Source organism: Schistocerca americana, chromosome 4 (assembly GCF_021461395.2).
Source record: "Schistocerca americana isolate TAMUIC-IGC-003095 chromosome 4, iqSchAmer2.1, whole genome shotgun sequence".
NCBI lineage: Eukaryota > Metazoa > Arthropoda > Insecta > Orthoptera > Acrididae > Schistocerca > Schistocerca americana.
This window is the reverse complement of record NC_060122.1, coordinates 258686888-258818786: the sequence shown is the minus strand read 5'-3', so window position 1 is coordinate 258818786 and position 131899 is coordinate 258686888. Positions and strand designations below refer to the sequence as shown.

Sequence of the window (131899 nt, the reverse complement as noted above, 5' to 3'; positions counted from 1 at the left end):
CCCAAGAGCTTTACAAGCAGCACGTGACCCTGCGTTGGTGCAGTCATACAGTCATGCTGAGCATCTCAGACGCAAATTTAGGAACGGCCTAGCACTCCGCGTCATTTGCAGAGCCATCTGGAGGTAAACGTTCCGGTGCATTCTTTTGTTTCCATAATATTTCCCCTTCTTCCATAACATTCCGTTCAAATTTGGCTTATTTTGTAACTCAAATCACAATCACCCTGTACTTCCAGAAATGGGGTATTTTAGCATTTCGTCAACCTGACTTATTTTAACCGTAGTAAGATCTTTACAGTAGCCATTTCTTACATCGTCCGTACTGTATTTAAACGAGTAAGGACGACTGTTCCAATGTCACTGGGCAGCACATTGCACGCAGCCAGGGATGTTCTGGCTTCGAACGCTCCCAAGTGCAATTCTCCTTTCTCATCTCTTCTAAAGTGCAATTCAAATTGAACAAGGTTCTCCTGTACAGAGTTCCACACAAGAAATATGAATATAGAGTTTAAGGAAATCATGAAACTCCTGTGCAGTAACGATATAGGGACTGCTACAACTTACGAGGTCATTGGTATTCTACAGACATGCTCTCTGGGCTTTTTCTCGCTGGTGAAACATACTTTTTATAACTCCCAAATGTCGGGAAGAGGATATTTCATGAACAAGTCCACTTCTTGTATTTTGTTCTGAAGTTGGAACTTCTGCTCCCACCAACATTTATCATCCGTCCAAGATTCATGTGCGAGAGAACAGACACCACGTACTCATATAATTGATACGCCTTGATGGACACGGAATCCACAACCTTCAGTAAAGGTGCACATTTACCTTCGACCTCCAGCCGTAATCTAAAATTATTGGGCATGGAGGACATGGAGAGGGACTGCGCTAGGAAGGAGTCTGGGTCAACCGGGGATCGTGCCCACGTAGCCCACACACTTGCGATGAACACAAAGTACGGGAGGCGCAGAGACTAAGGCAGCTTTCTAATAAGCAGGAAAATATCAGTTTCGAGCCCTGTTCCAGATCACATTTTCACTTTTCGCCGCTTATTCCGCATAAAGCCGCGATGCAGTCGATAACATTAATTCCTTCCCATTTCTTTCCTTTCAAATGGTTCAAATGGTTCTGAGCACTATGCGACTCAACTTCTCAGGTCATCAGTCGCCTAGAACTTAGAACTAATTAAACCTAACTAACCTAAGGACATCACACACATCCATGCCCGAGGCAGGATTCGAACCTGCGACTGTAGCGGTCGCGCGGTTCCGGACTGAGGCGCCTAGAGCCGCTCGGCCGCAGCGGCCGACCCGTTTGTCTGTTTGACAGTTCAGACTGAAAACCGGTTAGACATACGCGTATGTAATACCTGCATTACTTTCACTTTTCCTCAGTTAATGGCTTCCCAGGTATAACGACAACGTAGTTCTCGCTAAAATCTGCTGGATAATTACGGAGAATATGCGTTCATGTAGACTGCGCGATAATTTTACCCCCTCTCCCATTGTATATGTTACATAATGGCCATATGAATGAGATAAAACAGATTAGAGAGCTACTAAATGTGAACGTAAGGCAGAAAAACCTCTAATATGTTTACTAACCATCAGCCAGTGATCCGTGGTAGATGTGGGACGACAAGTGGCTTTAACACTTCGAGATCTTCATTGCTTAACTATATCACACACAGAGTAACGAGATATGAAAAACTTTGGTTTTAATTCTAACATTACTCATTTTCCACTTGTAATGCGAGAGTGGAATGACTTCAATATCGGATTTACGGTAGCGTACGGTACCATATCATCGCCCTCTAGGGGGAACCTAGAAGTAATTTATTTAATACGCAGACTGCTTAAGCACAATTGATACACAGCCTCATTTCCTTAATCCCTGCAGAATAACGGCATTTGTGGACGTAGTAACAGTTTATAGTACACTTTAGAGTTCTGTACGTCAGTCTGTAATCACGGAACCCATATATAATCGCTTGCGAAAAGTAATACCCCCATTTTTTATGTAGAAACTCTTTAAAACTTTAAAGGTAAAGAAACTTTATTAATATTTTAAACATCTGTTCTTTACGTCCACAGATTTGTTTCTCAGTATAGTCACGCTGTCAACAAACACATTTCTCTCAATGAGAGACGAGTTTGTTAATAGCGTCACTGTACAATGTTTGATTGCCGACGGAGCCACAACCTCACATCCACTGGAGCCGGTTCACCGCTGTCAGAGTGAAGTCCTCGAAGGTCTTCTTATATTTTGGAAACAGATACATATTTTGCGGTGCAAAATCGTGACGTTATGGAGGATGATAAGTGGCAGTGAACCCAATGTGTCAGACTGATGCACATGTCACGACGAGCGTGTGTGGTCTGGCATTGTCAGGCTAGAGGAGAGAGTGTTCCATATGTGGACGAACTCCTCTGCGGTTAGAAACTCGATTACTGCACGCTGTTTCTGAAGCACCTTTGCCATCAGTTACACCCTACAATTCGGAGCCCTCTGACGGCAGAGGGTTGCAACTTGCGTCAGCAAAGTGGGAGAGTCAGCCGAGTATTACGCATGCATGTAATACCTCAACCGGTATTGATAACAGAACAAACTATTCAGAGGCATTATTTTTCAGCGCGACCTCATGGAATCACTTTGCTTTTCGTCTGTTAATATCCCTTTTTCTCAGAAACGGTTAGAGGTACCAAGTTGCTCTTGTAAGAAATGTAAGCTTCTAGGCCAAAGCAATCAATATCACATATCATGAGACTCACAAACTCACTCACAAACTCTATAGAGTACTTTCCATTGATCTACAATCATGGAATTTGGCAACCAGCAAGGCTCCACACTTCAAGCAAAGGAAAAAAATTCGAAAATTGTAATTACCTCACAAAAAATATTTTTACTGTTTTTTGCCCGTCTGCCTGTCTATTAAGACACAGGAACAGGTACAGAAATTTGTGGCATGTTCTAAGGTCTATGTGTGTTTGACAGTGTGTAAGCTTCTAAGGCAATGCAATCAAAAGATACGACCATGTATGTAACATATTTTGATACGTCTAAATTCACGAGAACGTATAGATCAACTGTCAATGTACATAGTTAAGTTCTTATCGTACCCTCAGAGAGCGGGTCACACTCATACTTGTCTAGACTTCTCCCTTAAGTCTAATAGAATAACATGACGTACACCTCTACCACATATTCTCCAGCGTAAGTGGAAGGAAATTCCCTTTTCTGTTATTGAAACAACTGGTGTGATAAACTAAACTAACGAAAACTGTAGGTTTAATGGAACATTTGTTAACGTGAGAGTCTAGATAAATATGGATTAAGAGCTAACGGCCGCTGTGGCCGAGCGGTTTTAGGCGCTTCAGTCGGGAACCGCGCTGCTGCTACGGTCACAGGTTCGAATTCTGCCTCGGGCATGGATGTGTGTGATGTACTTAGGTTGGTAAGGTTTAAGTAGTTCTAAGTCTAGCGGACTGATGACCTAAGGTGCTAAGTCCCATAGTGCTTAGAGCCATTTGAACCATTTGATTAATAACTCTCCAGCGCTATGATCAAATGGGCCTTATTGCTACTCCACTAATTATACACTGCTTATAATAGAATCCACAGACCGACATTACTTCATATAAAAGTATCCTAAGCGAGGTGGTAGTACACAGTCCATGCAAATACTTTTCTTTATGAAGACAGAATCGAGCTGTAGTCTAGAGCCTTTAGGTTACATGTGGTCGCAGCCTGCAGCACACAGATAAACATGGTAGTTCTTTGTATATCCACAGATACCTCCGATACAATGCTAGTGTCTACATCGAAAACCAGATGCATAACACCCAAACACGACCTTCAGTGTGTGGCGCATTCAACCCAAGTACATTCTCAGTTCACTTTCAAGCAATGATTTTCGTTAAAATCCCTGTATTAGCTCTAATTCCTCGTTTTGGTCTTTTTGCGAGATGTGTATGGAAGGAAGTAATGAACATACTCCTTAGACTTCCAACAGTAATCCTCTCCGTGATACCTCTCCTGTAGCGACAGCCACTGGAGTCTGTTTAGCATATCACTGCAACTATACGACTGTTTGCATGCTGCTATTCGTTGGGTTTCCTATTAATAAAATCTATTGAGGCTTCCAGTTTGACAATCACTAATCAAAAATCGGCCGAATAAGTGGTCTGTAAACCGTTTCTTTTGTAGATAAGATTCCCATCAGCGTGGCGCACAATTTTCTCCTATTGGTCTTACTTAGTTATCACGTGCCAGGTTAGCAGAAAGTGCTAATGCGCTGCTTCCTGGACTCAGGTAGGGGCGCTGGCCCCGGATCGAATCCGCCCAGTGGATTAACGACGAGAATGTGGTTTTTAGGCGGTTTTTCACATCCCACTAGTTGAATACAGGGCTGGCTCCCATGTTCCTACTTGGTTACATTAATCGCAGACATTTGACACCTTTCACACTATTTCATGGATTACACTAGATGCAGACAGTTGAGCTACACTACTTCCATCCCAGGGGGTAAGGGGTCGCAACAGGAAGGGCATCTGGCCACCCTCTGAAACTAACATTTCCATATCCATAATAACAGAGCCGACCCCACATTGAAGTCGGACAAAGGCCCACAGAAATGATGATGATGATCTTATGTAGTCATTACACTCCGCCACAGTCCAGACTTTTACTTCTGGGTATTTTTCCACTTTCAATTGTGTAGTAGAACAATAATGGATCTTTTCACCTATCTATGTGCAGTAGTTACATTTACCTGCCTCCAGGTCCCTGCAGCAATCATCTATCCTCTGAAACTCGATATTTTCTTGTAGAAAACCACATCATCTATGACCTTGCACAGTGATATACGGTACAACGTTTTCGATGACTATGGCCCCACACAGTAATCGTAGACTCAGTTTGCATTGGCTCCTTAGAGATCCATACTCCCACCTAACCCACACTTGCACCCCTCAATGTGATGCCATCTCCCTCCTGTATTGTTTGACAGCATGTGCTTGAATGATTTTTTAGGCCCATACACTATGAAATTTTACATACAACGTAGAGTGATCCACCATCTTCCCTCCATTAATGTATGCATATGTTATATCATTTCCCTCTCTTATGATTAGTACTTACGATAAAACTCCCCAGATTTTGTGGCAAATTCTCATTACCCCTCAAGCAACAGTTTACAAATATAGCTGGTGATTCTTACCTTCCTGTATATGAGAATGTTCCTGCACTCAGTAAAAGCAGGCAGCACTCCGGCCATGCACCTCCACAAGGTTCTAATTTTTCTGAAGAACAGAGCAATACAACAGACCGACAGACACAAATGTGGCATAACAACGTTACCCCAGAATAGCTGAAGATGCCATTCATCTCAACCACGCCACCAGGTTTTGAGGAACGTGACAATGTCTGGTCTGCACTCAACACAATAAAGGCATAATGGAAGACGTTCTGACTCAATGTATGAATGGGGATTAACATCGTTCAGCTCTGATTGTGGGGCAGAACGACAAACTGTTCAGCATATCATACTATATGCCTAAATCGATCCTTTCCTGGCGATCCAGAGCAGTTCCTGGTGGCAAGAAAGTAATCAGCTGTACGATATGTCTCTGACCTTCTGCACTTTGAAAACACTGCAAATTAACTTGTAATTGTGATGTGTTCTATGTGTTGTTATAGCTTGCAGCATTTAGACTGGGATGAATTCATCAGGAACATGATGCTAATTTTAAATATAACTTATTTCACGATATGTTTGTGAGTATTTTTGAAAATAGTTTTCCTAAGAAAACAGCGAAACATAATTGTAAGAAACCATGAATAAAACCACAGCTGAATAAAGGAATAAAAATATCTTGTAACTGGAGAAGTGAAAAGTACATAATAGCAAGAAAGAGTAATGACCCACAAACTATTAAATATTATAAAAACTACAGTACTATATCAAAGAAACTTCTTAAAAAGTTCAGAAGTATGTGTATTATGTCTGAGATTAGCAACTCTGACAATAAAATTAAAACAGGTCAGCCAAGACCACAGAGAGATTATATTACCATCGAACTCAATGAAAACTTTAGTTACAAAAAGTCAAAGGTCAAAAATATTTTCAATAATCATTTTTTAAATGTTGTAGAGGAAAAAGGATATATATATATATATATATATATATATATATATATATATATATATATATATATATATATATATATGTGTGTGTGTGTGTGTGTGTGTGTGTGTGTAATGTTTTCTGGTGTAATGCGATGCTTGTCTCTCGCTCAATAAATGAAGAACTTTCTGCATATATTCTTTGTAAAGGTAGTATGATATATTTGACTAGGAGGCGGATTATAGTTGCTATGTTATGGCTGGAAACAGAATCGAATATTTTTCCATCCAATACATTGTGATACAGCATTATGTCATAACTAACTTAGCAGAGTGTACAAGTCGCTGCTGCTACGCTATCTGTGAAGCACAGATGTTAACGGATGATAACAAACTGTATAGCATAGGCCAGCTTTTTCGTAGGAATTGATAAGATCATTGTTATCATAACAAATATTGACCTAACCTCCTAGTACATATCGCAATAGAGAAAATAGGTGTCTCACTTTAACAACAAAAATCAGCTACATCTATTACAATATAAAATTATAGAGTATAATCTGCTAACTTTAGCATAAGATATGTGACTGTGGATCTCTGATGCAATGCAAATCATGCAGAATATCTAAAAAAAAAATCTTGTTATCCTCCACGTCTCCCTTTTCATAACCCTTCTTTGAAGTATAATGTAAACTAGTGTGTAGTGCTAATTTACTACCAGAACCCTTACGCATGTGACTGCGTCTAAAGAGGTTTTATTCGCTATGCTTACCACTTCATGCATACTGACACCCATTATCACAACTGTGGCAATAAGCGAGCCATGTGTGTTTCTCTACTGCTGTCTAACAAATAAGTTACAACAGCAGTGCTAAATAGACGTTTTATTTTGAAATCTTTAATAGTGATTGGTTTAAGTCAGTTCGACAAATTGGTTCATTAAGACCTATGGAATAACATTATTTCTAACTCGGTAATATATCCACATTAGATGGTGTTGTAGTGGGCAATGTTCAGGACTGGCAAAAATTTGATTCTTTTGCTTCAATACAACAGTTCTTATCGCTAACATTTATACAATCCCATCACATTAATGTGAGGACCGTTTATGCTCGACGTCAGCGTGCAGTAGCCACTCACAAACGGTTAGTGGAAACAGTAGCAGTAGAGAATATATAAAGCGTGTCGGAGGGAGGGGGGGGGGGGACCCGGAAAGCACAGCAATTATTTTAGTAATATGGGAACGGAGCTATTTATCTGACGGCCGAAAGGGCACGATCATTGACTTTCAGGACAAGGGTGGAAGCATTTCCGAAAAGGCTATATTTGTAAACAGTTCGCATGCCATCATGGTTAAAGATACAGTTATCCAAAACAGGTGCGAAGGCAGCTATGGTGTACCACGGACCATGGGTGACAGGTATGAAGTGCGGAGATGTGTACCAGGGAATACATATTCAACTGTCGAGCACCTGGTCACCGAGATGAACCAAGGGGCTACAAAGAGTGATTTATCAACGAACATTTAGCGAACATTGCTGTGTGCGCGATCCTGTAGCAGGCTCCTGGTTCATGCACCCATGCTGACTGCTGTTCACTGGCGACAAAGGCTGGAATCAGCACGTCCGTACTGCAACTGTATGTCCACTGAGTGGCTACATGTGACCTTTTCAGACGAAACAGGTTTTCTCTCTATGTGGCACATGGTCATTGGCGTGTACGGCTCTGCAATGGAATGCGCCCGGCCGGAGGAGGAGCAGATTGCCAGTGTACAAGACAGTTGATACTTTTTTCAATTACAGATCAACACGAGCATGTAGCTATCCCTGGAGACCATATCCGGAGGAGGGAGTGTTATGGTCTGAAAACCTTTTTCGTGGCATTCCTGGGATGTGTCATTATTCTGGTAGACACTACAGATCAGCACGAACATGTGGCTATCCCTGGAGACCATATCCACGCCTACATGCAGTTTGTTCTTTCCTTGGCACAATGGCATCGACCAGCAGGATAGTGCAACGTGTCACAGCGGTAGCAGTGTACACACGCGTTCGAAGAGATTCTCGATGAGTTTACTGTACTCCCTCGGCCACCAAACCCCCTTTTCTACATTATCGTGAATGTGTGGGACAGCCTCGATCGGGCTGTTCGCACAATAACTCAGCCGAGAAACCTGGTGCAGCTATCCACGGCCCTGGAATTTACATGGCTCCACCTTCCGAAATCTCAATGACTCTCTTCCTAGAGTAGGCGCTGAAAAAAAGCACTTATTCAGGCTTCTGACAGATGCTCACATTAATTTGGCTGGATCGTGTAATACATACACAAACAATCCACTGCATAGTTATAAATCTTAGCATAAAAGTATATGTCTCTGAAATCTTCTCCAATGTTCCCTTGTTAGGTTTCTCACAAATGCTTCTTGCTGTCACAATATTTCTCCTGTACAGGAGAAACAATAGCCTCATGACACCATGCCTCTATAATGTTTCCTCCATTAAAGTGCTCATATCGGGTGTCAATTTTCGCGTGCATCTCGTGGCTTCATCAAAGTACTGCGGCTTATGCGGCAAAATCTGATTACTTCCACTGTATAACACTTTTCTCTAGGTATAGGCGGGAGAACTATATTCTCCCATTCCATACACCTTGATACAGCTTTGAGTCACTACTATCTTAGCGGAGTGTATAAGGTGCCTGTACAATACCATTATCACACTGCAGTGCTGGAGTTTCTCCACTCCCGTTTGAAGAACAGAATTAGGCAGATAACAGATTCTACTTCGGGACTTGGTATGGGAAAGTCGCCTGAGCTTCTCTTGACGTCGGCGGCGTTGTTTCTCTGCCACAATCTCCGTCATTTGATGTAGCCTATATGCAGACTTGTGCATTACGGTGCATGTTCGCTGAGTAATAAGTGTACTCCCCACTCTGCAATCAGCGCTATTCGTTAACTAAGCAGCTCAGAAGTTGCAGAATTTACTGTGCAACTCGGGTTACTTGGTTAATTGTGTAATCTCGTGATTCGTGCTCTCGATTTCTTTGCATTTTCGAGCAGCGCAGCTTACGAAAGCTTGTAGCGTTTTCCAAGTAGCCTTCCAATTAGATTTGAGATGCGCCTCCAATGTGTAAGCGGTACATTCTGATGCAATTAAGATACTAGTGAGACACTGTTTGCTGTTAATATTCAGAGAGGTGATGTTCACACGGTAGTAACTGCCTAACAGACACTTTCATTGATCCATGAAGAATGGTGATCAAATTAAATCGATAATGTCCAGCGCACATTTGCTTTGCAATTATAGCTCCGGTTGTCCTACAAATCATCCTGACTAGGCGATCCTTAATTAAGAAGTATAGCACAGCACTAGCTCATATAGTATTTTGATGTGGAAGTCGTACGTGTTGTAGGCAGAGCCCCAGCAGGACTTCGACTTAACGTCTCTCAGCAACCACGACAACACAGCGGCAAATTTCAATGATAAAGTCCATATGGCCCTGTAATACCGAACATAAGAGAATATATATACAAGCCATTTGATTAAAGAATACGGCAGATACCGATACTTCAATTTAAAAAAGGCATACGCCTTCTAAAACCGATGCCCTCACAGAACTAAATTTTTTATTTATTTAGATAGTTTCTTATCGCCAGGACGCTGATCCACATAAAGGCCCCGGCGAAACATAGATAGTAGAACATCCTGAATCAATTTAATGTCAAATAACACGACACTCAGAAATGACTGCACAAGGGGTTTGTTGCATTGCAGTTCATGGCCAACACTTTTAAGACCAAAACAAATGGTGCTCACTGTCGCTCCTGTATCAAGTCAAAGCGAATCACGGGCTGTGTGGTCATATCTACCAGCCAAGGCGACAGGAACACGACCTAACTCTTGAACATGGCTCATCAACACACACACACAGAACGAAGTTCCAACTCCCCGATAGACGGACGCGCAGCCCATGATGTAAACATCAACCTATGATGAGCTGCCTCCGTGGCTGTCAAGTACAAGCTGCAATACCATTTGTGGCTCCACGGAAACAGCCAAATCGCAGCAGATCGCGTGTCAGCTGCACACATGCTTAAATGCCTTGCAAAGCCGCCAAGGCATTGTCATTCGATACATCGCGGAAACGGTAGCTAAGCAGAGCTAGGCGAAGAGTCTCTCCAAGTGTATGGCTCAGTTCTGCCAGCCTTAAAGCAAAACACCTGGATGGATGAGATGGGCAGGCGGGATTCAAGAGAATATCTTTCATTCTACGTCCTGGTTGTTAGAGCTAATTTTGAGCTGACTGTCTTTCAGTGGCTTGTCGTGATCGAGGACACTGACTGTGGAGAACTCTCTGGCGATGTCGTACGGCCCCGCAGAGTAAGAAAATGGTTCAAATGGCTCTGGGCACTATGGGACTTAACATCTGAGGTCATAAGTCCCACAGACATAGAACTACGTAAACCTAACTAACCTAAGGACATCACACACATCCATGCCCGAGGCAGGATTCGAACCTGCGACCGTAGCAGCAGCGCGGTTCCGGACTGAAGCGCCTAGAACCGCTCGGCCACAGTGGCCTGTGCAGAGTAAGAGAGCATCTAACCAGTACCGCAATCCGATCACCTTGAATTGTAATACCACTCTTGTATGTTTATTTTATTTACGTCATTTCTTCGCCGATGTGTGGATTAATCCGAGCACCTCGATTTCGGTATTCCAAACTTATAGTTCCCCGTTGGTTCTTATTCATGTTGTGTAATACCCGCTTTTCCCACAGCTTTCCCCTATTTTTCTCAGCATTTCGAACATCTTGCTCCAGTTCACATTGTCGAATGCTTTTCTCAGGTTGTCAAATCCTATCAACGTCTCTTGGTTTTTCTTCAGCCTTCCTTCCGGTATCAACCGCAATATCATAACCGCCTCTCTGGTCGTCGAACTGGTCGTCATCTAACAGTTTTCTTCCCAGTTCTTCTGCATATTACCCTTGTAAGCAAACTGTATGCTTGGGCTGCTAAGCTAATTGTGTGATAATGCTCACTCTTGGCGACTCTTGCTGTCCTCGGAATTGTGTGGAAGATGTTTTTCCGAAAATATGATGGCATATTGCCAGTTTCATTCGTTCTACAAACACCAACGTGAATAGTCGTTTTGTAGAAACTTCCCGAATGTTTTAGAGACTGCAATGTTACGTTACCTATCCTTTCTGCGTCCTTTGTATTTGAATCTTCCGAATCTCTTTTAAATTCTGATTCTAATGCTGGATCCCCTCTCTCTTCGCTGTTGCCTCCTGCTTCTTCGTACGTCATCAGATAAATCCTCGCCATCGTAGAGGCCTTCAATTTACTGTTTGTTTACCCGTTCATTCCTCTGGATTTATCAGTGGAATTCCCATTGCACTCTTCATGATTCTACCCCTAGCTTTTAATTTCAGAAAAGGCTGTTTTGACTTTGCTGAGTCACTCCTTCCGACAATCATTTCCTTTCAGATTTCTGGACATTTTCCTGCTTTCCCTATTTATTTATTTCCTAAATGACTTGTATTTCTTTATTCCTGACTCTCTCAGAACATCTTTTGGCTTCCTTCTTTCTGTTACCCGTCATTTCTTGGGAGCTTCCTTTCTTGTACCTATGTTTTTCTTTCCAGCTTCTATGACTGTCTTTTTCATAAAGGTCCATTCTTCTACAACTGAATTGTTTACTCAGTTATTAATTATTACAGTATCTATAGCCTTGAAGAACGTCACGCGTATTTCCCCGTTCCTAAACCGTAGGTGTCCCAAACACCGAAAATATTTTGGGCAAGTGCTGAATGGTAACCCCTGTTGTCATGGACTTTCTAGGTAGTTACCAAACAAACCACCTATATGCGTCAGCCACTACTAGTATGTACCGGTTACCACTTTTTGAAGTGGTAGGGATTCCGGATAACCAATAAAAACATTATCCATACGATTCTCTGCTAGACTGGAATGCAGACTGTCCTGCGTTTGTTAGAATTAGGTTTAACCATTCAAAGTTGGTCAAGTTAAATGTTCTCTACTACGCACAACGTCTTTGTAACGCTGAGATGGCCCCCGCATTGACACTGAACACAGCATTTAAAAAAGGTGGCATCAATTTCTTCGGAAGATAAATCTTAGTTTTACCGTCTTAGCGGAATTGATTGAATACCACGAAACTTCTTTCTGTCTCTCTTCTTCTTCTTGGTGCCATACACTTCTAGTGCTTCGGCTGCTCAATGGTGGCGTTCCCTTGCTTGTTGAACCAGTTTGTTGACGCCAGTCAATGTCTTGATATTCTCTGACGATTGTTTCCTTCTGCCTGGTGGGCGCTTTCCTTCTATTCTGCCCTCAAGAATTAATTGCAAAAGTTCATATTCCTTTCCTCTCATAATGTGCCCCAGTTACGATATCTTTCTTCTTTTAATTGTCCCCATTAGTTTTCTATCCACCCCGGCTGTACGCAGCACTTCAGCATTGCTCACTTTCTCAATCCATGGTATTTTTAGTAATCGGCGCAAGAACCACATTTTTTCTGTTGCTTCTAATCTCTTTACAGGACCTGCTTTAATTGACCAAATTTCCGCTCAATAGAGTAGGACGGGGACAACATGGCATTGTACCAACCTTATTCTCAGATGAAGCGGCATGTCTGTGTATATCAGTACATTTCGTAGTTTTCGGAACGTTTCTTTGGCAGTCACACAGGAATCTTAATTTCCTCATCACAATCAATTTTAGAGTTTATCACAGATCCTAGATATTTAAATTTGGTTACTTTCTCTATTTTACTACAATTAATGACTAGGGACTCGTTTTGACCAGGGGTTCTTTCAATTTACATCCATTTAGTTTTCTTGGCATTTATTCTGACACAAAATGCTGACCAGCTTTATCTATTTCTATAAGTGTTTTCTGACGTTCGGCTGCGGATGGCGCAAACAAAGCTGTGTCATCGGCATACCGTAACATCCAGATCTTCACTCCATTTACTTTTATACCAAATAATTCTGAGTCATGATTGGGTCGAAAAATCTTGTCCAGATACAAAATGAACGGTAATGGGGATAGTATACAGCCCTGGCGGACTCCTTTGTTTTTGCGCAGATTCTGTATTTAATTTTTTCTTAATTTTGACCTCTGCTCTCTGATTGCAGTATAATTTCTGAATGATTCTTACGTCCTTACCATCCAATCCTATTTCTCGTAAGTTTGTGATAAGCGGGGCATGGTTAACGGTGGCAAATGCTTTCTCATAGACGATAATGCATATATGGATAACCTGCTGATGGTCATAGCATCTTTGCATAAGTATCTTCATACCAAATAACGCTTCTCGAGTTCCCATTCACTTCATAGATCCAAATTGGGTTTCTGTACAATGCTCCTCACATTTATGATAAATTCGGTTATGTATAATTCTTAGAAAAGCTTTCAGAGCATGACTCATCAACGAGATCAATTGAAATTCTGAGCACGTTTTTGCATTTGCTTTCTTCGATAATGGGAGAAAGGTTGACTTCAGCCATTCATCCGGGCTCTGGCCTGAGCTGTCAACGTTTTTGGGTTCATGCATTTAAAAATTTCAGTGGATAAGTTGTTTTCTCCAGGCGCATTTCTGTTCTTTGTTATTTTCAGCGCTTATTCTACCTCTGATTGTAAGATACGTGGACCAGATTCTTCTTCATTTTGATTTACTGTCGTGTCTCTTTTGTCGGAAACAGAGGTGATATGCAGTTCTCCTGGTGTTTACCCATTTTTTCCGATACGAGAATAATACGATAATCCCCATCTCTTAAAGGAGTTTGATTATGCTTCTTAAAGGTTACAGTTACAGCTTTGATCTTCTTATGGAAACTATACTAGTCATGTAACTTCAGCATTTCTTCGGTGCATTGTTCCTCAATCCACTTCGCTTTTGCTTCTTGAACCATCTTCTTCATTTCTTTATGTGTCTCTTGGTATTCCACATTTTTATGACGCACCTTCTGTATTCTACGTTCTTCCGTTTTCAGTAGATTATCTCCCGTCATGCAGGACTTAGAATTATGTTTTTTATATGTACCAAGTTTGGCTGTAGCAACTTTAATGGCTGCATTGCGTACCTTTCCACAGGATTCATTAGTACTTCTTTCTTTGATCTCGTCTATGGGTGGCATGTTGTTTTCCAATTCTTTCCCAACCTCCACTCTCAATTTTAGGTTCTTCAGTTTTTCAGTATCAAAGTATGCTGTTTTTCGGCTTTGAACGTTGAAATTTATTCATTATGGTACCAGTAACAGGATTGTGATCTGATCCAATATCTGCGCCTGGATATGCATCTCTAAGGTGCCCTTTGAGGTCCTTTAATCTAAAATCATCGTCGTATTATCTAGCAGCACTGGAATCTCTGCAAGAAGAGCAGAAACACGTATGAACTCCTGGTTAACTTGTGTGGTCTCAACTACTTCCCAGTCGCACTGAGGGCATCAGCCACTTTGTTGTCCGAACCTCTCATATGCTTTACACCGAAACAGAAGGGTGCATAGGCGAGGCCAGGTGGCCAGTCTCCACACTGGCCCTTCGCCTCGAGCGACGCGAACGCGTTACTTCCTGCCACTCGGCTTGCTGTGAAGTCCGATCCACCGGGTCGCATACACTGGGAAGTAGTGCCAGTGGGCAAAACAAGCGACATCTGACGTGTCCCAAGCGACGTGCCAGATTCTCCGCAACTGCCAGACCCCGAGGCAGCACCCTGAAGGTGATTGACCATAGCCAAAATCACATTCAGCTATTCGCGAACTGCGGCCACCTCCTCCTGCGTCTGCACACAGCATGCACACATGCTAAGCATCCTAGTAAAACTGAAGAAGTAAACTATAAAAGCAGACAGAATCCTAGATATGCAACTTGCTGCCCTCCTGATGTGACAACAATGGACGCTGATGGTTCAAATGGCTCTAAGCACTATGGGAATTAACATCTGAGGTCATCAGTCTCCTAGATTTAGAACTACTTAAACCTAAGTAACCTAAGGACATCGCAAACATCCACGACCGACACAGGTGGGACGCCCTGCTACACCCGCAGGACAGGACACGTGGTTTAAGTTGTGGAAAGGGACCAAAATAAGCGGCTGTCAGGTACACTCGAACATACAACCTTTTATTTGATCAAACATTACTAGGGGCAAGAATTTGTTTTTTTTAAGCACAATTTTAGTTTTGGAACTTAATTAGTGGCTGAATGCACCGTACAATTACATGCCTTAATTTTAAAACGGCCGAAAGCCAGTAACTTAAAGCTAAAGCAAAATCAGAAATTTAAAAGGCAAAGCTTTATCTTATAGCTGAAGGCCCAAAGAATCTGACACTTTAAGATCAAAACAATTTAAATTCAAAATCGGCTGAAGACCCAACACTTAAGACTCAATAACATTAATTTTAAAAATGCCAAAGGCTTTACGTAAAACAGTTCTTAATTATGGCTCAAGGCCCAAACCATCTACCACCTTAAGAGCAGAAAAACTTTAATTCAAAATCTGACGCTCTAAGAGCAAAAAAACTAAAATTCAAAATCGGCTGAAGGCCCAACACGTCAGACTCAATAACATTAATTTTAAAAATGCCAAAGGCTTTACGTAAAACAGTTCTTAAATTAAGCTGAAGGCCCAAACCATCTGGCGCCATAAGGGCAAAACAACCTTAATCTAAAAATCGGCTAGTGCAAACAACAAGAGCAAACAAGGAAAGGCAGTACACTCAAGGACGCTCAGAAGTGCCGAGGGTCGGCCTGGAATTCGAACACTAACGCTTGTTTAGGTAAGACAGGCAGTCGGCCCAACCATTGTCGATCTGACGACAACCCAACTGGCAGACAGTCAACGGACCCACCAAGAAGATAAACTCTCCTTCACCATACCAGCATACAACAGGAAGTTCAATGGAACAACGTAGAAGGTACTGGCGTCCACAACCAATTATACATTGAGCTGTCCAACTACACACCGTGCTGGACAGCGACAACACAATGAGGGAAATACACTGCCTGAATTTATGTCAACGGCCAGGACAGGTAACCTCAACGTTAACGGCCACAATACAGAAGATTCCGCTGGTGCACTTCAGTTCAAATAATCAAGTACAGTTAAACTCCACCGGAGGGTGGCTACAATTTCCCAACTTGAAAACACATGTTGTTGCTCGCACGAATATCCTAACAGCCGACAACGAACTCCAAACGACACGTTGTGAACAGTCGTGACTTGCTGGTAGATTAAGTCAAAACTCAACTTTCATGTCCAGAATCGGTGAGCCACGAACCTCGTAGCAATGGGAACAGCCACACACTCCGACACCGCATAGAGGCCACCAGCGTCGCGGAGATTTCCTCACTGCTCCACGCCAAACGACCGCACCCAGCCCAGCCGGAAACTACACTACTGGCCATTAAAATTGCTACACAACGAAGATGACGTGCTGCAGACGCGAAATTTAATCGACAGGAAGAAGATGCTGTGTTATGCAAATGATTAGCTTTTCAGAGCATTCGCACAAGGTTGGCGCCCGTGGCGACACCTACAACGTGCTGACATGAGGAAAGTTTCCAACCGATTTCTCATACACAAACAGCAGTTGACCTGCGTTTCCTGGTGAAACGTTGTTATGATGCCTCGTGTAAGGAGGAAAGGAGGAGAAATGCGTACCATCACGTTTCCGACTTCGATAAAGGTCGTATTGTAGCCTATCGCGATTGCGGTTTATCGTATCGCGACATTGCTGCTCGCGTTGGTCGAGATCCAATGACTGTTAGCAGAATATGGAATCGGTGGGTTCAGGAGGGTAATACGGAACGCCGTGCTGGATCCCAACGGCCTCGCATCACTAGCAGTCGAGATGACAAGCATTTTATCCGCATGGCTGTAACGGATCGTGCAGCCACGTCTCGATCCCTGAGTCAACAGATGCGGACGTTTGCAAGACAACAACCATCTGCACGAACAGTTCGACGACGTTTGCAGCAGCAGAGACTATCAGCTCGGAGACCATGGCTGCGGTTACCTTTGACGCTGCATCACAGACAGGAGTGCCTGCGATGGTGTACTCAACGACGAACCTGGGTGCAAGAATGGCAAAACGTCATTTTTTCGGAAGAATCCTGGTTATGTTTACAGCATCATGATGGTCGCGTCATGCCGGGTGATACGCCTGTATGGCGATGACGAATACACGCTTACAATGTACGTTCACCGCTATGTGGACTGCTGGGGTATAGCCTCCGATTCTAGCACCAGTGCCTGTCGGAGTTCCTGGTGTCCTATGGGTTTGAAGACGTTCAGCGATACATCGACCGGGAGCATCCCAGACGTACTCGACGGGGTTTAGGTCTGGAGAACAGGCAGGCCACTCAATTCGCCTGATACCTTCTGTTTCAAGGTACTCCTCCACGATGGCAGGTCGGTGGGGCCGTGCGTTATCATCCATCAGAAGGAAGGTGCGACCCACTGTACTCCCGAAAAGGCGGACATACTGGTGCAAAATGACATCCTGATACACCTGGCCTCTTACAGTTCCTCTGTTAAAGACATGCAGGGGTATTCTGCACCAATCATAATCCCACACCACACCATCAAACCACGACCTCCATACAGGTCCCTTTCAAGGACATTAAGGGTTTGGCATCTGGTTCCTGGTTCAGGCCAGATGAAAACCCGGCGAGAATCACTGTTCAGACTATACCTGGGCTCGTCCGTGAACATAACCTGGGACCACTGTTTCAATGACCATGTACTGTCGTCTTGACACCAGGCTTTACGGGCTCTCCTGTGACCAGGGGTCAGTGGAATGCACCTTGCAGGTCTCCGGGCGAATACACCATGTGTGTTCAGTTGTCTGCAGACCGTGTGTCTGGAGACAACTGTTCCAGTGGCTGCGGCAAGATCCCGAGCAAGGCTACCTGCAGTACTCCACGGCCATCTGCGGACACTGATGGTAGATATCGCTCTTCTTGTGGTGTTGAACACTGTGGACGTCCCGTACTGTAGTGAATGGACGCGTTTCCTGTCTGTTGGAATCGTTACCATAATCTTGAGATCACACATTGTGGCACACGGAGGGCCCATGCTACGACCTGCTATGTTTGGCCAGCCTCCAGTCACCCTAGTATTCTACCACTCATAACGTCATCAGTATCTGTTCTTTCAGACATTTTCAACACACATCTGAAAACGTGTGCACACTTAACTCGCTGCGCTGTACTCTGACATGCACCAACACACCTCTGTGTATGTGGACTGCTTCCAGCGCCGCCATGCGGCGACTGCAGGTCAAATGCACCGCATGGTCAGAACCCGAGGTCATTTAAACCCGCAACCGCCCACCAGAGCGTTGTTTCACCATATATCTGCATTATCCTTAATTTATGAGTATGAGTGTAGTAAGCATCCGTGGCGTAGTGAAACAGCTGAAAGATTTGTAACTAAATAATTCATCAGGAGCGAATGGAACCACAATTCGGTTTTACAAAGAGCAATCTACGGCATTGGTCTTTACCTAGCTTTCATTTATCGTGAATTTCTCGTTCGGCACAAAATTCCAAGCGACTGCAAAAGAGCGTGGGTGAATCCTGTACATAAGAAAGGTAAAAGAACGTACCCACATAATTACAGACGAATATCCCTAACTTCGGTGCATAATCCTTTAATTTATTCTCAGTTCGAATGTAACAAATTTTCTTCAGACCTAGAAGTGTATGTCCACGTGTCAGCTTGGTTTTAGACAGCAGCGCTGGTGCGAAACTCATCTTGCCTTTTCTCACTTGAGATATTCGTACTGCGAACTAAGTATGGAGGGTAACAGGCATATTCATATGGCTTCCGGAAAGCATTTGTCAAGGTACCCCATCGCAGGCTGTTCAGGAAGGTGTGAGCATATGGAGTATGTTCACAGATATGAGAGTGGCTCAAAGACTTCTTAAATGATATAACCTAGTATATTGTATAAATATGTCTGTTCGAAAATGGGGTACGAATACTAGGGCGAACCCCACAAGCGGCGCGCTTTCCCATTGCCCGGGAAACGTGAGAAATGGACAAGGGCTACCCGTCACTGCACGAGGTGGCTAACGGTCCACCTTCGAATGGCTAATGTCAACATGAGGATCAAGTTTGGAAGAATCCGGGAATAAGATGAAATCTTGAAGAACCAACACATAGACATTGCATGTGTCCAAGAAACGAAATGCAAAGGTGCGAAGGTCGCGGAGATCGGCGATGGATACAAACTATGCTATACCGGCACAAACAGCAATCATAACGGAGTAAACAATGTGACTCGCGATAAGTATCCCGACAGTGTCACAAATGTATAAGAATTCTGATCGACTCATGAGTGTAAAAATCGAGATTGGCACATCTACAACTCGAATTTTGTCCTGCCATGCGCCCCGAGTCGTATGCACTGATGAACAGAAGGATAAATTTGGAATTAGATGCGCATCTACGCACTACTGACCCCGAGGAATATCTGACAATAGAAGGCGACCTAAATGGTCATGTAGGACAGGCGGCCGGCCGCTGTGGCCTAGCGGTTGTAGGTGCTTCTGTCTGGAACCACGCTCCTGCTACGGTCGCAGATTCGAATCCTGCCTCGGGTATGGATGTGCGTGGTGTCCTTAGGTTTGTTAGGTTTAAGTAGTTCTAAGTCTAAGGGGCTGATGACCTCAGATGTTAAGTCCCATAGTGCTTAGAGCCATTTGAAACATTTTTTAGGATCGGCGAGAAATGAGTATGACCAATTACCTGGTACAAATGGATATGGCACTTTGAGTGAGAATGGCATACGGATTTTGGATTTTGTCCAAGCACATGAGCTTGTGGTGACAGACATTCAAGAAGAGGCATACACATCTGATAATAATTACAAGTGGTGGGCACAAATTGACTATCTGCTTACAAGAAGACGCAACCTGTACCTGTTAGTTGAGGTACAAGTCATCCCCTCAGAATCAATTGCTCCCAGTGTCGGACTCCTGTCATGCAGGTCAAGTTGAATATCCACAACCGAAATCGTCCCCAAATCATTGGAATACAGACAATCAGATGGTGGCGTATTTCAGAACGCGAAACTCAGCTCACCACTGCACTTAGGGACATCGACATAGACACAGACATAGACACATACGTAATAAATGTTGTACCCTGTGTAAAATGTTCAACTTTGTTTCGCGATTAATTTCTGTGTTATTCAAGTTTGAAATCATTGTAAAAGACCCTGTATTTGTAACTAACTGAAGTGAAGGAGAAGCAGGTGGCTTTTATCTCGTATGTCCGGTACTGGACGTCTGATATAAAACAAAAAACGTGACTCTGAGTAACGTCGATTAACGTCGATATTCAGCAAACTCAGCTTCATGGACACGAGGAAGAATGTGTGAAAAAGTAATGAGCAGTTTTGGTTTTATAGGCTTCGCTTTGTAAGTCACAGAAAAGACGAAGAGATCGACGTCAGATAGTCGCTTTATGGAGTGGACACATTACTTTTTCCTGCGTCAACTGTGCCCCTCAGCAGAGGCTGGAGAGAAGAGGCCACAGGCCAGCTGCGGCGATAGCGAGGGATGCGCTGGGTGGGCGTCGCCGCTATCTGGAGGCGCGACGCCCGCCGGACCGCATCCGCCGGCCAGTTCCGCGGCAGGCAGACATGGGCCCGTCAACGGCGCCCGTGTTCGCCGCTCTGGTCACTCTGGTACTCGCATTGGCTGCACCGCCGTCTTCTACACCTCGCACCACTGTAGGTGAGATCACCAAGACAGCTCGTTAATTATGTATAGTGTATCCCAGATCAAACGCCTACAATGCAATCCGAAATAGTTTCCGAAACTGAATCGCTGATTGCAAATTCGTTCACAGCAGCTTTATGTTGTTTGTTTGTTGTGGTCTTCAGTCCTGAGACTGGTTTGATGCAGCTCTCCATGCTACTCTATCCTGTGCAAGCTTCTTCCTCTCTAAGTAACCTCTGCACCCCACATCCTTCTGAATCTGCTTAGTGTATTCATCTCTTGGTCTCCCTCTACGATTTTTACCCTCCACGCTGCCCTCCAATACTAAATTGATGATCCCTTGATGCCTCAGAACATGTCCTACCAACCGGCCCTTCTTCTTCTGAAGTTGTGCCACAAACTCCCCCTTTCCGCAATTCTATTCAATACCTCCTCATTATTTTTGTGATTTACCCATCTAGTCTTCAGCATTCTTCTGTAGCATCACATTTCGAAAGCTTCTATTCTCTTCTTGTCCAATCTATTTATCGTCCATGTTTCACTTCCATACATCGCTACACTCCATACAAATACTTTCAGAAACGACTTCCTGACACTTAAATCTATACTCGATGTTAACAAATTTCTCTTCTTCAGAAACGCTTTCATTGCCATTGCCAGTCTACATTTTATATCCTCTCTACTTCGACCATCATCAGTTATTTTGCTTTCCAAATAGCAAAACACCTTTACTGCTTTAAGTATCTCATTTCCTAATCTATTTCCCTCAGCATCAGCCTAGTTGACCACACTCCATTATCCTCGTTTTGCGTTTGTTGATGTTAATCTTCTATCCACCTTTCAAGACACTGTCCATTCCGTTCAACTGCTCTTCCAAGTCCTTTCCCGTCTCTGACATAATTACAATGTTATCGGCGAACCTCAATGTTTTTATTTCTTCTCCATGGATTTTAATACCTACTCTGAATTTTTCTTTTGTTTCCTTTACTGCTTGCTCAATATACAGATTGAATAACATCGGGGAGAGGATAAAACCCTGTCTCACTCCCTTCCCACCCACTGCTTCCCTTTCATGTCCTTCGACCCTTATAACTGCCATCCGGTTTCTGTACAAATTGTATATAGCCTTTCGCTCCCTGTTTTTTACGCCTGCCATCTTCAGAATTTGAAAGAGACTATTCCAGTCAGCATTGTCAAAAGCTTTCTCTAAGTCTGCAAATTCTAGGAACGTAGGTTTGCCTTTCCTTAATCCTAAGATAAGTCGGAAGGTCAGCATTGCCTCACGTCTTCCAATATTTCTACGCAATCCAAACTGATCTTCCCCGAGGTCGGCTTCTACCAGTTTTTCCATTCGTTTGTAAAGAATTGTTAGTATTTTGCAGCCGTGGCTTATTAAACTTTTAGTTCGGTAATTTTCACATCTGTCAACACCTGTTTTCTTTGGGATTGGAATTATTATATTCTTCTTGAAGTATGAGTGGATTTCGCCTGTCGCATACATCTTGCTCACCAGGTGGTAGAGTTTTGTCAGGACTGGCTATCCCAAGGCTGTCAGTTGTTCTAATGGAATGTTGTCTACTCCCGGAGCCTTGTTTCGACTCCGATCTTTCAGTGCTATGTCAAACTCTTCAGGCAGTAACGTATCTCCCATTTCACCTTCATCTACATCCTCTTCCATTTCCATAATATTGTCCTCAAGTACATCGCCCTTGTATAGACCCTCTATATACTCCTTCCACCTTTCTGCTTTCCATTCTTTGCTCAGAACTGGGTTTCCATCTGAGCTCTTGATATTCATGCAAGTGGTTCTCTTATCTCCAAAGGTCTCTTTAATTTTCCTGTAGGCAGTATCTATCTTACCCCTAGTGTGATAAGCCTCTACATCCTAACATTTGTCCTCTAGCCATCCCTGCTTAGCCATTTTGCACTTCCTGTCGCTCTGATTTTTGAGACGTTTGTATTCCTTTTGGCCTGCTTCATTTACTGCGTTTTTATATTTTCTCCTTTCATCAATTAAATTCAGTATTTCTACTGTTACCCAAGGATTTCTACTAGCCCTCGATTTTTTACCTACTTGATCCTCTGCTGCCTTCACTATTTCATCCCTGAAAGCTACCCATTCTTCTACTGTATTTCTTTCCCCCATTCCTGTCAATTGTTCCCTTATGCTCTCCCTGAAGCCATATAAGGTACAGATTTACTACCCAATAGTGGTATGACAATCGAAAGCTTATCGCAAGGCGTCGCCTTAACCAATATCATTTTTTTTTTTTTTTTAGCGGGATAAATGTCATGACCAATCTGACATGACAAAAACTACATGAAAATTACAACTGCACTCTTACACTCTTTTGTAGGGTACTTTTTCATTTATATTTATTTAGTTTGTTTCATTAAGGAATAGGAGGTCATAACAAGTGGTATTATTACGCTGGCGCGTAAGTTCCCAGCACTTTTCTTTGCTTGCTTTTTTTATTCCTTTGCCTATGGATTTATTTATCGACTGTCAGTTTTTATTTGTAGATCACTATTGCTATTTAAGTTTACATATTGTCTTTACGACATTTTGGATAGCAGAGTGACGCTAGAAAATGGAGTACGGAGAAATTGGAACTTTTCCAACAAATTCTTCTGTATGTGTTCAGTGGAAAGGTGACAGCAGCAGAGGCAGGCAGAAACATTTGCGCCCTGTATTCGGACATCGCTACTGGACAGAGCACTGTAAAAATATTATTTTGTAGTTTTAAGGAGGGTGACTCTCCCCGTTCAGGAAGACCTTCAGCGTTTGATGAAGATCGTTTCAACGCATTAATCCACAGTGATCCACGCCAGTACACTCGACGAGTGGCAAATGTAATGAACTGTAATCGTGCCATCATTGTGCGACATGTGAATGCAATGGGGAAGGTTCAAAAATCTGGTGTATGGGAAACGCATTCTTTGATCCAAGATCACAAAGATCTGTGGGTGTCCACATGTGCGTTCCTATTTACATGTAATCAGTTGGCTTGTGAACAACACCGATTATTCCTTTCCTGTATCGTAGCTGGTGACGACAAATGGTGTCCTTTATGCTGACATAAGGGAACAATGCGACAACTCCCCGATTAAAAACCTGCGCGCATCCACAAAAGATTATCTTATGCATCTGGTGGAACATTGATGTACCACTAAATGCACCCCGAAGTGTAATCCTCACTGCTGACATTTATTGTCAGCAACTGAGACGTCTTTTAGACGCAGTCCAAGAACAACGACCAGGAAAATTGCGTGAAGTGATGGTAATCCACGATAACGCCTGCTCACATTCTGCTAGACTGAAAAAAAATGTATATACAACGCTATGCACGAGTAGGGTTGGGAAGTCATTCTGCACCCTCCCTATTCATATGATCCTCTGCTCTTGGATTTTCACCTTTTCCGCTCTCTATCGCCGAACGTAAAAGAAACTTTCTTTCCGGATGAAAACGCGCTCCAAACATAGCCAGACGAGTTCTTCGCCTCAAAACCATGTGATTTTTGTAGTCGTGGAACCGAAAAATTATCCCACCGTTGGCAGATTTGTAAGAAGCAGAATATATTATTGATAACTAAAGACTGTTACATGTATCTGTTGTGTGTATTAAACTTGTAGAAAAACGCTACGAACTCATGCACCAACCCACTCTATAAATGGTGTATCAAACAATGGACATAAACAATTTCTACAAACAAGAACGGACTGCATGCTCTCCGTGGGCACATTCCTCGCCGACCGCCTTGTACCTTGTGTTGGAGCCGCGCACGTCTTTGCGTGTGATGGCGGATCCTCTATACTGTCCTGGTACTTCCTTGTTCGGAAGCTTCCAATGGCCTTAAGCACTATGGGACTTAACATCTGAGGTCATCAGTCCCCTAGACTTAGAACTACTTAAACCTAACCAACCTAAGGACATCACACACATCCAGGATTCGAACCTGCGGCCGTAGCAGCAGCGCGATTCCGGACTGAAGCGCCTAGAACCGCTCGGCCACAGAGGCCGGCTGTTCGGAAGCGTCGTATGAAATAAATACAGTACATTCTCTTACCAGGTGCACGCCTACCGTAAAAAGGATCAAGCAATGCACTGACTAAAAATTTGCACAATATGTTAGATATCTCGGACTTTGCAAAACCAGTCAGCGACGTTCTTGTATTAATAATCGAAAGTCAGCGTGTTGTTACTGCCCCCCCCCCCCCCCCCCCAAGAAAAGGTAAAGTAGAGTCAAATCCCGAATCCAAGTCAGTGCGCTGGTCTTCCTTCGGGGAAAATATGTCGTATCCGACACAAGCAGTATCCGTGGGTTAGTTGCTTGCGTCCCTACTCGAAAGAGGAAGGCGACTCTTTTTCCGATCAGACACCACACTGCCGCATAATGCCCGCATGGAAGACGATGTTCATCTGCGGCCATAACATTGCACTAGCGGCACAGTGGCGTATCCGTCATGTGAATTCTTAGTAACCTGGAACGAGTCCAATTTACGACCTTATATCACATTGCTCGCGTCTCAGTATCAAGGTGTACGTGGTGTCTGCCGCCGCTGTACGGCATTACTCGGCCATCATCGAGACGATACGCGATATATATCGCGTGCCGGAGCCGTTCTGGTAGTTGAGATATCCGTATCGTATGTACGTAACTGTATATCACGAAATAAAAGTGTAGGAGCAAGTGGCGGTGAGATGTGAAGCATTGTTATCGGCGCCAGAGAAGGTATGGTGCTAGTTCATCTAATAACTGAATAACCAACGAAAGAACAACGTTGTACGATTCGGAACATGGAATGTCAGAATCTTAAACGTGATACGGAAGCTAGACAAACTGAAAAGGGAAATGTAGAGGCTTAATCTAGCTATAGTAGGGGTTAGTGAAATAAATTGCAAAGAAGACAAGGATCTGGTTACATAAGTATGGGGTAACATCTGCAGCAACAGAAAATGGTGTAACGGGAGTGGATTCTTTACGAATAGAGAGCGTTTTACTGTGAATAGTTCTTTGATAGGGTTGTTCTCAACACAATCGACGGCAAACCAACACCGACAATGACAGTTCGGGAATACATGCCGACGTCGGAAGCTGAAGATGAAGAGACAGAGACAGAGAAAGTATGTGAAGATATTGAAAGGGTAATATAGTACGTAAAGGGAGGTGTAAATCTATTAGTAATGGGAGACTAGGGGAAGGAATAGAAGAAATGGTTACAGGAGAAAATGGGCCTGGGACAAGGAACGAGAGAGGAGAAAGACTAATTTCTCCTCTGTTCAAGAATTGGTTCAAATGACTCTGAGCACTAGGGGCTTAATTTCTAAGGTCATCAGTCCAACTTAGAACTACTTAAACCTAACTAACCTAAGGAAATCACACACATCCATGTCCGAGGCAGGATTCGAACCAGCGACAGTAGCGGTAGCGCGGTTCCAGACTGTATCGCCTAGAACCGCTCGGCCAACCCGGCCGGCTGTTCAAGAATTACAAGAGGATTAAGTATACTTGGAAATGCAGGGTGATACGGGAAGATTTCAGTTAGATTACATCATGGTCCGACAGAGATTTCGAAATCAGATATTTGATTATAAGGCGTACCCAGGATCAGATATAGACTGGGATCATAATGTAGTAGTAATGAAGAGTAGGCTGAAGTTCATGAGATTAGTCAAGAAGGATCAGTATGCAGAGAAGTGGGACCCAGAAGCAATAAATAATCATGATATATGTTTGAAGTTCTCTAAAGCTATAGATAAAGCAATAAGGAATAGATCAGTAGGCAGTACAGTTGATGGGGAATGGGCATCTCTAAAAAGGGTAATCGCAGAAGATAGAATGAAAAACGCAGTTATACAGAAGGTAACTGCGAATAAATCGTTGGCAACAGAAAAAATACTTCAGTTGATCGATGAAAGAAGGAAGTACAATAATGTTCAGGGAAATTCAAGAATACGGTAATACACGTCACTGTGGAATGAAATAAATAGTAAGTTCAGGGAAGCTGATACGAAATGGGTGTATAAAAAATGTAAAGAAATCGAAAAATAAATGATTGTCGAAAGGACTGACTCAGCTTATAGGAAAGTCAAAACAACCTTCGGTAAAATTAACAGTAAAGGTGGTAACATTAAGATTGCAACGAGAATTCCACTGCTAAATGCAGAGGAGAGAGTTGGTAAGTGAAAAGAGTACATTGATTGCCTCTGTTAGGGGGAAGATTTGTCTGTTCTAAAATGATAGGGTGAAGCGACAACAAAACAGCCGTTCACGTTGCTGTATAGAACGTAAGACTACGGCGACATACAATCTGACTTTCGGAAAAATATCATCTACACAATTCCGAAAACCGCGAGAGCTGACAAGTGTGAGAATCATCGCACAATCAGCTTAACAACTCATGCATGCAAGTTTCTGACAAGAATAATATACAGAAGAATGGAAAAGAAAACTAAGGGTATGTTACATGGCGATCAATTTGGTTTTACGAAAGGTAAAGGCACCAGAGTGGCAGTTGGGGTTGATAATGGAAGCAAGACATAAGATAAATCGAGACACTGTCATAGGATTCGTTGACCCGGGAAGAGCGTTTGACAATGTAAAATAGTGCAAGATATTCGAAATCCTCGAAAAACAGGGGTAAGCTAATACAAGAGCCCAGAGGGAGTAATAGTAGAGGACGACCAAGAACGAAGCTCTCGGATTAAAAAAGGTATAAGACAGCGATGAGGTCTTTCACCCCTATTGTTCAATCTGTACAACGAGGAAGCAATGATGGAAATAAAAGGAAGATTCAGGAATGGGATTAAATTTCAAGGAGAATGAATGACACGATTCGCTGAAGACATTGCTATCCTGAGTGCAAGTGAAGTAGACTTACATGATCTGCTGAATGGAATGAACAGTCTAATGAGTACAGAATATGGATTGAGAGTAAATCCAAGAAATACGAAAGTATTGGGAAAGCAGAAATGAGAACATTGAGAAAGTTAACAACAGGATTAATGGTCAAGAAGTAGGTGAAATTATGGAATGCTGCTAACTAGGCAGCAAAGTAACAAATGGCGGACGGAGCAAGGAGGACATTAAAAGCAGAATAGCACTGGCAAAAAGGACATTCCTGGCCAAGGGAATTCTACTACTACCAAACATAGGTGTTAATTGGGGAAGCAATTGAGATGTGGTGCTACAGACGAATGTTGAAAATTAGGTGGACTGATAAGGAATGAGGATGTTCTGCGCAGAAACGGAGAGGAAACGAACATGTGGAAAAAACTGAAATGAAGTGTCAGGGTGACAGGACCTGTTAAGGCATCAGGGATTGACTCTAGAGGGTAAAAACTGTAGAGGAAGGCAGAGATCGGAATACATCCAGCAAATAATTGTGGACACAGGTTGCAAGTGCTACTATGACATGAAGAGGTTCGAACTGGAGAGGAATTAGTCGAGGGGAGCATCAAACCAGTCAGTAGAATGATGACTCAAGCAAAGAAAATGTTCCAGAAATTCGCGAGCGAAGATGGGATTTTTAAGAGCGTCATATCTCGGCTCCTACTGATCAAGGGTCTGGGATAGCCCTTGGCCTAGCAGCAATATGTGCACTTATTGGAGGAACGGGCATACTGAAGCGACCCTCCAGTACAGGGTAAAAATTTAAACATTACACATTTCTTATAGATCAGAACAAATCAGCCTTTTTTGTACTAGTTGTGGTCTACAGTGCACCTCAGGCAATTTATAAAGGTAACATTTGTTCGTCGACGGTTCCTAAGAAAATCGCGAGAAACTATGACATTTGTGTACGAAAGGTATCAAATATGGGGACTGCCACTTCTGTCTACATACTCGTGTATAAAGAAGAGTATTCGTTTGTTTGTTTGTAGTTCACTCAAATTTACAGTTTCATTGCGATATCGATGTATTCTCCTCACTGTTCATAATTCCGAAATCGAGATCAATCCATCGAGTTATTTCAAATCGATTGCCTTAGAAGGAAACTACATTGTTCGTCAAAATCTAAGCTGTACATAACAACGAATATTGGTTCTGATGTGGTATTACAGATACTTTCTTAAACTACACAAAACTATTCATATTGATCTTTTACTTATATCTACTTTATATCTACTTCGTTTTTTATTATCATTTTGAAAATTATTTCCAGCTTTGCTAACGCTTACTGGTAATCAAAACCACTTCTTATTCACAGGGACATAATAGGTTTTCTGGTGTATGGCCTCCAATAACTGACCCTGTAAAGCGTGATACGAGAAGAGTGCTGACTTTAATTTTGAGATATCCGTAGAAAAGCCGTTTGCAGCAACTGATGTAGTTCTATCGAAGCAGGTGGTCAAAGTATCTCGCTTCTGAAATCGTTTTTAATTTGTTATTTTATTCCAATACTTGTCTTCCTTTAAAGTTTTTACCCTCTACAGCTCTCTCTAGTACCAAGGAAGTTATCTCCTGATGCTTTAACTGTCATTCTTTTTCTTCTTCTTGCCAGTGTTTTTCATGTGTTGCTTACACAGCCCATTCTGCTAAGAAGTCCTCACTTCTTACCTGATCAGCCCATCTAGTTTTCACCGTTCTGCTGAGACGCCACGTCTCAAAGGCTTCGATTCTCTTCTGTTCTGGTTTTCCCATAGTGCATGTTTCTCTACCGTACAATGCCGTGCTCCAAATTCACATTCAAAGCAAATTCTCCCGTTTGTTGACGATGTTGAATTTATATGTGAAATAACGAAAACAGTCGAATAAATATGTTTTCATTCATTTATAGAAAAAAGTAGTTTTCGTATCACTCTCTCTCTCTCTCTCTCTAACACACACACACATACAAGCATCATCTACAAGTATAGTCACTTTCAACAACCTATTGTGTGTGTGTGTGTGTGTTTATTTATCATTCTATAAAGTTTCAACTGTTAGAAACACACAACCACGTCGATACTAAAAAAGCAGTAATGGTTCCAACGGATTTTCAGTTTGAGAACGTTCAGAGTTAGTGTCTAAATAAATTCTGGTGCACGTAGCTATATAAGCAAGAAAGCACTGTGTGTTTTTCATTCGACAGCTAGCTTCCACTAAATATGCACGTATTGGTACACGGGAGCAAGTCGTTTCCATATAACTGTAGTAGAAGAAGACCAATAGAGGATTCTTGTGTGTTGTGGTTCTATAAGCGTTTAGATGCACTGCTTTAGACCACTGTGCATTATCTATTTACGTGTTAATGTATAAACCGACATTAACGATAGCTACAAGTCACAAGATCAACTGCTCTCACATCACGAAACAGATGCGGTTTTTCTCACTGACAAGATGTGGAAGATGGAAACTCGATGAGTTTGGATCGTTCCAGAAGGAAATGAGCTTCGTATTTAATAACACTTTCCGGTTTGGAGAATACGTCATTGGCCTGCTTATAATAGTTTGGTGACTAGATGCAGCCTCCGACGTCATAGTTCAGATGTCTCCAGAAACACTAATGCTGCCCACACAAGAGGATCCTGGAACAGACTGATCGCTAGTTTCCCACCAGAATCGGTTCACTGTGACGAGGAAAGCGACGTTCTCCGCTTCGCTGTGGTGAGTGAGTTAGGACCAGCATCAGTTAGCCCCGGAAAGAGGGGAACACACCGCAGGAAGTCCACGGTGTTATGCACAGTTACAGCTACATATCTTTGCGCGGTGAGATTATTCTGGATGGGTATAAGTCCGTTATTGTCTGACTTTAACTAGTCAAATATTTTGACCAGTTTTTAGGTACCGTGACATTTTGACCCATTCAGGTAATTTCTGACTCATTAAGGTCATTAGACAGAATATGATGACACTGAATGATGTACTTAAGATCCGGATAGTCATCTCATACGCTAGTACACCTGCCCTTAATGCAACCTCAGAATGATTTGACATGGTTATACGTCATACCCTTAGTCTTAGGGATTGTATACATTTCATTTTGAGATTTATCCTCATACATATAGGCGGTCTCCTATATTTCTCTTTTTCTTTCTTTCCTTTTTATTCAATCGATTCCACTTGGTATAATCCTGCATAATTGTATAGGACTTATATGTATGGAGATAGACATTTCTTGATACATCGAGATTGAGAAACTTCTTTGTAACCATGACTATGTGAGGCAGCTACTGGCGTTGCATTAATCCACTCAGCACAACGTGCGGTTGTCCTACATGTGGGGCCTAATGAAGTGTCTACGATGACCAGGTGTTTGATGATTTTATAGTACGATTACATTGGTTTACTTCAGTAATGCAATTGGGTTTTAAGACGAACTCTTTTATGCTTTTTATTGTTAATATTGCTGCAGCTGTTTGTCGTACCACACATAATACGACATAGACCACACATACGTAAGTATGTATTCTGACATGGTTGTCACATTTTGATGTATTTTAAATCATTTATATTAGTTAATTTTTATTAAAAATATTCTTCCACTGCTCCACTGGACATACGAATGTTTGCAGTACATCTGATGTGTTGCATGGCCTATTAGAACTATGTGTTACGGTTTTGTGAATAATAGCGTACACATATGTTCATATATCATACGTTATTTGAGTGAAACAGGGAAAACTATTAACAACAGCATGACATAGGCAGAAGCATATGTGCCCTAATGTTACATATAGTTTTAATGATATAAAATATATCTCTTTGAGACACTTACATAGTTTACGTGATACCTGTCAATTGTTAACGTATGTTCTATATTTTTTTATAATTTTTTATAATAGTACATTTCTTCAACTCATTGTACAGGGGCCTGAAGATGGCATCAGTGTGATGCCGAAACTGGTAGCACATAGAGGTTCATAAAATAAAATAAATTTCTACAATACATACGGCTGCTGATAAATTATTGCATCAAGATATTCTGGATTATGTTATGTGTTTAGGAGATGGATTTCTGTTTTCTGAGGTGTTGCTCACACTCCGGTAAATAATTTTTTAGCGTAAGGAACGGTCTGCATGTTCATAGGATGCCGGACGGAAGTGTCTCTGACAACAGGACACCCTTCCCGAAGTTGTGCGCAGAACGCTCGATGTCGCATGGTGTATCAGATCAACTATGAGGGGTCGTGGAAAAGACACAATTCGCTAATAACAAAAAAAGCAGAACCCTGATTAGTTTCCAGCAGTGTGAAGCGTTTCGCATCACGGAGCACAGCACTATTCCCCTTCTTATTTTAACGGCATATTCAAACCACCACCTTACAATGCACTTGGAGGGCTATGCGATGGTTAGTAAATACAATAGTTATCGGGCGTAAAGTCTTATGGCAATCCGACCTTTCACATAGTCGGATGTTATGAAATAAAAGGGACAGAGTGGCGCAACGTTTCCACACACACAATTTCGTTTACTATAGTGCGCCATTATACAGGCTGTAATTTCCGGAAAAGATCGCATTTTATTGTGTGTGTATTTGCCTATATTTACGCTACATACCGACATAAATGTCATATACCTGTATATTAAGCTGCTTGACGTGGGTTCGTAATTAAATCCCTGTTTCTACTGAGAATTATAAAGTTTTGTCGGCACTTCCAACCTTATTACGAAACAATACATGTTTTCCTACCACCTTTTCGTTTACTATAGTTCTCTGTCATAAGCGTTTGAGGTACGCGGCATAAGATTGGCAAAAGACTGTATTTTGGCAATGTGTTGGTATTTGCTCTATCTACTGATGTATGTTTCAGGGTGCTTGGAGGGATGTAAGAATTGATGAGGGGTGTTTCATGACTTGTTAGCTAACTTCCAGTAACGTTAAAAAAATGTTCAAATGGCTCTAAGCACTATGGGACTTAACAGATAAAGTCATCAGTCCCCTAAAAAAAAAAAAATGGTTCAAATGGCTCTGAGCACTATGGGACGTAACTGCTAAGGTCATCAGTCCCCTAGAACTTAGAACTACTTAAACCTAACTAACCTAAGGACATCACATACATCCATGCCCGAGGCAGGATTCGAACCTGCGACCGTAACAGTCGCGCGGTTCCGGACTGAGCGCCTAGAACCGCTAGACCACCGCGGCCGGCTCAGTCCTCTAAACTTAGAACTACTTAAGCCTAACTAACCTAAGGACATCACACACATCCATGCCCGAGGCAGGATTCGAGCCTGCGACCGTGGCAGCCTAACACTAAAAGTTTGGCGCCATGTACACATGGTTGTGACGTCACCGTGCACTCCTCTTGGGACATAGGTGGTGGTCGCAGCAGCCTGGCGCTCATTGTATTCTAGCAGTCACCCCAGCGCAAGGGTGATAGCCCACCGATGTCCGTGTGAGAGAGGACAACCCCAGAGAGGAGCCACTTGTCCACCCAGCTCAGCCATGTCTCCTCATCTTTTTGTGCGAATCATATTAATTAAATATGAGGAGAGGGGAGTATTCTCAAATCAGTATAGAATCTTCAAGGATGTTATTGTTTCTCGAAATTACAGTGTTTGAGAAATTCTGGAGTATTCTTTCGACCATCCATGGACGTGCTGGAGTTCCACAAACCGGATGCCCTGGAACAAAGCTGTTGTCACCAGCTCTAGAGAAATCTTGTTCTGACTAGTCTGCGCGTGCAGAATCCTGCTGGTATCTTTGCTGCTTTCATGAGCGGTGTCTGTGGACCGGAAAATAATATACCACTTCAGACAACCCTCTACATCAAAGCAAAACTACCACCTCTTAGTTACCGCCAGCAACAAGTTACAACAGGCAGGCAGACTGGAGAAAGCAAGCAGACTGAAGAAAGCAACGCGAAGGTTAGGGAGGAAGGGAGGAGGATGGGAGGTTGCTTCTCACAACGCCCTCTACCGGTGGAATTGTGAACTTACTTGGTTGGTCTTCTGACACCTAGGTGAACACTTGCAGCTGCCTCCAACATCCTCTACCTGTCGAATTGTGAATTTACTTGGGTGTTCCTCTGACACACAGGTGAACACTTGCAGCTGCCTCCACTGTTCCCGCTGAAGATTTTTATCAGAGCGAATTTTAGATTTCAGGTATTAGGACTGAGTGTAATGATCTGAAAGTCGCGGGGGGTGCGGGGGGGGGGGGGGGGGGGGCTGGTGTTTCATGATAATGAGGAGGACTGGTGATGGTTTCTCGAAATTAGTTAGAGTAGTAGGTGTTTTAGGAGATCTTCTTGATCCGTTTTCTGCCAGTTGCTTGCCAGTTCGGTTACAAGATCTGTAATTTTAGAGCTTTTCCTAGTGGATGAGACTGTATTGTGAGTTACTTCTTCACGAGTCCCCTGGGAAAGTGGAATACGACTATGTCACCTCAAAGGATTGTCCAGAGAACGAGGGCTGTACGTGCCTGGTGGAATAGTTGGGCAGTGTTTGCGAAGTTTTCTATCACGAGATTTGCGGTAAGAGGACGAGGTTTTTGATAGCAGGTATTGGGGAAGGCCTAACGCCGAACTCGCGCACCATAAGTGCCTGTATGGATAGGCAGCTGCAGGCGTCACTCACCTAGCAGTTGGGCCCTCGCTCACCAGCCGTCGCCGCGGACTCGGGTCTGACGCTTCACTCGCGTTTGCTGTATTTTTGCGCACGGTCTGCAAGCGCAATTAGGGAGAATATTTGAGTGAACTCCGTTGTCAAATTAATGTGGACTAGGGAATACAGCAACTCAGCTTTCCCGTCAATATTTCGATAGCGGGGTTGTGGACATCTTCATATTATACTGAGACCAATGAACGGGAGGCCATAAAAGTTTCAGGCAGATGTAGACATGATGGTATCATCGGTGAGAGGAACCAAACAGTAGCTCTGACTGGTCTAACAAAATAGCTTAAGCGATATAACACGGTTCAGAGAAATTGTTCTGGAAAGAACATGAAATAACAGTCCTTTAACTCGTAATACTAAATCGGACGAACGAGAATACGCAAAGAAGGCCATATTTCAGCGCTTAAAAGTTTCTGGAGGCTGCAGGTATTAGGGACGTATATAGGCATCAGCAGTGAGGAGCATCAAAGTTAGCTTTGGCCAGTCTAATGTTTTTACTACATGAGAGTGATTTTACTTAGCCAAGAACCACTTTCGGACAGTGCTGACACATCAAGAACGTTTGAAAGGACACCACTCTTGACCATTCAGTTCTTCATTCATGACGAGTAGTTAGTTATTTCGCTATGTCCAGAGAGCCAATCTTTCTGGGAAATATGTTGGAGGAATATGATGGACAGCAAGAGAGGAGGAGAGGTATAAAGAGAGGTTATAATGGTTCTAAGATGCTTAGTCTGTATCAGTTGAACACATATACAATTACCGCCACTCTCTCCTGTCTAGATGTTTTGGGATCGGCTTTTGTGGTGGATGTGTTATTACAATGAATTTTCTCAATTTCTAGTGAGTGTACTGCATTATTATCGGTTGAGTACGAGTGATTTTTTTATGAGAAGATGTGTAATTAGAGCAGTGAAGCATTTTCCATCAGTCGTGGTAGCATGTATTGGCCTTCCTACACTTCAATGATAGTTTTCTGCCCTATCCTTTCTTACCATGTATGTTTGTGCATGTGTACGTAAGTTTCTCAGCAGCTATACACTTGTGAATCGGTATGAGACATCTCTTCCTACATTCAGTGATAGTTTACTCTCCAATCCCTTCTTACCATGTATCTGTGTATAGGTTCCTTAGCAGCTCTTTTACTTGTAGGTCGGTAGGAGGCAACTCTTGTTACACTTCAATAATAGTTTGCTGTCATATCCCTTGTTACCATGTAACTGTCCACAAGTTACTCAGCAGGTATACACGTGTAGATCGGTAGGAGGTATTGCTTTCAACAGCGACTGCAGGACTGTTCCCTACCAGTTTCGAGTGGTATTGTGGACTAGGGCACATACCAATGTAAAAACATACACACACACGATCGGAAAGGGGAACAAAACTCGTTCCAAGCGTCCTCAGTCGAGCCCCACACACCATGGCTACACCCCTGGTTCATGAAGTGTGGGGTAGTGGAAGAGGAAAAACATTAGACTGGTCAAAGTTACTCTTTGATGCTTCTCACTGCTGATGCCTATATTCGACCCTTATACCTGTAGCCTCCGGAAACTTTTAAGCACTGAAATATGGTCTCCTGTGCGTATTCTCGTTCATCCAGTTTAGTATTACGCGTTAAACGACTGTTATGTCATGTTAAGACTTTCCAGAACAATTTCTCTGAACCGTGTTATATTGCTTAAGCTATTTTGTTAGACTCATCAAAGCTCCTACACTGTGGACGGGCCGGGTATTTCAAAATAAACAAACAGCTCTATGAGTTGGGAAATGCACCCTTAGTCCATCCTACTGCATCACCGTTATTTGCTTAATTCTCCCTGTGCTAATCAATTATCTCATCTTTCCAACCATCATGTTTGAAGTTATGGACAAGTCCTCAGCTATATGCTTAAAGGTAATACACTTTTTAAACCCCTCTTTATCCAACACCCACACCTTGTCAAATGAACACATTTCCCAGCAATTCAGTTAATTAAATTAATGCATAAATAAATAAGCAATACATTGCTCAAATTTACGTCCATTTCATGTCATGAAAACTGTTTCTTCAAGAGAGCGTTTTGCTGTTGTCCCACCAATTTTAAGTAGTTGTGTTGATTTGATTTTTAAGCAGCTGTGCTGTAGGGTAACTGTCAGTTCGGTTTCCATGTCAAAATTTAGGAAATTCTTGTAGCAGGATAATACACATATAAATAAATGAACACAATTCCCAAGACAGTACCTTCACCTCCAGTAACATATTACAGTCTGAGTCTTTTTCCAAGCTGGGGTGGGTTAGTGGGGTAGGGGAAATGGCCAACAAGTATCACAGATGTCAAAACTGTTGACGGTTACCTATGCTAGACGTACAGAGAAGCAGGCCAAAGCTTAGGAATAATGGAAAACATCAACCATTGGTAATTATCACTACACGAAACCTCATTACAGCGTCAACTGAACAAATGGTTTATTCGCCATAATTCCAACAACATGTAAATCATCGAATCCAAAACAGCTATGGGACTCCTTCAGAGAGAGTATGGATTATGAAATACTGCACAAAATCGGACAAGCTTATCCTGAACTGACCATCGAATTCGACGACGACATCTTCAATGAAACACTCTTTCGCCTCGAAGATAAATGTTTATCAATAAACACTCAGACCTTAGTGCAACTTGGGACATAAGCACCAGTGTGCTAAACTTCGAAATTACGAAGAAAAAGAGGTATAACATCAATGAGCTACTTCAATCCATTACTCACAACAAACCACTCCTCAATTATAATCAAAAGGAAATTTACATGGACCTTGTCGATAACAACACTGATGGAATTGTTTACTTCGACTCTCCAGGTGACACCGGTAAAACGTTTCTAGCAAAATCTGTTGCTGGCGGATATACGTGCTGCACAACACACCGTACTTGCACTGATATCATCCGTAATTGCAGACACATTTATGGAAGGAAGACGAACTGTCCATTCTGCCCTAGAACGGCCGCTGAATATAGCCGGAGAAAAGTTCACGGCATAATCTTAAGAGCATCTGGATGGAGTGAACTTCTAAAGCAAACTAAAATTATCTCCTCGGACGAATGCACAATGGCACATAAAAAACCATTCGAAGCCAAGGACAGAACATTACAAGACTTTCGAGGAAGCTCTGAAATAATGGGAGGAGTTCTACACATATTCTCAGTAGGTTTTCGGCAAACACTTCCATTTATCCCCCAGTCAACACCAGCAGACGACATCAAGACCAGCTTAGAAAAATCACATCTCTAGCCACACATACAAATTCTGCTCATGGTGCAGGGAATGGCAATTGAATCTAAATGTAGACAAGTGTTATGTTCTGCGAATACATAGAAAGAAAGATCGTTTATCATCTAGCTACAATATGGCAGGTCAGCAACTGGAAGCAGTTAATTTCATAACTTATCTGGAAGTAGGCATTAGGAGTGATTTAAAATGGAATGACCATGTAAGAGGTCCATGATTAAAGAATTTGTTGCTAGCACACTCGAGCAGATGTAATTTTGATGGATTCCTCACGCCCTGCCTGCGATACGTAAGCTATAAGAGAATCTGAGACCAAAGAGCAGTGTTGTATGCAGTAGGAACTGTGTAGCAGTAGGAGTAAGCAGTAGCTAGCAGTCTGGTGTATCGTGTTGGCTGGGCCGGTCATGGTGGAGCGGTGGCGGAGCCAGAGCGTTGTAGTATAAGGTAAAAGCAGCATCGCGCATATGTAGTATTGTTATATCAAGTCCCATGTAAACGTTTAAAAAAAATCTCTTAATAATAATCTTTCTCATAAAAAAATAACGTTTGACGATCATTCATTTCAATTTAAAGAATTAACTAATTTCTCCAATCCTTTGTCATCCCTGATTTTTGAATAGAAAAATCAGTTGTTTCTTTTTATACATGACAAATCTATCGGCCAGCATTGCACTGAGCTGCGCCAGAAAAATTTCTTATAGGAGCAGATATGTACGCGTTATCCGGCGACCTAATTGAGGTAAGATTTTTCAATTTATTCATAATGAATTATAAGGGCCATGACGCAACACTGCTGACGTCCAAAATTTACCAGTTTAAATTCACAGTCAATTATTGAAAGGTTATACGTGAATCGCAATTTAATTGAGAGGTTAGTCACATTGTATTATTGGTAGGTTAACTAAGTTTTCTATTGGGAGGTTACACTGAAATAAATAAATAATTATATTGTTTTTACTGTTGGGAGGTTACGGAATTTATACTGTGGGGAGGTTACACTAAATTTGAATATTATTTATATTATTTTTACTGTGGGGAGGTTACACTTGTCGACAGCTGGTCAGGATCGTATTTTTGTGAATTTCTGAGAAGTAGTCATATATCTGCTCTTATTTACCTAATGCTAAATGTAGTTTGCATCTGGCGCAACGCATTTACTGATTTGTCACCCTTTTTTTCACAGATCATCGGCAATTTATTGCTCTTTGTTGTCACTGTATTTAGTCCATTTTTGTTTTGTCTTAGTTTGATTTTGTGCTTATCGTTGACTTGTGAAAATGCCGCGAAAAACTGCTAACAGTAAATCGCGATCCATAATGAGTGAAAAAGCAGACATGAATAATCTGACTGATTATGCTAGCGACACTCAGTGTCTTAATGATAATCCTACAGTTACAGACAATAAGTGCATACCGATCAACAGTAATGATTCTAATCTAAATGATGAGCAAGCAAATTCACTTGTGTCCTCTGTAAATTTAACGACAATTGATAACGTGGCACTTTCCGTTACAATGAACGCTGCCCAGTTTAACACACCTGATTTGCAAAATTTATGTAGTTATTTAAGTATTTGTTGCAGTTCTTTTTGATAGTATGTCTTATGTCGCATAGTACAATGACTGAATATTTTGGGAAAGACAGCTAGAGTACATATATATTAAATATACGTTTCATTACCTGTTAATTCGAAGCTTACTATTTTTCAGCATAATATACATTTTTTCTTACAGCTCAATAATCCACTTTGTATTTTTTCCAGAAGAAGCTTTTCATGATACTAATAATCTGTAAGCACTTAACTTTAAATCTGTTCTACTACTTGCATTTTTTACCCAATTGTGTCTATTATTTATGAATATGATCACATATACTGTCTGTTTTATAACCTTGCTACAGCTGATTCATGACGAATGACGTTATTAGTCCTTATTTCCAGCAATAAGTCAAAAGCAAATACTTTTATGCCCCAGCAACTAATTATCGATCCCAACGCAATGCACTGCTAGCAAAAAAAAAAAAATTATTACCAGTTCCAACTATTACCGGTATACAACTAAATAATGCTACCAGTTTAAGATATATTCTAGTCCTAAATATAAAGCAAATTTCTCTGCTGTATTGAATCTATTATACCTATGTATTATTGGACTACAAACCTTGAGTAACAGTTACAGTGTGTTACATTTTAAATATGTCCTATGTCACTTTAATGATGAGTTCTGAGTAATACTGAATGATGTTTTGTAATAATGCATAAATGGTATGCCAATGATTACTGTAATGAGATGTATTATGAATGATGTTTTGTAACACTTCATAAATGCTATACCAGTTATTACTGTTATAAGATGACTTATGCATAAATGCAATGTGAATGATTACTGTAATGAGATGACATGATGCCAATAATTACTATAACGAGATGACTTATGATGCCAATGATTACTGTAATATGATGACTTGTGCATAAATGCTATGCCAATAATTAACTCTTGTTTTGAATGATGACTTCTGAATAATGCATAAAAATGCTTTGTAAGTGGACAATGAATGCCACTGATTACTCTAATGAGATGAGTTATTCATAAATTCTAAGCCAATAATTACTGCAATGAACATGGCTTCTTAATAATTTTTGTTATACTCCATAATTGAATGCCAATAATAACTGCAATGACATGAGTTATGTATAGTGTTTAGCAATACTCAATACTTACTACAAGTACTAACTAGCCAATGAATGCCAATGATTACTGTAATGAGATGACTTATGAATAATGTTCTGTAGTACTCCATATATATATACTACTTAAATGCTGTGTAAATAGCCAATGAATGCCAATAATTATTCAGATCGGATGATACACTAGTGTAATTCTGAATTATGACTAGCGTAAGACTTAATGTATCCTTCACCTTCTGACCTGATTACCAGCAATTACTGCAATATCCGTATGTCCTGTCCATCCTCATTTTCATGGAGCACTATATTTGGTTTTTGCACTAATTCTATGTTGATGTAAGAGTGTGGATTCTACAAGAATGTGGTGTTGGCATACCAAGCTGTCCACCACCTTGAACGATGAAGATGTTATTACGGTCCTAGTGTTTGGTGTACCTAATGTACTACCAAAATGATAGCATACAATATTAATACAACATTTCAGTGTCCTGGCTACACTGATAAATACTTCAGGGAAGAGAACTTCAGATTGTCTCACTTGGTGTTGTGCTTCTGTAGAAAGATATGGACTTTCAGTGCAGCTACGTGCAACCTACTGTGCTACAACCATGATGCTATCCTTCCCATTCCTTTCCTAGTTCTTGTAAAAAAATGCTAAAGACTTATACAGTGCGTGTGCACTTCATTTCATTTGTTAATATGATCAGTTCACCTAAATATGCTAAAGACTTTTACAGTGCGTGTGCACTGTATTTCATTTCTTATTGTATTCAGTTCTTGTAATATGCTAAGGACTTTTACAGTGCTTGTGCACTTTATTTCATTTGTAATATGATCAGTTCTCCCAAATATGCTGAAGACTTTTACAGTGCGTGTACATTTTATTTCATTTCTTAAAGTATTCAGTTCTTGTAAAAAAATGCTGAAGACTTATACAGTGCGTGTGCACTTCATTTCATTTGTTAATATGATCAGTTCTCCTAAATATGCTAAAGACTCATGCAGTGTGAGTGCACTTTATTTCATTTCTCATTATGTTTAAATTCTTGTAAAATGGTAAAGACTTATACAGTGTGTGTGGACTTTATTTCATTTCTCAATATGTTTAAATTCTTGTAAAAAAATGCTAAAGACTAATACATTGCGTGTGCACTTCATTTCACTTGTTAATATGATCAGTTGTCCTAAATATGCTAAAGACTTACACAGTGCGTGGTCACTTTATTTCATTTGTTAATGTATTCAGATCTTGTAAACATGCTAAAGACCTCTACAGTGCGTGTGCACTTTATGTCATTTGTTAATATATTTGGTACTCATTGCGTATACACTATTTCATTTCTTAATATGTTCTGTACTCTTTGCGTATACATTTTGTCATTTCTTAATATGTTCTGTACTCGTATGTGCACTCTATTTAATTTCTTAATATGTTCGGCACTTATCAATGACGTATATACTCTGTGACTGTAGAATTAGTAACTAAATAGATTATAGAAAAATTTGTTGCTCATGGCAAGTCCAATTGACGCACCATCGCTGCCAAATTTTTGCCCCCCCCCCCCAGTGGAGGGTCATGTAAGAGGTCCATGATTAAAGAATTTGTTGCTAGCACACTCGAGCAGATGTAATTTCGGTGGATTCCTCACGCCCTGCCTGCGACGTGTAAGCTATAAGAGAATCTGAGACCAAAGAGCAGTGTTGTATGCAGTAGGAACTGTGTAGCAGTAGGAGTAAGCAGTAGCTAGCAGTCTGGTGTATCGTGTTGGCTGGGCCGGTCATGGTGGAGCGATGGCGGAGCCAGAGCGTTGTAGTATAAGGTAAAAGCAGCATCGCGCATATGTAGTATTGTTATATCAAGTCCCATGTAAACGTTTAAAAAAATCTCTTAATAATAATCTTTCTCATAAAAAGTAACTTTTGACAATCATTCATTTCAATTTAAAGAATTTACTAATTTCTCCAATCCTTTGTCATCCCGATTTTTGAAAAGAAAAATCAGTTGTTTCTTTTTATACATGACAAATCTATCGGCCAGCATTGCACTGAGCTGCGCCAGAAAATTTTCTTATAGGAACAGATATATACGCGTTATCCGGCGACCTAATTGAGGTAAGATTTTTCAATTTCTTCATAATGAATTTTCAGGGCCATGACGCAGCACTGCTGAAGTCCAAAATTTACCAGTTTAAATTCACAGTTAATTATTGAAAGGTTATAAATGAATCGCAATTTAATTGAGAAGTTAGTCACGTTGTATTATGGTAGATTACGGAAGTTTTCTGTTGGGAGGTTACACTGAAATAAATAAATAATTATATTGCTTTTACTGTTGGGAGGTTACGGAATTTATACTGTGGGGAGGTTACACTAAACGTGAATATTATTTATATTATTTTTACTGTGGGGAGGTTACAACCATATAAAATTAATCGTCGGTGAAGCAGATGCTAGACTGAGATTCATTGGATGAATCCTAAGGAAATGCAGTCCGATAACAAAGGAAGTAGGTTACGGTACACTTGTTGAACCACTGCTTGAATACGGGTCACTGGTGTGGGATGCGTACTAGATAGCGGTGATAGAAGAGATAGGGAAGATCCAACGGAGAGCAGCACGCCTCGTTACAGGATCATATAGTAATCGCGAAAGCGTTACGGAGATAATGGATAAACTCCAGTGGAAGACTCTGCAGGAGAGACGCTCAGTAGCTCGGTGGGGCTTTTGTTGAAGTTTCGAGAACTTACCTTCACCGAGGAGTCAAACAGTATATTGCTCCCTCCTACGTATGTCTCGCGAAGAGACCATGAGGATAAAATCAGAGAGATTAGAGCCCACTCGAAGGCATACCGACGATCTTTCTTTCCACGATACGAGACTGGAATAGAAGGGAAAACCGATAGAGGTACTCAAGGTACCCTCCGCCACACACCGTCAGGTGGCTTGCGGAGTAAAGATGTAGATGAAGATGTACCAAAACATAAGAGAGCTGAACTGTCGAAAGACGAAGAAACATTTTGCTCAACAACTTCTGCAAATAGGTGAAGACACATATCTTACTGCCGGCCTTGTTGGCCGAGCGGTTCTAGGCGCTACAGTTTGGATCCGCGCGACCGCTACGGTCGCAAGTTCGAATCCTGTCTTGGGCATGGATGTGTGTGATGTCCTTAGGTTAGTTACGTTTAAGTAGTTCTAAGTGTTCAGAGCCATTTGATTTGAGCATATCCTACTGACCAGATGATTGGCCTCATTAAACACAACAAGGATTTCTGCAACACAGCCACTGCTGATAACGAAAATTCAACCAAACTTAGTTTACAACCATACCGATCCGGAATGGCCACTTGAAATGGCAATTTTGGCCACTAAAAATAATATTGTCGAAAATATCAACTTAGTATTCAAAAGAAAATTTCCTGGCAAAGAGAGAATATTCAAATCGATCAACACGTTGGTAAACGTTGGAGAAAGTGTGAACACCTCTATAGAATTTCTAAGCACTCTGCAAGTACCAGGAATGCCATTACACTGCTTTCAACATAAAACTGTAAAACTGGATATCTCATCGTACAACTTAGAAATCTCAACTCATCTAAACTATTTAATGGCACAAGGATGATCATCAAATAGCTGTCAAATAACATAATCAAAGCTTAACTTATGACTGGAAAGAACAAAGGACACACACTATATATTCCCAGAATACCACTGATCACTACCGAACTGCCATTCCAGTTTCAAAGACTGCAATTTATAATCAAATTTACCTACAGTTTTTCAATTAACGAAGGGCAAGGATAAACTTTAAAATATTGCGGCATCGACCTCAGAGACTCCTGCTTCTCTCACGGTAACTATATGTGGTTTGCTCTCGAGTAGGAAATTCGAAAAATTTAAACCTGTATACTCCGGATAACAAAATGAAAAATGTTATTTATAAACAAGTACTGTTAATAGTTATAATACATTTCCAATAATTTGATTTTACTTCTTAAACTTTAACAAGTATCGTAAGTAGTTAGAATATGCTTTGAATGAATTTTTTTACATCTTATAATTTAAAGTTTATCCTTTCGTTTCAGCTATCACACGGTCTTCTACCAACTCCCTGAGCGAAGCTGGGTAGCCTAGGTAGTATTATATATGTTGTAGTTCCACTAAAATATCTCTCAGAGCAATAAGAGAATCCACAGTTATGACTGGACGATTATAGTTTCGTCTGGACATTACAGTTAACACTTTCATGTACGTCAAAAATTACAGGAACTCCAACACATTCAGTTTTTGTCATATAGTGTACCTGACATCGCAGATATCGTTATTGTTATTGTCTGACATCGACTTTGATTTTTGTGACTACTTTTCACAATAACCAAAACAAGTTACACGTTATTTTACTCTTTCTGGCAATATTATATTTTTTTTTAAGCTTTCTAGGTATATAAGTTCTTTTTGTCATCAGTCATCTGACTGGTTTGATGCGGCCCGCCACGAATTCATCTCCTGTGCTAACCTCTTCACCTCACAGTAGCACTTACAACCTATGTCCTCAATTATTTGCTGGACGTATTCCAATCTCCGTCTTCCTCTACAGTTTCTGCCCTCTACAGCTCCCTCTAATACCATGGAAGTCATTCCCTGATGTCTTAATAGATGTCCTATCATCCTATCCCTTCTTTTATCAGTTTTCCACATATTCCTTTCCTCTCCGATTCTGCGCAGATCCTCCTCATTCCTTACTTTATCAGTCCACCTAATTTTCAACATTAGTTTGTAGCACCACATCTCAAATGCTTCGATTGTCTTCTGTTCCGGTTTTCCCATAGCCCATGTTTCACAACCATACAATGCTGTACTCCAGACGTACATTCTCAGAAATTTCTTCCTCACATTGAGGCCGATAATTGATATTAGTAGACTTCTCTTCGCCAGGAATGCCCTTTTTGCCATTGCTAGTCTACTTTTGACGTCCTCCTTGCTCCGTCCGTCATTGGTTGTTTTACAGCCTTTGTAGCAGAATCCCTTAACATACTTCGTGATCATCAATCCAGATGTTAAGTTTCTCCCTGTTATCATTTCTACTACTTCTCATTACCTTCGTGTTTCTTCGATTTACTCTCAGCTCGTACTCTGTAATCATTAGACTGGTCATTCCGTTCAGTAGAAAATGTAATTCTTCTTCACTTTCACTCAGGATAGCAATGTCAGCAGCGAATCGTATCATTCATATCCTTTCATCTTGAATTTTACTTCCACTCCTGAACCTTTCCTTTATTTCCATCATAGCTTCTTCGATGCCCAGGTTGAACAGTATGGGAGAAAGACTACATCCCTGTCTCACATCCTTTTTAATCCGAGCACTTCGTTTTTGGTCGTCCACTCTTATTATTCCCTCTTAGCTCTTGTACATATTGTATGTGACCTGTCTCTCCCTATAACTTACCCCTACTTTTTTCAGATTTCGAACATCTTGCACCATTTTACATTGTCGAACGCTTTTTCCAGGTCGACAAATCCTATGAACGTGTCTTGGTTTAACCACAACGTCACAATTGCCACTCTCGTGCCTTTACCTTTCCTAAAGCCCTGATCGTCATCTAGCGCATCCTCAATTTTCTTTTCCATTCAAATGTGTATTATTGTTGTAAGCAACTTGAATGCTTGAGATGTTAAGTTGATGGTGCGATAATTCTCGCACTTTTCAGCTCTTGCCGTCTTCGGAATTATGTGGATGACGCTTTTCCGAAAGTCAGATGTTATGTCGCCAGACTCATACATTCTACACACTAACGTGAATAGTCGGTTTGTGCCACTTCCCCCAACGATTTTAGAAATGCTCATGGAATGTTATCTATCCCTTCTCCTTTTTTTGATGTCCTCCAAAGCTCTTTTAAACTCGGATTCTAATACTGGATCCCCTATCTCTTCTAAATCGACTCCTGTTTCTTCTTCTATCACATCAGACAAATCGCCCCCCTCATAGAGGCTTTCAATGTATTCTTTCCGCCTATCCGCTCTCTCCCCTGCATTTAACAGTGGAATTCCAGTTCCACTCTTAATGTTATAACCTTTACTTTTGATGTCACTGATGGTTGTTTTGACTTTCCTGCATGCTGAGTGTCCTTCCGACAATCATTTCTTTTTCGATGTCTTCATATTTCTCCTGCAGCCATTTCGTCGTGACTTCCCTGCACTTCCGATTTATTTCATTCCTCAGCGACTTGTATTTCTGTATTCCTGAGTCTCCCGGAACATTTTAGTACTTCCCCCTTTCATCGATCAATTGAAATATTTTCTTCTGTTACCCATGGTTTCTTCGCAGTTCTCTGTACCTACATTTTCCTTCCCAACTTCTGTAATGGTGCGTTGGAGATCTTGATCCATTGCTACAGAAGCCCTGATGTTGTATTATGCTTCATAATCGTCCGCTCGTTGTTCCATCTTCGGTGTCGTTATATAACTGCGAATATTATGATGAATGCAGGCGGCACTGTTTATGCTTTCTAAAACATACTGTAAGAAGGTAGTCTTCTTTTTTCTGCGTGCTGCTATATTACACCGTATTTTGGGTTGTATTAACTGTAGTATAAATATACATTTTGTCAAGAACTAGCCTTGGCTAGCTAAAAGCATAGTTTCATCTGCATTACACTTTTATTACAAGTTTCTCTATAAGTGAATGCTTACCTTAGATGTCACGCTTGCATATTTACAATTTGACCATATGTTTTTGTAACCATGGTGGCCAATTAATACCTGTGTAATTGCTTGTGTACAATTTTAATTTTCAAATGTTCAAATGAGTGTGAATTCCTAAGGGACCAAACCACTGAGGTCATCGGTCCCCACACTTACCCACTTCTTAAACTAACTTATACTAAGAACAACACACATACCCATGCCCGAGGTATTTGTTATTTTGAGGGTAAATTGTTAATTAAAATTTGGTAAAATTTGCAGAACACTTTGAAAAATCTTCTAGTAGTGTCTCCCTCTTGACAGTATTCCCGGATATACTATGGGTGAACCTCTGGTAGAAATAATTTCTAGAGTTGTTGCTAGGTATTTAATTGTTAAGACACTGCTCGCTATAAGCGGAAAATCTTAGAGTTAAGTTCTGCCACAAATACTTACTTCTCTTCAAGTGTTCAGTGCACTTGCCTCTTACTCATCGATATATTCATTTCATTGCAGTGCATTTTAACCATTCATCTATTACTGCAATTGGTGAGCATGAACACGTAGCACATCTACAGTCTGTTGCACCATGACCCCTTGGCAAAGATAAAACAAACTGAAGATATCCCTATCATTTTCTGACCTATCGACAGGCGATCGTTACGCTTTGTATTTATCGATAGTTTACATGTAAGAGTCTCTTGAATGTCTCTACACATGTCAGACTAAGGTAGAAGGTGAGATGAGTTCATCTACATCTACATAATTACTCTGAAATTCACAATTAAGTGCCTGGCAGAGGGTCTGTCGAACTACCTCTAAGTTATTTCCCTTCTCTTCCACTCTCAAAGATTTTTCGGCGGGACCTCCGATTTTTATTATTTTTTCGTGATGATCATTTCTCCCCACATAGGTAAGCGCCAACGCCAACAGAATGTTTTCGCAATCGGAGCAGGAAGTTGGTGATTGAAATTTCACTGAACGATCCTGCCCCAACAAAAAATTCTTTTGATTTATGACTGCCAGTCCAATTCACACATCGTGTCCGTAGCACTCTCTTCCCTGTTTCGTGATAATAAAAGACGAGCTGCCCTCCTTTGAACTTTTTCGATGTTCTCCGTGGACCCATCTGATGAGGATCCCACACCGCACAGCAATATTCCAGAAGAGGGTGGACAAGAGTGGTGTAAGCAGTGTATTGCACAGACCTATTGCATTTTCTGCGTGTTCTATCATTAAATCGCAATTGTTTGTTTGCTTTCCCTACACTATTATCTGTGTGATCATTCCAACTGAAGTTGTTCGATATTGTAATCCGTAAGTTTGTAAAATTTACAGCCTTTTAGATCTGTGTGGTTCCTAGTGTAACCGAAATTTAGCGAAATTTAATACTCATGTGGATGACTTTACACTTTTCACTATTTAGAGTCAGTTGCCACTTTTCGCATCATACAGATATCTTGTATAAATGATTTTGCAATTGGTTTCGAACATTTCATGACTTTAAAAGAGCATCATCAACAAACTTTTTAAAAGAGTTGTTCAGACTGCCTCCTTCTGGAAATTATAAGAAATCAGTTAGATATCCGCTGTCAATACAACTCATTGCTTTGCGAGAATAAAGTGCTAGTTGTGTTTTACAAGAATGAAATTTTCGAATCCGTGTTGACTGTTTGTCAATAATTCGTTTTCTTCGAGGTAAAGCTCATGAAAGAGACCATGTGCTACCTCATAATGCGATGAGCTAGTACTTTGGACAAGTGGAAGAAATAGTTTTCGCGTCAAATTACTTTTCACATAATTAAGAGAGGTCTATCATTGTCATAGTCAATCTGAGAGAACTTCTAAATAACAAAACACTAGGTGTGTGCTATTCTCTGGTTGTGATAAAACTGCCAGCTTAGTCGTTATCCGTTTACAGTATATATGAATGATCTAGCAGATAAGGTCGGAAGCTCGATGAGGCTGTTTTGCAGACGATGCTTATGTCTAACACGCGAAGACAGCAGCGAAACGGAGATAGATCTGTGCAGAATCGGTGATTAGCGCAGGAACCTTCAACATAAGTAAATTTAACATACTGCGAGTTAATAGACTAAGAAATTACGCTACTAGTGAAAACTCACTGAAGACAGTAACAATCGTAAAACACCTAGGAGCAACTGTATGGAGGGAGCCACAATTAATTGTAGGAAAAGCAGACGCCAGGCTGATATTGGCTGGCTGAATCTGAAGGAAACACAATTCATAAAACTAAACTCCTCCCGAACAGTCCTGAAGGCTCAACGATACCGACAGACCACCAATGTTATCCTCAGCCCACAGGCGTCATTGGATGCGGATATGGAGCGGCATGTGGTCAGCACACTACTCTCCCGGTCATATGTCAGTTTTCGAGATCGGAGCCCCTACTTCTCGTTTAGTCAGTGCGAGAGCTTTGTGGAGAAGCTCAACAAACTTCAATGGTAGTCGTTACATCAGTGCCGCTGCGTTTCACGTAGAGTGCTACGGTTGAAATTCCGAGAGCGTGCAATTGAAGAATAGTTGGGCAGCAAATTACTGCATCCTATTTATGTTTCGCAATAACACCACGACTAGAAAATCAGAGATGTGAATGTACGTAAATCATTACTCGCCTTTTTTGTTTCAGGAACTACGGAGCGGCCATGGAACAGAGGAAAGACATTCATGAATCAGCTAGCACAGCTGCTAGACGCCAGAGTGAAAGACTATGGAATCTTCCGGATGCCTCTTCACGACTACACCCAAGAGCTGAAGTGAGACCTCATTTATCAGCTTTGCTATATTCTACAAGTCATTGTCATTTTCGTGTAGGTATAAGTTAATTGTGATATTGTCATGAACTTATTTTGTAATCTGGTAATCAGGTATTGAACGAAAATATTGTCATCTAGTAGGCATAAAAATACCAAAGCGACAAAAATGTGTGCTCTTTAAAATAACTCATCAAAAGGGCCTGTGTCTGCTGACTGTACAGCACACCTTAGTGGTTTCAATATATCAGACGCAAGTTCTGTTTATTGCAAGAAGTTATCCAAGCAGTTATTTTACAAATACGATACTGGGCTTTATGTTAACACTGCCACGTAAGAAAAGAAGAACAAATGGAATCAGAGAGCGTGGCGGAAATTTTCAGGCGCTGTTTAAAATATTATCACTCGTTAGCCGATATGAACAAAGGTCTACATGTGCGCCAAATGATGGAAAGGTAATGTGTGCTTCCCCATGCATCACAAACTGTCATTGCAGCTGCACAAATCCCCGGCAGTCTTAATACGCAACAAGTAAGTCAAAGGTCCCTCACTGTAAATGAACGTTTTCCAGATAGCACACAGTTTCACAACGTCAGCCAACAAAATACTCGATGCCCACTGCTTAAGGAGGAGATCTCTGTTCAAAGATCTGTAGTGCATGTCATCAGATTGAAATTAAAATAATTATATAATAATTAAAATTAATTACAATTAAAATTATTTAAAATTAATTAAAATAATAAATAATTAAAATAATTATATCTGTTTATGTGAAGCAAGAGTTTATCGTTACTACATGGAAAATTGTGTATATTCTTCATAGCATTGAATGTAGGAACGTATTACATTGTTAACCCTAGCACCACTAGTCTCTGTCACAAGGATGTCTAGGGGGGGGGGGGGGGGAGGGCGATCAAAAATTGCCCTCACATTCTTTCCCTTTTTTAAGTTTTTTTTATTATTATTAAATGAACTAGGAATTTCTTTACTAGGTTGCAACACACTTTCCATAGTTATCAGGAACATGATAACAAATACCAACACAATAAATAAAGTAATGAATATGAGAAGTATTATTACATTTTTATCACGAAACTCTTTAATATACATTACACTTATATTAAGAAATCATGAAAGAACGTACAATAGCAAACCACAAATAAGAGAAGATAAAAGTCATAAATTACAATTGAGTTTTTCCTTCCTACTCATTTTCACTTTCAATTTCACATCCTTTGCATATGATTGTTTTTGCAGAATGAGTGAAACACACACACTTGGAACACCTGCAACAAACTTTAGACACTTTCGTCATCTTGTCTTTTTCCTTTGTAGAGTTTTTACTCTTCAAACAGATGTGACATCTTCTTCTTGATTAAAATTCAACAGACTGAAGACTTGCAGTAATGCTAGGATGCGGTTTCCTAGAACACTTTCCATTGCAGAGATGATAGGCTTTTGTAAACCCATAATTTTCTATGCTCTCTCTTCCACAGCTGGCCTAACGAGCTGTTGACCTAACTCTAGCAGCGGCAGCCTTCCTACATTATGCTTCTTCTTATTCCAGTTTGGGATGTTTTTCTTGACAATTGTTCCAGCATTGAGATAGGCAGTATCTAACAAGGTGAAAAAGAAAGATAATGTCCACCATCTGGTCCCTCGTTTTACTGAATGATGTCGCGTCATTTGATCAATGCTGTCTTTGCCCCCTTTGGTTTCACTGTATTAGAGACTGGTGTTTGTCCTTTTATTCTTTGTCGATTCATCCACCTTGTTATCATTGTGTTGTATGGAAAGAAGTAGGAGAATGTTAGTAGGCTTCAGTATGTAGATGTATGAAACCAAGGTAACTGGTGCGTTCCTTGTTTTCGGATCTGTGAATAAGACAGAGGAATATAGCTCTCGATCCTGCGGCTTCTTTAGCTGTTCTGGTACGTGTTTTCTGTTACTCTTTAATGTTTCAACCAAAGTTAACGTATCATTGTGAAGCTCCTCGGCTAGGTCTACGGATGTATAAACGCTCTGTTGTTATATTTCTTAGACTTCCTGCCAGCGGATTCACTAGGCGTCTAACAGCTGCCTTTGCACTCCGTTCCTCGGCAGGTCGTTCATCCATCCCTGCATAGACCTCCATTTTTAGAACATAACGGGTGTGTGCATCTGATAACATCCTAATCAATATGCCATACGTCCCAGTCTTGTCTTTCGTAAAGACCTTAAAGGGACATTATCCTCGAAATAGGGTGAGCATTTCATCGATTGTTAGATATGCACTTGGTATGTAGTATTTCACAAACATTTCGTCAATTTTGTCGAAACCTTCACGAATGGGGCAAAACTTATCCTGTTTACGTCTTTCGGTTCTTGTTTCTTTATCATCAGATCTAATCAGGGACAGAAATTCTCCACATCGAATACGACTCATTGTAGCTCTGTAGATATTCTTTCCCAGTACTTTCCCCCATAAGTCCTAAAGAGGCAGTCTGGTGTCATTATTTGTGCCCATGAGTATCAAAATACCAATGAAGGCGTACAGTTCTTCTATGGTTGTAAGTTTCAAGTTCCTATTACGAGCTTCTTGGTTTGTATAGTCCACGATAATCTTCATTATTTCAGGAGTCATAAAATTTTTGAAAGGTGCTGACATACTAGAGGTCAGGCCTTCATGAGTCAAACCTTCACGAAAATTCACTATATTTTGTACCGACCTGCGTATTTGCCTTGGAGGCGCAGTAATACATTCACTACCGCTTTTTTCCGAAACAGTGATGAAGGAAGCAGCTGCATGCTGCTCATCAGGGGATGAACTCCATGAATTTTAATCATTTTCAATTGCTCTGTCACTGACGTATGTCACAACTATATCATCTTCTTGTGGATCACTTTCATCACCTTCACTTGCTTCACATATTGTAGCTGACACCTCTTCATCTGTGAGAAACTTTTTATTAGAACTGCGAGTAATGTACAACTGATCGAACAACAAAGGAGATTTATTTCAAAACAACAGTGGCAACACAATACAGCGGTACCAACAGTCATAAATTGCATTTCTTTCTGCCATATTGAGAAATATTTTAACGAGAAAAGTGGTCTCACCGATGTCTAAAGGGGGGGGGGGGGGGAGGCAAAAACTGACCGCACTTAAATTAAATATGATAATAACTGACAAAAATCATAAAACCATGAGAGCACATACTCTAGATATTTCTCTACAACTACCTAAGTTCTTGCATCTTCACTCAATCAATGGATATATTACACAAACAAAACAAATACTGCCGGCAATTTTAGCCCCCCCCCCCCCCCGCACCCTTAGTGGTGCTAGAGTTAAGTTAAATTAAAATATATTTACCTGTACTTGACGTGCGACAGATAAACACAATACGTAGAAACAGTCTCGAGCTATACTCGTTTCACCACGAACGTAAATTGCTCTTTGGTCAGAATTATATCCATAAACAAATTATCGTTTCTTGCTCCGAGTCCGTGCAGTCTTCAGTCGCCACATTACTAACACAATGAGAACTGTTATGATTACGATATAAACAAGCCCTTTTGACAATCTAGGCGTTGTCAGTTTATAGTTCCTTTAACTTTATCTTTACCAGCGTCAGTGCTTATGAATATTCCTTGTAAGGTTGTCATGAACTTCTAAATATCGATTTAAATAATCGCTTAAAAAAGGGTGTGGCTCTGATCACTATGGGACTTAACATCTGAGGCCATCAGTCCCCTAGAACTTAGAACTACTTAAACCTAACTAACCTAGGGACATCACACACATCCATGCCTGAGGCAGGAATCGAACCTGCGACCATAGCGGCCACACGGTTCCAGACTAAAGTGCCTAGAACCGCTCGGCCACACTGGCCGGCAACAAAGGGTGTCCATAAATTACGAGGTCCTGCTGAAAATTAAAGCCTTTTCATGTGAAAAATCTTCAAGCTTTTTAAAGAAAACAAACATTATTGTCAATCTACGTCTTTATTTTTCATCTCTACATATTTATTTCTCAATATAGTCGTTCTGGAGACCAACACATTTCTCCTAGCGACAGACCAATTTTGTTGATACCGCCATTGTAGAATGTTTGACGCTGCTGACGAAACCACAACCTCACCTCCGCTTGCACGGTTCATCATTATCAAAGTGGAGTCCTCGATGGTGTTCTTTCAAGTTTTGCAAACAGGTCAAGTCGGGACTGTATGGAGGGTGGTCGATGACAGTGAACCCAATACATCGGATTATTGAATTGTCGCAGCGCTCGTGTGTGATCTGGCACTGTCTTACTGAAGGAGACGGTGCCCCATGTGTTGAAGAACACTACGCATTCGAAACTCGATTAAGGCACATTGTTTCTGACTCACCGACATAGTTACGTTACACAGTGCAAAGGTGCGAGCTACAATTCAACATCTCTGAGTGGCATGCGCTGATATCGTTTCATGTCATCGCATCTTCGATTGATGAATAATCATCGATCCATTCTTATTTCAGAGCATTTCAATCATTCGTCTAATTTCGTAATGGTCAATCATTCACACGACATCTATTATCTGCCACACCATGATTCCTTTGCAAGCGTGAAATATGGGTTTATGAGTTACCTGTTGGTACGCAATACCCGCGTCAGAGTGTCTGCGGTAGGAAGGACAGAGCCATAGCGAGATTCAACATCTTTCGTATTGTGAACTTTCTCTTTATTTTAACAGAACAAACTAAGATCGAGTTATTTATTTATTGGAATAACACTTCCAATGGTATTGACTCTTGGGAAACAGAATAATTCACAATCAAAAATCTGTACCAGATTCATTAATAGCAGACAAATTAAATACAATAATAACGCCTGTAGCAGTACAAGAAAAGAGCTAAAAATTCTTTGTCGGAGGAAGTATAACATACACAATCCAAAATAGAAATAGACTCTGAAAATAAACACCATAAAAGAAAATTACCATACAGATAGCAAAGGAGCGCAAGACAAGCAAGAGAAATAACCAGAGAAAATTTATGGTAAATATTCCGTTCTGAACAACTAGTGAGAACCTTCATGAATTTAGCAGATCATAAATCTCTTAGAATTTGGCTTTTCAAATACCATCAGTGCATACAAGGAGTATGATTAATTCAGTTGGCCGAGCCACACTTGTATAAACACATTTAATTGAACAAATCTAGTATTTACTCAATCGGAAAATTAACCGGTTCATACTTCAACAATTTAAAAGAGCTAGAAAAAAATTAAAAGTACAGATGCAGGAAGCGCGCAATGATTAAGACACAAATAAATACATCGACGTGCTCTCCAATCCGGTCTTGGCAAGGCGTTGTGGGTTCGGACCACCTGCACCCGGCTGGCCGTTTTGTCGAGCGGGGACTTGGCTCCTCTTTGGGACGCTGCACCTAACCTTTCAACCAAGTCCCTCCAAAAGAAACAGAAATGGTAGCTTAATTGACAGAAAAATACAGAATTTAGTTCAGGAATTGGGCCAGGCGTCTACTATAGACCGAGCGCTGCCACAAGACAGTCAAAATTACAGCAACAAGAAAACCAAGAAAATAATTTTTCAATGAGTTAACAGAGCCAAATCAACGAAACTTGTAAAGCGGTCAAAAACTAATTACAGTTACAGAGCACGAAGTTCGATTGCCAACCACAAATTGTAGAAAACTCACGCCACGTGGGCGAGGGACTAAACAGGTAACCGCCACTTGGAGCGGAGCACTAAACGCGTTCGGTTGGCTAACCAACCCTGACTAACAACAGATTGAACGTAACTTTCCGAGCAACATTATAGGCACTACAAAAAACTAGTAACAAACAAAGAGGAAATTCCTCGTTGATAGAGGCTTAGAGGGCCTAATAATTAAGATTAAGAGAACGCCCCCCTTGCAAACAATTAAAAAAGACACAAACTTGGTAGTAAAAACATCCACAAAGAGGAAAATGAAAATGGCGCTCCAGTAATAGTACCTGCAGGAGGTCGTTCTTCAAATGAATCCACTTAAAATATAAATGCGATGCCTTACAGCAAATAACAGACTGAAGCATTAAATAAACAAACAATCGGAAAACTACCGAACTAAACAATCAACGGTTGTTATAGGAAATGGCAATTATACTATGGTTACTACCGATGCTCTGCTCACCCGCATCCGACAAACCAAATCGGAAGCTCACCAGACACATCCGTACTACGATCCAGGAAGAAAAACGAGGAGTCAACACAGCGGCGGTCCATCTCTAGGACCGATCGGTCGCTGAAGCACATAGCACGCTCCTTCCCATGGCACGCGCTCCACACGTCCATAGGTTTGCAGCCGACCGTAACCGAGGTAATACTGGTTCGCAACCCAGAAACCACCTGAGTTTGTCTTCCATGTATCGCTGTTACAATCAGAGCCTTTGACTGTTAACTGCCGAACTTTCACCAGCCACCAACTGCCGGCACACTACTCGGCCCGCCGCCAGGCTCGAACTTGGCCACCTCGCCTCGGGTGAAACATTTCAGCTTCCCGGTCTTACAGTCACTGCCTTCACCTCTGATATTCGCACTAACCACGCTTTCCTAAGTCAAAGATGTGATGTTCTACTAGAAAACATGGCGCGATCTATTGATCGTACAACTATTCACCTATCATTTCCTGACCTATTAACAAGCGATCGTTAGGATACTCAAGATCTGTTGATAATTTAAGTGAAAGATTCTCTTGAATGTCTCTGCGCAGGCCAAACTATCATCATAAAAGGTGTGATGAGGGCGACATGCTCAAATGGATTGAAAATGCGCGTCTTGTGTTTCAGTCCTTTACTTTAGCTCGACATACCTGTGAAAAAAGCCCGTAGTAAGTAGTCAGATGACCCGTGGTGGCTACGGAGTCCGTCCTTCTCGTCCAGTCCACCTATCTGGAAACTTGAAGTCAAGTCGCAAGTGTTCCAACTCTCATATCTTGTCCAGGTAAATATCACTGTTGACGGTTGGATCGCTGGAAAAGAGTGGACCAACGATGCAATTTCTGACGTAACTCTGATCACACGTTGACCTTAAGATGCCGTCTTTACATTTCGCAGTGTAATAGCCATATAGGAACATTATTACAGCAGAGTTTCCGGGATACTTGAAAAATTGACTCATCAGCGAAAGAAATATTTTCCGAGAGGTAATTGTTAGCGTAAACCTTGGTTAGCACTGCATACTGTTCGCGCTGACTTTTGCCGTTCGATTTAAGTACCTGAAGCAGTTGCACCTTGTAGACATAAAGACGTAACCTCTTATGCAAGATTTTGTGCACTGTTGATCTCTGGCCGCTGTACACACTAATATTTTGTGACACTCCTTGCAGAGTCCGTCGTTCGTTGTTCCTGCGTCTGAAACCGATGTCTGTTTATGGAGAAGACTGCCTGTTTCTATAAATAACGTATTCTAAACCCGAATACTTGCTCTGGAGGGTGGTGCCCTTCCACACTGTCAAAAAAGTATAATTGTAGTAGGATATCGAGCTTTGGCTCTACTAACAGGTTACAAACTAAGATTTCTTATACGTCGTGCCTATTTTTCGTCGAATCTGCATAACGTGGGAGAAAGGAACAGAAAGTGTGTGTTACCTTTTCACGTGTTGTAAATATATGATATAGTTCCCAAATCTAAAATGACGGACATAATTTACGGATATACTACTCGTGCTCTTCGCCACTCCTTGCGAACAGAACAATGCCGGTCACCCTTTCCATTATTAGTCAACGACATACACTACCGCAAAAAGAATCGGTACGCCGGCCGGAGTGGCCGATCGGTTCTAGGCGCTACAGTCTGGAACCACCACGGTAGCAGGTTCGAATCCTGACTCGGGCATGGATGTGTGCGATGTCCTTAGGTTAGTTAGGTTTAAGTAGTTCTAAGTTCCAGGGGACTGATGACCTCAGAAGTCCCATAGTGCTCAGAGCCATTTGAACGAAAGAATCGTTACGCCCTTTCACAAGTTCCCAGTTCACTCAAGGTTTATTGCTGTAACCGCGCGTATAGAGTACATAAAATGATTACATTTACAGATTAACAACACATGCTGTTCTGGGGTAACAGGGATTGATCCATACCGATTTTCCTGTATTAGGATGTGTTGTAACATCCACGGGCTGCAATGCAGCTGCTAACTCTAATACCCAGTCATTCATATAGATGGCGAATGCTGAACTATGACACACTACGCCACGCCTGCTCGACCTGTTCACGTAGTTCTGTTAGGAATTGTTGGTTGATGAGTCGCACAAGTCACTTCTCGTTCCGTCAAATCATTGGAGATATGTCCAGAGATGGCACTGGCCAGGAAAGTTGCTGCACGTCTTGCAGACCACATTGAGTTTCACGGGCAGTGTGTGGGCGTGCATTATCCTCATGGAACAAACATCACATTCCTGTTGCAAAGCCACACGTGGTAGCCACACGGTCTGAGGCGCCATGCCAAAGGTCGCGCGGCTCACGCCGTCTGAGGTTAGAGTCCTCCCTCGTGCATAGGAGTGTGCTTGTTGTCCTCAGCGTATGTTATTTAGATTCAATAGTGTGTAAGCCTAGGGACCGATGACCTCAGCAGTTTGGTCCCATAGGAACTTACCGAGGCAAGAACGGCAAAAGAACCAGTCTATCAACATTCCGCACGCACGGAGCTCTGGTTAGCGTCCCCTCCAGAAATAAGAAAGCGAGATTTATATCTTATTGCACCCCAGAGCATATTGCCTGATATGGGGCCTGTGTGTCTTGGACGAATTCACTCTAACGACAGGACTCATCATATCTACGTCGTACGCGCAAACGATCATCACCTGCATGCAGGCATAATCTACTTTATCGCTAAAGACCACGGTGCTACATTTCACATTCATAGTGATCCTCTGGCGGCACCAGTCGAGATGTGCACTTTGATGCCCTGCCGTGAGTGTAAGACGAGCTAGAGGTGTTCGTATCCATAGTCCCACTGCTGATACCCGGTTCACAATTGCTTTGTTGACATGTCTTATCTGTACTGTGGCAGCTGTACGATCTGCCATTGCTGCCTTCAGAAAACAACGATCCTGGCGGAAGTGTTGCCTGAATATACTGAATCTCGTCTACGGGTGTGAGAATGTTCACGTGACCACTGATACCAGCATCGCTGCGCAGCTGACGCGCGATGGCCGACTTATGTGGAACTTCTCCGAAAAAACCATTCTGCCACTCGGAAGGCCACAAGTGACCGAACGAGGTGGAGCAGTGCTTAGACACTGGACTCGCATTCTGGAGGACGACTGTTCAATCCCGCGTCCGGCCATCCTCATTTAGGTTTTCCTGATTTCCCTAAATCGCTCCAGGTAAACGACGGGATGTTTCCTTTCAAAGGGCACGGCCGACTTCCCTCCCCGTCCTTCCCTAATCCTATGAGACCGATGACCTCGCTGTCTGGTCTCCTTCCCCAAAACAACCAACCAACCAACCAAGGCCACAAGTGACCCCTTTCAAATTCTCTCAGTTGCCTGTAGAAAGCACGATTGCGTCTCCGTGGCATTATTGCCTGCTTGCTTCACACGTTTGCACAACAATGAGTCTGCTAGATGTGATCATTCCTTATTAAAGGGTAGGCGCAACTGACTCTGTGGTAGCTATGCCACTACGTCTCTAGTGGCGGGCGACCTTGAAAACATTATCAGTTCATGTACTATCCCCCAGATAGCACATGCCGCCATCGAATCAAAAACGACGTCCCTTTCCAGGTGTACTAATTATTTTTCTGGTAGTGTAATTGTTTACATTTTCACACCTGATTTGTTGAATATAATGTGATATTTCATGAATATTGCTGATGCTACCACCTCATCATCGACATGCAATGTCTTACGTAATTTAACCGAAACCAGTCAAGTGTAATAAACAAAATAGCAACTTTCTGTTTAAAGTTATGTTTCTGGTTATCAGTCACTGAGGTTTTATAAATGCTGTATCTAAAGTACTGCATATCAATACACCCCACAAAAATTCTGCAATTCATTTGTTGTATTGGTATGTCACAATTTTTGTGTTACGTTTTCTTTTCGTCATGAACATCGAGTTCAGTGGTATGTGGAAACACGTTCTTGATGCTCATCAATGTTCATATCCATACGTCCATATTTTCATATTGCCTCACAGAATTAAGTATATGCACCAGACAAAGTTTTGAAACGCTCTATAGTATGAAGAAATCCAAAAATTTTCCGACTCTCATTCAGGAGGGGCCTAATTTGAATCATTAATTGGTTATTAAAATTTAAGTTTTCCAGAGTTTCCCCAAATCGTGTGACGCAAATATTGCAGTGATTTTCTTTGTTTTTGTAATTTTTTTTTCCCCAAGTGCGACCCATGTTCCGTGCCCAGTTCTTTTCAGACAGAGCTCGGGTCACCTGCCCAGTGGCCCGTCATCTACGGGAGGTTGAGTCCTAATCCTCCAACTCAACCAATATTTCTTCTGCTCTAGAAAGCTGTCCGTGTCATTTGGATCTACTTCCCTCCTCACCCGACATTTCATACTTTATCTCCACAGCTAAAAATCTGAGATTGCATGACAATATTGCTTGGACATTCTTGGTCTTTTTAACGTCTTTTTCACTGACTCGAGTTTCATGTCCGCCAGGCGCACGATTACAGACGCTTTTTCCTATATCCACAGCACCAGTAAAGTTTTGAAACTGTGACCAACGTCGTTTGGCGTCCCTGCACGAATCTAAACTCACATGGTTGATCGATTTACTGTACTCTGAGCCATTCTTACAACCTATCCTATAATGGACAGATGTTTTGCCCATGCCACATAGAGTCGCCATTAAACTCCGTTCCGATTTTCAGCACCGTAAGCAGGTGGGCGTGATGTTTTGGCTTTTCAGTGTACTGTATTCGTGCATAGGTTCGTGGCGTTTTCATTTTGCATGTTGGTATATAGTTTAGTTTGGTTTTTCTTCGATTTTTATTTGTAGTTCACTGTTATTACTTGAGTTAATATATTGTCTTTTTTTCATTTGGGGATAGTGGAGGGGGGCTAGGAAACGGAGTGCCAAGTGCAGAAATCGAAACATTTCCGACATATTCTCCAAAAAATGTTTCAAATGACTTTATGGGACTTAACATCAGAGGTCATCAGTCCCCTAGAACTTAGAACTACTTAAACTTAACTAACTTAAGGACATCACTCACATCCATGCCCAAGGCAGGTTTAGAACCTGTGGCCGCAGCAGTCGTTCGGCTCCGGACGGAAGCGCCTAGAACCGCTCGGCCGGCGACATATTCTTCTGTATGAGTTTTATAGAGGCGTGAAAGCAGCAAAGGTAGCCAGAAACATTTTCATCGTGTATGGGGATAATGCTATTGGGCAGAGCACCGCAAGAAATGGTTTTCTCCTTTTAAGGAAGATGGTTTTGACAATAGTGAATCTCCACGTTCAGGAAGACCTTGGGAGTTTCATGAAGATCGTTTAAACGCATTAAACCACAATGATCGACGTCACTGTGCTCGAGAACTGGCACATGTGATGAACTGTGATCATTACACCATCGTGCGACATTTGCATGCAACGGGGAGTGTCAAAAAATCACGTTTATTGATACCGCATGTTATAATCCAAAATCAAAAAACCAGCGAGTGGACAGATGTAGACCTCTGCTTGCTTACCTTTAGTTGGTTCATGTACAACACCGACCATTCTTAACGTTTCTCATTAGTGATTACGAGAAATGGTGTCATTATGCTAACATAAGGAGTGAAAGTAATGTTTGGGACCAAACAAAGCAGCAATTCCCGGTACATAGACTTGCGCGCATCTCAAAAATATAATGTTACGCATCTGATGGAACTGCGACGGTGGGGTGTACTACAAACTGCTTCCCTGAGAGGTAACCATCAATGCTGACATTTACTGTCAACAACTGAGTCGTCCTGCAGACGCAGTTCAAGAAAAACGACCAGGAAGAGTACGTAAAGTGATGCTACTCCCTGATAACGCCCGCCCGCACTCTGCTAGACTGATAAAAACCACTACAGGAGTTGGGAGATCATTCCGCTCACATCTTATTCATCTGATCTAGCGCACTCAGATTTTCACCTTTTCCACTCTCTATCGAACAGCCTTCAAGGGGATTTCGGATGAAAATGCCCTGCGAACAAAGATAGACGAGTTCTTCACCTGAAGAGCACGTAGCTCCTACAGTCGCGGTATCGAAAATTTACCACAAAGTTGGCAGACATGTTATTAATGGCCAAATTCTCTGTTATGTGTTCGCTGTTTTTTGTGAACTTGTGGATAAATGCTACGAACTTATTCACCAATCCATTATATTGCTGAATTTCTGTCTTTCCCTCAAAATGTTTTATCGATAAATTGAATTCTTCTGGAACCCATGCATTCTTGCCAGTTAGCTCCTTGTACCAGTTACTTCCTTGCATCGAAAGCTCAGTGATTTCCCTTTTTAGAGATGTCCATTCCTTTTCAATTGAACCACTGATTTTCATATTGTTATATATCTACAACCTTAGAGAAATTCAAACGTTCATCATCATTCTCAGTACTTCAGTGTCCTACTTCTTTCCACATTAACTGTGCCGGATCATTCTCTTAAACTTTAGCGTAATTATTATTAATAAACAGTGATCTGAGTCAATATTTGCTGCTAGGTAAGTTTTACAATCCAGTCCCTGGTTTCGAGATCTCTGTCTGACGATGACATAATGTAGTTGGGATGGTCTCTAGTCTCCACAATTTTCTTGAGATTTTTTATTACTGTGTTCGCTATCATCAGCTGAAATTTGTTGCAGAGCTATACTAGTCTTTCTCGTCTCTCATTCCTAGTAACGAGACCGTATTCTCTCGTAACTCTGTTTTATACACCTTCTACGACAAATTCCAAACTTCCATAATTAGATTTCCAGATCCCTTTGCGCGCTGAATCTACATCTACATCCACATCATACTGCGCAAGCCAACTAATGGTGTGTGGTGGAGGGTACTTTTTGTACCACTAACTTAGCTCTCCAATCCTGTTCCACCGACGAATAGCGCGTGGGAAGAATGATTGTCGGCAAGCCTCTGTGTTGGCTCTCATGTCTCGAATTTTCTCCTTATGGTCTTTAAGCGAGACTTATGTGGGGGGAAACAATATGTTGATCGACCCTTTTCCGGAAAGTATTCTTTCAAAAGCCAGCCGTAGTGGCCGAGCGGCTCTAGGCGCTACAGTCTGGAGCCGCGCGACCGCTACGGTCGCAGGTTCGAATCCAGCCTCGGGCATGGATGTGTGTGTTGTCCTTAGGTTGGTTAGGTTTAAGTTGTTCTAAGTTCTAGGAGACTGATGACCTCAGAAGTTAAGTCCCATAGTCCTCAGAGCCATTTGAACTCTCTCAAAACTTCAATAGAAAACCTCTGTGATGCACAAAGCCTGTCTTGTGACGTCAGCCAATGAAGCTTGTTGAGCATCCCCGCAATGCTCTCATCCCAGCTAAACGATCCAGCGGCCCCCTCTTCGTTGGTTAGCACACTGGACTCGCATTCGGGAGGACGACGGTTCAATCCCGTCTCTGGCCATCCTGATTTAGGTTTTCCGTGATTTCCCTAAATCGCTTCACGCAAATGCCGGGATGGTTCCTTCGAAAGGGCACGGCCGATTTCCTTCCCCATCCTTCCCTCATCCGAGCTTGCGCTCCGTCTCTAATGACCTCGTTGTCGACGGGACGTTAAACACTAACATCCTCCTCCTCCTCCCTCTTCGTTGGATCTTCTGTATCTCTTCTATCGGTCCTGTCTGGTCGCAATCCCAGATAAATGAACAATACTCAAGAATTGGTCAAACAAGGGCCTCAAAAGTCTTTTTCTTCGTGGATGAGACACATTTCCTTAGGATTTTTCCTATGAATTGAGTCTGGCATCTGCTTTGCCCAATCTTGGTTTTATGTGGTCATTCCACTTAAGGTCGCTGTGGATAGTTACTCTTAGATATTTTACGGCAGATACTGTTTCCAGGGGTTTGTCATCAACAGTGTAGCTATAGAGCACTGGATTTCTTTACCTATGTATGCGCAATATGTTGCATTTATACTGCCAGAGCCCGCATCATTCAACAATCCTCTGAACGTCATTCTGCAAATTTACTATCGCTTGGCGTTGTTACTTTGTTATAAACAACCGCATCATCTGCGAATTGCCTTAGAGAGCACCCAACGCTTTCTGCTACATCATTTATATATATTTTAAACAGTAACTGTCCTATCACACTTCCTTAGGGTGCACCGGAAATTATCTGCCGATTTTGTTTCGTTAAGAGCGACGTGTTGAGTTCTGTCTGCAGAGAAGTCTTGAATACAGTCACAAAGCTGCTCCGATACTTTAAGCTCGAATTTCTTTCACTAAACGACTGTGCCGGACGGTATCAAATGCCTTTCTGAGGTCAATAGACAGGGCATCAACCTGAGCGCCATTGCCTACGGCGCTGTGTATCTGATGGGGGAAGAGAGCGAACTGAGTTTCGCAGGAATCTGTTTGCGGAATGCATGTTGATTTTTATAGATGAGATTTTCCTTCTCCAAGAACGTCACAATTCCTGAGCATAAAACATGTTACACAATTCTACAACAGATTGACGTCAATGATGTACGTCTATGATCGTGTGCATCTGTCCTACAGCCATCCTTAAAAACGGGAATGACCTACGCTTTCTTCCAGTCGCTAGGTACTCTTCGTTGCTCAAGCGATCTACGATAAATTACTGCTAGAAAGTGGGAAAGATCTTTCTGATAATCTTTGTAGAATCTTATAGGTATATCATCTGCTCCTGACGCCTTTCCACTACTAAGGAAGTGCAATTTCTTTTTTCTATTTCGCGATCGCTTATCTCAATATCTGCCATTCCGACGTTCGTACGACTACTGAAAGAAGGGACAGTGTTACAATCATCGGTGGTGAAACAATTTCGGAAGACCGAATTTAAGTTTTGGCCTTCTCCCTCTCATCTTCCGTTTCGGTGTCAGTATGGTCACTGAGTGAATGAAGAGATGATTTTGACCCACTTACTGATTTACTGATTTTACATACGGTCAAAACTTCTTAGGTTTTTTACTCAGATCGGCCAAAGTCATTGAACGCTTCTCTCATTGCTCTCCTTATGCCCAATTTCTTTTCGTTCAGATTTTGTTTGTCAGCTACGTTTTTACTTCTCTTGAATCTGAGATTGAGTTCTCTTTGTTTACGAAGTAGTCTTATTAAACCATGGTGGGTCTTTTCCATCCCTTAACATGTTACTCCGAACATATTTGTCTGGGTCGTACTGATGTCTCCTTTAAATTTTTTCCATTTGTTTTCAACATCTTCGTCATCACCGAACATTTGATAGTGACTGCTCAGATACTCTGAAATTTGTGTGCTGTCACTACTGCTAGGGAAAAATATCTTCCTACTTTTCTAAACATTCTTTGTCAGACCCGTTGTCATGCAAGCTATCACTGCCTGATGATCACTTATACGTTCCTCTACATTAACTGATTCAATAAGTTCTGATCTGTTTATTGCCAGGAGGTGTAAGACGTCACCCTCACGAGTTGTGATGTTAGAAAGAACTCCGCCTGCAGCTGGTAAAATTTTTGTGAGCTAAAACACGACCAGTTTCGTGGCTTCAAGCCTTATCATCAGATGCGCCTACGCGGTAGAAAGAAGGATACAGTGTCACCAGATGTTGTGAACGTTAAAAGAGTTGGTTCTCTAACTATCTGCTCAATTTCCGGACAAGACATCCAGAACCATGTCACACGAATTCTTGTCGCTGGCACCAGTATTGATAGCGTGACACTCCAAATCTATACCTGGCAAGTTGAAGTCACTCACTATTACAAAGCCATAGGGTGGTGGGGTTTCGGGTTCCGCTGGGTAGGTCAGGAGTCCACTACACGCAACAAGCGGCTACACGGGTAGCAGGGGTTGTGTGGCGTGGGCTGGGCGGTTTTTTTAGGTTAGATGGCCTTGGGCAAGTACAGAAAGGGCAACAGCCTCAACTGGTGCGGGGCAAAGTCAGCACATGCGGGGACCAAGCAGGAATCGGTATTGTAATTGTAAACTGTCGAAGCTGCGTTGGTAAAGTACCGGAACTTCAAGCGCTGATAGAAAGCACCGAAGCTGAAATCGTTATAGGTACAGAAAGCTGGCTGAAGCCAGAGATAAATTCTGCCGAAATTTTTACAAAGGTACAGACGGTGTTTAGGAAGGATAGATTGCATGCAACCGGTGGTGGAGTGTTCGTCGCTGTTAGTGGTAGTTTATCCTGTAGTGAAGTAGAAGTGGATAGTTCCTGTGAATTATTATGGGTGGAAGTTACACTCAACAACCGAGCTAGGTTAATAATTGGCTCCTTTTACCGACCTCCGGACTCAGCAGCATTAGTGGCAGAACAACTGAGAGAAAATTTGGAATACATTTCACATAAATTTTCTCAGCATGTTATAGTCTTAGGTGGAGATTTCAATTTACCAGATATAGACTGGGACACTCAGATGTTTAGAACGGGTGGTAAGGACAGAGCATCGAGTGACATTATACTGAGTGCACTATCCTAAAATTACCTCGAGCAATTAAACAGAGAACCGACTCGTGGAGATAACATCTTGGACCTACTGATAACAAACAGACCCGAACTTTTCGACTCTGTATGTGCAGAACAGGGAATCAGTGATCATAAGGCCGTTGCAGCATCCCCGAATATGGAAGTTAATAGGAATATAAAAAAAGGGAGGAAGGCTTATCTGTTTAGCAAGAGTAATAGAAGGCAGATTTCAGACTACCTAACAGCTCAAAACGAAAATTTCTGTTCCGACACTGACAATGTTGAGTGTTTATGGAAAAAGTTCAAGGCAATCGTAAAATGCGTTTTAGACAGGTACGTGCCGAGTAAAACTGTGAGGGACGGGAAAAACCCACCGTGGTACAACAACAAAGTTAGGAAACTACTGCGAAAGCAAAGACAGCTTTACTCCAAGTTTAAACGCAGCCAAAACCTCTCAGACAAACAGAAGCTAAACGATGTGAAAGCTATGCGTGAAGCGTTCAGTGAATTCGAAAGTAAAATTCTATGTACCGACTTGACAGAAAATCCTAGGAAGTTCTGGTCTTACGTTAAATCAGTAAGTGGCTCGAAACAGCATATCCAGACACTCCGGGATGATGATGGCATTGAAACAGAGGATGACACGCGTAAAGCTGAAATACTAAACACCTTTTTCCAAAGCTGTTTCACAGAGGAAGACCGCACTGCAGTTCCTTCTCTAAATCCTCGCACAAACGAAAAAATGGCTGACATCGAAATAAGTGTCCAAGGAATAGAAAAGCAACTGGAATCACTCAACAGAGGAAAGTCCACTGGACCTGACGGGATACCAATTCGATTCTACACAGAGTACGCGAAAGAACTTGCCCCCCCCTTCTAACAGCCGTGTACCGCAAGTCTCTAGAGGAACGGAAGGTTCCAAATCACTGGAAAAGAGCACAGGTAGTCCCAGTCTTCAAGAAGGATCGTCGAGCAGATGCGCAAAACTATAGACCTATATCTCTGACGTCGATCTGTTGTAGAATTTTAGACCATGTTTTTTGCTCGAGTATCATGACGTTTTTGGAAACCCAGAATCTACTATGTAGGAATCAACATGGATTCCGGAAACAGCGATCGTGTGAGACCCAGCTCGCTTTATTTGTTCATGAGACCCAGAAAATTTTAGATACAGGCTCCCAGGTAGATGCTATTTTTCTTGACTTCCGGAAGGCGTTCGATACAGTTCCGCACTGTCGCCTGATAAACAAAGAGCGAGCCTACGGAATATCAGACCAGCTGTGTGGCTGGATTGAAGAGTTTTAGCAAACAGAACACAGTATGTTGTTATCAATGGAGAGACGTCTACAGACGTTAAAGTAACCTCTGGCGTGCCACAGGGGAGTGTTACGGGACCGTTGCTTTTCACAATATATATAAATGACCTAGTAGATAGTGTCGGTAGTTCCATGCGGCTTTTCGCGGATGATGCTGTAGTATACAGAGAAGTTGCAGCATTAGAAAATTGTAGCGAAATGCTGGAAGATCTGCAGAGGATAGGCACTTGGTGCAGGGAGTGGCAACTGACCCTTAACATAGACGAATGTAATGTATTGCGAATACATAGAAGGAAGGATTCTTTATTGTATGATTATATGATAGCGGAACAAACACTGGTAGCAGTTACTTCTGTAAAATATCTGGGAGTATGCATGCGGAACGATTTGAAGTGGAATGATCATATAAAATTAATTGTTGGTAAGGCGGGTACCAGGTTGAGATTCATTGGGAGAGTCCTTAGAAAATGTAGTCCATCAACAAAGGAGGTGGCTTACAAAACACTCGTTCGACCTATACCTGAATATTGCTCATCAGTGTGGGATTCGTACTATATCGGGTTCACGGAGGAGATAGAGAAGATCCAAAGAAGAGCGGCGCGTTTCGTCACAGGGTTATTTGGTAACCGTGATAGCGTTACGGAGATGTTTAACAAACTCAAGTGGCAGACTCTGCAAGAGAAGCGCTCTGAATCGCGGTGTAGCTTGCTCGCCAGGTTTCGAGAGGGTGCGTTTCTGGATGAGGTATCGAATATATTGCTTCCCCCTACTTATACCTCCCGAGGAGATCACGAATGTAAAATTAGAGAGATTAGAGCGCGCACGAAGGCTTTCAGACAGTCGTTCTTCCCGCGAACCATACGCGACTGGAACAGGAAAGGGAGGTAATGACAGTGGCACGTAAAGTGTCCTCCGTCACACACCGTTGGGTGGCTTGCGGAGTATAAATGTAGATGTAGATGTAGATCATGAGGAATATTACTAACGATATTCTGCAAGTTATGTCTGAAGCACTCTACCATTAGAGCTTCTTACCAGGCGGTCTATAAAAGCATCCGATTATCGTTTTTGACTGATATTTGATACTTAACTTCATCCACACCAATTCACACTCGAAATTCGTAATAAACTAGCAAGATTTTATCGCGTTCTTTACTGCAGTAAACACGCCGCTACTATTGCCGAGTAATCTATCCTTACGATAAATATTCCAATCTGAACTTAGAATTTCGTTGTCATTAACGTCTAGTTTCAACCAACTTCTGTTCCTAATACTATCCTTCCGTTAGAACCTTCAGTAAGCGATACTAATGCTCCTCCACTTTCCTAAAAACAGTTAACCCTTTCTATCTCTGATCTGCAACGACAAGTGTTCTCTGAGGACGTTGTGGCTAATTTATAAGGCAAGTCGTCTTTAATTGGGAGGGTTTCTGCAACCTAAAAAAGCACCATGTCCACGCCACACGTACTCCGCTACCCTAGTAGTCACTTCCTGCGTGTAGTGCACACCTGACCTATTAAGGAGAGCTCTACACTCCTGTATCCAAAAGTGGAGGTCGAGAAATCTGCATGCGATACAGTCGCAGAATCGTTATGAGCCTCTGGTTTAGGTCTTCCATCCTGCTGCAAACACATTCGTTATGCTAATGTAGTTCCTCTATCATTTTCTCCTCTTGTGACATCGGCCTCTATAGCTGATAATTCTGAATAGAGTATTACTATCGCTGTTATGCTCACAGTAACTCGCCTTCTGCGCTGATTTCCTGCTTCAATACTAGTACAACACTATTTCCTATTGTTGATATTACCCTTTATTAGTCCAACCAGAGAATTTTGTTTTCTTTTCGTTTAAATTAACTGATACGCGCTATATCTAGACCGATTCAGATTTTCTAACTTCACTACCACATTCAGACTTCTGATTTTCCACGTTAAGACTCATTGAATGTTAATTACTTCGTTGTTATTTAATATTTTTCTTGCAATTATCTCCACTTTGGCAGTTTCCTCCTGGAGACGGAATGGAAGACTAATATGGAATCTCTTGCCTGTGGAAGATCATCATGACTCATTCTCAATTACAGACAACATGCCCTGTGGATTCTCATTGTTTGTTGCTAATCTATGGGTTTCCACTGTCTTCTGATTCCTCCTGACTACGATCATCGCTGGTTCATCCGCCTTTTTGGGCCGTTTCTCACATCAAGGGAAAAATGGTGCCCTCTATTGTAGGCTCTTCTACCATTTAAAAAATGGATTTTCGTAGATTGTAAGTGGCTTCTTCTATCGGCAGCATTCGACAACCAAGTTGATGAAATTTATTCAAAACTAAAGCAAGTACTGGGATGGGACGCGGAACCTTCGGCATAGGCATTACTGGTCGAGGACGTTACCTACAACACGGCTCTATGTACACTATGTGATCAAAAGTACCCGGACGCCCGCAAAAACGTAAGTTTTCCATATTACGTGCATTGTACTGCCACCTACTGACAGGTGCACCATATAAGCGACCTCAATACTCAGACATCGTGAGAGAGCAGAATGGGAGCGCTCTGCGGAACTCACGGACTTTAAGCCTGGTCAGGTGATTGGGAGTCACTTGTGTCATACGACCGTACGCGACATTTCCACACTCCTAAAAATCCCTATGTACGCTGTTTCCGATGTGATATTGAAGTAGAAACGTGAAGCGACACGTTCAGCAGAAAAGCGTACAGGCCGACCTCGTCTGTTGACTGACAGAGACCGCCGACATTTGAAGAGGGTCGTGATGTGTAATAGGGCAGACATCTATCCAGACCATGGCACAGGAATTCCAAAATGCATTAGGATCCACTTCAAGTACTATGACAGTTAGGCTGGAGGTGAGAAAACTTGGATTTCATGGCCGAGCGCCTGCTCATATGCCACACATCACACCGGTAAATGCCAAACGACGCCTCGCTTAGTGAAATGAGCGTAAACATCGGACGATTGAGCAGTGGAAAAACGTTGTGTGGAGTGATGAATCACGGTACGCTATGTGGCGATACAAAGGAAAGGTGTGAGTATCGCGAATACCCGGTGAACGTCCTCTGCCAGCGAGTGTAGTGGCAACAGAAAACTTGGTCGGTGGTGTTACGGTGTGGCTGTGTTTTTCACAGAGGGGGCTTGCGCCCCTTGTTGTTTTGCGTGGCACGGCCTGTGGCGGAGTAGTTACACGACAGTAACTGTAATGTACTAGTCTGCACAGAGTCTGACCTGAATCCTAAAGAACACCTTTGGAATGTTTTGGAACGCCGATTTCGTGACAGGCCTCACCGACCAACATCGATACCTTTCCACAGTGCAGCACTAAGTAAACAATGGGCTGCCATTCGCCAAGAAACCTTCCAACACCTGACTGAACGTGTGCCTGCGAGAGTGGAAGCTGTTATCAAGGCTAAGGTTGGGCCAACACCATATTGAATTCCAGCATTACTGACGGAGGGCGCCACGAACTTGTAAGTCATTTTCAGCCAGGCGCCCGGATACTTTTGACCACATAGTGTATGTATTAACTATACTGCTGGCGATGACTGCACTTGTTAAGTTGTAAACTTACTTCATGTGTACATAATGTATACGGTATTTTCGCACCTTCATAAATATTTTTAAATATGAGTTCAGGTAAGCTGAGGCGACAAAAGTCATGGGATAGCGATATGCCCGTGTACAGATGGTAGTAGTATCACATACACAAGTTGGAAAGGGCAGAAAATTGGTGGAGCAATCATTTGGACTCAGGTGATTTATGCGAAAAATTTTCCAACGCAATTATATAAGCACGACGGAAGTTAAAAAGCTTTGAACGCGAAATGGTAGTTGGACCTAGATGCATGGGATGTTGCACTTTGGAAACCATAAGGGAATTCAGTTGAACCGTGAATTTACTTTCAAAACCTTTTCATAAAAATGTACTCTATTTACTAGCGATTCATCAAGAACATTAACAAATTTAATCACACTATGTGAGCGTGGAAGTAGCTGACAGTGGGTAACTGATGAAAACAAATTAAATTTATTTAAAAAAATGGAAATTTTATTCCTAAAAGCCCTTATTTTTTAAACAGATTTAAAATTATGATCAGAAAACACCCTCTAAACATCAAGTTACAATTTATTCAGAGGCAGAAAGAACAAATTTTGACACTATGAGCTTTAGGGTTGAGAACCTTGCCGCTCCCTTTTGACACGGCCGTAGTCGCGACCGCTCACAACCTCTGAAAGATTACTCTGCAACAAACCAGATTACTTTAAACTAAAAATTTTAATAACTCATACAAGCACATAAACTGTGCACCCCGTAGGAGGGATGGAAATGGTACAAAACACTAACATTAAAAAATTAACTTGCCACTGAAGATGCAATTTGAATTAAAAAAAACTGTTACGGTGGAAGGGTGGCAACTTTATATACTAAAATGACGATTTAAATAACAACCCATCAAATGCAGTCTTACATAAAATATACAAACATGTTCAACATTGCACATATACCGCCCTCTCAATATGATAGGCAAGATAAAAACATATTTCAGGAATTCGGCCGTTACACTTCAAGCAATAAATTCTTTAACACCGAATCCGACAAACATGACAGAGGCAGCTATTAACGAATGGCACACCGACAGACAGACACACAGACACTCACTGCCTAACAAATGCGAACGAGAGACAGACGAACAAGCTGGGGACGAGAGACTGACCAAGAAAAGAAGTAGAAATTAACAGGTAAATGAAACAACATCATGAATCACTTAACTTCTAATAAACTGCGATGTCTGGCGAAGACCTGGCGCAGCACCCCCAAAACGCTCTCCCGAACCGTCCGCTGCCAGCCCTTCAACGGACGCAGGAAGGCGCGCCCATCTCCCGTCTCACGGCGCCGCGAAACCACTACCCCTCGCTATACGGCGCGGCCCACTGGACTCACGTGGCGACCTCAAATGCGCCGACGCTCAAGACGGACAAGTCATCTTGTGTCTTAGTGCGCGACCGACCAAACGATCGATCTAACCGCCAACTCGAGCAGACTGGCGGCCTAACACATACTAGCACTCCAGACGACAAACAGAAACTGATTGGCCCACACTGACCCGGCTCACCAACTCACCAGACTCACCGCCTAGCGAGCTCATAGGGCCCCTTAATTGCACGTGAGCAGGCTACCTTTTCCCTTTTCCACCAGACGGAGACACCAAAGCTGCGATTGCCACAGCGGCGCCACCGCCAGAAACGGAGGATGACTGCTTCACACTACGGCTCATCAGTATTCCGAGAACCACAGTGTCAAGAATGTGACGAGAATATCTAATTTCAGGCATTACCTCTCACCACAGCCAATGCAATGGCCGACGACCTTCTATTAACGACCTGGAGCAGTGACGTATGCATAGAGCTGTCAGTGCTAACAGACATAAGACCGCGTGACATAACCGCAGAAATCAATGTGGGACGTACGACGAACGTATTCATTAGGACACCGCCCAGAAATATGGCGTTAATGGGTTGTGACAGCAGAAGGACACGAGTACCATTGCTAATAGCATGACTCACCTGAAAAACCTTTCCTGAGCTCGTAACCACATCGTTTGGACCCTAGACGACTAGAAAATCGTGGCCTTGTCAGATGAAGCTCGATTTCAGTTGGTAAGAACTGATCATAGTGCATGAGTGTTGGTAGATCCCATGAAGCCATGTGCCGACGTCGTCAACAGATCATTGTGTAAGTTGGTTGTGGCTTCATAACGGTGTGAGCTAAGTGTGTACGTGAAATGCACCGGGTGCTTTGATCCATCTGAACCGTTCGTTGACTGGAAATTGTTCTATTCGGCTACTTGGAGATTATTTTCAGTCATTCATTGACTTCATGTTCCGAAATAACCATGGAGTTTTACATGCCACCGTGTCACAGTTGTTCACGACTGGTTTGAAAAACATGTTGACAGTTAGAGTAAATGATTAGGCCACCCAGACCGCCCGACACGGATCTCATCGAAGATTTATGCGACGCAATCGAGAAGTCATCTGGTGCACAAAATACTACTGCGCCAACGCTTTCGCAATTATAGACGGTTGTGTAGCAGAATGGCTCAATATTTCTGCAGTGGACTTCCAACGACATTTTGAGACCATGCCACGTCGTGTGCTGTATTACGCCGCCGCAAAAGAACTTTCTACACGATATCAGGAGGTATTCCCTAACTCTTGTCACTTCTGTGTGTAAGATCATTATTTTTTTCTAAATTTGATGCTTTTCAATGCGAGGCGCTGAGGATAACGTCGTTGTTTAAACGGGACAGAAATTTAAAGAAAGAGTTAAGATATTGTACCAATAATGTAGGATTATAATACGCGAAGACTTATGCTTTGATTAGGGGAATAGTACTTTAATCTTTACATCCGTAAAGAGAAGTCTTTCTCAGAGTTACAAGATAACAATTCCAGTCTCTATAACAAAAGCACAATAATATTATCTATGTAAGCATTCTTCCTCCAAAATCCATGTAACGGTGGAGCGTTTTTCATGAGCCATTAACATAGTAACCTTTTCTCATCTGCTGAAAAGTAATGCCTTCGAATTATTTATCTGGAAAACCTTAAAGCTTTTTAAACAAAACCAACTACATTAACTTTATTCTTTGTGTCTACCTGTATATTTCCGAAGATAGTCACCCTGTGGAAGCCGGCCGTTGTGGCCGCGCGGTTCTAGGCGCTTCTGTCCGGAACCGCGCTGCTGCTACAGTCGCAGGTTCGAATCCTGCCTCGGGCATGGATGTGTGTGATGTCCTTAGGTTAGTTAGGTTTAAGTAGTTCTAAGTCTAGGGGACTGATAGCCTCAGGTGTTAAGTCCCATAGTGCTTAGAGCCATTTGAACTATTTACCCTGCGGACGAACACATTTCTTTCCATCGAGAAACCGGTTCGCTGATATGGACACAGTGGAATGACTTTGTGGATGGATTCATATCCCGATCTCTGCTTGCGCCACTTCATCATTATCAAAGTGAAGTCCTCGAAGGTGTTCTTTAAGATTTGGGTGGGACCAAATCGGGACTGTATGGAGGCTGATCGATGACAGTGTCGTATTGTTACACATGTCTCAGTGCAGCGGAGCGCTGACTGTACAAAACTTTCATTCTTCTATCGATTTCAGTTTAAGACAGGTTTCATGCGGCTAGAAAGTAGATTATAGCACGCTGTTTCTAACGCACTGACATACAATGACGGAAATAAAATCGCAGCAACAAAAAATAATTAATGTCGAGTAATAAGATTTCCGGAATACACGTTGAAAATTGATAAACATTGCAAGACCATAGGTTAATGTAAGCGCGAGATAAGCTATTGCAAATGTGAAATGCTGGTACATTAATAGCTAGTGTAATCACCAAAATGTCGAATGCAAGCATGCAAAAACTTTCATGCTTCGTGTTGGACAGGTGCCGGATGTCAGTTTTTGGATTGGAGTTCCATGCCTACTGAACATGGTCGACCAATGTAGGGACAGTTAATGCAGTTAGTGGGCGATGTTGGAGTTGTCGCCTGATATGCAAATATGTTCTCGATTGTTGACAGAACTGGTGATCGAGCAGGTCAAGCCAACATGTCGACACTCTGCAGGGCATGTCGGGTTACAACAGTGGTATGTCGACGAGCGTTATTCTGTTGGAAAACACCCCCTGGAATGCTCTTCATGAATAGCAGGTCAAGAGATAGAATCACAAGACATGTACAGATTTACAGTCAGGCTGTAGGGGATAGCCATTCTTGTGCTCCTGCTGTCATACCAAATCGCACCCCAGACCGTAACAGCTGGTAAAGGTTCAAATGGTTCTGAGCACTATGGGACTTAACTTCTGAGGTCATCAGTCCGATAGAACTTAGAACTACTTAAACGTAACTAAGCTAAGGACATCACACACATCCATGCCCGAGTCAGGATTGGATCCTGCGACCGTAGCGGCCGCACGGTTCCAGACTGTAGCGCCTAGAACCCCTCGGCCACCCCGGCCCGCAGCTGATAAAGGGCTAGCATGTCCGGCACGCAGACAGGGTGACTGCAGGCTTTCAAATGACCTCCTTCTAACCAACACATGGCCATCACTGGCACCCAGACAGAACCAGGTTTGATCACAATACACAAGAGACCTCCACCCTGTCCTCCGATGACAGCACTGAAGAAGTCCCAAACGTCGGTGGTTTTGGGTCAGTGGACTGCACGCTACGGGGCTACTGGCTCGGAGCTGCCCTTGAAGTAACCGATTTGTAACTGTTCGTTGTGTCACTGTGGTGCTGACTGCTGCTGCCGCCTGCCGCTCCAATCGCTGCTGCAGGTGCAGTACGACGTACCAGAGGCATATGCCAAACACGATGGTCTTCTCTCTCGGTAGTGCCGGAGCCCTGTCTTCTTCCGACCGAACATTCTCGTGACAACCACTGCATGCAGTAATGTACGATGGCTATGTTCCTGCCAAGCTTTTTTTGCAATATGGCAGTTGGATCATTCAGCTTCTCGTAGCTCAGTTGCACGACCTTGTCCAAACTCAATGAAGTGTTAATAGTGACATCCCTATCGCCTTAAAGGCATTCTAGGCATTCTTGACTGACATCAGCTCACCATGTTCGATAAAGCTAATTAACGTTCACGACCATTACATCGAATATTAAGCACAGTGAAGCTGTTAGCAACACTCTAATGCGACTGGCGCGAAATTTGCATAGACATTCTCCTTCAGATGTAGAAATAAGCGCACCATCTTACATTTATATAGCAGAAGTATGCGTGACATGTAATCCCTCTCATCAATTTTGAGCAACGTATAGAAAATTCTGAGACATCACTTTTCAGCTCGCCACCACAAATTCATGAGTCTTACGCTGAAAGAACGGCAGTCTATGAGCTCTAACTTTTTAGTTTATTTTTTCTAAAGTCACAACCAATGTCATGTACTTTATATTGATCAATTTACCAGAGTATCCACACGCGAAATAAACGTGCAACATCCTTGATCTTAAGGGGAAAATTTGCAGCAGAACAGTAAGAAGAAGCGTAATACAAAAAAATTTTAAGGCAGGTACTTAGATATTATACGATCGACTAACAACCCATACCGTTAGAATATAATTTTGATGTTCACAAAAAGAGCAGTGTAAGCTGTAATGAAGCCTTTAATCTACAGGAAATACAGTTTATTTGGCTACGTTGTATTTTAAGAGTAGTAAATATTTCGTTTGCACATAGTTTTTGCTAAACTCTAAGTTTTCGAAAAACATTTCGATATTTCCTGACTCATATTTTATCTTTTCAGTCGAACTGTCTACGGTATTAAGCTCGAAGGCAAAATGATGTTCCGCTATGGCTTCATAATGAGTCTTGATAGGATTGCATTTGAGCCAAGAGAATATCAACTCAACGAAATGCATGGCATCACCTACATCAGGGGGTCATTCAAGCTCCAAAATTTAACCATCTTCTACGATCTGTCGGCTCGCATGAAAGACCAAGGACCCATCATCGGTACAGCCAAACACGTATTCGAAACTTGTGGCATCGAGGTCAGGGTAAGTCAGTAAAGACATAGTGATTACGCTTCTTTCTGATGGCATTATTAAAACACACACATTTCATTCGCGTGCCAAGAAACAACACTGACTGTCTTATGGTTTTTAGGCGCTAATATAAATGTGAGATGGAAGATGGTAGCTGTGTGTACTCACGCTTTGTATTATACTATTATTAGCGGCAAAGATTGTTATTTCTCCAGAAAAGAGGGTTTAAAGCTTATTTGGCCAGAGTTAGCGTGAAGTGAGTACTGAAAGTAATTATATGATCTATTTACATCAACGTTCTTAATTTTCTCTATACAGTGTGTTTCAGAAAGACTATCAAATATTTTAGGAGTTTATATTATAGACTAATTCGAATAGAACATTCCTTATTATATGCGTGCAATTTTTATTGCTTACTTCTACCTGTGGGAAGTGCTGAAAGACAAAATCTACTAAGAAAAGGCAAACACTACACAGCTGATGTAGCGTTCTCAACACGACTGAAAAATGCGTTGTATTAGGAAATGGATTTTAGGAAAGTCGTTTTTCAATTTAACCTTGCAAGAAACAGTAAATTGCAGATTCTTATCATATCTCGTTTTGCCACAAAGCCCTACGAATCAGAAAGCCTTCGTTGTGGTGTACGCAATCTGGCGTTTGGCTAATTATGGCAGAGTTAACCGATCGAATCTCAATGGCAGGTCCCGGAATAATATTCTTGTTATGATTGTCACCACTCTCATTATGGAAACGGTCATCATTGCCGTAAGTATTCCGAGCTTCATTCGGTGCATTCCCGTCATCACGCCTGTACTTTCCTGCTTTCCTATTCCGATCATCGCCACCATGATGGCGCCAGTTGTTTCGGTACGGCTGACGTCGATCGTCTATGCTGATTATAGCAGTCTTTCATTCTATTTGTCCACTGTCCGCGACTGTTAGCACGCGGATGTGCGCTGTAATGAGTTTGTGTGACCTGCCCACCGTTCGATGTGCATTCATCTGCGATATACTCCAGAGCATGCTGTAGGGTTACAAATGTTTGTACGTCGTTCTTGCACCTACTGGCTAGAAGTAAGTGCCGAATTTGCAGCTGCAGCTTCGCAATACATATGCGGATAAATTATGCTGGTGTACACTGATTGCACAGAACCATGCGTTCAAACACGCACGCTGGACTCCAAAAACTGGACTGATTTTGGTTTGACAACATTGCAATGCCCGGTATTCACACCAATAAGCGAGCAATTGATTCCATTTGTAGCAGAAGTTGTCCCTTTAGATATCCAGAGACAAATTCAATTTTTTGTGAAATGGTCCATATGGGAGGCAAAGAAAAGTGAAATTAGACCACCAACGACCGGGGTTGAATCCCGTACATATTAGCTCTGAATCGTCTCACTGAGAGGAAATGCTTATAAAGTTGCGCGCCTACCCTCTCGGAGAACGCCCACAAGAATTCCCACATTTTCCTCACTCGCACGCATTACCAATCTCGCGCCTAAGGTCAAATTCGTCCTCAAGCCCCGAGTCACTGTCATCATTACTTCGCTTAGTATTTTTATAATAAATAATCATTGCTTCATTACTACTGAACCGATGCTCAAACTGATACAAGAGCTCTTGTAAATCTACCGTAATCTCTTTTGCTGATTATTAATCTCATACTGCCCTTGTTGAGATTTCAAAAAGGACCGCACTTCCTTTCACTTTCTGCTGCCAGCGAGGTTCGTTCACTACTCGCACATGCATTAAGATTATTCACGTTCTCCGCAAGCTTAGCGACATCCAGCTTAACTTTCAAATTTTCCTCCTCACAATCTAGTTTTGGCTGTTAAAGACGCTCTTCAAGTGAGTGAATTGCCGCACTGTTGCCTCTGATCTTTGCACTCGCGAACGTATTGCCATCTGCCCTCGAGCTCTCCACCAAGGTTAACATCCCCTTGGGCACATGCTCACACGTGTATCTAAGTGGCTGGAAATCCTGTTCAAGATGGTCGCTCCTTGTTCACGTGTACCTGAGTGGCCTCTGTTATGTAAAGCCGCTGCTCTATACGCTCAAACCTTGGCCCAAGTTCAGCGACGATAAGGCTTACTGACAGATTTCGCAACTCGCCCTGTACCTCAATAATCCATGCGTTGGCCACGGACATGTGCTCGTTAGGTGCCCTCATCTGCGCCCCCAAATGCTCGTTGTTCTCAGTCATCTGTGCCGCTAAACTCTCAACTCGTGATTTGTTCTTAACCATTAGTTCCTCAAATCTTAACATAAACTGTGCCCGATCCGGTAAACACTGTTCCTGGTTCGTTACAATGCTGTTATCAGTTTCTGCAAGAATTTTGCAGCCACTCTGCGTATCCTCGTTCCTCAAAACATAGCAGTGGAAACGTCCAAACGTAGCACCACTAAAAATCCAGAACATTGAACAATTCGTTCGATTCGATATCTGTCTAAGAAACAGAAACATCTTACAATCCACATATTTTCTGATTCTCTATTCATAACTTTCTCTGATGGCGCACTATTCTCGGTTTTGTTCCATCTATAATTACCTTTGTAAAGGCTGTGCGTATCCATTTTTTACTAAAGAATTTGTCTACAAAGGAATAATTTTGCATGCACCACAAGAACACTGCTTGACATAAGCAAGGTCCGACATCAAACTAACACAAATATTGCAGTACCTTACACACAGATTACAACAAACTTAAGCGATCAAGCACGTATACATTAATTTCTCAACACACAAATTGTAATGAAAATTAATTATGATACACATACATGAAATTATCTACATGCAAATTGCCACAAAGTCATAAGATTGTACTACTGGATCCTAAATAACACAAAAATACACTCACATACAAAATAAAAAACGAGAGAAACAATGCAGAAACCACAACAACCGTGTTTCCACACCGGTCATTGCTTAAAGCCACGTAGAAGTTATCCAAGTACTGAGGACAAATATTAAGTAATTAATACACTCATGCAGCCTATGAAAACCTAACTCCTTTTCAGAAAATTCTCTGGGAAGAGCATAATCCTCCAGCGTCACCATATAAAAAATTCGCTATGATATGTGTAAAAGGTTGCAGTATTAAATAAGGCTGTGGCAGCAGCTTGAGTAGTCTTGGTGCTGGTTTGGGAGTTAATGCCACGCCTTTAATAGCGTAAGATCCAACCTGTCGAGTCTTGAGCTAATGTAAATATTTCAGAATTCATGAGAAACAATGACCTGTATTCAATTATTGTGCATGGAAGTGCTGTAAGTTGCGCCCTGCGTCAGATGTGGACGTATCTCACTCCGCTACTAAATTCGTAGTTTATGGAGCTGAAACATCAAATCATGGCTAACCATACAGGCACAAAATACCCACATGCAGTTGATGAGGTTTGCACAAAGGCCTTCAACTATGGCCAAACGTGGATAGTAAAGAGACGCCAGTCCATCGATTTTAACACACGGAATGAATATGTAAATTTACCGTTGAAATACACGAACGAAGATCAAACCATGAGCTATTAATCACATTTAATTTAAATGAACACTGTAAGAAGTAGATTATGGAAGCTGCAGGATAAAAGGCTCTTAATCAAGAGCACAAGCACGTGGTGGTAACGAAACGAAAGTAAGTACCTAACAGATAGGAATTTCAGGACGAACGGATTAAATCTGCATTGAATTTATCGAAAAAGGTCAACAAGATGTGAAAGCTGAAGGCTCCTAAGCATGGGCGCTAACATAGTGGTATTGAACTAACAAGTGCCGAAAAATAAAAAGAATGTAATAAAACGGATTGAAAAATCAGTGGAAAAATCACAGCGGTATCGTATAATGCACAAGCACTCGGCAGTTAACAAAATTAGAAATTGACTAAACACAGTCGTTACCCATTCATCAGACTTCCATTAGATGAATCAAAGAACAGATTATGAAATCACTTCAACTTTTAAGTATTCGTCACTCGCGATGTAAAAATAAAACTCGTCATAAACGAATAGACTATAAAGCTGTAAGAGGAAAGAGTTACGGTTTCAGCTACACTTGAAACTTACACAAATTCAAATATTTACTAACCTATAGAGGATCAGCTCTTACAAACAACTAAACTTACCAAACTCCCAGCAAACTGTGAAGAGTAGCCCTAAAGATACCGGGGTTTATCCCTACAACGGAAGTGACCACACAAATGGTCCGACCAAGGGAAACAGAAAGTCTTATTTACTCACCAACTATCTATTAAAGTCGGCCAAAAAAAACTCTCTCAGTTATGCACACATAGCTTGTAGCTGCACACAGACACATCCTTTCGTTTATAGTTCCAGGAGTAAGAAGAAAGGATGGATGCAGTGGAATATGTGACTGAGGCATTGTAAACATTAGTGCGGAACTCGAAGTTGTAGAACTTAATAGACTATGCAGAGGTGCATCTGAATTAGACCTGACAAGTTTAGTATAACACATGAAGAATATGCAAACTGTGGCTGATATGAACGCATTCAGCTGCTCATTCTTTTTATACCGGAAGAAATTTACTAACTTCATTGTAAATTGATGAGGTTACTTTGAACAAAATCTCACGAAAATGAAAATTGTCACGTAGAGACCCTTTTCTTTTTTAATAGCTGGTAGTAATTAAAACATTTGAAATATTAAACGGAAATAAATTTGTAATTGGAATAAAACAGTTCTCTACTCTCTTCATAATTACTTTAGGACTGACGCCTCGGCAGGAACACATGGAAGCGCGGAACGCACTCGTAATCATACGTTTCATTCAGCTCGCTCAAACTCGCCAACTATTCATTGCACAAAGGCAGTGTTCACAAATCTGTGTCCTCGAAGAGCTGCTCTGCTTCATGATTTAAGTGTTATTTGCGTCAACAAATTATGAAGACAGTATACGAAATGTTTACGAAAATATAATTCCTGACAGCTTTACCGAATTTTTGATAAGCGGGAAACGATTTTATTATTGAAGATCAGTGAACATATAAATCATAGTTTCACTTGCATCACACAGGGACTCTGTCATTTCCAAGACGATACAATTTCGTTAAATATGATGCTTAATTTTCCACCTCTTCTGTCAAAAAATAAGCGGTTGTCCGTTTGCTTTGATTACAAGGACAGATCGGAATGTTTGTAATTAACCTGTTATTCTCTGATCAGCAACCCATCTACATTTTTTGCTCTCAAGCCCAAAAAAATGTCCATAGTGGTAATTCAGGTCGTACAAAATTGTAAACAACTATGTGTGACAGCTCTGAACAAGGAACTGCTCTGTTTTGACAGTGAGCATTCATTTGCTGAGTGTAAGGTATTTATTTCTATGATAATAGCCATAAACATGAGTTCGTAATCCGGTTATCCATACTTCGTTCCACCAGAAAGTCCAGCTTCTTATTCCCTTGTTAACGTTCACAACAGGTTTTCGTCTACACTCAGAGGTACTGTTGTTCCTTTGCTCACCTTCCTAGCCAAGAGAAGGAGGCCTCCGTCACGTTTTTAACTTTCTCGAAGTAGGCACGTAATGTGCAAACCATTCCTAACGACCACTCTCGGATAGCCATCCCCTAGCCTAGAGAGCGCTGTCGGGTGTTTCCCCTCACAACATTTCACGAATTTAATTGTGACAATATTGAATATCACACAACATACAACAATCAACAGTAACAAGAAACAGAATAGCTTCTGCAAAGGTAAGGAACGAAAACATACAGTATCACAGCATTCAAATAAATATACTAATACCAAGCTACGTTAAATTGAGCCCTAGCGCAAGAGGACAGTATTCTAGCGGTGGCTTTGAAGGCCTGGCAACGGCAGGTGCTTGCTGGGACAACGGTTGTCGTGGGACTGTATGACTGACAAGGGAATGGTCCAGTCCAACAAGTCGAAACCCAAATTGAAGTTTTTCACGCGAGAAGAATACACCGAGAGAAATGCATTGTAAAAATTTTAGGTGCTAAGGGTCACTGTAAGTATTTTTCTTTTAATCTTAGAGCTACTCTCTTTTGCCACACAACGAACAGCTTATAACAGCGGTTTGTGCAGCACTAGCGCGCGAATCCGTGAATAAGCAGACGCAGCCGAGACAAGAGGTCGTACCGGCAGTGCCGATTATCGCCAAGTCCAAAGTGCATACGAGTGAATTTTAAATACTTAAACCATACCGAAAATACCTCAGATCATTATTTATTTGAATAACTTGCAGTCCATATCGACAGCTAAACTGTTGCTGATGCAATTCTCATGCAAATGACTAGCAGAGGAAACAAAATAAAGGCAGTGCATAATGTTACATTAAAGACGACTTTCAACAGTGTGGATTTTAATTTCTTGACGTTAAATATTTTATAACATTTACTGTAGAACAATTTTTATGATAATTTCTGAATAACGTATAATTTGCTGACAGTTAAATAGTTCCTTTTTCCCTGTATTCGTCACGAAAACGCGAAATGTCTATTGGAAGAAGAAAACAAGCATACTCCTTCCGCTAGGCACAGCCGATTTAAAAAAAAATTGATGCATTCAGGTGATTCACAGAAGTTACTACTGGAAAGGAGTAAGAAACGGTCGTGGGGGCTGATCTGCATATTGTGCTGCACATCAAGCATACTTGGTCAAATTCATAAAATGTGGTCATGCGAACTGACAGTGCAGAAATGACTGGAGTTTCACAATATTGTCCTGCTGATAAATCTCCAATGTCAAAGAGCTGTAGGAAATTTTACTGACAAAAAATTTTCTGAAAAATGCTTTACAGTTTTGAAATTTTTTTAAAGAGAGGCTGTATCGCACTACTAGTTTCGGGTTCACTCCGAATTATATTAACAGTCGTTATTTCTGGGCCAAGAGTGATCCAAAAGCAATGAATTATTTTCTGCGAATGGTAAGAAGGGTTTAGGATGTAAGATTGAAAATTATTCCCAGCCACTTTTACACACTGTGCCACGTCGATTACAAAACTATGGCAAGTAAATAGTCCTTTTTAAATTCCCTACGTGTATGGTCCATTCTGCCAATTTTTGTGTTTGCAGAAAACAGTACCTTTTTGTGAGATCCCTACGTCAACGCAAATCACATCTGCAATGACTTTTCTCGGCTTTTTTCGTCATCTCAGGTATGTGCATGCACTGGAATATCCTTGCACTTGTCGATGGCACAGGCTGTGTGTTCTGGGGCGTTCCCTTATTGGAAATGCCTCGGTACTGTCATCATATTCACATTTGTTCACTCACGTCTTTCGCTTGCATTCTTTTTTGTGGATGTGAAAATATAGCTGGTTGCCGAAACCTGATCTAGTGCTACATCGAAAAAATGTATCGCCATACTGTTCAGAAGAAGTAAAGGTCTTATTCGGTAGCATAGGCTATATTAGTATAGACCATACTGTAAACATAAACTAGTTCAAATTTACAAAACACTATGAGAACACACCTTTATTTCTTGAATCCATGTTGACACTGCGATAAACAGCTTATATCAAACAAGTGCTGAAATCTGCCGGGAGCTTATAGATCGAAAACAAGTGGTGCACAGAAAGTACGTGGTTTTAAGTACAAGCTATAGTCAGGCACAGAAAGTTTAGTCATTTGCTTGATCTACAAGAAAGTAAAAGTTGGGAGTTGCACATATGCTACATGAGGACTCATGAGCATAACAAATAACTGCGAGCTTGAAATTTGCATAAATACTGTGCTGAATAAATTTCTATCGATGTTACCCCTCACTGCCGAGGCAACAAGGTAAAAACTGTACTAGTCCTATTATGTAAAATAACGGTTCTGTAACGACGATAGTAGCCGTTACCCACATCAACAACAGCAATCGAAGACGATTATATAGTTATCCCAAATACAGCGACGAAGTTCAAAATACCACCAATTTTGCTGCTCAGTTTAGAGTACTACAAATGAACAGTGTTTGACGCAGAGACATGCCTGAATTTGTAGGGTCGCACAGATAATCAGCACCATACTTTTTCGTGACCGAATTTCGGAGGCTTATACTCAGAATCTCTGAGATATACACTATGTGATCAAAAGTATCCGGACACCTCAAAAACATACGTTTTAAATATTATGTGCATTGTGCTGCCACCTATTGCCAGGTACTCCATATCAGCGACCTCAGTAGTCATTAGACATCGTGAGGCAGCAGAATGGAGAGCTCCGCGGAACTCACGGACTTCAAACGTGGTCATGTGTTTCGGTGTCACTTATGTCATACATCTGTACGCGAGATTTCCACACTCCTGAACATCCCTAGATCCGATGTTTCCGACGTGATAGTGAAGTGGAAACATGAAGAGACACGTATACCACAAAAACGTACAGGCCGACCTCGTCTGTTGACTGACAGAGATCGCCGACAGTTGAAGAGATTCGTAACGTGCAATATGCAGACGTCTATCCAGACCATCACACAGAAATTCCAAACTGCCTCAGGATCTACTGCAAGTACTATGACAGCTAGGTGGGAGGTGAGAAAAGTAGGATTTCATGATCGAGAGGCTGCTCATATGCCACACATCGCGCCGTTAAAAGCCAAACGACGCCTCGCTTGGTGTAAGAAGCGTAAACATTGGACACTTGAAAAGTCGGAAAACGTTGTGAAGTGATGAATCACGGTACAAAATGTGGCGAACCGACGGTAGAGTGTGGGTATGGCGAATTCCCAGTGAACGTGATCTGCCATCATGTGTAGTGCCAACAGTAAAATTCGGAGGCGGTGGTGTTATGGTGTGGTCGTGTTTTTCACGAAGGGGGCTTGCACCCGTTGTTGTTTTCCGTCTCACTATCGCAGCACAGGCCTACATTGATGTTTTAAGAATCTTCTTGCTTCCCACTGCTGAAGAGCAATTCTGGGATGGCGATTGCATCTTTCAGCACGATCGACCACTTGTTCATATTGCACAGCCTGTGGCGGAGTGGTTACACTACAATCACGTCCCTGTAATGGACTGGCCTGCAGAGAGTTCTATTAACTTTTATGTTCCTGAAGGCAGAGGTAAAGCTGCGGAAACAGTAATCCGCTGACAAAAATCTCCGGCATTGTTGTACACGAATGTGCATTCATTGACTGCACAAGCGACTCTCTTGTTCACTCGAAATGATAAAGTATTGTTTGCATGAAACCTGACTAATTCGTTTTCTACACACTTTTTGTGGGATGACAAATAGCTTTGCCTTCGCGTCAGCAGCGAATTTCTCTATATTATTACCTAATAATCACATTTTCTCTACATGTTTACTTGAGGTAAACTTCGTAATTTTGCGACTACATTTTCCGTATAATTTTCAGAATCAGTGTAACCAGGGCATAGAAGCCTGGAAATCAATGATATTCATCTCCCTTTTATTTCACAGCGCCCAGTCTTGTGGGTCTCCCTCGGTAATGATGCACTGACTCTCGCGAGCAGCTCTCAATCTTTCGAATAGTTTTCTTTCCACATTTTTGCGAGTCTCATTTAGTGCATATTTCGTACTTCGTGCAAACCTTTCTTCCATGTGTACAATTCTTCTTTAAAATTTACTAAACAAAACCGGCCTTGCATACTGCTCAAGTTCAGGCCTTTTCTCTCTCCTTCGTTAAGCCAAAAATTTACAGCCTTTCCTATGTCACTGAAAGCTACAACTGTACATGATTACTTTGGGCTTGGAAGGATCTCTGTTTTTGTTGTGGACTTTAATTATCACACCAATCACACTTGGAACAACTGTTCACGGAATCATCCGAGTTATTTCCTGTTTATTCTAATGTATATGCAATTTCTGACGAAATGTCGACAACATTGGAATTAATGTCCAAAAAATTGATTGATAAATAAAACATATGTTGGTCTTCAGGAGACGTAAGTGATTTAGAGTGCATATAACATTCTCCATATTTTGTCTTTGCATATCTGAAAACATTAACTGAATTCCAATTACAGGCTAACTCTGGAACCTGACATATGCTATTACTAAGCTCATACCAAGAAATTAATTCTGTTTTATCTCCATTGTTAACATGTACCGGTGCGGCAAAGGTAACTGCTAATTATTACAAATATTAAATGACATATAGATTCGAGAAAATACTAACTACAAACAACTGTCTCAGAGAAACTGTCATTGGAAATTGAAATTCGCTTTACAAATTACGATCGCACTGTGCCATGTTATCTATCTATCAATGTGCTGTGAACCAAGGAGATGTGCCCGAGGCGTTGCAAATGCGCTGTCTGCTACAGTTACGGCATGGGTGTATATTTTGCCGCCATCTGGCGAGCTACTAATTTGACAAATTTTAACGTTTTTTTAAAGTATTTGCATTGTGTCTTAGCAGCTAAAATTTTGACATTGTGTTTTTCTCTGTGTATTATTTCTGCGCAAAAAATTACAGGTCAGTTTTTGGAATTTTAGATTGGACAGTTTCTTTGCGAGTGCCATGCCTCCGGTGGAATCTCAAACGCATTACTTCATCCGTACCTGTCCTTGGAGGAATTTAGAATATAATGCCAGTAGTATTAGTATCCACAGCCTTTTCCTGCACGTAAACTGCAACAACCCACTAAAAGAAACCAGTAGGTCCACTTACAGGAAATTCTGAATCAGTCTGATGATGATAGTTAAATGTATTAGCAGCAGGTCATGAACATGATCCGTATTTACCTGATATCTGCCATTCCTGTGTACATTTTGTATGTGCTGTCTTCGGTGTCGAGCGTACTGGCCCCATGTCTTGGTACTGTGTCCTTGTCGCAGGTGTGGAAACCACCGTCGAAGCGACCACACTACGCTCTCAACGTGAAGCATGTCCAGTCTGCGAGGCACACGGAGTACTTACCAGACACACCTGTCACCAGGGCAATGGCCAGAGTGGTGAGTAATGAATTCATATCAAATATCCGAAACTACGAGGATTGTCCAGAAAGTATTGCACCGTATTTTTTTTTTCTCAGCCGAAAATAATTCTACGAATGCAAAATATTACGTTTATGTTATTTGAAATCTCCTGTCTGAGCACGCCAAGTTTCCGTCACTTTCGACTGAGAGCGTAGCTGCAGGACAGTTTCAAAATGGCGTCTGTAGGTGATGTACGTTACAAGCAACGTGCTGTCGTGGAATTCCTCACTGCAGGGAAAGGAACAATGGAGAACACTCACAAACACTTGTGCAAAGTCTGTGGATCATTTGCTGCTGACAGAAGTACAGCTAGTCGCTGGGCACGGAGGATGAAGTCATCAGAAGGCGGTTCGGCGGAGGTCTACGATTTGCAGCGCTCAGGGAGACCGTCCACAGATGTCACACCTGACGTGTTGCAGCGAGCTTCCACTTGTTTTGGCCATTAAAAAATGTCACTCGTGGAAGACATTTTGAGGATGACGAGGAGGTGATTCACACAGTGAAGTACTTGCTCCGCCACAAGGACAACGACTGATATCGACAGGGCATACACGCCATTGTATCGCGCTGGAGGAAGGCTATAGAACGGGATGGAGACTACGTGGAAAAATAGGATGTGTTCATAAAACACCATTCTTTCGAGTGTGTAATTCTCATGATCAATAAAGAATTGTTGAAGAAAAATGTGCAATGCATTACTTTCTGGGCAACCCTCATAATTATACTGACTGTAAAACTGTGTAAGCACCTATCTAGTTTCTCATTTCCTGCCTTACTTCCTTTTTACGCGGTGTCGGGACTACATCACAAGATTCTCAGTTAGATGTGTGTTCCATACATCACATTCACTATTAAGGTTATGATGCGGAACGTGCCAGCTGAACAAACACAGATCACCTATTAAAGGGTGAAAAATATTTGGTGGCTCTATGCCGTATATTTACGTCCTTTTCTCTATCATTCTAATTATTTGTGTTCATGAATTCCTCTACATCACAGAAGGAGGTTTTAATGATAAAGGACATTTGAAAACTCTTGTAGTATCTGTAGGACATTTTATTCCCATTGACAGCCAAAGATTTTTGGAGGTGAATATTTCACCCATTTCTGGGCCAGATTCGTTTAAGCATAATGCATAACATTTTTTTCTTCTAATGTTCTAGTTGTAAATATTTCTGCTACAGCAAAACTTAGATGGATGTTCATAAAATTTGCTTCAAAGGATAAAATGGTATATCAACACAAGGCAATAATAGTAGTAGGAATATGTTCACCTCTGTGGGATTTCAGTTGCAGTTTCTCCCCGTGCAGATGATGTTGCTTACTTCTTTCTATTTCTCGAAAAGCCTAGAGTAGCTCGATTCCCTTTGTTTTATAAATTAGTATGAAACCATGGATGTGCTGAACTATTATTTCCATACACACTTAACTTCCCTTAAAGGCTATTATGATTGACACAGTCACAAAATGTTAATGTTCCAGTTTCTATCGGTTATCACTGTCACTGTGGCCGATGAGACTACTAAATCTCTCTCGAAACTCACTGACAAATTAAAGCTCTTTACTATACCGGGATTCGAATCAAATGTCTGACTTCCGTAGGTAATTCTCTTACCTCACGAACTCTCCAGGGAGAATACTCGCCTCCGCAGCTTCAATTTTTCGAATCCTTCTTAACCAGTTTTCGAATTTTGTGCCACTGTAGAGTATTATTCTCAAAAAAAAGTTGCCGAGTTTGAGACCAAGTTTGACACAGGGATTGTTTCAGTCTGTCACGTAGTATTAAATTACATCAAACTGCGTATTAGAATATTCATTTAAAATCAGTTTCAGTTACTCAGCGAATGAGTTGTGTGCTTGAATTTTTTTGTAATCACAACGGTTTGATGTTTCTTTCTATGAACTTCTATTCCGTACCAATCTCTCCATATGAGAGCAGCCTTTATACTCAACGTTCCCGGTCATTTGTTAGAAATATCCCAATATCTGTCTTCCCCTACATGGCCTCCAAGGCTCCATCTCGTTCCAAGGAGGCTGTTCCCTGATGCTAAATATCCTTCTTTTTGTGCTGCTTCTAAAATTACATCAAACTGCGTATTAGAATATTCATTTAAAATCAGTTTCAGTTACTCAGCGAATGAGTTGTGTGCTTGAATTTTTTTGTAATCACAACGGTTTGATGTTTCTTTCTATGAACTTCTATTCCGTACCAATCTCTCCATATGAGAGCAGCCTTTATACTCAACGTTCCCGGTCATTTGTTAGAAATATCCCAATATCTGTCTTCCCCTACATGCCCTCCAAGGCTCCATCTCGTTCCAAGGAGGCTGTTCCCTGATGCTAAATATCCTTCTTTTTGTGCTGCTTCTAATCAGCAGTTTCCAAATATTCCTTTGCAGAGAACCTCTTCAGTTCTTGTCTTATCAGTCTAACTAGTTTTTAACGTGCTTCTTAGCACTATATATCAATAGCTTAGATTCTCTTCTTCTCTGGTCTTCCCACAGTCTGCAATTCACTTTCATACGAAGCTGTGCTCCAGACGTACATTGTCAGAAATTTCTTCCTCAATCTTTGGTCCATGTATGATATTAGTAAACTTCTTTTAGCAAGTATTTCCATATTTGTCTGTGCTAGTCTGATTCTTATATTCTCCTTTCTTCGTCCATTATGAATTATTTTGCTTCCAAGGCATCAGATTTCCAATTCTTTGTCTACTACTAATTTGAGGTCTAGTGTCTAGCTTAACTTATTTTTCATATTTCTCGTTACATTCATCACTCTTAAGCTTACTCTCAGCCCATAGTCTGTCTACTTATCATTTCTGCATTGTTCCTAATGCTTTCAGATCCACTGGCTACAATTATGCACATTACACTTTACTGTCTCTTAGCTGGAACAGAAATATTTTTCCCCAGTGGAAACTTCATGTACACATTTTTATATGCTCAACCTTTTTATAAAGTACAAGTTCTCCCAACTTTTGGGTTCAGTGCAAAAATACCGACAAGTCAACATAGCAGTGCACAGCAGCTTGTGACCGCAGAATACACGGAACTTGTAGGATGTAAAGTCCTCCAGTTATGCAAAACAACGTTTCCTCCAAGCACCCAAACATGTTTCAGCATCAATTTGCCATCGTCAGTGGGTTTACGTTTTATTTAATCGGTAATGTGAACAGTTTTACTAAATGATTACAAAATTATGTGGATATTTAGTTAAACAATAATTCGTTTATTCTTGTTAATATCTTTACACTTGGTGCGCATGACTTTTCAGGACCACTTGTGTATTATTTATTGCAGGTAGCTTGTCATCTAAAACCAGTCAAAAAAGGTATTAAAAAAAGAAACGAATTATTGTTTGAACTGAATATCCACGTAATTTTGTAGTCATTTAGTAAAAATGTTAACATTACAGATCAAATAAAACGGAATCCTACTGATGATGCCACAGTGGTGCTGAAACATGTGTGGATACTTGGAAGAAACCGTGTTTTGCATAACTGGCGGACCTAACATCCTACAATTTTAACTGCAAACACGGTAAAGACAAGGAGCTGCAAGTCGAAATGATCAATATACACGGAAATGATTTATTGTATTCCACTGAATAAAAAAACATTATCATTATTGTTATACTGCTTGGTAATTATTGAATGATCAGTTTATTTATTACAACAGTACTTCAAGATTAGTTATTTTAGTCCATAAAAGAAGCCAAGTGCATACAGTACATTTTGAAAACTGGTAAACAGTTTTGTATAACTCTTGCATCTAAAATCATTTTAGATGACTTGAAATCAGCACAAAGAAACATTTTCCTTCCCCCCCCCCTCCACCACCAACAGAAATAATTCAGGTTTTTAACGGTTAAAGCTTTAATCAATAAAAGCAACATATTCTAAAGGAAATATTAAGGAGAAGTATAAATGAAGTATGCACATTCTTTTTTGTGCACAATGTCTCCACGATGAAACAGGATACTGAAAAATCACAGATAATCAGAGGGTAACCTAGTTCTGGAGAAAGATCCTTACTCACATCGATCACCCACAACGGTCACGTATGAGAGAATTGCTGGAAATGTAAGTTATAAGAAAAAGAATTAAATTGTTCAAGTCTGTGGCCTGTCTGCACCAGAAATTCCCGCCATTATCTCAGTCGCCAACGACTGACTAGTTGCATCACAATCTGACACAGAAGGCATTATGAAATTGTTTCAAGTAGTCTGCATTGATCATATAAATCGACTGCAGACGCCAATGTCTGATGGACCTGGTCTTGAGGGTAACCCACCGACTCAATTATCTGCTTGTGTTTAAGTGACCACGATATTGCACAAAAATTAGATTGATATAATAGTATATGTTAATTCAATATGAAGCATAGAACGTGCAAAGCCTGTGATTGAAACGTAATCTCTATGAATAGCGTCTATAAGTTGCCTTCACTGCACAAATTGGGAAAATAAACTGTTGATACTACAGTAAACTTGTAAATAGTGCTTCATACTCATATTCCGGAGATTGGCAATATATTCTGCAATAGTCCCCCATTCGGATCTCCGGGAGGAGAGAGTGACCGTGAGAAAAAGATCCAATAACCAACGAAAGGGTAACTTTCTCCAGTCGGGAGTGGAATGTCAGAAGTTTGAACGTGGTAAGAATGCTAGAAAATCTGAAAAGGGAAATGCTAATGGTCACTGAGGTGCAATGGAACGAAGAAAAGGATTTCTGGCCAGACGAGTGTAGGGTAATATCAACAGCAGCAGAAAATCGTACAACGTAGGATTCGTAACGAATAATGATGTAGAGCAGAGAGTGAGTTACAGTGAACAGTACAGCGATACGATTGTTCTCATAAGAATCGACAGCAAAACAACACCGATAACGATAGTTCAGGTATACATGCCGACGTTTCAAGCTGATGATGAAGAGACAGAGAAAGTAAGGCCTATGTGAGAATACTGAATAGGCACTTGACTACATAAAGAGAAATGAAAATCTAATAATCGTGGGGGATCGGAATGCGGTTGTAGGGGAAGGAGGAGAAAAACGGGCAGTAGAAATGAGGGACGAGAAGGACTAATTGAGCTCTTTAATACATTCAGCAAGTAATAGCGTATGGTCTGTTCACGAATCACAAGAGGAGGAAGTATACATGAAAAAAGCCGGGAGATAAGGGAAGATTTTAGTTAGAGTACATCTTGGTCAGGCAGAGATTCCGAAATTAGATACTGGACTGTAAGGTGTACCAAGGAGCAGATATAGACTCACAACACAATTTAGTAGTGACAAAGAGGGGGCTGAAATTTAAGAAACTAGACGGAAACAATCAGTACCCAAGGAAGTGGGATAAGGAAGTACTAAAGAATGAAGAGATACGCTTGTAGTTTTCTGAAGCTATAGATACTGCAATAATGAATAGCTTAGCACTCAGTTCAGTAGAGGAGTAATGGACATCTCTAAATACGGCAATCAAAGAATTTGGAAAAAAAAACATAGGTACAAAGAAGGTAATTGTTAAGAAGCCATGTATAAGAGAAGAAATACTTCAGTTGATCGATGAAAGAAGAAAGTAGAAAAACGTTAAGAGAAATTCAGGAATACAGAAATACAAGTCACTGAGGGATGAAATAAATAGGAAGTGCAAGAAAGATATGGCAAAATAGCTGTATGGAATGTGAAGAAACCGAAAAAGAAAAGATTGTCCGAGGGACTAACTGAGTCTATAGAAACGACAAAACAACTTCCAATGAAATTAAAAGCAGGGGGTGCAATGGAAATTCCACTGTCAAATGCAAAGGAGAGAGCGGGTAGGTGTAAAGAGTACATTGAAGTCTCCTATGATGGGGAAGGCATGTTTGATGTGACAGAAGAAGAAACAGGTGTCGATGTAGAAGAGATAGTGGTTCTAGTATTAGAATCAGGATTACAAAGACCTTTGAAAGACTTAAGATCAAATAAGGTAGGAGGGATAGATAACATTGTATCAGAATTTCTAAAATAATTGGGGCAAGTACCAAAGAAATGACTAATCACGTTGCTGTGTAGATGTATGAGTTTGGCGATATACCATCTGAGGTTTGGAAAAAAATCATCTAGACAACTGCGAAGATTTCAAGAGCCTTCACGAATTGTGTCTTAACCTTATCAAACGCTATCTAGACTTTCTTTTCGCGTTCACGCTTTCATATAACAACCACGTCTATGAATATTTCGGCAGTTTCTTTTGTACGTGTATGATTCAAAGTGCCAAAATCTGAATAGAAATGATTGAGGCTAACCGAGACATATAATGAAGCGCTTTTACGGTCTGTACAATTAGCTTCAGAGGAGGCAAACATTCTTCACACTATTTTACTTTTGTTTGGGATATTTGGCGCTATATTTCGTTAAAAATTCTCGCATTTATACTTCTCTTATTTTTATAGTTATTTATTATTTGTTTCAGTCGAGGCTGACGAGCTCAACGTACCTGTGGAATGACATTGAAAACTGGAATGATGGTGTATTCAACGTCCTCCTGGGAGAAATATTGCACCACATAACATATCCATTCTAGAACATGACTTTAAATTGTTAATAAAAACACATAAAAATACCTCCAAAAGTTTATTTTCCAAATACACGTAAATTAACAGTAGGTGTGTTAGTACTTTGAACAATAGATATACGAGATCACTTCGAGTACTGAGAAACTATCTCTTAATACGATTAAATAAATGTGAGCTGTACAAAAACATTTTCAGGGGATTTCTTTCACTTCTGTCCTGATAATTCAAGATATTAGCAACAGCACCGACTCGATGGTACGTACCACTATAGTCTTAGTGCTGGAAAATACGAAATGAGATAACTCGTCATGATTCTGTCTGTCTTAGCTGCCCAAACGTCCCTGGCTGTATACTCCATCATTCTGACAGATGACAGCTAAGTAACTACGTCACATAGTGTTTCGTCGTTTGCTTTTCTCATATCTTTTCAATTTACTTATTGTGAAAAGTAAAAGAATTCCGTACGGCATAACAGCAGTCTGTCGAGAAATACAGAGTGATTCAAAAAGAATACCACAACTTTAAAAATGTGTATTTAATGAAAGAAACATAATATAACCTTCTGTTATATATCATTACAAAGAGTATTTAAAAAGGTTCTTTTTCACTCAAAAACAAGTTCAGAGACGTTCAATATGGCCCCCTCCAGACACACGAGCAATATCAACCCGATACTCCAACTCGTTCCACACTCTCTGTAGCATATCAGGCGTAACAGTTTGGATAGCTGCTGTTATTTCTCGTTTCAAATCATCAATGGTGGCTGGGAGAGGTGGCCGAAACACCATATCCTTAACATAGCCGCATAAGAAAAAATCGCAGGGGGTAAGATCAGGGCTTCTTGGAGGCCAGTGATGAAGTGCTCTGTCACGGGCTGCCTGGCAGCCGATCCATCGCCGCGGGTAGTTGACGTTCAGGTAGTTACGGACAGATAAGTGCCAATGTGGTGGCGCTCCATCCTGCTGAAATTGTGAATTTGCAGCTCTCTGCTAGCTCTGCGAGTCGATTTTCCTGGGCTGCGAACAAATGCTTGCTGGATGCGTGCTACATTTTCATCACTCGTTCTCAGCCGTCCAGAACTTTTCCCTTTGCACAAACACCCATTCTCTGTAAACTGTTTATACCAAGATTTAATACAGCACCTATCAGGAGGTTTAACACCATACTTCGTTCGAAATGCACGCTGAACAACTGTCGTCGATTCACCTCTGCCGTACTCAATAACACAAAAAGCTTTCTGTTGAGCGGTCGCCATCTTAGCATCAACTGACGCTGACGCCTAGTTAACAGCGCCTCAAGCGAACAAATGTACAACTAAATGAAACTTTATAGCTCCCTTAATTCGCCGACAGATAGTGCTTAGCTCTGCCTTTTGTCGTTGCAGAGTTTTAAATTCCTAAAGTTGTGGTATTCTTTTTGAATCACCCTGTATTTTGTAACCTTTTGTCGCCGTGTACCCTAATCTTGTCACTGCGGTAGCCAGATAGCTCACTGTCCCGGAAGGTGCGATGGTCATCAGTACACATGCCCTTACTGAAAAGTGATCGTGGATCGATTAGTAATGTGTCTCACGGCATTACATATTACACTGTAGTTACATTCCTCCGCCTCTTTTCTCATTTACGATGTAAATTTGGAGCATAAACTCTTTCGTTCATAGAATTACAGATAGTCAATTCCCAGCCGAATATCAGAGCCCAGCCGACATGTACCTGTGCAATGAAATTCCGTTTAATATTCTTAACGCTGTCTCTCTACGACGCACAGCTTTCTATTGACTTGCGGAGTACCATGAACTGCACAAGATTAGAAAAAGGCGTTGTGCCAGACATGTATGGAGGTAAAAGAAAGTTATAACTATAAGGTGCAGTCAAACGAGAACGAGACACGTGGTAAAAAATAAGTAAACTGGTTATTATTTCAAAAGCAATCGCAAAAAGTGTTAATACATTTACCCCACTGTGAGACAAGACGCTCAATGCCTTCATGGAAAAATGTTTGCGATTGCCTGCTGAACCACGAATGTACCCAGATGCGCTAATCTTCGTTCGTAGCAAATCGACGGCTACGAACGGCTTTGTTCAGGGCTCCAAAAAGACGGAAATTACATGGGGAGAGATTGGAATTGAATAGAGAATGTGTAAAGCCTTCGTAGCGAAAATTATGTATTGTAACGAATATAACGTTGACAACATGTGGACAGAAAACTTAGAAGGTACAACAACTCTACTAAACTGCATGTACTAAGCTTGTTCTTCCTCTTCTGGAATATTGCTGTGTAATATGAGATTCTTACAGAATAATATTGATGGAGCATGTCGAAAAAATTCGAAGAAAGTCATCTGGTTTTGTAGTAACAACAAAAAAGGGGAGAGAGTGTCTGAGGGTAGCAGTCATTAAACATTTTTCATCCTGGCGAGATCTTTTCACGGACTTTAATTGAACAACTTTCACCTCCGAATGCTCTAATATTTTGTTCAGTCAAATCTATCAAATATGCATAGAGATAAATGACACTCGTGTTAAAATAAGAGTGGTGGTAAGTTCCTATGAAACCGAACCCCAGGCTTAAACACTGCTTAATCTATCTTAAACTAACTTAAGCTAAGGACAACACACACACACACACACACACACACACACACACACATGTCCGGGGGAGGACTCGAATTCCGACGGGGGGAGTTAAAATAAGGGATATCAGAGATTTCACGTAAGTATTTAGTGCTGATTTTTCTCACGTGGTATTCGAAGAATGGACGATCAAGTAAAAGTCTAGCCTGAAAGTGGTTCTATAGTTACACGTGAATTGCAGAGTAGTGATGCATGCGCTCATATTATGTGCGTCCTATGCATGTAGGATGCTGTAGAGTATATTATTTAATAAAAATAAGAATGTTGTTCATACATTTATAGCTACTATTACCGCTACTGTAGCATGTGCCTCCAGTCCTTCATTATTTCGCATGTATGTGCGTTATTACAGAGCGTTCCACGCGTTTGTCTTACGATTTAACAGTTTCCTCCGACGGAAACAATGTTAAAGTGAAACAGGCTCGGCCGTTGATGAGCACAATACACTTAAGTAGCATTCGATTCGACTGGCTCGCGTTGTGGAATGCTTTGCTGCTCGGCTATTAGTGAGACTCACGTTAACTTTAGGCACACACTGGGGTGACAAAAGTCATAGAATACCCCCAAATGCCGTGTCGGACCTCCTTTTGTGTCGCATAGTGCAGAAACTCGACTTGACATGGATTCAACAAGTAGTTGGAGGTCACCAGTCGCCATCAGAGATATTGAGCCATACTGCCCCTACAGCGGTCCGTAACAGCGAACTGTTGCCGGTGCAGAATTCTGTGGATGAAGTGACATCTCGATTATGTGTCATTCGATGGAGTTAATGTCGTGCAATCTGTGCAGCCCAATCATTCGCTCGAACTGTCCAGAATTTTTTTCAAACTAGTCAGGAATAACTGAAGCCCGGTGACGTGGCGCATTATCGTCCATAAAAAATTCCATCGTCGTTTGAGAACATGAAGGCAATCAAATGCTCCAGATGGTCTCCAGGTAGTGGAACATAACCATTTCCAGTCAATGAATGGTTCAGTAGGACCGGAGGACTCAGTCCATTAAATGTAAACTCAGCCCTCACCAAAATGGAGGTACCACGAGCTTGCACTATGGCTTGTTGGCAACTTGGGTCCATGGTTTCGTGGGGTCTGCATCACATTCGAATCCTACCATCAATTATTACCACCAGAAATCGGGACTCATCTGACCACGCCAAGGTTTTCCTATCGTCTGTGGTCCAACCGATGTGGTCACGAGCCCAGGAGAAGTGCTGCAGGCGATGTCGTGCTGTTACCAAAGACATTCGCGTCGGTCATCTTCTGCCGTAACCTATTAACGGCAAATTTCACCGCACTGTCACAACAGATAAGTTCGTTGCAATTCCCACATTGATGTCTGCAGTTATTCCACACAGTCTTGGTTGTCTGTTAGCGGTGACAACTACTCAAACAACTCTTCTCACGGTCTTTAAGTGAAGGCCATCGGCCGCTGTGTTGTCCGTGGTGAGAAGTAATGCCTGAAATTTGGTGTTATCAGCACGCTCTTGACACTGTGGATTTACCTAATGATTTCCAAAATGGGATGTCCCATGCGTCTAACTCCAAATACCACTCCGCGTTCAAAGTCCGAAAGGTACCGTCGTGCGGCCTTAATCACTTCGGAAATCTTTTCACAGGGATCTCCTGAGTACAAATGACAGCTCCGCCAATGTGTTGCCCTTTTATACACTGTGGACGCGGTACTACTGGAATCTGTATATACGCATATCGCAATACCATTAGTTTCATCGCCTCAGTGTAGATTACAGTTAACTTGACTGGAGAACAGTAATTCGTGTTAAGTCACAATTAAGTTTCTTTGTTTTCTACTGACAAGGAATACTGCAACAGAAATGTGTTCTGTTATAATTTTTATGAAAAGTTTTCAACAACTAAGGCGATTGTTTAAGTGATTTCAAATGATCACTTTCAGTTAGAAGATTCCTTCTGTAACTTTTGTAGGATTAGACCTCCCACATAAAGATGTCCTCTCTGCTTTTACTTGCACTGAACTCTTCAGCGACAAGCATTGATGCTTCTCTCGTATACTTTATAACCTTCCATCAGCATATCATTTCGGTCTTTTCTTATTACGAGGAATCATATCAGTATATTATACTGAATACAAACTATGAACATCAGAGTAAATAATACCACATATGTCACAATCACTTTACACTTTGTTTACTTGCTGCAAATTTAACAGTTCTGTCAACTCTTTCTCTCATCAAACTTAGCCCCTCTGAAATTCGATTTCTCCTTTTCAGCTGAAGTCAACAAAGTAAGTAACTGCTGAACAGGGATACAAACGCATCTTCTGTGGTACAGAGAATTCCTGGCAATATTTTAAAAGTTTTCCCAGCCGTTTCCCGTAACACGTGGACTAATGAGATAATTCATCATGCAAGGTTACTGAGAGTCTCTTACTGTCAATGGTGTATAGCACGTTCTTTGTATTCATGTTTCATTGAATGTCGGAATACCTTTAATACTTGGTTGGGGTTCCCATGTAAACTTCGTCCGAATTTAGTTCTGACAAGGCTGCTGAACACTTTAAACACTTGGGCAGTTTATGTCACTAATCTCTTGCCACACTGCAATATTACACACATTAACAGACAAGTCGAGAAGTTCCTAGCTATGGCCGTTGATGAAGCCTTAACAAGTGTTTGGTTAAGAGAGAAACTCCTGATTTCTACGGTGACTATGGCAGTCCACCACCTCAAAATAAACACGAAAATGTGGAAAAAGGATTCGCAATCGCACCGCGTGATATCAGCCATCTGGAGTGCTTTTGAGAGAGGGCAGTCGGTATGAAAAAAATATTGCTGATAGCTTATCGTCCGATACGACTGATTCGGTGACATTGGCGACAGCAGGTCAATCCAAAAATTGGAAGCACCTACCGCACTCTGAAGAAAGCATGAATAAAAATAAACTTCCATATGAAACAATGGGTGCCTGTATTTAAAATTCATTCTTCACCTTATTGTTTGGACGCAGAATGCCTTTCCCATTTCTAGGTAACTTACATATGTGTGTAGTTAACAGGGAAAATGCGAACAAATCAACGTGTTTCGTGAGTGCGATAACAATGAAATTTCTTCTATCTTATTTATACGGTGCGTATAGGCTCAGAAAAGCGTTAATAACGAAGTACTACGGAAACCAGGACTGTATTCCAACAAAATTATAATAATGTGCGAAAAAGAACTATCATGCACTATAACAATTTATCTAGAATCACCTCACATTTACAGAAACTGACCGAGCGAAATGCGAGGAACTTTCAAAATCGGCGAAACAAAAATTACGAATAATATCGCTTACATGATAACAGTCGGCGGGTATTGTGACCACGGTGGAGTTTTTGCTCTCAGAACAATTTCTTGTCTGTCCTCGCATTTCTAGCACCTGTCACTCTCCGTTGTTGAACAGAAATTCTTAATTTATGAGAGCTTATAAGACGTTAACGGTCATTAGATGAAAACTTAAAGCCGCATATTGCATTAGCTTTATAATAAGCAGCCTACTGAACGTATGCGACTGAAGTGGCGTCATATCAATTGACATGACTTTTGGGAACAAACTGTAAGCGTACGAAAAAAAAAACAGGAGGAATTCGAAATACTATATGTTGACTGGTGGTTTTAAGAATATATCGACATGAAAAACGAAAAACAGTACCATTCAACTGTTTGATACAAAGATTGACAGTGCATTCCTGTCGTCATAATTGAAGCATGCACTATGACCAGATTCACTTGAATCTGAATCCCATAAAACAGTGCACGTGGTAATGGCTGACGCTTCTCGAATGCTGGATTTTCAGAATGCCTGTAATATGTTTAGAATCTCGTTTACAGTTCACTGAGAGTGTCCGTGACACTAAAATAAAATGCGACGAATCATGCAACTATTAAGTCAGTTTTCTCTTTTTTCTGTGTTTTCTTTTATGTAAAGATTGCAGACAAAGTAATATTACTCTAGATCATGTAAGATTTTGTTTTGAAAAATTCCCTTTTTATATTTTCTTTCAAGGAATCTACGAGTGAGTACCGGGTACAGGGGTGTCACCTGCTTTTCTGACATTCAGAGCTAGATGGTCGTTCGTCTTTGACAACTGTGGGCGGAAAAACCGAAAAGTAGTTCATGATCCTTCTGTGGTAGCTCGTAATACTATAGCATAGTACTAAAGTTACTAATTATTATTGCGAGGGTATAGTTACAAAACTGCTGACCACATTTTGGGTAGAGTAGATAAACTTCTACGGAGCAGGCCAGCTGTTGTAACAAAACAGGAGTGTCATGAGTTACGCCTGTCAGTGCATGAAGTAAGAAAACTTGGTGAAAACTGGAAAATAATAGACGTGAAATCTCTACCTAAATGCCACATAAGTCTCTCTCTCTCTCTCTCTTTCTCTCCCTCTCTCTCTCTTTCTCTCTCTCTCTCGCGCGCGCGTTGCAGCTGGCCCCCAGGTGCAAGAGATTTATGGGACACTATTTAGTCGATTTACTCGTCGACGATTATGAAATTATGATAAGGACAATATAACAGCCAGTGCCCGAGCAGAGAAAGTCTACGATCCGGCTGGGAATGGAACTCAAACCCCTTCAGTTGGCATTCAGTGACGGTGCCCCCGCAGCTGATGTAAGTGAAATGAAAGGAATTCTCATATACAACTACGAAACTATGGGAAACACTCTATTCCACAGGCCCCAGAAAGATATACAAGAGCAGAAGTCTTTTCTAAAACGCAGATGGACCATTAAGAAACTCATTCCTTAACCATCATCTGAAGTACTTCCCAGGCAACCAATCTCAGACGATAAGCAGAAGGATGTTGATGGTTTACTGTAAACTATTTTCGGAGAAAACTGGTGACATCTTGAGGACATCGTATACATCCATCATTGACGATGTACCTATATTGTTCAACACAGGGGTAGAGTAAATTGCTTGTGATTGTTTAGAAGAAGATTCTAGTTATATCTTTAAGTGTAACAGTTACCTCAAGGAGTAGGTAACTGCGCTGTTACATCGGTGTAGTCTGTCATGATGATTTTGAATATTTTAAATGATTGTGAAACAATAAAAAACAATCCGAACTTTCGGTAAAACGGTGAAAAGAAATAACAGTCTTGCAGCAGCCAATTTACACTTTTTTCTAGGATAACAAATGCTAAGTTGTTACAAATATGTAATATGATACAGTATTGCGAGCATTGTACAATAAGATGTAAGTTATTTTGAAAAAAAAGATATCTGCTTTTGAAAATCATTCAAAACTGAGTATGTCCAAGCGGTTTGTGCAAATGAGCACATGTTCATATCTAAGTGTACTTTTTAAAGAAATATTTACATTGTAGATTTTATTTGCAGATATGAACCGCCTTTTGGCACAAAAGTGAAGGCGTTTGTATTGGAACATATTATTTTCGATTGTCTTTGTATGTCTCCTCAAGTGCGATTGGGGAGTGGTGGTGTTGAAGTCTCTCCACAACAAGTTTTCAACGGGAGAGAGATCTTCTGAAAGTGACGGCCATGCTAATAGGCAAAAATACCTTTTGTATCGAGGTATGTGAGGACAGTATGGGCAACAACAACGGCCGGTTATCAAGTCGTACTCAGATGGCAGACGCGTATACGCTACTTCACACTGCTTTAACTCTGTGCCATAATTCGTCAGTCGTCGTAGCTGATGAGTGGTGTCGTGCCTGTATCCCTGCAAATTGTCTCCAGAAGCAGTGGAGAATGTGCTGGTCAGGACAACAGTCTAAGACACTCTTATCGAGTTACGTCAGGACACCACTGGAATTATGCATTCCTGCGTTATCTTGTTGAAAGTTAGCTTAACGAAGACGTCAAAGGTAGGGGACAGCGTCGACATTTACACCTATGAAATGTAGTAGCTGCCGTCTAAATTTGCAGCTATGTGAAACATCTCTGACTGTGTTTTGCTCTCAGCGCCACCCCATACCACCACGCCAGATGCTATTGCCATATGACGATGCCGAATGCAATCTGGCAACGTAAATTCGTCTTTGAGACTTGACACATAGGAAAGCCGTGATATCCTGCGCTGAACCGCGACAAGGCGCCCCTTAAGTGCTGTCAATATTAGCACTACTATTGGCGCACCCCTATTGTTGCGTCAACGGAAGCGACAACAATAGTAGCTTTGCTGACACTCCTCAGCGCTCCGTACTGTGGGCACTGATCATGTGAATATGTAAACAAAATCACTTCGTGAGTCGAGGCATGTGAAATGAACGTAAGGTATTGTATGTCCGAACAAATATCTCGGCCCTCTCGGGCGCAGTCGCACAAGGCCACATAAATACTGAGTGACGTCCAGTATGATTCTACTGAACCCATCGATTCCATACATGCATGACATTCGAGGAACCCAAACCAATAAACTGTGGTCTCGATATGCCGTCATCCAGCCACCTACGAATTTTGTCTCACGGTGATAAATGTTTCTCGTTCTTACACGAATAATACAATGATCTCACAAGAAATCAAATATTCAAGTACGATTTCTGAGTGAGACGGCTGCTGTTTACTCTTTAATTAAACAGCTGTCATGGGTATAAGTGCAGATATTTTTATATGTGGTACCTTCATCTGTATATATATCGATGTGTTGGTTGTTCTTCTCTGTGTCGAACAGTCTTTCTGCAAATACGTCACATAATTTACCACCCAATGTTTTCAGCATGGTTGTAACTGCACCACCAAGTGGATTACGCCTGTAAATATAGACGAACCTTATGCGCCCACAAGTCAACACTTCGACACCTGACCTGTTGTCCAGGGGAAAGTAAGCATTAATGGTTTGCTTTTGCCACTTGAATTTGGAGGTGTTACCCAACCCAAAACATACGACTTTGAACAGCTATAATTACTAGTCAGAAAATGACCTACTCCTGACGTAATATTGTTCGGTACACAGTCACCAGTGGAAATTTCTGCACTTATGGCTGTTGCACTCTGTATATAGATTGTAGAAGATTGCACAGTAACACGCTTTGTGCGATTCTGTTTAAAATGTCAATCATTTGCATTTCCAGGTTAGTAGTACACATCATACCAATTTCGCGTTTGTTTCAAGTCACCTTATGACCAAAAGTGTTGTTCATATTGTGGCTATTTTTCTTAAGGTTTGTGCTGGAGATATTGATTAGAGTCATGAGAGCGCTATTTATTTTTCCCATAAAACAATACCAATCGCCGTTATTTGGGTTTTATTTTTAGGCCTAAAAATAAAACCTATATAACGGCAATTGGTTTTTCTCTATTGTATACTCACCAGCCGTAGTCCGATACTCCAGACAGAAGATGGAGTTACATTTACACTCCTGGAAATTGAAATAAGAACACCGTGAATTCATTGTCCCAGGAAGGGGAAACTTTATTGACACATTCCTGGGGTCAGATACATCACATGATCACTTTGACAGAACCACAGGCACATAGACACAGGCAACAGAGCATGCACAATGTCGGCACTAGTACAGTGTATATCCACCTTTCGCAGCAATGCAGGCTGCTATTCTCCCATGGAGACGATCGTAGAGATGCTGGATGTAGTCCTGTGGAACGGCTTGCCATGCCATTTCCACCTGGCGCCTCAGTTGGACCAGCGTTCGTGCTGGACGTGCAGACAGCGTGAGACGACGCTTCATCCAGTCCCAAACATGCTCAATGGGGGACAGATCCGGAGATCTTGCTGGCCAGGGTAGTTGACTTACACCTTCTAGAGCACGTTGGGTGGCACGGGATACATGCAGACGTGCATTGTCCTGTTGGAACAGCAAGTTCCCTTGCCGGTCTAGGAATGGTAGAACGATGGGTTCGATGACGGTTTGGATGTACCGTGCACTATTCAGTGTCCCCTCGACGATCACCAGTGGTGTACGGCCAGTGTAGGAGATCGCTCCCCACACCATGATGCCGGGTGTTGGCCCTGTGTGCCTCGGTCGTATGCAGTCCTGATTGTGGCGCTCACCTGCACGGCGCCAAACACGCATACGACCATCATTGGCACCAAGGCAGAAGCGACTCTCATCGCTGAAGACGACACGTCTCCATACGTCCCTCCATTCACGCCTGTCGCGACACCACTGGAGCCGGGCTGCACGATGTTGGGGCGTGAGCGGAAGACGGCCTAACGGTGTGCGGGACCGTAGCCCAGCTTCATGCAGACGGTTGCGAATGGTCCTCGCCGATACCCCAGGAGCAAGAGTGTCCCTAATTTGCTGGGAAGTGGCGGTGCGGTCCCCTACGGCACTGCGTAGGATCCTACGGTCTTGGCGTGCATCCGTGCGTCGCTGCGGTCCGGTCCCAGGTCGACGGGCACGTGCACCTTCCGCCGACCACTGGCGACAACATCGATGTACTGTGGAGATCTCACGCCCCACGTGTTGAGCAATTCGGCGGTACGTCCACCCGGCCTCCCACATGCCCACTATACGCCCTCGCTCAAAGTCCGTAAACTGCACATACGGTTCACGTCCACGCTGTCGCGGCATGCTACCAGTGTTAAAGACTGCGATGGAGCTCCGTATGCCACGGCAAACTGGCTGACACTGACGGCGGCGGTGCACAAATGCTGCGCAGCTAGCGCCATTCGACGGCCAACACCGCGGTTCCTGGTGTGTCCGCTGTGCCGTGCGTGTGATCATTGCTTGTACAGCCCTCTCGCAGTGTCCGGAGCAAGTATGGTGGGTCTGACACACCGGTGTCAATGTGTTCTTTTTTCCATTTCCAGGAGTGTAATTTATTTTTATTTTCCTATTAATTTTTTATTTTTTATTCTTTTGTCTTTTTTCAAATAAGTTCAGTATTATTTTCCCATCACAGCTTGTGTTTTGTCTTTAGTGACACCGTCGCAGACGGAACGTTAAACACAAAATTTTCAACCTTTCTTTCTTCATGTGAGTCTGCAGGTAACCATGCGGTCCTTTCGAAGTAACGTCCACCACGCTGGACATGAGAAGGCACGTAGGTATCCTCGTAGATGATGGCAGCTCAAGGAATTCGCGCATTCTCTTCGCCCTGTTTCCAGGCGGCACAACTCGACCGTGATATTACTGCACTTGGCCCTCCATTTGGAAACACAAAGAGACGATCCAGTAAACAAGTAAGGTGGTTAGGAACACGGATCACACTGTGAATGATTTGTGAAGTGATTCAGCTTCAGTCATGAAATATCATGATAAAAACTCGTGAGAAGCCGGCAGAAGCGCCCTGCCTCCCAGCTGCAATAACATTATGGTCGACTGATAGCTGCATGCGGTCATAGTTGGACAGCTGCACAACATGAGCAGCCACTGGTACTGGCAAGCATGCACATCATAAATTCGGTACGATATAAGAAGAAAAATGTCACTTTGGGACATCAGGGGAAACCCACTATTGAGAACTGGTCTTGTATGGTGTCAGCTTACACAATTTGTACACACCATTAGTTTTGATATTAATGAATATATTATTTCTTTTAGTCTTACTCATGCACTCATTCAAATTAAACGCGGTTGTTTATTCTTTTTAACCTGTATCTTATATAATAAACGACCTATTTTTAGCAAGCATGAATGGGTGCATCTACCGCTTTTACATAAATTTAATACCTATTATTAAATGTACAAATTGTGATATACTTTAGAAAGGTAGAAAACGTATCTCTTCTACAGCCTCTAATATACACTATGATCTTTCATATACACTCCTGGAAATTGAAATAAGAACACCGTGAATTCATTGTCCCAGGAAGGGGAAACTTTATTGACACATTCCTGGGGTCAGATACATCACATGATCACACTGACAGAACCACAGGCACATAGACGCAGGCAACAGAGCATGCACAATGTCGGCACTAGTACAGTGTATATCCACCTTTCGCAGCAATGCAGGCTGCTATTCTCCCATGGAGACGATCGTAGAGATGCTGGATGTAGTCCTGTGGAATGGCTTGCCATGCCATTTCCACCTGGCGCCTCAGTTGGACCAGCGTTCGTGCTGGACGTGCAGACCGCGTGAGACGACGCTTCATCCAGTCCCAAACATGCTCAATGGGGGACAGATCCAGAGATCTTGTTGGCCAGGGTAGTTGACTTACACCTTCTAGAGCACGTTGGGTGGCACGGGATACATGCGGACGTGCATTGTCCTGTTGGAACAGCAAGTTCCCTTGCCGGTCTAGGAATGGTAGAACGATGGGTTCGATGACGGTTTGGATGTACCGTGCACTATTCAGTGTCCCCTCGACGATCACCAGTGGTGTACGGCCAGTGTAGGAGATCGCTCCCCACACCATGATGCCGGGTGTTGGCCCTGTGTGCCTCGGTCGTATGCAGTCCTGATTGTGGCGCTCACCTGCACGGCGCCAAACACGCATACGACCATCATTGGCACCAAGGCAGAAGCGACTCTCATCGCTGAAGACGACACGTCTCCATTCGTCCCTCCATTCACGCCTGTCGCGACACCACTGGACGCGGGCTGCACGATGTTGGGGCATGAGCGGAAGACGGCCTAACGGTGTGCAGGACCGTAGCCCAGCTTCATGGAGACGGTTGCGAATGGTCCTCGCCGATACCCCAGGAGCAACAGTGTCCCTAATTTGCTGGGAAGTGGCGGTGCGGTCCCCTACGGCACTGCGTAGGATCCTACGGTCTTGGCGTGCATCCGTGCGTCGCTGCGGTCCGGTCCCAGGTCGACGGGCACGTGCACCTTCCGCCGACCACTGGCGACAACATCGATGTACTGTGGAGACCTCACGCCCCACGTATTGAGCAATTCGGCGGTACGTCCACCCGGCCTCCCGCATGCCCACTATACGCCCTCGCTCAAAGTCCGTCAACTGCACATACGGTTCACGTCCACGCTGTCGCGGCATGCTACCAGTGTTAAAGACTGCGCTGGAGCTTCGTATGCCACGGCAAACTGGCTAACACTGACGGCGGCGGTGCACAAATGCTGCGCAGTTAGCGCCATTCGACGGCCAACACCGCGGTTCCTGGTGTGTCCGCTGTGCCGTGCGTGTGATCATTGCTTGTACAGCCCTCTCGCAGTGTCCGGAGCAAGTATGGTGGGTCTGACACACCGGTGTCAATGTGTTCTTTTTTCCATTTCCAGGAGTGTAGATATTCATACAGAATTTCTTGAAAAAAATTTCTGCCAGTTGACTGTTAATTCTTCATTTATTTTACGCAGTCATAATTTCAGCTTAGTAGCCATTCTCAATGCATGTTGAAACGTTTAAATATGTCTGACCTGTCATGACATGTCATTGTCGAAAAAACATTATCTGGTCCAGTAAACCAGTTTTGTATTACAGAATAGGAATACATATTTAAAGTACATAATATGGCTGACACTGTGCACAATGAGGAACCGTTAACATTCAGAGTGGCGTATTTAACAGGTAATGTATTCCTGTTACCTGCATTCATCAGGGAAAAACATATCGAGGTTTCCCTCTCACGTCCGTACATGAAGCGAAAGTCCTTCTTCCTACGCTTCCTGCGCTTCCCTGAGAACGAATTACAACTGAGTACTGGCTGTAGACTTTTGGAAATGCATTATTTAAAGAGCAAAGAATGGATCTCAACAACATTGCTTCCCTTTTTACAAAATTCATACGTACAATTTATATATATACTTGATTCACTCTCGTAGATTGTATGGGGTGCACAGATTTCTTTTTCTTGTTTTGTTATCGAATTTTTATGTTGTTCTCAAACTGCAACACTTTCCAAAGTTTGCACGTTAATTGACAGTAGAGAAGCGTGCACTTCTGACCAAAAAGTGGTTTTGGTAGCTAGAGTCCAATGTTTTTGCCAGTCATACTTTGTGCTTCCTTGTGGCTCTATTTCCATAGAAACTTTCAACGTAATGCACAGATTTCTTTGTGTCTAATCGAGACGTGACATACCAGTTTTCATAGATATAGCTTTAAATTTTTTTATATAAAGAAACATTTTCTTATAAATTTGCATCCGTTACTTCAGTCCCTTAGGAGTTCAACTACGAAAAACAGCGAAACACGAATTTTTTTATTTCTGATGGAAAATTCAAATACTAATTTTCGTATACTTAGCTTTAAAAATGCTTCATAGTTATTTAAAAATTATCTACTTTCAAAAACACCTTCGCCCACTTTTTACCCCCTTTAGTGGCTGAACTTCAGAAAATGCTGGAACACGTGTTATTTATTTCTGATAGAGAAACCGAATACAATTTTCGTAGTTTTAGCTTGCCTTAATAGTGAAATATTTTCAAAAATCCTTTTATGCCATATTTTAGCCCCTTAGAGGTGGAATTTAGAATCATCTCTTCTTGATTGATGCATACAGTATAAGATCCATTCCATCTGAAAATTTCAAGTTTCTATCCTTAGCGGTTTGGACTGCGTGTGATGGGTCAATGAATCAGTCTGGCCCTATTTCACTCCCATAGGTGTTGAATATCCACAAACAGTGAAACAATTTTTTTTTCATTTTTGACCAAGAAGTACCATACCGATTTTCAAAGATATAGATTTCAAAATGCGTTCACAATGAAAAATTGTGATAAAACGATTTACCTTCTATTTGACCCGTTTAGGTCCTGAATTTCAAAAAACAATGAAATACGTATTTTTTATTCTTAGTAGAGAAGCGAAATTGATGTTTCCTTAGATTTAGCTTTAAAGATACTTTCATAACGAAATATTTTCATAAAACGTAAGTACCAATTTTTATAAATGAGGCTTTAAAAGTACTTTGGTAGATCTTAAATAATTATTTAAAAAAAAGAAATTTAAAAAAATTTTCTCCCACTACTTCTCACCCATAAGGGTTAAATTTTGAAAAAATACTGAAACACCCCGGCCAGAGTGGCCGAGCGGTTCTAGGCACTACAGTCTGGAACCGCGCGACCGCTACAGTCGCAGGTTCGAATCCTGTGTCGGGCATGGATGTGTGTGATGTCCTGAGGTTAGTAAGGTTTAAGCAGTTCTAAGTTCTAGGGGACTGATGATCTCAGAAGCGAAGTCCCATCTCAGAACCATATGAACCATTTGAACCGAAACATGTATTTCTTTATTTCTGACCAAAATCCAAACACAAACATCCGTAGGTATAGCTTCAAAATTGCCTTTATAGCGACATATTTTCAAACATAACCTTTCGTTTCCTATTTCATCCCCTTAGGAACGGAATTTCGAAAAATGAAGACTACGGTATTAGATCAACGCCCTTTTCAAGTTTTTATCCTCTGCGGTTGGGGCTGGGAAATGATTCAGTCTGTCAGGATATTGCCTTATATATATATATATATATATATATATATATATATATATATATATATATATGTAAAAAATGAGATAGGTTGCGAGAATCACATGTATAGGCCCATTTGCACAAATGGTGCTACAGCCATGATAGCCAAAACCAAGGTAGCTATGTCACATATGTTGCAGGTAACTACAAGAGTCAGCTGCAGTCATTGTATTTTGCATAGGCAAGCTCTAGAAACAAAAAAATGCCTATTGATTTAAAATAATATGTAATGCATGAAGCGGTCAGACTGAGAAATCACGTAAAATCTCGACCACTGGAATCCAACTATTTAAAGTACTTCCACCAGATGCAGATGTGATACCGCTATCCACAGCCAAGGCGCTATTGAGGCTTTATTAATTTCGTAATGGTTTATTGGTCTTCTTTATGCGAAAAGTAATTCAGTACTTTTTTTTATTTTCTGAGGAATTCTTTATCGCTGGTAAGATTCGCATATCTGGCACACATTTTTACAAAGTGCAAATAAACTGAATTTTCATTGCAAGGAAAGACTGTTACAATTTTTAATTCAAGACATAAAATTGCATCACTGAGAGAACATTGAAATTTTGGATTCCTTAATTTAAAGTAAACAGTTTTAATTGCAGTGCCACTTTACAAGAATATTTGACTGAAAACAATTTTTAAATAGATGAAGGAGTTTCTAAGCTATTTATAGAGCACTTACATGACTTGGAGAGAACTCTTTTGCAATATTTATAGTAATAAGATTAGTACGTGTAATTCCTGTATTGGAAACCTATATTCCGTAACAGTTAAGCCAGCAGACAAATGCAAGGGACTATGAGATACTAATTGACGTTATAAGTGACTATGATTTAAAACAAGACCATACAGATCAGCCGTTATATACTATCTGAATGAATTTTTCAGAAGAACAAGCTATTATTGTTTTTCTAAACGATTGCTTTACTTCTACCTATGCACGTGAAGCCGGGTTTCATTATTATCCTACAACGAAACCGCCGTTCAGGTACAGGCCTGACGCTGCACTAGATATTAGAATTCAACTTTGTACTATATAAACAAGATTTGAGATTTAAGGACCCAAAATCAGCGAAGCATTTAACAACATTATTCCACTGTTCTGTTATGTATTAAGGGAAAAAAATAAATAACTACTAAATAATATTGAATTAAATAATTTACTCTTATTTTTGAAACATTTTATTATGATGTGTGTTATTAGATTTGATTTAAAGCTGAAGTAATCGGAAAACGAAATTTTCGAAATTTTAATAATGTTATTAATTTCATTAAACTTTAAAATAAACAAAGTGTTCTATCAAAGTAATAAGATTTTCGAAGCGTTTCGTCAGAGGGAAAGTTTGGGAATCCCATGCCTAATCTAACGTGATCCCCAAGGCATTGGTCAAGTTCTCTGGGCAGCATAAGCACTACGCCGGATCTGTATTGGCCATGGGTGGCATACTTAAGGAGCGGGCATAGTGCCGTTTCTTCACTGACAACGTTCCTTGTTCGTTCGCGACAGTAAGTTAAAATACTATGCCTAAATCGTATGTGATGCATCTAAGTCCATACCTACGAACAGTTCTATGACTTTATTATTATTACAATAAGCTATAAAAATATACACATTGCTGTCCAAGACAGTCCGTCCTTAGGTGCACAGTTCCGTTTCATGGTAGTATACAATGTGTGGATGCAACCTCATCTATGTGAGATCGTAATTTTCGTACTATTTTCTTTTCTTTTTCCGTTTTCACAAGTGTTCTTTGTACAAAGAGATATATCGAACTATTGAAGGTATGTTAGTAAAAGAAGATTCCTCATGCAATCAACTTGTCTTCAAGTAAAAGTAAAGAAGAGATGGGGACAGTTTTTCGAACATGTCCAATATATGGTTACATAATTTAATCTGAAGCATGTTTGGCCTATTTAGCGGCTACTGTTGAAAGTAATTAAAAACTACAACCACGAGAGATCTCCAGAAACTCTCCTTCGAGACTCGTAGATCTTTTATCAATGTCTCAAATGTTCCCTTAAGTTATGGATAAGTAGTATTGCTAAACCGATCAGATTATTTTATAGCACTAGGAAACACACAATATTTTAAGAACATGGTCAGTCCCAGATGGCAGTTCAGTATTCGAAATATTGCTCCTGATTACCGTTAAAGATTTATCTTTCTCAGTTTTTTTGATTCTTTAAAAATCAGTATAGTTACCGCTTTCAGTACCTCTTTTCCTTTGTAAGACCACAAAATATTGACAATCTGACTCTTATGGCTTGCAGTGACCTGCAGGTACATTTTAATTTCAGCCCCACCGCAGATGTGATGACCGTCTAGTTGCATGACAGTATTACTGCATTTTTAATTGGAAGTATATCCTCTTTCAGAACTTCAAAACATGCTCTAGAGTAAAGTCCACGACACTAGCCATGCTTTACGGCACTAGTATTTTAGCATCAATTCGCGTGTTAAAAAACACGATTTTCTGGCCATGAAACAAATCTGTGCAGATGCATTAAATGAGTTTCAGCAGTGAAGAATCGCAATATACTCGCACCCGCAAGTATTTTCAAATGCTCACATTTCATTAACCAATGGAGGGACATATGTTGTATGTCATTCTTGATTTCAAAATCCGTACGTTTCTCTATGCCAACGGCCTTGCCGCAGTGGTAACACCGGTTCCAGTCAGATCACTGAAGTTAAGTGCTGTCGGGGTGACAATCCGGTCTGCCGAGCGCTGTTGGCAAGCGTGGTGCACTCAGCCCTTGTGAGGCAAACTGAGGAGCTACTTGATTGAGAAGTAGCAGCTCCGGTCTCGTAAACTGACATACGGCCGGCAGGGCAGTGTGCTGACCACATGCCTTCCATAACCCCATCCAGTGTCCACTGTGGGCTAAGGATGACACGGCGGCTGGTCGGTGCCATTGGACCTTCATGGCCTGTTCGGGAGGCCTTTAGTTTTAGTTTCATACGTTTCTCCATGGATCATTTACAAAACGTATCCAGATGGCACAGAAGAAGCTATATTCGACCAACATGTTGCATATCAATGGACTTCGTAATGACAACAAAGGCCATGTTTGTAGTTGGGTAATGGGTTTCAAAATGTTGGGTCATAGTATCCTCAAAAAATACTAACTTTTTGAAAAGTGCTAATAAGTCGGTCTGACGCAGAGTCTGTTTGTTTGTTATTATATAACACCCTTCTGGGTGTATTAATGCCTCATCTTGTGAAACCGAGCCGTCCGGCTCGCTTTTCCCAAATTCTTTTCAATGGTATTGCTGTGCCATGTAACGTCTTGGATAAATCGATTGTTCTCTCGAAATTTTTCTCTCAGAGGGTTTCTTATGCAGCGAATGGGAGACTATTTGGGCTCGTGCACGTTGCATCAATTCTGGCTTCGGGAGTAGCGCCATGGGGTGTGTGGTAGCCCTTCGCGAGGGTCCGTGAGTGACGCGGACTGTGACGACAGGTGCCGGGGCAGTCGACTGTAGTGCGTCTAAGGTGGACTGTTACTTGTATAGTAGCGTGGTCCGGCTTTCCATTGCTAGGGTGTTCTCAAAGGGCTGTATTAGCATCCTGAAGAGCAGATCAGGTTTCTGTAGGGCGAGCTCCTGTGGAGTCTGCAGTGAATCGGTGACATTGTGGCAGACTACTTTGCGAGTCATGCCCGGTATTCTTATTCTAGCATCCTGTCGCCACCGCGTTAACTCTAACTGGTCTAGAGAGCTGAGCAAGATGCCGGTGGTTTTCTTCTGACAGGTCCTCCAGAACACGGTCACACTTTTTGTACTGCTTATACTGTTCCCGCATCTTGGTTATATCTGAAAGCTGAGTTACGTTTATTGTCATAACAACATGTGAACAGTGCTGTGACCTCAAGTTGGTCGTGGTTTGTTAACATCCAAATCAACAGCTATTGCACGTAACAAGTTTGTAAGTGAATTCCCTTATGTTTTAGTTACGTTGGTAGCTTGTGGTAACAAATCAGGTATTTCTGCTCAAATGTTCTCCTTTGTTAATGCATTTCAAAGGCCACCTTGACAGATGTTTTATCAAAACACGAGGAAGAAGCTATTTCACAGTTGGGCTTGTACCTGTGTGTTACCATTTGGAGCGACGCTTAAGTAATCTGGATTTTAATTTGTCGTGTTGTAACTCAGTCAATGTTTTTTTTAGAACTACCACTATTTCTAATGAGATGTGTCAGCTCCTGTAGATAGATGCTGTTTGAAAAGGCTGTATGACTAAGATTTACCTTTTCTGGTATTTGTGTACTTAATCTTAAATTTTAAAGGGTTCACTAACTAAAGTTACATAATTACTTTTACTCGTTTTAAAATCTGCTTACTGCACTGAACTTTGCTACAAAATCTTTCTACAAGTTTTAATAATTTATGTGGTATATGCAAGTTCATTCTTCTGTGATTAAATTAAGTCGAAATTCGGGAATGCGCAGCTAAGTTTTCTCAAGTTTTTGCTTGTACAGTTGTTTCATAAGCTCCGTAAGTTTATGCGTTTTGGAAACTCCTTTCTTTGAGCTATAGTTAATACGTAAAATTTGTACCTAATTAAGAGACGTTTTGGCTATTTTTCAGCGACATTCCTTAGGACACAGGTCTCCTCAACATAGAAATTACTGAATTTTTACCCTCAAAGATTTATCACTGAACTCATTCGGCAGTCCCTTAGGATCATATCGCAGTTCAAAAGCAAAATCTACACATCCTAAATGGGAGATGCCTCAGTACCATCTTTTCCACAACCTACTTCACTATTATGCGAAGAAACACACTGCATAGTATCCCACAGCAGTCTCCATTTTGGAATAGCATCAAAAAACGTACATTCTGCACCTGTAAATTACTTACACAGAACGCGATATTCACTATTAATGAACCGAAATAGCTGTGTTCCATTGAAATATTTGATTATTCGTAGACTGACTTAGCACTGATGAGACAAAGATTTTACTAATAAGCGTCGGCTAGATGGTGGAGCGCCACCATGTTGCTACCTTGTGTTTGAGACTAAAAGAATGTCTCAGGAAGAGCAAAATAATTGAAAGTAATGCTGAGTATAGCCCTGATATTTCACTCAAATTGTGCAGACTGGTAACAAAAACCACGTGGCTTCTCAGTGCATATAACATGAATAGAAATTCTGGCAAAAGCAATTAAATTATACATTCTGCACGTACGTCTTTCCGAAATATAATCAACTGTTCAGGAGAGGATGATAAGGTTGAATGCATAACACAAAGTATGGAATAGATGTCACTGGAGCCCGTAAATCAGGTCCCATCTTACAAAAACAAATGACCAGTAAGCCTTTCTGATGCTACGTGCATGAATACCATCTTACATTACAACTCACTGCCGAGTTCTGCACGTGGAATCACTATAAAGTAAACGTGCGAATATTTGAATGACAGGACTGAAATGAACATTACGTTGCTAGTAATTACCACGTCAAACAGGTAAGATCTCATCCAGCATTGCAGACCTCTGAAACACCTCACGTCAACTTCAGAACCCCTAGTAATGCAATCCCCATTCGCATCGCCGGCCGGAGTGGCCGAGAGGTTCTAGGCGCTACAGTCTGGAACCGCGAGACCCTTACGGTCGCAGGTTCGAATCCTGCCTCCGGCATGGATGTGTGTGATGTCCTTAGGTTAGTTAGGTTTAAGTAGTCCTAAGTTCCAGGGGACTGATGACCTCAGCAGTTAAGTCCCATAGCGCTCAGAGCCATTTGAACCAACCCATTTCCATCTACACGGTCTCGCGGCTCAGACAACCGGCATCATTTCTCATTGGCTGAATGACCGAGTTGCGTACCAGAGATGCAAACGCATTTCAGCAGTACTAGAAAGAGGTAACTCAAAGAGTATACACGACTAATCGAATGCTGAACACTGAAAAGATTATTTCGTGATTTTACAAAGTAAAAGAAAGAAAAAACAGTGGGCAACAATGAAAGTGAAATTTAACATGCAACCTTCAGCATAATTTTTGGAGAGAGTGTACGTTTCCACACACAGCTGCGATCTTCTAGCTTTTGAATCGAGAACTTCAACGATTTGAAACGGTTTGATTGATGGAGATCTTACGTCAGTCATAGGTATAGGTAACATTAACTCAAAAGCTATAGACGCTCCTCTTGACGTCGACTCGACTCACCAACTAGAACTTTCTTGCGAGCCCATCAAGAGCAGTGCAGAAAGCACGAAATGTCTGTAAGATAAGCTACGCCGCTGGACGCTCTGCAGATACGAGTATGAAGGCAGCCGAGAACCGCCGCACAAGGTCAGATAAGAGTCTGCGAAGTCGTCCTGGCTTGTCGACGTCTGGCAGCTTCTGGGCAGTTCGTGAGTCAGCAACAAAGGCTGAACTTTGGGCGTAGAGCGGCAGGAAACTTTCTAGTCGTCCTCTTATCAATAACGAAGAGAACAACGTTTATCGAAAGCTCTTGTTGGTCTTCGTCACCCTGGTGGCACTGTTCATAAGAATGATGTCTTCTCTGTGTCCCATCGCGCTTGGAACTCTGTGTCACGTACTAAAGGTCACGAAACTATGCTTGCTGCCAGCGAACGTTCAATAATGTAACACCAGAAGCTGCGTAATACCGGTCTTTAAATTTTCATCTAATATTATGGGAAATTTTCACTTATGTTGGTATATTATGTCAAATTTAAGCAATAAGGTGAAATGCATTGATGCCATGAATGTCATATGTTGTATTGATAGAACATTTGTGATATTTTATGACAGTCTTCCATGGTTACATGGGTGTTGAGACTTTGTAAACAATACTTCCTGACTTTTCCAACAACTGCGTAATCACACAAACAGACTAGTTTTGGATTCCCCTCTTGTATTGTGAGTACTGTATCATTCCTAAGGTTAGAAGAATCATCCTGTTTTTGTAGTTCGAAGTACAGGAAGCAATTACATTAACGACGCTCCAAAGCATCAAAAATATAGTCATAATGGCTATTTATTTTGTAGAAAGCAACTGAAGTGAATCATTCTGCCATTCGTATCTCTGGGCGAATGCTCGAGGAATGATCACGAGAAGGCAGTTGCATTTGAATAATGTTTTACGATATGATTCGTAGAATGTTAAAACTTTGAGAGTCGTGAAGAAAGTGGAAAACGGGAAGAAAGTCAAGCTACATCGACTTTGGAGATTTTAAAGAAAGGCAAGTGTTCTGAGCAGATAATAATGACAATAGTTTGGTCGAGTTAGCAGATGTTAGCAGTCATTTTAATATCTTCAGCCGCACTTTCCGTTGGACCTCCTTTACAGACAGATGCCTCACAAAGCTAATGAAATGGGAAGAAGTCTACAGGTACCCTGTTGCCTGAAACGTTTACATTTCCCCTGCACATTAATCTAACAGCTAAGCTGAGAGCTACGGGCTACCCACTACGAATATAAGGCGTTCGTAAGATCAGTCCCCACATTATCGGTTCCCACATAAACATTCATTTATTCATTCATTTCTATAGTGGAAAAGACAATAACCCAGTTAATAATAATATACAAGAACCGCTTACATTATTTCATATACATCAACAGTCAACCAGCCTCTAGTGGATAATGGCACTGTACCATTAGGAACAGGTATTTTGCCCGCTTAGAGCATTCCCGTCGACTAGGTGTATCGTCTTTCACCAGTAATCGAAACATCCTGGGTCCTGGATTCGAAACTACCACTGTTTAGATTCTGAGTAAAAATCATCAGCAATGGGGGCTGAAGACTTCCGGCATAAGAGGTCACCTTCGCTCTGCTAACGGCCCCTTCAAGAGGGTGGAGAAGTGGACAGAATTTTAGGGCACTCCCGTGCCCTTGGGATCGAAACTGCTCCAAAACGGCGGAAGAATCAGCAATGACTACCGGAATGAGGAAGCAGAAGGCAACGGAAACCACTGCATTAAAGATACTTAATGTGTTTTCACAGAACACGTGGACTGTAGTCGAAGAACTGTCGTGATGATTCTCCACCCAACTGCGGATTCGGGGGGTTAGAATAGGCCTGAGATATTCCAGTCTGTCGTAAGAGGCCACTAAAGGGAGTCTCCAAACTTTTGGTTGACTGAGTTTTGGTCCCCTTTTAGGGTTTGAATTCAAACTTTTAGAATTCTACAGAAGTGCAGGCCATTTGGGGAACGACACCTTACGTGGTGCACCAGATATCCATTGTCCGATTAGATCTTCTGCACCTCTTATTGTCATGGCTATGCAACACGACAGACAATTTAGCTATTTGAGCGTTGACAGCTTCCAAGATAAGTCACCTTCTGCCGTTGCCCACTGTTCTCTCGCACCCCGGACAATATCCAGCATGGTAGCCAGACTGTCGTGATGGGACCGTCATGTACCCATCTGGTGGTAGCCCCATGACAACACAGGGGTTGCACTGCTGATGCCTGAGCTGCAAAATCCCTACGTATACCAAGGAGCAGATGCCCATATTCTTGGGACATCATGACTTCCAGCAACGCCCATTGCGCCAGGTGGGCTTTCCTGTGGCTGGTTGGCGCCCATTAGGAGAGCCCCTGATCGGAGTGGGTGGCATCAGAGCGGATGATCCACAATGAAGAAAACCAAATCATCTCTTGCTGGTGATCGCATGGCGCCAGCGGTCTCTAAGAAGGGTAGGTATACTATGACGCAGAGAAGTATGACCCTAATTCTTTCCCATTCCTAGTTACACCATGGGAGGAACGTAGGGCTACGGAAAAGAGAGACCTTATTCACCAGATATTTACTCTGCAGCAGACCAGATGGGTTCTTCGTTCTAGGTACAAAGACTCTATTTTTCGTGAACGCCTGGAGGATAAGTTTGGGAAAGTGACAGCGCTGTCCGAAATGCACAGTGGATCAATCCTGCTTCAGACAGAATCTCTAGTCCAATTCCAAGTGACACTCGCCTGTGACAAGCTGAATGATATTCCAGTTTCGATCACTCCCCGTAAAAGAGTCAACAGGGTCCAGGTTCATCGCGACCTCCTGTTGCAGTCCGACGATGAGCCACGGAACAATTAAGACCGATGGGGCGTTCACTTCGTCCGGCGCATCTACAGGGGACCAAAAGAAAATAGGGTTGCTACCGGAGCCTTCATCTTGGCCTCTGAGGCGAAACTTTACCTAAAAAGGTCGTGGTAAAGGTATACCGATGTGACGTTAAACCATACGTCCCTGTCCCTATGTGGTGATTCACATGCTAGAAGTTTGGGCACATATCTTCCCACTGCAATTCCAGCGCCACATGCAGAGCTTTCGGACGTCAATTGCTTCCAAATACTCCGTGTGCACCTCCTCCCAACTATGTGTACTGTGGAGAGCACCACTCCCCTAGCTCTCTGGACTGCACAGTACTCCAAAAGGATAGGAAAATTACGGAGTACAATATCCTGGACCGATTGACTTACCAAGAGGCTAAACGAAAATATGAACAGTGAAACCTACAATTATGAGTAAAGGGATTTAAGGCGAAGAATTAGAGACCATGGACCACCATGTGTCATTTCCTGTTACTTCCTCATTGACATAAATACCTGTGAAACAGGCAGGCCTTAGGCAATCACAATTTCAGTTAATTACAACACAGATTGAAGGTATATATCAACAATAGGGCAATAAAAACCGGTAACAGCTTCAGTTAAACAAAATTAACAAATAGGAAACAGGCAGCCCTTCAATAGTAACAGTTTCACTGGCCTAGAAGGGAAAACCGATAGAGGTACTCAAGGTACCCTCCGCCACACACCGTCAGGTGGTTTGCGGAGTATGGATGTGGATGGATGGATATGTGAAATTAGATAGAAAATAAGTAGGCCTTCTTTAATAACAGCCAGTAAAAAACAGCCAACAGGAAACAGGCAGGCATTCTTTAATAACAGCTTCATTTAAACAAAATTACCAAATGGGAAATAGGCAGGCCCTCAATAGCAACAGTTTCAGTTATCTGGTTACCTTCCATTCAGAAAGCTGTTGTACTCAGCGGCTCTTATACTGACTTGTAAATTATCGATTTCAGAGATAAGTCGTCCTTCTTAAATCTTTATTGGCAGATCTAGATTTCAGCTAGAAGCTAGCCATTCTCAGTGCTAAGAATACAAGAAGTACATCGTTAGATGATGTCATAAAAAGTTACAGTTAGTGGCTTAACGCATATGGTTTGTATATTGTTTTTATTCAATGCATGTAATGCCTATCGGTCGGGCTTCATCCACAGTTCATTGAATACTACTGTTTGCGGAAGGCGGGCTGTATGGAAACACACCTGTTGGTTACATGGCGCCATCTATGTGAACTGAAGTAAACCACTTCAGATTTTCATGAGAATTACATAAAATGAAAGATAAGAATTTTACTTATGTCTCATTTTATGTAATTCTCATGCAAATCTGAAGTGGGTTACTTCCCTTGAAGTTTATAAGGGCGTTATTCCCGGGCTAGCTAATTCACCGCCCGGAAGGTAACAAATCCCGCTACCTGGTTTTCTTCCCATCAAGTTCTAAACATGTGACTTTAAACTGCAGTCCATTAACCAAGGACACCAATTCAGCGGTTGATTCCTCATCACGATTCTCTAACTTTAATGCCCTTATATGCCCACATCCTGTGTAACTGACTGCCACTAGGTTGAGTGCCCTCTAAAAAGCCGATGTTGTCATCAAGACTCCCAACAGCTTTAAACAAAAACTCAAGGGCTGCCCATAACATCCAGCGTGACGTCAACCGGCTGAAGAACGGTAGCATGCAAGTGGGCTGCTAAGTCCAGAACACTGCCCTCAATAGGCTGGCGTCTTATATGAGGTGGTCCTTCCTCAATAGGCCGATCCTGGGGCACTGCCTGACGGATATTGCAGAGTTGATCTCCTAAAAAAGAACCAAACAACAAAGACAGAAACCGTACAACAGTAACATGGCTTAACCAATCAAACCAATAGTAATAAAATGGCGATATTACAATCGTAACCACGCTCTGCTACCAGTGAAATCTGTGAATTAAGGATGGCAGGATTGGGTTATGATTTTGCGCGGGGCCCAAATCAATTACTATTGGTCTGCTTTGCAATTTCACTCATTTATTTTAGTCAATTAATTTTTGAAAACAAGTCAATGATGTCGCAATCAGATTTTTAAGGCACGTAACCGCAATCACTGCTGAAGGCCTTTAACGCCCAAAATGGCAATTATTAAAAAAAATTAGCAAACATACACAAAATACTGACAGCAAATAATTTTTGAAAATAATTCAATGTCGTCACAATCAGAATTTTAAGCCAAGTAACCACTATCACTGCTGAAGGCCTTTAACGCCCAAAATGCCAATTATAAATTTTTTTACAAGTATACTGTCAAACGGCGAATGGCATAGCAAAAGTTAATTAAAAAAAAACAAACAACAGATTACCAAACCGGTGAGATAAACTATGGTAACTTAATAATACAACAATAAAATAAAACACAAGGTTCAGTGACAGGCGGTGATCCAGGAATCGACCTCTGAATAGGTGACGCCAAAAACACTTGTGCGAGCAAAAAGAAAGGCAACCAAGAGTTTCATTCAGATCACAAGATGGTGACTCGGACTAGTGACAGTCTAACGAGCGACTAATGATAATTTTGGTGAGGCTACCTGACATCCAACAAAACAAATGCAAGATGTAAAATTACACCAACGCCGGAACCGGCGGTCTGGGCTCTGCCCGCAGAATACTGTGCTTAGAGCGCCCGGAACGAGAAGGAATCACAACCTCTAAAGTAGAAGAACGCCACCCAACGTACAATCAAGAAGCTGTGAAACTTACACGCCTCACCGGACAGCGACGGCAAGGCGAGGAAAAGTACAATGCCGTTACATACACTAATCCCCAGGCACAAGATAAAAAAATACCGCCGGTTGAACTTAACAATGTAAGAAGCTGAAAATAGTAAACAGTAATTAGAAGCTCAAGAAGGCTAATCAGATCAGCCTTCCCCAGGTACTCCATTCGCTGCTTTTCGCCTCGGCGACACTACGAGCAACAACACGATCCCAAGTCACTGGAGAATCGCGAGATTTCACAATGGTGGAGATTTCTCTACGCAAATTGCAATAAACTCAACTTAAACATGCAGGATCCGGTTTAGACGAGGTTGTGCACCCTCATGACCACTGCCCTTCGATGCAGCAGCCCATACGCGCCGCCGGCGGTCCCAATGTGTTGTCCCTCTGCGCGGACCTCGCTGCTCCTGCGCCCCCCAACCAAACTCTCTCCTCACACCACACAGAAATGGCACGAGGTCGCTCCAAAGGTAGAGCAACAGAACTACATATAGATTAGTGCCGCTGCTGCCACTAGTGGACAGACAACACTTACGAAACCGAGTGGCGCCAGTGAACGCAAGAAAAAAACAAACAACGCAACCATGTCAACTAGAAGATACTGTCTGGCAGAAATCTACACACGGCACCAACGCGAGCCGCAGCACAGCTCATCCTCCATTGCGGATCAGGCGAAAACTACTTGCGCATTATATTGCCCACTTCATAGTTTGACTCATCATCGCAATTAGCGTCTCCTTTTGTCTAACATGGCGATCCATTTTCCACAATGGAGCCCAGATCGGGGATTCGAATTTGCAGTCCGTGTTCGGTCGCATTGCACTTCACACTTTCCCTCTACCACCTTTCCTGTAGGTGCACTCATGTACACATCCATGGTCCGAACCTAAGCCAAAGCTTTGTCTGGACCTATCACAAGGCCCAAAAGGCTCATTTCCACCTTAGACCTTCCACCAGCAATTTTTCTCTATTCTCAGTGAATTCCACAGCTCAGAAATAGTCTACACCAATTACTTCGCTTATGTTCACTTTGCTTACGCTTATTTTGGACATAGTGAGCAGCGCTCCTTCGCAGATGGCTGCAGTGTTTTCACTGTAGATTTTGTAGCCATCTCTCGCGCTCTTGTGCATATCTGCTCCTGCGCAGATGAGTCCTTCGTCATCTGTAGTGACTCCTTAAGTAGCTCTCGATCGGTGCTTTCCTCATCATCCTTTAGTAACCCAGGAATCTCTTTATACCCTTGGAAACTGTAGCCGTTCTGTATACATTGTTGACCTCAGAAAATGTCAGAATCCCAGGAAATGAACTTGCTGACAGGCTGGCCAAATAAGCTACCAGTAAACCAGCTCTGGAGATTGGACGACTGGAGACTGATCTCTCATCAGTCTTACACCGTCAAGTTTTCGGGATCTGGGATACTGAATAGAGTACCCTTAGTACAAAAAATTAACTGCGTTTTATCCAGGAGACAACGAATGTGGGGTGGTCGTCTATGAGATCCTCTCATATGGACTCCGTTGTCCTTCTTTAATACCGTATTGGGCATACTTGGTTGACTGATGGTCACCTCCTCCATCGCGAGAACCATCCTAGGTGTCGCTGTGGCTCCTCCATGACTTTCATCCGCAACGTGTTGGATTTTCCAGTTTTAGCCGCTCTACAGCGGACTTTTAAGGTTCCAGCCACGCTGCCATTGATGTTGGGAGAGAATGCCTCAACAGCTGATATAGTCTTACGTTTTATGTGCGGAGGGGCGAGGGGGGGGGGGGGGGGGTAGCGAGACTTTTATCACACAATCTAAGGGGGTGGGCGTCTGGCCTTCGACCCCAAAACTCGATTCTCCACCCATTTTAACTCTTCCTCAATCTTACCCTGCTGTTTGTTTGCCTTGGTGCTCGTCTTATCCCTGTCTGTGTACCTCTAGCCTTATCTTTTAGGCTGGAGGTTTTATTGTGTTTTTTCTTCTTACGTTCAGCCAGCCCCAGCAATACGCTATATTCTTTTAATCCCTTCTACCGCTTTTCCTTTCGTGCACGTCGTCTCTTTTTGTCTTGCCTCTTTCGTTTTCACTGTCTGTGTGTGGCTCAGTTAATTTCCCCGCTTTTTTATTTCCCAGACTTTTTGGGGATTGATTTTACTGCGCGACCTGTTTAACTGTGGAAAAAGGGACTGATGACCAGGTTGTTTGGTCACCATTCGGATCTTCCAGTGGGGTTACAATGGGGGAGATGAGCATGAAGAAAAATCGTATAAACGTAGATGGAATAACATTCTAAGAGTTGGTGCGTGGAATGTCTGGAATGTGGGCATAGTAGAAAACCTAGGAGTTTTGAAAAGATCAATGCAAAGGCTCAATCTAGATCACATATTAACTGTCAGTGATATGATATGAAATGGAAATGAGATAAGCGTTTCTGATCAGATGAACAAAGGATAATATCAATTTCAGTTGAAAATGGTATAACGGGAGGAGAATTCGTTATCAATAAGGAAGTGGTGTATAGAGTGAGATACTGTACACTGTTCAGTATTAGGCTGGTTCTCATTAGATTCGCCAGCAAACGAAGTGGTGCCACTATAGTATACACGCCAACGTCGCAAACAGAAGGTGAAGAGATAGTGAAAGTATGTGAGGATATTGAATGGGTAATCATCTAACCAGACAACGGTTTTCCAGTCGTCTGGGGTCGAACCGATACAGTCACGAGTCCAGGAGAGACGCTGCAGTTGATATGCTGATAGCAAAGGCACTCGCTTCGGTCTTCTGCTGCCATAGCCCCTTAACGCCAAATTTCGCCACATTTTCCAAACGGATACGTTCGGCGTACATCCTATATTGATGTCCGCGGTTATTTCACAGTGTGTTGTTTGTCTGTTAGCACTGACAACCGTACGAAAATGCCGCCGATCTCCGTCGTTAAGTGAAGTCCGTCGACCACTGCGGTGCTCGTAGTGAGAGGTAGCGCCTGAAATTTGGTATTCTCAGCACACTCTTGACACTGCGAATTCCCTAACGATTTCCGAAATGGATTCCCCGTGCGTCTAATTCCAACTACCAATCGGCGTTTAAGGTCTTTTCATATGACTCGCCGGAACACAAATGACAGCTCCGCCAATGTACAGTGCATCTTGTGTTAGCGATACTATGGCCATTTGTATATGTGCGTAATGCTATACCATGACTTTCGTCACTTCAGTGTAATGTAAAGTCTTCTACACCGCGGTGTCGATTCTGCGCTTAACGGTGATGTACTTAACCGAAGGTGGTAGCAAAATAAAAAGGGCAGGCAGCTGCAGGCCTCGTACCGCACCGTGCTGAGCAACTGGGCTTGGAACGCGCCGTCCAGCCTCCAGCAGGGCGGACTCCCGCTGCAACGTGAGACGGGGTTTCCGGTAGCTTACCACCGCCGCTGCCGCTGCCGCCACCCTTGCCCCTCGCGAAGCTCATTAACAGACGCTCCATTCCACGCCACAGACTCCGAATGGCTAGCCTTAACGCCAAGGCGGTATTTAAGACCCAAGTTCGTCCCTTCTCTTAGCGTGCAACGTAGCAAAAGCGGATCAATAATCCGACCCCTCTGCAGAGATTTCGGCGGGATACAGTCGCTGTATTTTGCTTAAGGGAGTTCCCTCTCTGCTTGGAGCACAGTTACCAGCTATCTGCGTGAAACCGCTTGTTGCACATTCACAGCCAGACAAACCAGTAGCCTAAAAACTGACAACATTTCCTAATCATCATATGTGTTCAGTGATGCAACACACGGTAGAGGAACGTTGACACACTACACACTTCTACATTCCACCTCTCATCATCTGGGCGCACACGTTTAAATCATCAATCGCACGTACTTGCAAGTGCAATCTATAAATCACAAAATAAAGTCCCTCAGATAAAAATTCCTTGTCCAGTTTCAACCTAGACTGATGGCGAACTTCTTTTCCGACCCATTATAATACTACATGCTCAACAGACTGCTTCTTCATATTCAGACGTTCCTTCGTCTGTGTCTGCTTATTCACATAGCACTAGAAATTTCGTACAGTCACTCGTTCCATTGAACACTAAAAGTACTGCATGAACACACCGAGGTACCGGTGGTTCCCTCCTCTTCTAAAGATAACAACATGTCTTAATGCTGAAGAATACATTTACGTTAGTTACCTGCGAATGTCTTTTTTTGCGATTAATGTTCATACTAGAGTCAGAATAGGTCTATGGAATTGATAAGTCATCTCTTTCAAGATTGGCCACGTTATAAAACCTCTCCTTCTGGCGAATTGCTGTTCCGAATACTTATCTTCCTTCTTGTCTACGTGCGACGTCTGTAAATCCATTTCAGTTCCTCTTAGTGGGCGGTGCTGTGTGTGGCTCTGTACACAACGGTAAATAGAGGTATGGCAAATTTTGTCGTGGGGAAGTTCGACGGGAACAGAAATGATAAGCGAAAAAGGTAACACAGTAAACCGAATATTTACTTAACGTGTAAGGTATACCTACGTTTCTAGCAATTGTAGACTTAGAGAAAGCTTTTGACAATGTTGACTAGAATACTCTCTTTAAAATTTGAAGGTGGTAGGGGTAAAATACGGGGAGCGAAAGGCTATTTACAATTTGTACACAAACCAGATGGCAGAGTCGAGGGACATGAGGAAGGGAAGCAGTGGATGGGAAGGGAGTGAGACAGGGTTGTAGCCTCTCCCCGATGTTATTCAATCGGTATATTGAGCAAGCAGTAAAGGAAACAAAACAAAAATTCGGAGTAGGTATTAAAATCCATGGAGAAGAAATAAAAACTTTGAGGTTCGCCGATGACATTGTAATTCTGTCAGAGACAGCAAAGGACCGGGAAGAGGAGTTGAACGGAATGGACAGTGTCTTGAAAGGAGGATATAAGATGAACATCAACAAAAGCAAAACGAGGATAATGAAATGTAGTCGAATTAAGTCGGGTCATGCTGAGGGAATTAGATTACGAAATGAGACACTTAAAGTAGTAAAGGAGTTTTGCTATTTGGGGAGCAAAATAACTGAGGATGGTCGAAGTAGACAGGATATAAAATTTAGACTGGCAATGGTTAGGAAAGTGTTTCTGAAGAAGACAAATTTGTTAACATCGAGTATAGATTTAAGTGTAAGGAAGTCGTTTGTGAAAGTATTTGTGTGGAGTCTAGCCATGTATGGAAGTGAAACATGGACGATAAATAGTTTGGATAAGAAGAGAATAGAAGCTTTTGAAATGTGGTGCTACAGAAGAATGCTGAAGATTGTATGGGTAGATCAGATAACTAATGAGGAGGTATTGAATAGAATTGGGGAGAAGAGGAGTTTGTGGCACAACTTGACAAGAAGAAGGTACCGATTTGTAGGACATGTTGTGAGGCATCAAGGATCACCAATTTGGTATTGGAGGGGAGCGTGCAGGGTAAAAATCGTAGAGGGAGACCAAGAGATGAATACACTAAGCAGATTCAGAAGCATGTAGGTTGCAGTAGGTACGGGGAAATGAAGAAGCGTGCACAGGAGAGAGTAGCATGGAGAGCTGCATCAGACCAGTCTCAGGACTGAAGACCACAACAACAACAACAACAGTATTTCTCCAAGCCTACAAAGACTCATTACAAACAATGCAGCAAGAAACAGAATCCAGCTCAAACAACAGCTACAATGATGGAGCTCTCTGTACTAAAGCACGACCGGTGGCGTCGGAGCTGCAACTTGGCGGCTTCATCGTAGGGCCATGTGGGGAAGGGGCTCCAAGTGCGAGTGAGCTGTCTGGCTGCTGCCGGCCGTCCTGTATGGGTGCGGACGTGGGCGCTCATGATAGGGAGCCACTGGAGACGCAGCTGATAGGACGCGGAGCGCTGGGTCTACCAGATCCTAAGAGCCCTCTATCGGTGTCTGGTGGAAACTTGCGGTTCCATTGCCGACTTTTCGACGCCCGTGGGGTGGCGTCGATGCGTGGTACCACAAGTGGCCACCCCGAACCAAAATATAGTCATCTGCAAAGACGTCACGTTTTTTCTTGTAACATCACGACCTCCAGACATCGTAACGATCTCGGTTCGGTGAATAACGGATTTCAAAGATTCCACAGGATGCCACATGCTCCCAGAACAGCTCAATAATGATTAGATCCAACAACACTATCAAATCGCTTATACGTTCATTACTATGCTTCATCCGCATTATTTATGGAATTAAGATCAGATCATCTAGAGGCGATAGCGTGATCTTGGAAGACAGGAATGACCACAGTATTGTTATCATGATAATGTAGAAGAATCTTGAGATAAACTTTCTGGTTCGTGGTCACGGTAAGTCGGCCCAAGTTGCGATGTGGAAAACAAATATGGTGGTGGGTAGGACCAAACACAACAACTCGTTTCTGCCATTCTGTCAGCTGTACACGTCGACCCATATCACTGCGCTGATTCCACTCAACACACTGCAATACACAACCAATCACTGTCATCACTCAGCGCCAGCGGTGGAGGCTCAGATGACCGCTGGTACCAGTTCTGCACTGTTTACTGCGCTGCAAAGTGACCAGCGTGCTCTACTAAATGGGAGGCACTCATATTTCTTCCAAGGAGCTTTTTTTGTTCTTTGCTTCTGGTGCTTGTCTTACCCCTGTCTGTCGGTATACCTCGCGTTAGATGATATTTCTGTAAACTCCCACTTGGTTCAACTTACTCCTCGTACTTTCGGTCTCATGCTTTAAACTACACTCTCCAAAAGAATTAGGGGAACACGTCTTTTGGCTTCTGTCGTACTTCATTGAGCAGTAGTTGAGAACTATGTATGTTACGAAGCTATACCTCTATCGTTCACAAATTAAGTACACAACCGCATCCTCCTTCACTTACATAACAAGAACCGAAATGTCCGACAGATGGGGATAACAAAGCGCAAACCATCATTCACCCCGTCACCCTAGTACTTTCCTTTGGACCTAGAGAGATTCAGCAACGTGCATTCCCTCTGCACGTGTTTATTAACGCCTGACGCTTAGGTGACACTCTCAGTATAAGTCTACAGAGGTCGCCCTATAGTACCCGTTCCCCAATGAGAGCGTCTGTGAGTTTTGGAGAGTCAGTAGTGAAACATGACGAGAAAGAACATGTGTTAAGCATATGCCACACATGATGGCCGATGGGGTTTGGATCGGGACTTACCGCTGACCATTCCATTATTTCAATGTCCAGGCGTTGAAAGACATCCCTCGTGATACGAACTGTCGGAGCCTTGACGTTTTAGCGTGTATGAACAACGATAAGATCAGTATTGCTGTCATCATTCATGCCTCCCCAAACTATCGCAGAACATTGGCCAAACTGTCGATTTCCTTGGCAACATTTGGCAGGTACTACTCATGACGGCGTCACCGCACAGGAATACGGCCACCGCATTGCGTCAGGGGAAATCTGGAATCGTCTGTGAATAACATGTATCGCCAGTGACCAAGCAGGCGATCTACATGGGAACGGTCCTTTCTGGTAACCTGCTTCTTAGAGTCCGATAGGACACAGCGGCTCCAGTGATCCTTCCGAGACCGTTTTGCAGTGCTTTGGCGGTAGCCGTACAGCGCCGTATCACATAGATGGCCAGATATCAGTCATGTCGTGGGGTCACAACGTGTCAGCGACCTTTGCCAGCTCGCCTTGTGTGCTGATCTTTCTCCCTGTAGCGTGTCCACACCTGTGGATGATAGATGGAGATACACTGGCATTTGCAACAACGCGACATGAAGTCCAGCCTTCTTGGATCAAACAGACAGCTCTTGAAACTTATAGCGCATTAATATGTCACACTGCATATGCTTTGTTGAATACAACGTTCGCAACTGACAACTGACGTCTCTGTACCTCACTAGAGAACACTGGGACGCTGGCACTCACTTATTTTTGAGGGGTCACGTGATACTGTAGTGGATAACACAGTCGATAGATGGCGAATGACTTTTGTTGTTTGCATACTTTGAAAGCGAAGTTCTGAAGTCATGCAACAAGACCACAGGCACCATGTGTGTCGAAAATAGATTTCACTTATCGGACATTTGTATGTGAATTTTTTTAAGCAGAGTATTATTTCTCTTGGAATCTTAACTTCATAATGTGTGTTTCCAGAATATTCCCTAACTTGTTGTACATATTTTTTTAAAAGAGTAAACCACCATTTGACTATGTATTAATATATTTATATCAGTACTATCCAAATTTCGGTTTTTGTGGCATTATCAAGTATAGTGTTAAAAGTTGTTACACCATTATTAAGTCACATCTGTTAAGGCAGTCCAAAGCAAGTAAACAAGACTAACACATGACTTCAACATGTAACTGTCAAAGAAAGTAGTTCTTTGACATTACATTTTAAAGTTATGCATAAGTCTTGTTTTCTTGCTTTGGAATACACGATATGATTTAATAACGGCCTAACAACTTTTAGCACTGTACTTGATAATGACATAAAAACCTAAATCTAGGTAGCACAGAAGATATATATAGTAATACACAGACAAATGGCTGTTTACTCTTTTAAAAAGTGAATCAACACCAGAAAAAAATTTCTTGAAGTTACTTCCACTTTCCTTCTGCTAACCTTAACTAGTCGGATTTTTCTTGCCTTCTTTCCTTGTGCTAAAGCCGCACTTGTATCATACAACTGCCATTCACTGCTATCTGTCTGCTACACCCATCGTCACATCCAATGCCCTATGCACAAACTTCTTGAATGCAGCTTCTTTCTAGGTTACCTCGGTGGTATGAAATGTTTGGAATCATAACATCCATTGTAGTGACTTTCGACTCAAGACTTTAAAGGCTTTAAAATTATTGTTCCATGTTATATCTTGGTCTAAAATTTGAGTTCCGATATTGACTTCACGTTATACAGTGAAGTCCGTTTTCTCATTAAGTACATCAGATATTCTGTTGAGTTTATCAGTACCATCTACAAATTCATCAACATACAATAATACCCACTTTTTTGCATTACACACAACTGTATTAATTAAGAATCTATCGTAGCTTAAAAAGCTTCTCATCTAAATTGTGAATAGAAGTATCCGCAGTTGTGGCTGAGGTACTTGATCTCAATGCCAATCCATTGCTCTGAATGTAAAATGTATTGTTAAATGAGAAATAATTAAAAATCTGTGATCTACTCTACAGGCTCAGTCGTCTCCTTCTACTAAAGTTTTTTATGCTTCAACAGATTTTTGTAAGCCCAGTCGTCTCGCCTACCGGAACATTAGCACTCAATTCCCTAACATCCAGGGATACTAACCAGTATCAATGGGTAACAGGCTGACCTTTAATTCCATTCGTCAAAGACAATGATACACACGGAGTG

General features: G+C 41.8%; 1 protein-coding gene across 1 annotated transcript; it reads left to right on the top strand.

The window, feature by feature from the left end:
• Positions 1 to 10358: 10358 nt before the first annotated feature.
• LOC124613390 lies at positions 10359 to 94945 on the top strand. Its single transcript, XM_047142093.1, has 6 exons — positions 10359 to 10505; positions 20674 to 20896; positions 49706 to 49832; positions 77059 to 77311; positions 88062 to 88178; positions 94655 to 94945. The coding sequence occupies exons 1-6, from the start codon at positions 10359 to 10361 to the stop codon at positions 94763 to 94765; spliced, it is 978 nt and encodes a 325-aa protein (XP_046998049.1). The 3' UTR covers positions 94766 to 94945.
• Positions 94946 to 131899: the final 36954 nt, after the last annotated feature.

Coding starts and splice junctions, on each gene's coding strand:
- LOC124613390 (XM_047142093.1), top strand. CDS start 10,359: ATGGGCAGGCGGGATTCAAGAGAATATCTTTCATTCTACGTCCTGGTT. Junction 10,506..20,673: donor ATGTCGTACGGCCCCGCAGA/GTAAGAAAATGG, acceptor GCCCCTCAGCAG/AGGCTGGAGAGAAGAGGCCA. Junction 49,833..77,058: donor GACTACACCCAAGAGCTGAA/GTGAGACCTCAT, acceptor TTATCTTTTCAG/TCGAACTGTCTACGGTATTA.